Below are 144,179 nucleotides of genomic sequence, written 5' to 3'. Positions count from 1 at the left end.
ATTCTTCATTAGGTTTGCACTGCCTGACTGTTTGTTCTATCCATTTTGAAATGTCTGTAATGTTCCTTTGATTGTAGCACCTCTTGGGCTATTTGGAAAACTTTAATATTATTCCACGTTTTGTGATGGCTATTTTGAAATGTTTTGTAATGTTCTTTCAGATATTTTATACCTTTGCTTAAAAAAAAGCGATGTAGTCCGATCTGAAACTAAGGTCCTAAATCTACACAAAGGAAACTATGAAGGTATGAGGCATGAGTTGATTAAAATAGATTGAGGAACTTAATTAAAATTGGTTTGGAAATGATTCATATTTAATGAACGAATGTATGCATTGTAACAGTTACACATTCCTTTCTGGATAGTATTAGATCCAAAGAGGAGTCATATAAAGTCGCTAGAAAAAGTAGCAAGCCTGAGGGCTGGGAGCAGTTTAGAATTCAGCAAAGGAGGACCAAGAGATTGATGAAGAGGGGACAAGTAGAGTATGAGAGTAAATTTGCAAGGAACATAAAAGCTTCTCATAAAAGCTTCTATAAGTATGTAAAAAGAAAAAGATCAGAGAAGACAAATGTAGATCCCTTACAGTCCAAAACTGGAGAATTTATAATAGAGAACAAGGAAATCGCAGAGCAATTAAACAATTACTTTAGTTCTGTCTTCACGGAGGAAGACACAAATAACTTCCCAGAAATATTAGGGAACCAAGGGTCTAGTGAGAAGGAGGAATTGAAGGAAATTAGTATTACTAAAACAATAGTGCTGGAGAAATTAATGAGACTGAAAGACAATAAATCCTAGGGCCAGATAATCAAATCTCAGGTGCTAAAGGAAGTGGCCATGGAAATAGTGGATGGGTTGGTTGTCATCTTCCAAAATTCTGTAGATTCTGAAACAGTCCCGGCAGATTGGAGGGTGGCAAATGTAACTCCACAATTTAAAAAAGGAGGGAGGGAGAAAACAGTGATTGACAGACTGGTTAGCTATTAATTCATATTGAATGGTGGAGCAGGTTCGACGGCCGGAATTACCTACTTCTGCTCCTATTTTCTATGTTTCTTTGTTTCTATCCAAGTACAATATGTCTACAGGCTTTCCTCTGACCACTGCACATGCTATTCCTTCAAAGAAAATGCTAGGATCTATTATAAAGGATGTGATAACAGGACACTTAGAAAATATCAAATGGATTAGACAAAGTCAAGACAAAAATTATGAAAGGGAAATCACGTTTGCCAAAACAACTGGAGTTTTTTGAGGACGTAACTAGCAGAATAGATAAGGGAGAACCAGTGGATGTGGTGTATTTGGATTTTCAGGAAGCTTTTGATAAGTCCCACATAAGAAGTTAGTGTGTAGAATTAAAGCACATGGGATTGAGGGTAATTTATTAGCAAGGATTGAGAATTGATTAGCAGACAGGAAACAGAGTAGCAATAAATGGGTCTTTTTCAGAGTGGCATGCGTTGACTAGTGGGGTACCGCAGGGATCAGTGCTTGGGCTCCAGCTATTCACAGTATATATCAATGTTTTTGATGAGGGACCCAAATGTAATATTTCCAAGTTTGCTGATGACACAAAACTTGGTGGGAATGTGAGCGGTGAGGAGGGTGTTAAGAGGCTTCGAGGCAATTTAGACAAATTGAGTGAGTGGGCAAATATATGGCAGGTGCAGTATAATGTGGATGAGTGTGAAGTTATCCACTTTGGTAGGAAAAACAGAATGGCAGAGTATTATTTGAATGGTGATAGATTGGAAATGTTGATGTACATAGGGACCTTGTACACCATTCACTGAAAGTAAGCATGCAGGTGCAGCAAGCAGTTAAACAGGCAAATAGTATGTTGGCCTTCATTGCAAGAGAATTTGAGTACAGGAGCAAGGGTGTCTTACTGCAGCTATACAGGGCCTTGGTGAGACCACACCTGAAGTATTGTGTGCAACTTAGGTTTCCTTACCTAAAAAAGGATATACTTTCCATAGAGGGAGTGCAGGGAAGGTTCACCAGACTGATTCCTGGGATGGCAGGATTGTCGTATGAGGAGAGATTGGGTCGACTAGGCCTGTATTTACTGGAGTTTAGAAGAATGAGAGGGAATCTCGTTGGAACATATAAAATTCTGACAGGGATCGACAGACTGGATGCAGGGATGATGTTTCATAAATGGCTGGGTGGGGGGGTCTAGAACAAATGGTCACAATCTCAGGACACAGGGTAGGCCATTTAGGACTGAGATGAGGAGAACCTACTTCACTCAAAGGGTGGTGAGCCTGTGGAATTCTCTACCATGCAAGGCAGTGGAGGCCAAGTCACTGAATATATTTAAGAAGGGAATAGATTTCTGGTCTCGAAAGGCATCAAGGGTTATGGGGAGAGTGCGGGAGTATGGCTTTGAGATAGAGGATCAGCCATGATCATAGTGAATGGCGGAACAAGCTCAAAAGTTGGAATGGCTTATTCCTGCTCCTATTTTCTCTGTTTCTATCCAAGTACAGTACGTCTACAGCCTCCCCTCTATCCACTGCACATGTTACTCCTCCAAAGAACTCCAAAAAATGGTTCACAAAACCATGCTGACTCTTCCCGATTACCTTGAGCTTTTCTAAGTGCCCAGCTATAACCTCTTTAATGACTGACTCTAACCTTCACCATGACAGACATCAAAGTAACTGGTCTATAGTTTCCTGTTTTCTGCCTCCTTCCATTCTTGAATAGCGGTGTTATATTTGCTACTTTCCAGCCTATGCTGTCTCTGAGTAGCACGAGCATTGATTCTTGGACCTTGCATCCATTCTGACAGGCTTCTGTTGGGATTAGATGCCCATTAAGACCATATGCACCTCAGCATCCAATCATAATGGATTGCCACCTGAATGCACACCATTGATAAAGGAGCCAAGCTCATTCATTGTGCATTAGACCCTTCAGTCCAGCACTCAACTGAGCCATGTTCTCCATAGCTTGAGCAGGGTACCCCTTCAATCGGCCAAAATTTGCTGTGCTGAACTCCTCCCACATGCTCTGAGACCCCTTCCTGACCAATGTTTTCTAGCTTGTTTCTTGAGCTATGTCATTGCAAATTGAGCTCGAAATTGGTTTTGCTGACCTTCATCTGGGAGACCAGCTTCCAACCTTCTCCTATCATCCACCAAGTTCCTTCCATCCTCCCCTATTCTCATCATCTCCTAATTCCCCTTTCTCCTATCAATATCCAGTTATCCCTGTTACCCTTGAATCTATCATTAGCCATGTTGATATTCCTCTCCTTCACCCGAACACGTTAATGTTGATGACCCCTCACGCCCTTATTTATCAACCTGACCCCTCCCCTTCTTGAGGCCACATGCCTTACTTTCAGAGAATCCCCCTCCATCATGAGATCCAGTACCCGCAATCCCCCCACCCCCCATGACTTTTCAGCTACTGAATTACTGAATCCAGATGCCTCCCTGATAATGCCCTCTGTCTCACAGCACCATGACTCTAACCCCCAGGACAAAATTCCTTAGGTTACTGACCACACCCTGCACACCATATTGTGCATGATTGTTACTGCCTAGAGAGGCCTTACCCCGCCCAAGACCAGGACCAAGGCATGCATGCCATGCAGACCCCTCTAACATGGCCCACACAGTCCCAGGGCGGTCTCTTCATTATGCCTCCAAAAGCATGGCCTCAGCCCCAGGACATTCTCAGATTCTTTCATGGACAGTCTTATAACTCTTGCCCCTGCACAGTCTTTCACTACTTAACTCTGTTCATTGACCACCCCCTCATCCTGCCTCTGTCTTCCTCCTTCCTTCCAGTGTTCCACCACCTCCCCCAGTCCTACCACCGTCTTCCCCCTCCCAGCTGGTCTTGCCGCCTTTGCCCAACCTTGGTGCAGCTTGTGATACGGGCACCTGAAATGTCACAGCAACACTCTTAAAGGTAGGTGAAAGCAACATCCATGTACCTTGACGTCATTGATGAAGTGAAGCTTGCCAGGTGCACACCACTTATCTTCAGGCAGGAAACAAACTGTTCTCATTATCTGCTGGCAGAGCGCTTAATTTGGAGGAGGCACATAAAAGGTGAGTTGGCCTTTTAATGAGCATTCATGAGATGCAAATGAATTGTGGTTCCTGACATAGATCAGCGGGAAAGTCAACCTGCCTTTAACCCACCATCAAAGTCGGGAGAACAAAATTCCAAACTAATTTCCTGTGGGTGGAAAACTGACTTTTTCCATCATGCCAGATTTAGTGCCCCTGTCCACCACGATTTCCATCGCTGGTGGGAGTTGAACATTCCACCCCTGGTTTTGCTGACTCTGAATGTCTTCTCCATTGCTCATTCCAGCCAACTGATGATTGGGCAACATTGTTGGCTGGGCAATATTGTTCATTTACATTCAGAATGTGACTTATATACTGTTTCAGGGAATCACAGTGCCATGGTTGAAGGCACTATCTTTCGAATGAGCCATAAACCAAACAGCCTTTCTGCTGCACGTAAATGGTCCCATGGTAAAGTTGGAAAAAGAACAGTACATTCTCTGGATGCCTTCATCAACAGATACACGGAGGAATAGTTAGATAGATAGCAATAATACTATATTTGACAAACCTGTTAAAAGACTTTGAGGTTATGACTATCAGTGGGAGCCAGTGAATGTTATGCATATGAAATTTCAAAAAACTTGAGATAACATGCCACACAAGAGGTTATGCTGCAAAATTAGGGCTCATGGGATTAGCGTTAATAGCATGGATTGTGCTTGGGTGTCAGTTATGTCCAATCTCTATCAATGATCTGCATGAGGGGACCAAGTGTAATGAATTCAAGTTTGCTGATGATGAAAATTTAGATGAGAAGTTTAGCTATGAGAAAGAAGCTAAACAGTTGTAAAGTGATAGAAACAGGTTAAATAACTAGGAAAGAACATGATAAATTGAATATAATGTGGGTAAGTCTAGCGTTATCCATTTTGGAAGGAAAAAAGATGGAGAAATAGAATATTTTTTAAATAGTGAGAAACTGGGAAATGTTGGTACTCAGAGAGACCTGGATGTCCTTGTACGCAAATCACAGAAAGTTAACACGTTAAGTACAGTAAACAATTAAGAAAGCCAATGGTACATTAACATTTAATATAAAAGGAATTTGAGTATAAGACTAAAGGAGTCTTAATGCAATTAATTAAGGCTTGGTGAGAACATACCTGGAGTATTGTGTACAGTTTTGGTTTCCTTACCTAAGGAAGGATATAGTTGCCTTAGCGAGCGCAACAAAGGTTCAGCAGGCTTATTCCTGGGATGTTGTGTTGTCCTATGAGAGGAAATTGAGTTGATTCGACCATTATTCCCTAGAAGTTAGAAGAACAAGAGGTGATGCAATTGAAGCATATAAAGTTCTTCAGAGGCTTGACAGGATTGACACTGTGAAGATGTTTCCCCTAGCTGGGGAGTCTAGAACTAAGGGCCACAGTGTCAGAATAAGGTGCAACCACTGGGGACTGAGAAGAGGAGAAATTTGTTCACAAAAAAGGATTGTGAATCTTTGGATTTCTCTACCCCAGACAGCTGTGGATGCTCAGTAATCTAATATATTCAAGACGGAGGTTGATAAATTTTTGGATTCTAAGGGAGCCGAGACATATGGAAAAAATGTGGGATGTTGGAGTATCTACTTGCTTTTATTTGCATATGCAGAAGATTCTTATCAAAATAGTTTAGGTCAAATTGTTAACTTACTTTAATGGAATACTGACCAATCTCAGGTAAATGAGTTAAAAACTCATGGGACAGAATCTTCTGTTTGGCGTGTGGGGCCCACCCCCGCACGCCGATGCATAAAGTGATGTTGCAGTGACATTGGGTGTATGTCCTGAAGTCACTGTGTGTCATTCCTAGCTTTAGTTCGGCGGGCACGCACTGCAGTCAGCTGCGCGCCCGCCAAACTGTCAAAAGCCTGTTAAGGCCTTTAATAAACCGATTAAAGCAATTGTCAGGGCTGCCCGTCCAACCTTAAGGTTGGTGGGCAGGCGAAGAGCCCAGGCGGCCTTCGCATTTTTCATGAAATCTCATCCACTGGGATAAGGTTTCATGAAGGATTTATTAATGAAATAAAAATTTTAATCAAAATTCATAAACATGTTCCAGCCCACGTGACTCTGTGCCTCAGGGAGATTTTTGCACTCTTTCGCACACGTGTGAAAGAGCACAGGCCCCGACTCTCCCTCCTCCCCCTGCCTGCACAGGCAGTGCTGAGCGCTTCCGGCGTGAGCTTCACGCTGGGCGGGCCTTAATTGGCCTGCCCACGTAAAATGGCGGTGCACAGCTGTTCGCAGATGGTGACCGGCTCTGCGCCCACCTGTGCCCGCTCCTGACCAGCCTGCCCGATAGCGAGAAAATTCTCCCCATGGTATAATTGGCCATATAGAACACTGCATATGGTTATTAAACACTACATTCATTCATAAAGGAAACTGTTACAAATTCATGTTTGCTGTTGATACTACAGGATCTGTATTCAATGTTAGTTGTGTGAGTGAACTGTGAATCTTACGCTTATAGAGTTGGCTCACAACCTGGAGGCATAGCCATCGTACCCTATTGAGATCTAACCAAATAATCATCCCTTTGCACATGTACCTCTTCAATCTCTCCAAAGGTTGAAAGCAAACACATACTTTATACCAGTTGTTTCACAGTAAAGTGAACATACAGGTCAGTAGTTACGATTGGACTCAAAAATTCAATCATTTCAGCTCATCTTCATGTAGCTTACAAACTCAAAAAATGTAATCTTTCCACAAAATAAGGTTATCTTATTTTAAACAAGTTGGCTTCTAATTATCCTGTATTTTTAACTCTTAATTTCAGTAAAACCTTTTCTCTTTTACAAATCTGACTACCTGCCTGTGTCTCAGTCTTTATACTTTAGACTCCTCTGTCACAGACAGACATGGATCAATGACTTTCCTACACAATGGCTGTGAGCTATTTATGATTACTGATTAACTAGATACTATTGGTAAAATTTGAGAGAAAAAGATTCCATGGGATATATTATTCACCTTTCATCTTGGGACTTTACAAAATGTGAGAATACAATTTGCTAAACCCAACATTAGAAGTAGTTTTTTTCCAAATCTTTTCTGTGAAAAAATGGTTAAAATACCAAAATGTGACTGAAATCTTTGGACACAATCTTCCATTTTGGAGACTAAGGGCAGCATCATCCCAGATTTGCACTAAGGGCGGTAGTGGGCTTGAAAAAAGATTTTTACCCGCTGGCCACAATGGCGGGTTTTCACGCCATTTCATCCTCTTCCAGCCTCATTACTTAGAAATATAGAAACTAGGAGCAGGAGTAGGCCATTCAGCCCTTCGAACCTGCTCCGCCATTCATTATGATCATGGCTGATCATCCAACTCAATAGCCTGCTCCCGCTTTCTCCCCATATCAAAGAACAAAGGCCCTCCAAGCCTGCGCCGATCATTTGCCTGTCAACTAAAGCATTTTGCACTTCCGGGGTCCGTATCCCTCTATTCCCATCCTATTTATGTATTTGTCAAGCTGCCTCTTAAACACCATTATCGTACCTGCTTCCACCACCTCCTCTGGCAGCGAATTCCAGACACTCACTAGCCTCTGCGTAAAAAACTTGCCTCGCACATCTCCTCTATAGCTTTCTCCTCTCACCTTAAATCTATGTCTTCTAGCAATAGACTATTCCACCCTGGGAAAAAGCTGCTGACTATCTACTCTGTCCATGACACTCATAATTTTGTAAACTTCTATCAAGTCGCCCCTCAATCTCCGTCGCTTTAGTGAGAACAATCCGAGTTTCTCCAACCTCTCCTCATAGCTAATAACCTCCAGACCAGGCAGCATGCTGGTAAACCTCCTCTGCACCCTCTCCAACGTCTCCATATCCTTCTGGTAATGTGGCGACTAGAATTGCACGCAATATTCCAAGTGTGGCCTAACCAAGGTTCTATACAGCTGCAGCATGACTTCCCAGCTTTTATACTCAATACCCCTGCCAATGAAGGCAAGCATGCCATATGCCTTCCTGACTACCTTATCCACCTGCGTTGCCTCTTTCAATGACCTGTGGACCTGTACATCCAGATCCCTTTGCTCGTCAATGCACTTAAGGGTTCTGCCATTTACTGTATAATTCCTGCCTGTATTAGACCTTCCAAAATGCATTACCTCGCATTTGTCCAGATTAAACTCCATCTGCCATTTCTCCGGCCAAGTCTCCAACCGATCTATATCCCGTTGTATCCTTTGACAATCCTCTTCACTACCTGCAACTCCTCCAACCTTAGTGTCATCTGCAAACTTACTAATTAGCCCAGTTCCATTTTCCTCCAAATCATTTATGTATACTACAAACAGCAAAGGTCCCAGCACTGATCCTTGCGGAACTCCACTAGTCACAGCTCTCCATTCAGAAAAGTACCCTTCCACTGCTACCCTCTGTCTTCTATAACCAAGCCAATTCTGTATCCATCTTGCCAGCTCACCTCTGATCCTGTGTAACTTTACCTTCTGTACCAGTCTGCCATGAGGGACCTTGTCAAAGGCCTTACTGAAATCCATGTATATAACATCCACTGCCCTTCCATCGTCGATCATCTTTTGATCCCTTTTGTCCCAAGAGCTATATCTACCTCCTTCTTGAAAACATACAATGTTTTTGCCTCAACTACTTTCTGTGGGAGCGAATTCCACAGGCTTCACTGTCTGTGTGATGAAATTTCTCCTTATCTCACTCCTAAATGGTCCACCCCGTTTCCTCAGATTGTGACCCCTGGTTCTGGACTCCCCCACCATCAGAACATCCTTCCTGCATCTACCCTGTCTAGTCCTGTTAGAACTTTATAGGTTTCTATGAGATCCCCCCTCATTCTTCTGAACTCCAGCGAATATTATTCTAACTGACTTAATCTCTCCTCATATGTCAGTCCCGCCATCCCAGAATCAGTCGGGTAAACCTTCGCTGCACTCCCTCTATAGCAAGAACATCCTTCCTCAGATAAGGTGTTCAAAACTGCACACAATATTCCAGGTGTGGTCTCATCAAGGCCCTGTATAATTGCAGCAAGGCATCCCTGCTCCTGTACTCGAATCCTCTGGCTATGAAGGCCAACATACCTTCTTTGCCTTCTTTACCGCCTGCTGCACCTGCATGCTTACCTTCAGCAACTGGTGTATCAAACTGCAGCCCGCCTGAGATCCGTAGAACATTCCCTCACAGAGTACAGAGGAAGCCAGTGAGCAGACCAACACTACACCCCCAACAGTGTAGAAAGATCAAATGACTCCTGAGAAACAAAATAAGATAACAACATTGACTAACAATTGAACAACATAGGCCTTCACTGTCAGTGAGAAATGTTGGAGTATTCAGATATCTCTCTGTGCAACACAACTTTTAAGAGGCCAGATGGCAAAGGCTGAATGGTTCACAATTGTATCTGTGTTTTCTTAATCAGCAAGTCTGAAGACTGCTGATTTCTACTTCCCCCTACAAGATATTTTCAATATCTACTATGTTCACAATATTTCAAAACCTCAAAAAAATTGTAAAGTGCACCAAGATAGAGTGGACTAAAAGGTAATTAGACAAAAGGACAATATTGAAGTTAGTGGAAAAGACTCTTGAGAATCACGTGCAGTGTAAACAGGTTACTGATTCACTATGAGCCCATTATGCACTCCTGTCCTGGCAATCTCACCCCACAAAGCCTGCTCACAGTAAACTTTCATTAGCAACAAAATAAACAGAACTCCAAGCATGATTCCAACTTTTGTTCACAAGATAATTATGGATGACAAAGACCATCAAAGCCAGTTCATCTCCTCCACCCCAGAAGGACATACAAACATACGTATTAGGAGCAGGAATAGGCCATTCAGCCCCTCAAGCCTGCTCTCCTATTTGATAACATTGCCTACATTATACCTACATTAATTGGCTGTAAAGTGATTTGGGACATTGTGAAAGGTGCTGTATAAATGTAGATCTTGTCTTTCTTTTATTACACCTGCATGCAGCAGGCAGAGTGACTGGAGCAATGGTGAAATTGAAGGCCCAATGCTGATTCTCTAAGGTTAATTAATCATGGAGCAATCAACTGATGTTACAAAGAAATCACTACCTTTAAAAAACAATTCAACTCTGTAGTTAGCCTTCCCCCAACCTCACCCCCAACCTCTCTCCAACATGTCCAAACCTCCCCCATGGCTACTCCAGCCTCTCCACAACACCCCCAATACCCCCTCCAAACTTAACCCAAACTCCCCTCTAATGTCTCCCAACACCCACTCCAGCCCACCTGACCTACCCTCCAACCTCCCCCCAAACCTGATCCAACCTCCCCAACCCCCGTCCCCCAGCCCCTCTCTAACCTCTCCCCAAACCACCTCTAACCTCCCTCCAATCTCCCCCAGCCCCCCTCCAACCTCCCCCAACCCCCTTCAACCTCCCCCAAAGCCCCCTCCAAACTTCCCCCAAACCCCTAACCTCCCCAAACCCTCCCCTCCAATTCCCCTCTAAAATCCCTCCAAACCGCCCCTCCCCACACATACCCACAGCATCCAATTGGTTCTAAAATTACAGCGATTTCACTTACCATTTTTCAAGCAAGAACACTCTCAGCTACTGCGCTGCCGACCTTCCAACAGCTTTGTGATTTTCTGGCTGGCTTTAAAAAAAGAATTGGAATCACAAAGCTGCTGGAAGGTGGGAAGCAGTGCAGCAACTCAATGACCTGACACTGACAGACTTGCTTTAAAAAAAATCAGAACTCAGCCTGAAAAATCTGATTTTTTTTTTAAGCCAGTCTTTCAGGTTGGCAACTCTGGCTGCTCAGTGTGGATGATGAGAAACTCCATTTATAACACTGAGCCCAGGACCCGCAGCTCCTGGTGTTTGGCACCTCTTCTGAGCACTGCCCATGGCTCCCCATACCCCCATGGCACCCAATGCCCCTCCAGCCACTTCCATGGCTCTTTATATCCCCTGCACCAACCTAGTGCCAACTCATGCCAATTCATACTCCCCGTGCCCCCTCCCCCCACCCACCACTCTTATCCTTAGATCCTCCAGTCAACTCATCCAGTGTCCACCATGGGAAAACCTCGGGACCCATGTTGAGATGAAATAAAAAGAGTTCTAAGTACCTATAGATCAGCGCTATTTAAAAAAGAACACTCATTGATAAAAACCCAGTCACTGCATTTAAATTCCTTATAAAAACAAGCATTTCTATCTCTAGCACCACTTCAAAGACTTTTTACCCACTTGGAGCTGTCAATCAAATTGTGAACTGACAGGCACTCCACTGTGATAATGACCAGTTGTGCAATCAGTTATGCAGCACAAATCCTGGAATGATATCCTTCAGGTTTATGTCAACAGAATGAAATAACAAGCACTTTTTTCTTTAAATGAAAAACTTTTAAAAAATTTCATTTCATTTGATTTAAATGCCTTGACAGCTCAACAGTTCCAATGAGTTTATCTACTTTTTATGCACATTCATGTTTTTTAACAATCTCAAAGGGCACCTGACCTCTCCCAAAGGGCTCTTGACCTCTCCCTAAAGGTGCCTTACTTCTCCAAAAGGGAATTGTAGCTCTCCAAAGAAGTCTGGTAAGTTTAGACCTTTCGTGTTTTGGATATCTAACGAATGAAAGTTGAATCTGTTTGAAGGCAGCTGCACATGCTTGGTAAAACATAAATGTACAAACTGCAGCCTGTCCCCATTCCCGCACACCAGTGAAAATGGTGGATGCTGGGTTCAAGACTTTCAGAATTGGGGCTCTGGTGCCATTTTGGGCTAGGCCAATTTTCAATGCAAAAGTTTGGACCTCAAGTCTCCCGTCTTAAAGTAATAAACATGCCATATTCTGTTGTTCTTAGTCAGATAAAACTTCCATTCTGGTCCTGTTGAATTTTTAACAGAGGTGACTAAAGTCTATGAATATTGTTTTTATGGGAATCCAGATAGCATTTGATAAGTTCTCTCATAAGAAACAGTTAGCTAATGGGGTTGAAGGAAAATTAGTGACTTGGTTAGGAAATTTGCTGAGTGGCAGGAGAAGGAGAGTAGGGATAATGAGCCTGTACTCTTCATTGGCAAAATGTGACTCATGGTATCATAAGAAAATAAGAACTTAATAAGTAGGAAATTCAGCCCCTCAATATGATCATGGCTGATCTCATTTCGGCCTCAACTCCAATTTCCTGCCTTCTCCCCATAACCTTTCAACCCGGTACTAATTAAAAATCTGTCTATCTCCTCCTTAAATTTATTCACCGTCCTGGTATCCACTGCACTCTGAGGTAGTGAATTCCACAGATTCACGACCCTATGATAAAAGTAATTCCTCCTCATCTCTGACTTAAATCTACCACCCCTTAGCCTAAAACTATGGCCTCTCATTCTAGAATGCCCTGCATGGGAAATCATTTGGTCCACGTCTACTTTGTCTATCCCCTTAAGCATCTTATATACCTCAATTAGATCTCCCCACATCCTTCTAAACTCCAGCCAGTATAGGCCTAAACTGCTCAATCTCTCCTCATAAGACAAACCCCGCATCTCTGGAATCAGTCTAGTGAACCTCCTCTGAACCGGCTCCAATGCAACTACATTCTTCCTCAAGTAAGGGGACCAAAACTGTGCACAGTACTCCAGGTACGGTCTCGCCAATGCCTTGTACAGTTGCAACAACACTTCCCTATTTTTATATTCTATTCCTTTAGCAATAAATGCCAAAATTCCATTTGCCTTCCTTATTACCTGCTGTACCTTCATACTGGCTTTCAGCGAATCACGCACAAGGACACCCAGATCTCTCTGCACTGAAGCATTCTGAAGTTTCTCTCCAATTAAATAATAAGTCGTCTTTTATTCTTCAACCAAAATGGATAACCTCACACTTATCCACGTTAAACTCCATCTGCCAAATTTTGGCCCATTCACTTAACCTGTCCAAATCTATTTGTAAATTTCTTATTTCTTCATTGCAACTTACTTTCTCACCTATTTTGGTGTCATCTGCAAATTTAGCTATAGTACCTTCTATCCCTGAATTCAGGTCATTAATATAGATTGTAAATATTGGGGTTCAAGGACCGAACTCTGTGGCACCCCACTAGTTACAGCTTGCCATTCAGAAAAAGACTCATTTATCCTGACTCTCTGCTTTCTGTTGGTTAGCCAATCCTCTATCCAAGCTAATATATTACCCCTAACTCCATGTGATCTTATCTTGTGTATTAATCTTTTGTGTGGCAACTTATCAGAGGCCTTCTTGAAGTCTATATATACTATATCTACAGGACCCCATTATCCACTTTGCTTGTCACATCTTCAAAGAACTCTAGTAACTTAGTCAAACATGATTTACTCTTCATAAAACCATGCTGACTCTGATGGATTGCATTTTGACTTTCCAAATGCCCCATCACTGCTTTTTTAATAATGGATTCCAGCAATTTCCCAATGACAGACGTTAAACTAACTGATCTATAGTTTCCTACTTTCTGCCTCCCACTGCTTTTTGAATAAAGGCATGCTATTAGCATTTTTCCAATCCACTGGAATCTTTCCAGAATCCAGGGAATTTTGAAATATTATAGCCAATGCATCCACTATCTCTACTGCCACTTCCTTAAGACCCTGGGATGTAGGCCATCAGATCCTGGGAACTTGTCACCCTTTAATCCCAATAGTTTGCTCAGTACTTTTTCTCTAGTGATGGTGATTGTTATAAGTTCCTCCTTCTCTATACCCTTTGCACTACCTGTTACTATTGGGGTGATAATAGTGTCCTCCATTGTGAAAACTGAGGCAAAATATTGATTAAGTGTCTCTGCCATTTCTGTGTACCCCACTATTAACTCCCAAGTCTCATCCTCCAAGGGACCAACATTCACTTTAGCTACTCTCTTTCCTTTTATATACTTGTAGAAGCTTTTGCTATCAATTTTTACATTTTGCACTGGTTTTCTTTCATAATTTACGTTTGCTTTTTTAAATTTTTTTTAGTAACCCTTTGTTGATCTTTAAAAGTTTCTCAATCTTCCAGCCTGCCACAGACCTTAGCAATTTGGTATGCCTTAGTTTTTGCCTTTATGTTATCTTTAATTCTCTTGCTTAGCCATGGATGCTTTTTCACCCTCTTACCATTTTTCTTCCTCTTTGGAATATATTTTACTTGGGGGGATTTGAATATTTCCTTAAAAATCTGCCACTGTTCATCAACTGTCCTACCTTGTAGTCTTCCTGCCCAGTCCATTAGAGCCAAATCTACCCTCATGCCTATGTAGTTACCTTTGATTAACTCCAGAACACTAATGTGGGACTCAAGTTTCTCGCTCTCAAATTGAACTTTAAATTCCAACATGTTATGATCACTCTTTCCTAGAAGATCAGCCTCATCACTAACCTGCACTCTTACCCTCTCCTTAAACTTTGATTCTTTTATATTTCCATGCAACTGAATCCTCTCTCCCGCTGTTTAGGTTAAAGCTCTATCTACAAACCTAGTTATGTGATTCGCCAGGACACTGGTCCCAGTATGAATCAAGTGGAGCCCATCCGAACGGAATAGCTCCCTCTTTCCTCAGTGCTGATGCCAATGTTCCATGATTTCAAACCCATTTCTCCCAGACCAATCTTTAAGCCACGCATTTTCCTCTTTAATCTTATTGACTCTTTAGGCAATTAGCTCGTGGCTCAGCTCATAATCTGGAGATTATTACCTTTTTGGTTCTGCTTTTAAATTTAGCCCCCAAATGCTCATATTCCCTCAGTGCAACCTCTTTCCTTGTTTTACCTATATTGTTGGTACCTACGTGGACTACGACAACTGGATCTTTCTCCTCCCACTCCAAGTTCCTCTACAGCCCAGATGAGATGTCCTTAACCCTGGCACTAGGTAGGCAACACAGCCTTCAGGACTCTTGATCCTGGCTACAGGGAACAGTATCTATTCCTGATTACAACTACATTTCTCTTTTCTCACCCGGCTTGAATGGCTCCCTGTACCAAGGTGCTATGGTCAGTTTGCTCATCCTCCCTACAGTCCCCTCTCTGGTCCACACACAGGGAGCAAGAATCTTGAACCTGTTGGAAGGGTAAGGGCTGCGGCTCCTGCAGGGCTACTTCCTGAATCCCTCTACCTGCCTCAATCATAGTCACACCCTCCTGTCCCTAACCACTAGCCGAATTTAAGGTAGTTAATCTAAGGGATGTGACTGTCTCCTGAAACACAGCGTCCAGGTAGCTCTCCCCCTCCCTGATGTGTTGCAGTGTCTGAAGCTCTTACTCCCGCTCATCAACTTTGAGCCAGAGTTCCTCGAGCAACTAACATTTGCTACAGATGTGGTCACTAAGAACCACAATGGGGTCCACCAGCTCCCACATCATGCAGCTACAACACATCGCCTGACCCTGCATCTCTATTTTATTTAATTAGTTTTTCAATTTGTTTTTAAATTTCCTACTGTTCTTTAGTTTTTCAATCTGTAAAATATTTCTCCTATTTACCTTTAATCTGAAAGCAAGTTAGAATAGAGATTCAAAACAAGCTTTTTAAAATCAACTGGAATTCGCTCTTTCTGCTGAGTTGAAGCTGAAGTATTAGGCCTCTGATCCTGGGCCCCAGTACCCAGTTGTCACCTTTAATCTGAAAACAACTTAGAACAAGTAGCTCAAACTAGCAGTTACTTACCAACCAATGAACTTACGGTTTTCCTGTGATGTCACTCTTTGTTTTTTTTCACTCGCCAACAATGACTGCAGAAGACACTCTTCTCAGACTGCTTCACAGTGACTGCAGAGGACACTCTTCCCAGACTGCTTCACAGCGACGGTGACTGCAGAGGACACTCTTCCCAGACTGCTTCACGGCGCTGGTGACTGCAGAGGACACTTTTCCCAGACTCTTCCCACAAGGATCTGTGCTAAGGCCTCAATTATTAATAGTATTTATTAATGACTTAGATTGTAGGATAATAAGCCACATATCCAAAGTTTCCAATGGCACCAAGATAGACATTGGAAGCAGTATAAATGGACGTATAACATTAAAAAAGATATTGATTGGCTAAGCAAATGGGTAAAACTGTGACCAATGGATTTCAATGTAGGCAAATGTGAGGTCATCCACCATGGAGCTAAAAAAGATTGAACAGGGTACTTTCTAACTGATGAAAGGCTAGAAACAGTGGAGGTCCAAAGAGACCTATGGGTCAAGTACACAGATCATTAGAATGTCATGAACAGATACAGAAAATCATCAAAAAGGCTAATGGAATACTGACCTTTGTATCTAAAGGCTAGAATAAAAGGGGCTTAGAGGTTTAACATCTGTCATAGGGAAAATGTTAGAATTCATTAATCAGGATGTTATAGCAGGATACTTGGATAATCACAATTTGATCAAACAGAGCCAACATGGCTTATGAAGGGAAATCATATTTAAATAATCCATTCAAGTTTTTTGACAAAGTAACATTCGAGATGGATAAAGAGAACAGGTAGATGTGATGTACTTGAATTTCCAAAAGGCATTTGATAAGGTGCCACATCAAATGTTACTACACAATATAGGAGTGTGTGGTGTAGTGGGTAACATTTAGCATGAATAAAGGATTGATTGGATAACAGGGAGCAAAGAGTAGGGTTAAATGAGTCTTTTCCAGATAGCAAGCTGTAACTGGTGCAGTGCCACAGGGATCATGCTGGGACCTCAACTATTTACAATCTATATCAATGACTTGGATGAAAGGAGCTAATGTATGTTAGCTACATTTTCTGATGACACCAAGATAGGTAGGAAAGTAAGTTGTCAAGAGGAGATAGAGAGTTTGCAAAGGGATATAGATAGGTTAAGTGAGTGGGCAAAAATTTGGCAGATGGAGCATAACATGAACTTTTTGTCCACTTTGGCAGGAAGAATAGAAAAGCAGTATACCATTTAAATGGAGAAGAATTACAGAACTCAGTGGTACAGAGGGATCTCAGTGTCCTGGTACATGAATCACATAAAGTTAGTATGGTACAACAAGTGATTAGGCAGGCAAATGAAATGTTGGCATTTGGTGCAAGAGGAATGAAATATAAAAGTAGTGAAGTTTTCTACAGCTGTACAGGGCCTTGGTGAGACCACATCTGGAGCACTGTGTGCAGCTTTGGTCTTCTTATTTAAGAAAATATATAATCGCTTTAGAAGCAATTCAGAGAAGATTCACTGGATTCATTCCTAGGATGAGGGGGTTGTCTTATGAAGAAAGGTCAAACAAGTTAGGTCTATACTCATTGGAGTTTAGGAGAATGAGAGGTGATTTTATTGAAACATATAAGATTCTGAGAGGACTTGAGAGGGTGGATGCCTGAAGGATGTTTCTTCTTGTGGGGGAGACCAAAACTAGGGGACATAGCTTAAAAATAAGAGGTCTCCCTTTTAAGAGAGATGAAGAGAAATTTTTTCTCACAAAGGGTCATAGGTATATGGAATTCTCTTTCTCAGAAAGTAGCGGAGGCTGGGTATTCAAGGCAGAGTTAGATTTTGTTAGGCAAGGGAATCAAGGGTTATGCGGAGGCAGACAGGAAAGCAGAGCTGCGACCACAACCAGATCAGCCATGATCTTATTGAATGGCTGAGCAGGCTTGAAGGGCCAAATGGCCTATTCCTGCTCCTATGTTCCTAAGTGATGTTTCAGCAATACAAAGCCCTGGTTATACCACACCTGGAATACTGCAAGCAGTTCTGGGCACCAAACCTGAGGAAAGTTGGCGATGGAGTGAGTGCAATGTACACTTACCAGAATGATACCTGGACTCCAAGGTTTGAATTATGAGGTGAGAGCACTCAAAAGGGGGTTGTATTACCTGGAATTAAGGGGTGAGTTCATCAAAATGTTCGAACTATTAAGAAGAATAGGTAAGGTAGAGAAAAAATGTTTCTGCTAGTTGGGGGTGGGGGTGGGTGGGGTGGGGGGGTGGGTGGTGGGTGGCGGTGGTGGGACAGGGGTCAGGACTAGGGGGAATAATCTAAAAATTAGGGCTAGATCTTTTGGAAGTGAAATTAGGCAACACATAAGAAATCAGAGCTGGAGTAGAACATTTGGCTGCACAAGCCTCCTCCACCATTCAACAAAATTATGGGCGATCTTCTACCTCAACTCGACCTTCCCACACTATACCTAGACCCTTAATTCCCTTAGTATCCAAAAATTTATTGACCTGTGTCTTGAGCATACTCAATAATTCAGCATCTTCAGCTCTATGGGGCAGAGAATTCCAAAGATTCACAATGCTTTAAGTGAAGAAGTTTTTGTCTCAGTTCTATATAGCCAGCCCTTATTCTGAGACCGTGCGTGACCCCCCCGTTCTAGATTCCCCAGCCGGGAAAACGTTTTCTCAGCATCTACTGTTTTAAGCCCCTTCAGAGTTTTCTATGTCTCAATTTGTTTCCCTCTCATTCTGCTAAACTCCAGGGAATATAGGCCTAGTATAGTCAATCAGGAACAAGTCTAGTGAAACTTTGTTGCGCATCCTCTGGGACAAGTATGTCCTTTCTTAGGTAAGGAGACCAAAACTGCTTACATTACACCAGAGGCAGCCTCACCAATGCCCTAAGTAATTTTAGTTAGGCTTATTCACTCTTATAGTCTAATCCTTTTGCAACAAAACATAATATTTCCCTTTCTAACTGCCTGCTGTACCATTCATGTACAAGGACACCCAGGTCCCTCTAAATGCAAACATTTCCCAGTCCCTCACCATTTTAAAAATTCTGCTTTTTTATTTTTCCTTCCAAAGTGGATAATTTCACACTTGTCACATTGTATTTCATTTGCCATATTCTTTCCCATTCACCCAACTTGTCTACATCCCATTTTATTTGTCTACCTCAACACTTACTTTCCCACCCAACTTTCTATCATCCACAAACTTGGAATGTTACACGCAGTCTCCCCATCCATGTCATAAACTATTTACAATCTATATTAAAGTGCAAGTACTAATCCTTCCAGCACCTTACTAGCTACTTAAAAATGTATTTATTCCTAGGCCCGAATTTTCACTCCCAAGTTGGGAACGCAGAGTCAAGGAAATTTTGTTCTGGAGTGGTGGAGGCGTCAACGTGGGTTGTACCCGTTATCACTGGAAACAGTTTGGAGGCAGACACAGGGGCTGCTAGGTGTAGAAGTGGGCTGCCTGAAAGGCCAGCCTTGGTGCTCCAGCACTTCGTCCCAGCTATAAAACAAACAACAAAAAAAGCCCTCTACTCCTCACTTCCGCAGAACTATCCATGTCCCATTCATGCTAAACCATGCCACTATGCCACTTCTTTTGCCCACCCAACTCCCATGGCCCCTTATACGAATGCAAACCTATGCCCCTCTACCCACCCCAAGGCCCTTTATAGCTTTCATGCTGACTTTGTGCCAACTCATGCCAAGCAATGCCCCCATCCACCACCCTTTGCCCTTATAGCCCCCCCCCACCACCCCACCCCCCATGTAAACTCATGATGGGATGACCCCAAGTCCAATGTTGGGATGAAATAAAGTTCTGAGTGTCAATTGATGACCACTATTTAAAAGAAATCAGATAAAAATGCATTTAAATTCCTTCAACTATTTAATCCCTTATAAAAAGTATTTGTACCCATACCCCCACTTCAAAGACTTTATAACCACTTGCAGTTGTCAATCAAACTGTGAATTGACAGGCACCCCACAGTAATGATAAATTGTGGAATCAGTTATGCAACATAAATCCAATGATAGCCCTCAGGCTTATGTTAACAGACAAAGTGAAATAGAAAGTACCTACTTTTTTTAAAAACTAAATACTATTTTTAATTTAAAATTTAGTTTGAGTTAAATGGCTTGACAGTTCCACTGAGTTTATCCACTTTTTACATATATTCATATCCACTTTTAACACTCCCAAAGGGCACGTGACCTCTCCCAAAGATGTCCCTAAACCTATCCAAAAGGGTGTCCTACCTCTCCGAAGAACTCCACTAAGTTTAGACCTTCTCTTGAAAACAGTGAAGCCCATAAGTTGTTTTGGACACCCCAGTCATGAAAATTGGATCTGTTGAAGACAACTGCACTTTTACATATGCAGCTGATGCAAACCCAGTACCCCCACCCCGGAGAAAATGGTGGGTGTCAAGCTTTGGGGCAAGACCTTACGGAATTGGGGCTCTGGCACTATTTTAGCTAAGCTGGAGACCATCTCCATCATTGCGAAAATTCAGGCCCTACTCTTTTTCTGTCCATTAATCAATTATCAATCCATGCAATTTATTACCTCCAATTCAATGTGTCCTAATTTTATGTAATAACCTCTTGTGTGGCACCTTATCTCATGCATTTCCATTGCTTTCCCCTTAACAATCCTATCTACAGCCTCAAAAAACTGTAAGATTTGTCAAACCTTATGTTCCTTTCATGAATCCATATAGCCTGTGCTTAATCATATATTGATTTTCTAAGTAGCCAGTTGCCACATTCCTAATAATGCCACATTCTACAGGAAAAGGATAGTAGAAGTTTGGAACGCTCTTTTTCAAACAGCAATTGATGGTACACCAAAATTGTTAACTTTAAAAGTGAAACTCTTAAATGTTTGTTGACCAAAGGTGCCAAGGGATATAGGGCAAAGTGGGTATATGGAGCTAGGTCACAGATCAGCCATGATCTCATTGAATGGTAGAACAGACTGAAGGGGTGAAATAGCATACTCCTGGTCCTGTGGTCTAATGTATAGGATATGAAATTTTATCAAACTCCCAATGGAATCCTTTATTAACCTTCATCTTACAGGCGCACAGCAAGAAGGGAACAGAAAGGCAAAGTGATATTATTTGCATCATTATGAATCATAGCTGGTAGAAGTCTTGGTCCAGAAAATGTGTGCATTCCATCTGGACTGATTGTTCCCAACCTGCAGTAATCAATTTGAAATGATCATATACAAACTCCAAGGGTGAAAATTGATTATGGGCCATTTTAAAGTCCAAACCAGCGGCACACCGACTCCAAGCCTCAGTAACTATGCACCAGCTGCTGGCGCCTGCAGGTAACTTATGCAATTTGTTACGATAAATATTGCGCTGCTTCCCAGCAAAGGTCCAAATGCAAGGGGAGTTGGGGAACACAACAGGAACGTTTAGGTCCCATTTGCACCAATGGTTGGAAAATCACTGTCCCCAAGGGATCCTTGAACAGGCTTTAGGTCCCTCTATAATATGTGCAAGGGGCCCAATGCCTGTTTTGTAGGCCCCTTAAAAAAAGGGCCAATTTATCAACAGGCTAAATGCACTGCTAAATCTCCCATGATTGAGTCTGCTGGAAAACGGGTGCAACACATCCAAATAAGCAATGATTCTGATCTCCAAATCAGCAAGATCATTTCATACATTATTTTTTCCCAATAAAGACAAGTCTTGGTGCCACATCTTTGCAGCAATGTGTGCAGGATTCTTCTAACAAGATAAAAGTCTGAAGGTAGATTATTTTTCCTTCCTTCACTCGTGGAATAAACATGGTAGTAAACAATTTAAGTAATCCTTTATTTCTCACAATGCCATCCATATGAAATAATGGTTGCTTTACATTGCGGCTCCAGTTGAGAGAGAGGAGCTTCTTGCTATCATTCTCCTCCTTGGTTTTCTTTTCACTCGGTGTTATTTTCCAGCCAGAAATGGAGATGCTGGAAGCACTTCACCAGATGCGAGGGCAATGAATCTTTGCTACTGGCAAAATAAAATGACAGTTGCACTTTAATAAAAGCATTTTTGTATTCTGCCAGGCTATCTCTCGCATTACACACGCCTGCACTGCATTGAAGTAAAAATACCTAAAATTAAGCAGGCATCATTACCAATTAAAACAGTGAATTATTAAACTAATTGTATATTTATAAAAACACAAAAACTGTGAATGCTGGAAATCCAAAACAAAAACAGTAACAGAAATACCTGGAAAAACTCAGCAGGTCTGGCAGCATCTGTGGAGAAGAGTACAGTTGACATTTCGAGTCCTCATGACCCTTCAACAGAACTAAGTAAAATTAGGAAAGGGGTGAAATATAAGCTGGTTTGGGGGGTGGGGGGGCGTTGTTGGGACAAGCAGCCAGGGATAGGAGGAGATAACCAAAAGTTGTCACAGACAAAAGAACAAAGGGTGTTGAAGGTGGTGATATTATCTAAAGGAATGTGCTAATTAAGAGTATAAGACAGGACAGATAAGGTACCGATAGCTCTAGTGGGGATGGGGGAATACTAAAAGGTAGAAATAAACAATGGTGGAAATACGCATTCGTTGCTGCCAATGCGGTTTCCTCTACATTGGAGAGACCAAACGCAGACTGGGTGACCGCTTTGCAGAACACCTTCGGTCTGTCCGCAAGAATGACCCAGACCTCCCTGTCGCTTGCCATTTCAACACTCCACCCTGCTCTCTTGCCCACGTCTGTCCTTGGCTTGCTGCATTGTTCCAGTGAAGCTCAACGCCAACTGGAAGTACAGCACCTCATCTTCTGATTAGGCACTTTACAGCCTTCCAGACTGAATATTGAGTTCAACAATTTTAGATCTTGAACTCTCTCCTCGATCCCCACCCCCTTCCCGTTTCTTCCCCCTCCTTTTTGTTTTTTCCAACAATTTATATAGATTTTTTCTTTTCCCACCTAGTTCCACTCATTTTAAATGTATTTCCACCATTGTTTATTTCTACCTTTTAGTATTCTCCCACCCACACTAGAGCTATCTGTACCTTATCTGTCTTATACTCTTAATTAGCACATTCCTTTAGATAATATCACCACCTTCAACACCTCTTTGTTCTTTTGTCTGTGACAGCTTTTGATTATCTCCTCCTATCACTGGCTGCTTGACCAAACCCCCCCTCCAAAACCAGCTTATATTTCACCCCTTTCCTAATTTTACTTAGTTCTGTTAAAGGGTCATGGGGACGCGAAATGTCAGCTGTACTCTTCGCCGCTGATGCTGCCAGACCTGCTGAGTTTTTCCAGGTATTTCTGTTTTTGTTTCTAATTATATATTTATTCACTTTGCATCTGAGAACAGTTCAAATTCCTTTGTGAAGATGCCAAAAGGAAACTTCCAGTGACACGAGAATGAATCATACTTGTGTAGGAAGACGCTTTGCATGTTTATGCAAACCGATTCAATCACAACTGGGGGCTAAAAAATGCATTAATTCCTGTGGCGTGAAGTGTGGAGTTCTGTTGCTGTGATGAGTGGGTTGGTGCTCGTTGCATTGTGTCTATGAGAGTTACTCTCTGCCCTGCCCCTGCTGTCGGAGCTCGCTTGCTCAGGCTGGTTACGTGTGTTTTTTCTGGCTGGGACAGTCAGTCAGTCACTCATACAGTCAGAGCGGCTCTAGATCCTCCAGTACGGAGGAAAGCAGCTGGAAATTGCTCTTGAAGGGAAACAAAAAGCGTTTCTTCATTATTTTTCCCGTTAGGTTTCTTTGCAGAATTCATTCGGGACTCGATTCTCTGTTCAACTCACAGGGTTTGTGAATTAAGACAACAACTTGCTGGAAAGAGACATGAGAAATCTCCTAAGTGCAGCCGCTCCGCCACCACTCAGCTGAGAGGGCCGAAGTGAGAAAGACTGGGGAGCTTGGAGTGAAAAAGAACCGGAGTCAGTTGTGTTTGGGGAGGGAACCCGAAGTGAGGGGCTGGGGAGTCGAGAGTAGGATCCGAAGTGAGGGGCGTTTGGAGGGAGGGAGCCGTAGTGAGGGACGTTTGGGGAGGGGCGAGGGAGCCGGAGTGAGGGGTGTTTGGGGAGGAGAGCGGGAGCCGGAGTGAGGGGTGTTAAGGGAGGGGGAGAGGGAACTGGAGTGAGGGGTGTTTGGGGAGGGGGAGAGGGAGCTGGAGTGAGGGGTGTTTGGGGAGAGGGAGCTGGAGTGAGGGGTGTTTGGGGAGGAGAGGGAGCCGGAGTGAGGGGTGTTTGGGGAGGGGGAGGGGGAGCTGGAGTGAGGGGTGTTTGGGGAGGGGGAGCTGGAGTGAGGGGTGTTTGGGGAGGGGGAGCCGGAGTGAGGGGTGTTTGGGGAGAGGGAGCCGGAGGGAGGGGTGTTTGGGGAGGGGGAGCCGGAGTGAGGGGTATTTGGGGAGGGGAGAGGGAGCCGGAGTGAGGGGTGTTTGGGGAGGGGAGAGGGAGCTGGAGTGAGGGGTATTGGGGGAGGAGGGGGAGAGGGAGCCGGAGTGAGGGGTGTTTGGGGAGGAGGGGGGAGAGGGAGCCGGAGTGAGGGGTGTTTGGGGAGGAGGGGGAGAGGGAGCCGGAGTGAGGGGTGTTTGGGGAGGGGAGAGGGAGCTGGAGTGAGGGGTGTTTGGGGAGGAGGGGGAGAGGGAGCCGGAGTGAGGGGTGTTTGGGGAGGGGAGGGGGAGAGGGAGCCGGAGTGAGGGGTGTTTGGGGAGGGGAGGGGGAGAGGGAGCCGGAGTGAGGGGTGTTTGGGGAGGGGAGGGGGAGAGGGAGCCGGAGTGAGGGGTGTTTGGGGAGGGGAGGGGGAGAGGGAGCCGGGCCGGAGAGGGGAGGGTGGGACGATGGCGCTCCAGGCTCGGGCTCTGTATGATTTCCAGAGTGAGAATGTGGGGGAGATCTCGGTTCGGGAGGATGAGGTTTTGACCGTTTACAGTGAGCACGATATCGAGGGCTGGCTGGAGGGGGTCAACAGCCGGGGGGAGAGGGGCCTCTTCCCGGCCTCCTATGTGCAGATCCTGCGGGCTGCGGTCGGCGGGGCTGCGGCCGGAGAGCCCCCCACCTCCCGCTATGCCAATGTGCCGGCGGCGCCGCCGCCCCAGCCCCAGGTCCAGGCGGCCGGCCCCGGGGCCAGCAGCACCTTCTGCCCCCCGCCTCACCTACAGGCGGCGGCAGGAGGAGGAGGAGGAGGGGGGCCGGGACTGGTCCAGCTGGCCGGCCTCCAGCACCAAGCGTCCGGCAGCGGCGACGACGATGACTGGGACGACGACTGGGACGATAACTCGACGGTGGCGGACGAGCCGCTGTCGGGGAGCGGGGGAGGAGGCGGAGGCGGCGGCCTGGGCTTCTCCCCGGAGCTGGACGGGCCGGGCCGCTATAAAGTCAGCACGGGGGCCGGCGGGGGTCGGGCCGGGGGCTCGGTGCCTCCTTCCTCCTCCAAGAGCACGGCCACGGTCAGCAGGAACCTCAACCGCTTCTCCACCTTCGTCAAGTCGGGCGGCGAGGCCTTCATCCTGGGCGAGGCGGCGGGTTTCGTCAAGGACGGGGACCGGATCTGTGTGGTGAGCGGGCCGCACGGCCCCGAGTGGCAGGAGGACCCTTACCCGTTTAACTGCTCCATCGACGAGCCCACCAAGCAGACCAAGTTCAAGGGCATCAAGAGCTACATCTCCTACCGCCTGCTACCCAGTCACACCCAGAGCCCGGTCAACCGGCGCTACAAACACTTCGACTGGCTGTACGGCCGCCTGGTGGAGAAATTCCCCGTCATCTCGGTACCCCACATCCCCGAGAAACAAGCCACCGGCCGCTTCGAGGAGGACTTCATCTCCAAGCGCAAGAAGGGCCTGATCCTGTGGATGAACCACATGACGAGCCACCCGGTGCTGGCCCGCTGCGATGTCTTCCAGCACTTCCTCACCTGCAACGACGAGAAGGCGTGGAAACAGGGCAAGCGGAAAGCCGAGAAGGACGACATGGTGGGGGGCAATTTCTTCCTGACCCTCAGCACCCCGCCCACCCCGCTGGACCTGCAGGAGGTGGAGAGCCAGGTGGACGGCTTCAAGAGCTTCACCAAGAGGATGGACGAGAGCGTGTTCCAGCTCAGCCACACCGCCAACGAGTTCGCCAGGAAGCAGGTGGTGGGCTTCAAGAAGGAGTACCAGAAAGTGGGCACTTCTTTCCGATTGCTGAGCCAAGCCTTCGAGATGGACCAGCAGTCCTTCTCGGTGGGACTCAACCGTGCCATTGCCTTCACTGGAGACGCCTATGATGCTATAGGAGAACTTTTCGCAGAACAGCCCAAACAAGATATAGACCCGATCGTGGACTTATTAGCACTTTACCAGGGGCACTTGACCAATTTTCCCGATATTATCCACGTCCAGAAAGGTACCTGTACTTTCTTTTCCACCTCACTTTCTCTACATCTGTATGTAAGCTAAGTCAAATGTGTTTCATGTTGTCGAATGACCTGTGATTTATAGCCTTCAAGTTTAAACACTTGTAATGATTAAAAACAGCTCCAGGCAAATACATATTATAAACGTATTTTTAAAAAGCAGTGTCATATTTGCAATATGTAGCAGCTTTTATCCTTGGGGAACTGGGCTAAACCATGTTCTTAATGGTGTTAACAGTATTGAACCAGCAAAAAAAATTCTTCAGTGGCTTGGCTCAATAGTTACACTCTTGCTTCAGAGTGAGAATGTCATGGGTTGAAGTCCAAACCTAAAAAGCTGTGTATGTAATCTGGGCTGACACTGCATTGTTTGAGGTGCCATCTGCTCAATAAACCCAGTCCCTGTCTGTTCAACGGCTCTTTTCAAAGACAATGAGAGGTGTTCTTCCTGACCAAATTTATCCCATCATTGCTATCACAAAAACCAGAATGCCTGGTTATCCCATTGTGGTTATGGACCTTGCTGTGCACAATTAACTGCTGTGTTTCCTATATATTACAATTACAGTTACAGGTAGACCTAATTAAATTCAGTTTTTAACACAGCAATATTAAGCGCTTTTGGACACCTTGCATCTTTGCAATAATTTGTTTACTTCAGGATCTGCTTTCAAATGGTATTACTGGAATGCAACTTTTAACACTAGGACAATATGATGTGTACTTGTACTGAAACTGCTTGTTTCAAGCAGAGATGTATTGCTTGTATCTGCACAATGTGGCTGTTATGTTCTCACATGTCAATTTATTAAGGAATGCCTATGACATAGATTGATCAATTATTCGATGTTGCTACTTTTTGTTCCATCCACTAGTGCTGTTAACTGGAAGAGAGATGAATTCTCCCCATGCCCTCTCAACATAATTGACTTCAACTCTGTCCCTTACTCTTTGTTCTGGCCAATATTTTGGAGTGAGGGACTGGACAGCTGTATAAAATGTCTCTTTTTTTTGTAAAGGCTGTTTTGTAAATTGCATTTTTACATCCTGTGGATTTTTTTAATATGTTAAATGATCCCATTCTTGGTTATCCCTGGCTGCTGGTTTATGAGGTGGGGGTACCTGTTATAAATCAAATGTTGAGATGTTCTATTTGAAGGTCAGGGCAAAGGCTTGTGGACCATGTTTCAAGTTTTCCCTCCTCTGTGTCTGTTGAAAGACCATTTCAACTTTCATGGATGGTTTTGATAGGTATCTGAAGGAAGGATTAGGATTGCTTTTTGTGTGGAGGATTGTATGGATTAGTAAAGATGTGTTAAACCTGATTAATCTGAATTTTTTTAAAATGACGACAAGTAACAGGGAAATTTCTTTGGATATTATTTCTACAGACCTTCAGAAGGCATTTGATAAAGTTCCCCATGAGACTGTTAGCTGAAGTTGAAATTCATGGAATTGAAGGAAAATTATTGACCGGGTTAGGAAATTGCCTTCTGCTCGGTCAGTGTGAACAGATGTGAGGTTATCCACTTTAGACCTAAAATGGATAGATCAGGATAAGTGGTGAAAAAGTGAACAACAGTGAAGGTCCAAAGATATTTGAAGATCCAGGTACAAAGATCATTAAAATGTCATGAACAGGTACAGAAAATCATCAAGAAGGAATGCTGGCCTTTATATCTTGACTAGAATACAAGGGGCTAGATGTCAAGCTTCAGCCAAACAAATCCATCATTAAACCACACCTGGAGTACTGTGAGCAGTTCGGGGCACCACACCTTAGGAAGGATATAATGGCAATATAGATTTACCAGAATATGCATGGATTTGGGAGGATTAAATTACGAAGTGAGCTTACATAAAGTAGAGTTTTATTACCTGGAATTTAGAAGGTTAAGAGGTGATTTGATCAAAGTTTTCAAGCCATTAAAGGGAACAGGTTAGATAGATTGGGGTACCCTATTTCTGCTGTTTGGATAGTCTCGGATTAAGGGGCATAGTCTAAATATTAGAGCCAGATCTTTCAGGAGTGAAACTTGGAAATACTGCCCCTATATTTGTAGCTATGCTTCAAAAGTGATTGTGAAGTGCTGTGTCATATTGAAATGTACTAAGGTGCCACTGTGATACTGTATGCTATGTAAGGATTGCCAAGTGATTTGCTTATTATCAGGTTTAGCCTGGTTTATTCTTTGTAGGAGTTTGTTTATTGGTGCATAGTGTACCTAATTCAAACCCCAGTGTATTCTAATATTAGGAACTCCTAAGAGTGTGTTTGTGTATGCTTACACCCTTTCTTTCCATGGCAACCCCTTTAATATTTTTGATTCCTAATTTCTCTTATCTCAAAATTGAGGCTACTTAGATTAAATTACTCTCCATGATCTGTCTTCCCCATTTCTCGTTTTTTTTAAGTGTTCCTCTTGCATCTCAATCACCTTTCAATTAAATCTTGAATTGTTTTAAAAATCCTGATTTGTTTAATTTCTGAAGCATTTCCCATTGTAGTAGGACTTGGATAAGTATCAAATACTTCCAAATCCTTTCCCTAGTATTTTAAAGATGAGAAAAAATGTGTTCTACCTTGTTTGCGTGCGCTTGATTTTGCTGCTCGCAATTTTACTATTTGCATTCTGTGATAGTGATAAATAGTGAAAATCGGATGTTGAAAGAGGGATGAAGCCAAGATAACTTATTGTCAGTAGTTTTTCTATTTCCTTCTGTTAGTCTGAGATTGAGTAGGGAGTGCTAAAGTGGTTCTCTTTTTTATATAAAATATTTTTAGTTCAACAAGCATGAAGGTAGTGCTGCATCTAATTTTAAGAATGACTTGGGTCTGAGTAGGTAATGCAAATATAGGAGCATTTAGGAGACAAATTTAATTAGTGAATATAAGAATTGGGAAGGGAACGGTTTAAGCTGGTTAGAACAAAGAACAAAGAAAAGTACAGCACAGGAACAGGCCCTTCGGCCCTCCAAGCCTGCGCCGATCATATTGCCCATCAACTAAAACATTTTGCACTTCTGGGGTCTGTATCCCTCTATTCCCATCCTATTCATGTTTTTGTCAAGCTGCCTCTTAAACACCACTATCGTACCTGCTTCCACCACCTCCTCTGGCAACAAATTCCAGACACTCACTAGCCTCTGCGTAAAAAAACTTGCCCCGCACATCTCCTCTATAGTTTTCTCCTCTCACCTTAAATCTATGTCCCCTAGTAATTGACTCTTCCACCATGGGAAAAAGCTTCTGACTATTTACTCTGTCCATGCCACTCATAATTTTGTTATTTGTGGTTGGCTGTTATTTTTTTTAAAAGTGTAAGGAGAAAGCTATGCCTGCCCTTGAGCCTGTTCTTCCATTCACACCAATTGTGGCTGCTCCCTACTTCTACTCCATTTTCTCCATATCTCTTGATACTATTCAATTGAAATCTATCAGTGAAGTCTTGAAAATTTTAGTTGACTCAGCATCCAAAGACTTTTGGGGAGAGTGTTCCAGATTTTAACTGTTCTTTGTAAATTGGAAAATTAAAATACGGTTTGGGGAGGAAAACAATTAGTGCACCTAACAGGATGTTTTGAGAAAATACTGGCAACTCTCAGAAGGAAATAGTGATGCATTTTATAAACTGATAAGTAAAAGAATAGTGTTAGGGAAAGGATTAATAGGGAAAGGGAAATCTCATGGAGGATAAAGAAATGCCAGAGGTACTAAATGAGTAATTTGCTCTGGTTTATGCCAATGTGTGATAACGGCAACAGAAGGTCACAGTGAGGAAGCAGTGATTTAATTAGGTAACTAAGCTGGATAACTATAGAGCAGTCAGTTTATTAGTTCACTTGGAAAGATACAGTTTATTTAAGGAGAGTTAATATAGATAAGGTAATGGCAAATCCTGGCTGACACATCTGAATTATTTCCAGAAAAAGTGTATTGATAATGGAAATGCAGTAGATATTGTGTACATGAATTTTCAAAAGGTACTTAATCAGGTGTTGTATAAAGGCATTTTGATTTAAAGTCAGGAGCAGTACTGAAGGGATTTGGACAATGTGAATATTGAGTAGTAGTTACTCGATTTTTAAAAACTGGATTGGAGGGATGTAGGCAATGGTGTTGCCAAGGGGCCTATGTAAGGTTCACTCAATTTTAAAAAAGATCTAGGCAGGTGAAATTTACAGACAGCATTAAAATAAGAAACATGGCTTTCAGGAGGACTGTAAACAACTTCTGAAGATTAAAGATTATTGGATTGGGCAAATAGATAAACAAAATTTAATACGGACTATTGTGAAGGGCTTTTTAGGAAGAAGAATGAGGTGAGGAGGCATACACTAATGGGTTTAAAAGGAGCAGAAGAGCAGAGAAACTTTGGATTTCTACACAAATCTGAAAGTGGGAGATCTGATTATTAAAATAATAAACCAAATGGAATCCTAGAGTTTGTACATAAAGACATGAGCACAAATGGAGGCAATGCTAAACGTATACAAATCATTGGTTGGGCTATAGTTTGAATACTGTATGGATTGATTTTTGAATTGAGGAAAAACTGGCCAGGCTTTGTGCGATTGGAGTGGCTTCTGAAGCCCAGCTTATTTGGCAGGATAAGTTCATTTAAATAACTAACTTCTCTGCCTTCTCCTTGTGCATAAGAAGTGTTCTTGCAGCTGGTAAATGGGAAATGAAGTGCACAGCAACTTTATAGGACTAATTTATTGTTTTGACTGGGGACTGAAGGCTATCCCCAACAAGAGATTCACAGCCACTGTGAGGACTCTTCTCTTAGCAGAACAAATGCTGCAGATGGGAAGCATTATGGCAATGAGCACAAATAAGGAAGTCATTTTGGAATGAGGTAGAATACCAAGGTGGGACTGCCATAAAGATGCACAGTCAAAGGAGAAGAATGTCATTACTGTGCCTATGCTAAGCATGCAGACCGTAGCATGTTGCCACATCAGTAATGGGGAGTCTGAAAGGCATTGGCCCTGCTTTAGATTTTCCTCTCCTAGGTACAGCATCTTAAATTGTAGCTTCAGCTGTGTAGTTGACAAAGGGAAAGTTTTAGTTTTGCCAAACGACTGTGTTAACACACGAGCCATAATTGCTCCTGAAGTTACTTGCATGTTTTGTGCTCATCCTTTTAAACAGATTAAATTTAGGCTGGTCATTGGGATGTATTTGTTTTACATCATAATGATGAAAGAGTCTATTCTGTTTTAACACTTTTTAGGAAGCATTGAATTAAACTTGCCAGGATGATACCAGAGATGAGGGACTTCAGTTAGGTGAAAAAATTGGAGAAACTGGGATGGTTTTCCTTAGATTAGAGAAGGTTAAGGGTAGAACAACAGGAGGTGCTCAAAATAATAAAGGGCTTTCACGGAACAAGCAGAGAGAAACTGTTTCTTCCGGTTGGCAATCAGAGGTCATAAATTTAAATTAATTGGCACAAGAACTAGAGGTAAAATAGAAAAATGTCTTCACGAAGAGGGTTGTTAAGATTTGGAACATGCTACCTGAAAAAGTGGTGGAATCAGATTCTATAGACATTTTTAAAAGGCAATTGATCATGTAGATCAAGAGGAATAATTTACGGGAGGCAGTAGCGTAGTGGTATTGTCACTGGACTGGTATTCCAGAGACTCGGGTTAATGCTCTGGGGACCCAGTTCGAATTCCACCACAGCAGAAAACAGGGTATGGGGAGTAAAGCTGGCAGTGGAACTAAATTGGATAGTTCTTTCATCCTGAAAGATCAATGTAACCTTTCCAAGATTCATCTCAAGAGTGACCAGCAGGGCATGATACAAATGTGACATCTATCTATCAGTGATGATTTATCTACTCGAGGCACTTGGTTAGAGTCATGGAGTTTTACAGCACGGAAAGAGGCCCTCCGGCCCATTGTGTCCATACTAGTCATCAAGCCCCTATCTACTCTAATCCCATTTTCCAGCACTTGCCCTGTAGCCTTGTATGCTATGGCATTTCAAATGTTCATCTAAATACTTCTTAAATGTTGTGAAGGTATCTGGAACTCTGCCTCTACCTCCCGTTCAGGCAGAGTTCCAGATAAACCCCACCTTCTGAGTGAAAAAAATTTCCTCAAATCCCCTCTAAACCTCTTGTTCCTTACCTTAAATCTATGTCCTCTTGTTATTGACCCCTCCACTAAGGGGAAAAGTTTCTTCCTATCTATGCCCCTCATAATTTTGTTCACCTCAATCAGGTCCCTCCTCAACCTTCTTTGCTCTAAGGAAAACATTCCCAGCCTATCTCATCTCTCTCCATAGCTGAAACACTCCAGGCCAGGCAACATCCTGGTGAATCTCCTCTGCACCCTCTCCAATGCAGTCACATCCTTCCTTTAGTGTGGGCGACCAACCAGAACTGCATACAGTACTCCAGATGCTGCCTGACTAATGCTTTATATAGCTCCATCATAACCTTCCTGCTCTTGTATTCAATGCCTCGACTAATTAATAAAGTATCCCAAATGCCGCCTTAACCACCTTATCTACCTGTCCTGCTGTCTTCAAGAATCTATGGACATGCACATCAAGGTCCCTTTGATCCTCTGTACTTCCTAGGGTCCTACCATTCATTGTGTACTTTCTTGCCTTGTTAGTCCAACAAAATGCATCACCTCACACTTCTTTCAGGATTCAATTCCATTTGCCACTGTTATGCCGATCTGACCAGCCCATCCATATCATCCTGTAGTCTAAGGCTTTCCTCTTCACTATTTACCACACCACCAATTTTTGTGTCATCTGCAAACTAACTTATTGATCATACCTCTTACATTCTTGACCAGTCTCCCATATGGGACCTTGTCAAAAGCCTTACTGAAGTTCATGTAGACTACATGAACTGCACTACCCTCATCTACATGCCTAGTCATCACCTTGAAAAATTCAATCAAATTTGTTAGACATGATCTCCCCCTGATGAAGCCATGCTGACTACCCTTGATTAATCCTTGCCTCTCCAAGTGAGATTAATCCTCCCTCAATGTTTTCCAAAAGTTTCTCCACCATTGATGTTTGACACACTGGCCTATAGTTCTCTAGTTTATCCCTACCACCCTTCTTGAATAATGTTACCACATTAGCTGTCCTCCAGTCCTCTGGTACCTCTTCTGTGGCTAGAGAGGATTTGAAAGTGAATGTCAGGGCCCCTGCAATCTCCTCCCTTGCCTCCCACAGCAGCCTGGGTTACTTCTCAGTTTGGGGATTTATCCACTTTTAAGCCTGCTAAAACTGCTAATACTTGCTCCCTCTCAATGCTAATTTGTTCAAGCATATCACAATTCCACTCCCTGATTTCTATACCTACATAGTCCTCCTCTATAGTGAATACAGATGCGACATACTCATTTAAAACCTCACCTACGTCTTCTGGCTCCTCTCAGAGATCGCCACTTTGGCCTCTATTGGGTCCTACTCTTTCCCTGGTTATCCTCTTGTCCCTAATATACTTAAAAACATCTTTGGATTTTCCTTTATTTTACCTGCCAGTGTTTTTTCATGCCCACCCTCACTCTCCTAATTTATTTTTTTAAGTAACCCCCTGCACTTTCTATACTCCTTTAGGGCTTCCACTGTTTTGAGCCCTCGGTATCTACCATGAGCATCCCTTTTTTTCCTTATCCAATCTTGTACATTCCTCGATATCCAGGGCTCTCTGGACTTGTTGGCCCCATCATTCACCTTTATGGGAATATGTTGGCCTTGCACACTCATTATTTCCTTCCTGAATAGCTTCCACTGCTCTGATGTAGATTTTCCTACATGTAGCTGCTCTCAGTCCACTTTGACCAGACCCTGTCTTATCTTATAGTAAAATTGGCCTTCCCCCAATTCAGAACCTTTATTTCCGGTCCATCTTTGTCCTTTTCCCTGGCTACCTTAAATCTTATTGAGTTATGGTCATTATCATGGAATTACTCCCCCACTGACACTTCTACCATTTGCCTGGCTTTGTTCCCTAAAATTAGGTCCAGTATCACCCCCCTCTATTGTAAGACTTTGTACGTGCTGGCTTGAAAAGCTCTCGTGGATACGTTTTAAGAATTCCGCCCGCTCTATGCTTTCAAACTTTGTCTATCCTAGTTAATATTGGGGAAGTTGAAATCCCCTACTATTATTACCCTATTATTTTTACACTTCTCTGAGATTTGCCTTATATCTGCCCTTTTATCTCTCCCTGACTGTTTGGGGGTCTATAGCACACTCCCAGCAATGTGATTGCGCGCTTTTTGTTTTTAAATTCTACCCATGTGGCCTAATTTGAGGAATCTTCTAAGATATATCATCCCTCTTTATTGTGATACCACCTCCTCTTTTATACACCCTCCCCCCGTTTCACCTGAAGATTCCCCTGGAATATTGAGCTGCCAGTCCTGCTCCTTCCTCAACCAAGTCTCCGTGATAGCAATGATATCATGTCCCCATATGTTAATCAACATCCTCCACTTACTCGCAAGACTCATTGCATTGAAATAAATGCCATCAGTCTTGCCAAGGTCCCTTGTGCCTTAACTTAACTATATATGCTCTACCTTCTGGACTGACTTGGTTTTTCTTCTATACTTGTCTGTACATTACACCCTACTAATACCTCCACTCTGTATCCCATCCCCTCAACAGCACTAGCAAAACCGCTACCCCTCCAAATAATGTTGTACCAGTTCTATTTCAGGTGGACTTGTACAGGTCCCACCTTGACCCAGAAATGGACCCAGTAGCCCAGGAATCTGAAGCCCTCCCTCCTGCAACCACACATGCATCTGCTTTATCTGTCTATTTCTATACTCACTAGTGGCACCGGGAGAAATCCATGGATTACAACCTTTGAGGTCCTGCTTTTCAATCTTATACCTAGCTTCCTAAATTCTTTTGTAGGACCTCATCCCTCTTTCTACCTATGTTGCTGGTACCGCTGTGAACCACAACCTCTGACTGTTCGTTGTCCTCCTTCAGAATGCCCTGCAGCCGTTCAGTGACATCCTTGACCCTGGCCCCAGGGAGGCAACACACCACCCTGGAGTCACACCTGCGGCCACAGAAACGCCTGTCTGTACCCCTCATGATTGAGTCTCCTACCACTATTGGTCTTCCTCTCTTTCAGGTTCTATCAGGGGGCTAGAGAAGGGACAGGTAGAGGATGAGAGAAGCTTACAGCCTAGTGCCAAGATGTTGGCAGTCACGACCGAACCATCGAATGATCCCAATGAGGAGAATCTCCATAGCTGGAGCAGCAGAATGCTATTATGCTCACCTCCTCCACTGAGGAGGAATTTGGAAAGAGGGCACACTTTATACTCGCCAATGATTAAAAGTTCTTATAATTTCATGGACTTGGATGTCGCTGGCAGGGCCAGCATTTGTTGCCCATCCCTAATTGCCCTTGAACTGAGTGGCTTGCCAGGCCATTGCAGAAGGCGCTTAAGAGTCAATTACATTGCTGTGGGCCTGGAGTCACATGTAAAGCAGACCAGGTAAAGATGGCAGATTACCTACCCTAAAGGAGATTAGTGAACCAAATGGATTTTTACAACAATTGGTGATAGTTGTCATGGTCACTATTTTATATTCCAGATTTATTAATTCAATTTAAATTCCACCAGCTGCTGTGTCTCTGGATTACTAGTCCAGTGACATTACTGCTATGCCACCATCTTCCCCTAAAATAAAGAAATAAACATTAAAGCAGACAAAATACTTGGCCAGGGAAGGAAACTGGATGCAACCTTTTCTTTTTGAATGTACTGTGTAGATTTATTAGAAGGGATGTGAATATTGAAGATAGCAGAAATTGTCAAAGTAGTGGGGATTAGATGCATAATGCTCATGATGGAGTTTGTGTAGGATTGAGAGGATTATATAATCATTAATATGTAACCACAAGTGCAGCATTAAATTAAAATTGCATCTGTCGACAGTTGATGCATTGATTTTCCCAGCCAGGCTCTTCCCCCTGCATTGCTGCTGCAGATTGACCTTTGCAGTGGTTTCTATAGAATGATGAGACGGCCCTACCATGACTGCCATCACCTTGGCCCTTATGCTGACAATCTTTCCTGTGAATGGATTTCCCTTCCTGAAGAGTGAAATTATGCAGTGAATGTAGGTAATGTTCAAGACTTTCTCCGGATTATGAAGCAGAACTTGAGCTGACATGTTTCAGCTCAGAGGTTCCTGACTGGTGTTAACTGCAAGAACTCCAGGGTGTTGCCATGTTTCCCCAGAAACCAAGCCATCTGTCAAGTCTGCCTGCTCCTTCAAGTGGTATTAATATTGTGAGCTGAAGTAAAATGAAAGCCATAATGACGTTGTCAGCCAGGGTATTAAGCATTCATGTGAGTTCTTTTTTTGAGGTCTGATACTTGATATATACGTTCCAAGCCATATTTGCCATGCGGTGTTGTTGGCAGCCTTAGTGGCTGCATGGCTCCATAAATGCATTTCAGGGAATACTGTTCACTTAATTTAAATTGTTATGGTGTTGCCTTATTTTTCCATGGAGAAAGTGACTAAAGTGTGGATCAGGCAAACCAAATTTCTCTGACCAAGTCCCATTATGGCAAATATCATATCACTCTTTATAATATACTACATTTATTCTCACTTTTCTCTGCATACTTCATTATGTCTGACTTGTATTAAAGTATATAATGTGTTGACATCACCACTTATGATAATAAACTGAAATATTTTTTGGACACTTGGCGTGTATTTGACTCAGTACTAACCTGTTAATTTTGTGAAGATGTGAAACTTATTTATCATCAACAATTTTTAGGTGAAGACAATATTTTACAAGCCTTCTGTTGTATCTGTCCGTGCTTTAAGTCCTGGTTTCCTGGTTGCTATTCTTAAATAGATTTACCCTATTCTAGCTTTATTTTTAAGGTTAATTTTATTGCCCATCATGTATTCCTCCTTTCTCCTCCTCTTCGAGATCTGGCTGTGATGTGGTTTATGGCTAACAAAAGAAATTAAGGATAGTATTAGATTCAAAAAGGAGTCATATAAAGTTGCTAGAAAAAGTCGCAAGCCTGAGGATTGGGAGAAGTTTATAATTCAGCAAAGGAAGACCAAGAGATTGATTATGAGGGGAAAACTAGAATAGGAGAGTAAGCATGCTAGGAATATGAAAGTGGACTGTAAAAGCCTCAGTAAGTATGTAAGAAGAAAAAGATTAGTGAAGACAAATGTAGGTCCCTTATAGTCCGAAACAGGAGAATTTATAATAGAGAACAAGGATATGGCAAAGCAATTAAACAACTACTTTAGTTCTGTCTTCACGGAGGAAGACAAGTAACTTCCCAGAGATATTAGGGGACTGAGGGTCTTGTAAGAAGGAGGAATTGAAGGAAATTAGTATTACTAAAACAATAGGGCTGGAGAAATTAACAGACTGAAAGACGATAAATCCCCAAGGCCTGATAATCTACATCCCAGGGCACTGAAGGAAGAGGCCATGGAAATAGTGGATGCATTGGTTGTCATCTTCCAAAATTCTGTAGATTCTGGAACAGTCCTGGCAGATTGGAGGGTGGCAAATGTAACCCAGCTATTTTAAAAAAGAGGGAGGGAGAAAACGCTGATTATAGACCTGTTAGCCTAACACCAGTAGTAGGGAAAATGCTAGAGCATTATAGAGGATGTGATAACAGAACACTTAGAAAATATCAACAGGATTAGACAAAGCCAACATGGATTTATGAAAGGGAAATCATGTTTGATAAATCCACTGGAGTTTTTTGAGGATGTAACTAACGGAGTAGATAAAGGAGAACCAGTGGATATGGTGTATGTGGATTTTCAGAAAGCTTTTGATAAGGCCCCATGTAAGAGGTTAGTGTGCAAAATTAAAGCACATGGGATTGGATGTAATATATTGGCATGGATTGAGAATTGGTTAGCAGACAGGAAACAGAGTAGGAATAATTTTTTTTTTTCGAGAATGGCAGGCGTTGACTACTGGGGCACTGCAGGGATCAGTGCTTGGGCCCCAGCTATTCACAATATCTATCAATGATTTGGATGAGGGAACAAAATGTAATATTTTTAAGTTTGCTGACGACACAAAACTAACTGGGAATGTGAGTGGTGAGGAGGATGTTAAGAGGCTTCAAGGTGATTTAGACAAGTTGAGTGAGTGAGCGAATACATGGCAGATGCAGTATAATGTGGATAAGCATGAAGTTATCTACTTTGGTAGAAAAAAGAATGGCAGAATATTACTTAAATGGTGATAGATTGGAAAATGTTGATGTACAAAGGGACCTGGGTGTCCTTGTGCACCAGTCACTGAAAGCAAGCATGCAGATGCAGCAAGCAGTTAAGAAGGCAAATACTACATGGGCCTTCATTGCGAGAGGACTGGAGTACAGGAGCAAGGATGTCTTACTGCAACTGTACAGGGCCTTATTGAGACCATACCCGGCGTATTGTGTGCAGTTTTGGTCTCCTTACCTAAGAAAGGATATACTTGCCATAGAGGGAATGCAGCAAAGGTTCACCAGACTGATTCTTGGGATGGCAAGATTGTCGTATGAGGAGAGATTGGGTCAACTCGGCCTGTATTCACTGGAGTTTAGAAGAATGAGAGGGGATCTCATTGAAACGTATAAAATTCTGGCAGGGCTGGATGGACTGGATGCAGAGATGATGGTTCTTCTGGTCGTGGGGTGGGGTGCAGAGCAAGCCGTCACAATCTCCGGATACAGGGTAGGCCATTTAGGACTGAGGTGAGGAGAAACCTCTTCACTCAGAGGGTGGTGAACCTGTGGAATTCTCCACCACAGAGGGCTGTGGAGGGCAAGTCACTGAATATATTTAAGGAGGAAATAGATTTCTAGACCCTAAAAGCGTCAAGGGTTATGGGGAGAAAGTGGAAGTATGGCATTGAGATAGAGAATCAGCCTTGATATTGAATGGCAGAACAGGCTCAAAGGGCTAAGTGACCTACTCCTATTATCTATGTTTCGATGTTAAGTATATATACCTAAAAGTCCTTGATTGTGTTAAAAAACTGATCAAAAAAGCAGCACGTCTAAGTCAGTCAAACTGAACATTACTTTGGCCCTCATCATTACTTATGGAATGAGAAAAATATAAAATGGTTTATAATTTATAAAAATTACTGTCGTACCAGTTTCACAAATAACTGAGGGTTGTTGAAACAAGCTGTCATTAATGGACCTTTAAAATTGCAGTGAAATTAATTTGGGTAGTCAGCCTAGTTCCTAGTGGATTTAAGGCCACAACACTCTACACCATTAGACACATTTCACTTTCACATTTCAATTTCACTTAAACTGCAAGAGTATCTGGTTTGGAAAATAGAGAATGTCATATTAAAACATTACTCACTGGTTGTTAAGGCAAATATATCACCATTGGCTATTCTTTGATTCAAGATGACATCTACTTAGGGTCATGAGTTTCTGCCATGGGTCTTCATGTGACTGAACAGGCTGATTCCCAACCCGTGGATCTTTGGCACATGGGGCTGCCTGCCTTCCAGGTATTGGGATCCGAAGTGCAGGATTTACTTTTTCTTTCCTCCTCTGCTGCCGCTCAGCCTCATCACTAAGGTGTTTGGGCTTGAAGCATGATACAGCTTGATGGACAAGTTGCTGCCATTCTGAAGATTGGTTACAAGCTCCTCCTAGTCGTTGATGTCAAAGAGAGTTTCAGGGTGTATTTGAAATGTTTTCTTGGTCTCCTCGCCAGAATGTCGGCCACTTTGAGAGTAGGGAAAAACAGGACCCGGCAGATGGGATGCTTTTCGGCTATCTAGACAGTGTCCAGTCCATTGATTTTTGGAGGAGTTTTGCCTGAATGCTTGTGGAGCTACCTTCAAAAAGGATGCAAGCATTTGTTTGATCGTCCTTCGATTGAATCTGGAGGATGAGACAGGGTATCGCTGCTGGAAATTTCTCTAGCGCTTGTGTCACTGATAGACTGTCCAAGTCTCTCTGCAGTAAAGGAGTGTGGTGACGAGACCTACTTTGTATGCTAGGACTTGTGTTGACTTGCGGAGGTCTTTGTTATCAAACATTCACTGCTGTAGTTTGTAGAAGGCTGAGATGACACAGCAGTTGGATCAGTGGTAGCCTTTTGAGAAGAGGTGGCTGCCAAGGTGTAGGAAGCGAGAATCTCCTTCAGCATATGTGTGAGGTGGAATAGTTGGCTGATCAGGTATGGGTTCATATGAGTTTTGGTTCAGCAACATTCAAGGACTGGCAGAATTGAAGAGATCGAGAGTAGCTTGCAAACCTGGTGCAGAGTGGGCAACAGCACTGCAGTCATCTGAAAACTGTAGATCATTTATATCTATGGTTAGCTTTAGCACAGAGGTGACTGAGGGTGAATAATTTTCTATTTAGAGGGTATTTAATACTTCACACCAGAGCACAGTTGATCTTTTGAGGTGAATAGCCACTGTCAGGTATATTGTAAATAGTATGGGGACTATCACACAGTCTTGCTTGACCCCAGTCAGGATTTTCAAGGCATCTATTTCACATCTCCCACTTAAGGCACTTGCAGTGTATCATCATGAAGCTGTTTCAGGGTTGTGATGAAGTTTCTTTGACATTTAAATCTCTGGAGCACAATCCACGCCACCTTGCGATTTACTGAGTCAAATGCTTTGGTCATGTTGATGAATGCAATGAAGAGATCCTGGTGGTGTTCTCAACATTTTTCCTTGGATTTGTCTGAATACAAAAACCATGTTAGCAGTTCCTCTGGAAAGTCTAAAGCCACACTCTCTCTTGGAGAATTTCCTCAGCCACAGGAAGTAGGTGATTCAGGAGAACGCATGTCAGGATTTCCCTGCTATGGACAAGAGAGAAATGCCTCGAGAGTTTCCACAGCATGGTTTACCTCCCTTCTTGAAGTTAATTACTATTGTTGCATGCCTGAAGTTAGCGGGGGAGGGGGTAGTGGATCTTTTTCCTCCAAAATCCGTAGGATGAGTGCATGGAGTCCTGATGTGAGCAGAAGTCTGACAACTTTGAAGACCTTAGCTGGAATACCATCAGGGTTGCAGACCTCACCTAGATCTTTGACTCGAACAATGATACAACCTCGGAGGTGTCATTGCTTTGATCTAGGATGCCTCCACGTGGTTTTGTATTTGTTCCTCTGGTGGAAGAGGGTGTTTTTTATAATGAAGCCTTGCCGAGCGCACTTTGTCAGCAGGAGGATGCCATTTACTTGGCTTTTCCCATTTCATTTTTCCCAATGGTCCTGTTCTAACATCAGGGCCATGGCCAGCTCTCGCATTCAAGTCCCCCAGAAGGATGATCTTTTCTTCTTTTGGGATGGCAATGAGGACTTCATCAAAGTCAGAACATAACTTTTCTTTCATTTCTTCATTTAAGTCGAGGTTCAACTGAGCTGTAGGTGGAGTGTCATGAGTCTTTCATTTATCCAATTGGGGAGTTTTGCCAGTGTGTCCAAGATCCTATTCTGGATGACAAATCCGTTACTGTGGACACGGGTCAGCTTTTCCTTTCCAGTAGAAGGTGTATCCTCTGCTTGTCCCTCCAGTTACCCCTCCCTAAGAAGGTGGTCTCACTGAGAGTGGCAGTACCAATTTGGAGTCTTGATAGCTCATGTGCTACGATTGCAGTTCTTTCTGGACAGTCACTTTTAGATTATCCATGAGTATTCTAACATTCTAAGTTGCAAAATTTAAAGTTTTTTTTCTTTGACCACAAAGATGGTGATCCTTCAGGGTGTGGTTCCCAAGCCACGAGAAAATGTGAGACCCATTTTTTAGGGCTCCTTTTTCTAGGCCCTCCCCATTGGGGTGACAGAGGGTATTCTGAAGAGGAGTGTTCAGTCACAGATGTTGCTGCCCAAAGACACCTCTGTCCCAACACAGGTCTCCAACGACCTCCACACCCCTTTCGCCTGTGTGCAGTTCTTGACTAGGAAGATCCGGGTTCACAGCCTTGTCCCTATTGCTAATCTTCCATCGTCAAAGGACTTGGCAAATGGACACTTGTAGAAGCCTGCCTGGGACTTTAACGTCGCCCCAAGGTCTCCACATTAAACATTGTCCACACAATCTTAACGGGTTGGTGATCAGATTTCAGTAACATGTCAGACCACGGTGACTGGGACCACCTTGCCTTTGTGGCCTTCTTCCACTTTCACAGCTGGTGAGACGCATAGTCTTCCTTCACCTGTTCTGCCTTTGAGGGCTTTTTGGACCATGATTTTGGCACCTCCCCACAAACTTCGCTGCCATGGATGGCCCTGCTGAGAGCAAGGAGCTCCCAATGGCATCACTGAAGGGATAATCGGAGCACATGAGCCTCTCCAAGCTGACCATCCACGGTGAAGAGGCAATTTATAGGGGCACAGTCAATGAAGCATTATTCCGTTCCTAATTAATATACAGTACACTTGATGGTATAACAAGATGATCAAAGTGGAAAAATGTTTATTTTTACATTTCTCATGCTGATCATAAAAGTTCACAATATTTTCAAAATCAAGTGAGTTTATTTCGCAGTATCTGTGTTTTACAAATTAATCATGCAAACCAGCATGAGATCAGCTGATCCTATAGCTGCAAGCTGCTGAGTCAAACTGTTGGCATAATGTCTTCTAAATGCTCACATTGTTTTTCCATTTGGGATAACTGAACTGCTGTACTAAAATAGTAAAAGTGTAGAGTGATGTAAAATGCAGTGGGTCTCCAATTATCCCATAAATCTTGGGTGAATCTGTCATTTTTCTTTTTAATCATTAGCATGCAGAAGGAAGCTTTTTTTTAACAAAGCCAAAATGCCTTTTGTAAGTGAAGCATAATATGGGTCCCTAATAAACTTCCCCTGTTTATAGTTTTGATGGAGTAGGGTGGGGGCGGTTAAAGTTTGCATAATTGAAGAAATATATAATCTGTGTTGGCCTTATGTTATGGGCAAGAAAGTATTTGTACATCTTTTGGAAAATGTGAACTGCATTCTGTTTGCTGTCATTAGAGCTCTAGTTTGAAATAGAAGTCAATTACACCAGATGGGCTGACATTGCCATGGGATGGAAATGACATCACAACTGGGAACAGATGGTACTGCGGTGGGGGAAGGGGAATCTCACCATCGTGTCTTGGGAGTTGAATATGCATCAGTTAATTATTTCATTGTGAATGTTAAAAAAAAATCTTTTATTCTGCAACTAATGCAAACATCAGTCAGTAGCAATAATTTCTATCCCGCTGTGGATCTTACTAACATGAGTGACCTGAGTCGTTCGTCATTTTGGCTCACTTGTGGGTTAGAAAGCTGAATCCATCATTTATTCTCTACAACAACAAAATCTATTGTAAGTTTGGATGTGCATGTTTTATATGCAGTTAGAATTCTGAGATAAGTAACTGATTTAGAACATTGCAAAATACAGAGCAGCCACAGTGATGGGACCCATTTCCCATGATTTCCTAGTACATTTTTCATAGAAAATTTGTATTCCAGGAAATGGGCTTTTCTTCCTGTGTGCCTCATACCACCAGTTTTCTAATGAGAGAAAAGCAATGAGTGATATTTGCCTTGAATTACCCATTTGGCTAGTTGAGGACTTTTTAAAAAAAAAATCTATTTGAAATGAACACCCTACGCTATCATTCTGAATGTTGAGAATACAGATAATCACTTCTGACTTTCTGTTGAGGAAGGTGAAGGAAAATAAATTTTTTACACAGCACAGTGAACAACTCAAATTAAATACTTGTATCATTTAGTTTTGCAATTGTGATGATTTTTAATGCATTCTTTTGTAGGTAAGGCTTGAACTTTGGGGTGCTTTCATAGACAGCTTAATATAATTGTTTATAAGGACCAGGTACAAATGTGAACAGACTTGTTTTGCTTCCAGCACTGAGAGATAGTTGAAATTAAACCTTTTAATAGTTGTAGAGAAATTGTCTCACTTGCAATTCTAGGTTTCTCACACTAACATTTTTTACAACATCTGGGCAACAGACTACAATGTGTTTTCTTGGCCTGGAAATAGAGTTGCTTCATCAAATTATTTTTACTTTCGTTGTGTATGGGAGAGGGGTTGACTTATTTCTCTTCTCACAATTACCAATGTAGTTGCTAGAAAAAATACCTTAATAGTACCATAGAAAAGGATGATTGCACTGTGGCAGGAAGGAAAAGAAAACTTGTGTTTAAAATAATTACAAGTACAGCTCATCTTCAGCCACACATTCAAGGAAATGAATAGTGTAGTGAGTAAGCAACAGCTTGGAAAATCTGATTTTCTGCTCCTTGGAGATTTCGGGCTACTTGTAAGCAGATGTAAAATAATTTAACCTTTAATCTCTCTGATTTATGCAATTAAATCCAAAATAAATATCAACTTCAAATTGATGGCATAGTTAAAACTGCTTCACTTTGGTATTTGCGATGCAGGGAAGCCACACTGAATGGAACTGGTACAGTGCTTGATGTGTATATCTAGTTGCTGTTGCAGTGACTAATCAATCTGCATTTAAGTACCTATCATAAATGTTTTGCATTCAATTTACATGCCAGAGAATATGTAGGAGATTTGACTGGCACATAAATTATCAAGAAGATAGTTGTCATTTTGTCTTTTCATTTGGGTGTGCTGTTTCTGGGAGAGGGAGAACAGAAAGAAATTAGTTTTACCTGCTAGACTTGCTTAGGTTTTATACCTGAATAAGGTATAGTATTATGATGTTTTTATAAAATTATTGTCTTCCAGATTTTGCAGAACATTTTAAAATATGTTTCTTTTGCTATTCTGTGTGCATGTTTTTATCTGACTTGGGGTAGTCTAAGAGGTTAACTTCTCTGACAGTAAATGATCGTAGATTAGGGAAGAAAAATGAGATTTGTTTGCTGTATTCAGATGCTAGTAACTGAATCAGGATTACAGGAACCTAGATTAAACTATCCAATTTAATCCTTAATCTACTCTCTGCAGTTTCTTCAGTTTTCTTCATTATATGGATGAGAGAGTGTGCTATCATCTACTTGCTCAGCACCTCTCTCTGCTCCTATTCCTGACAATCTAGCCTTCCCTCTTTAATCCAATGTTTGACAAAATTTTCAACGAAAATACGCTCTATTTAAAAAAGAACAAAAACTCAGCGAGGATGATCTATCTGTTGCTTACTAGGAGTCTATTGAAGCTAGTATTTGGTTAAAGAAAGAGGCTTATAATGTTGTGAAGAATAGCACTAAGCCTGAGGATTGGGAGAATTTTGGAAAACAACAAAGGGTAACCAGAAAGCTGTTGAGGGAAGAAAATAGAATGTGAGAGTAAACTACTCAGGAATATAATCAATTGTAAAAGCTTTCTTTATTAAGAAATAAATAAAAAGGAGAGTGGCTGAACTATATATTGGTCTCTTCCGAGGCAGAGACATGAGAAATCCTGGGGAATGAAGAAATGGCAGAAATGTTGACAAATATTTTGTCTATCTTCATAGTAGAAGATGCAAATTACATACAGAAAGAGGAGAACTGGGGCTTATAAGAGTGAAATTAATGTAATTAATATCTGCTAAGAAAAGTATTGGAGAAACTGAAAAGGGCTAAAAGGTTTAAAAACAAAAACAAAAAACTGCGGATGCTGGAAATCCAAAACAAAAACAGAAATACCTGGAAAAACTCCGCCAATGCTGCCAGACCTGCTGAGAAGAACAAGGTTGACGTTTTGAGTCCTCGTGACCCTTCAACAGAACTAAGTAGAAATAGGAAAGGGGTGAAATATAAGCTGGTTTAAGGGGGAGGGGGGAAGAAGTGGGGGGGGGGGGGGTGGTGGGGGGGGTTGTTGGGACAAGCAAGCAGTGATAGGAGCAGATAACCAAAAGATGTCACAGACAAAAGAACAAAGAGGTGTTGAAGGTGATGATATTATCTAAAAGAATGGCGAGCAGGACGAGCAAGGTAGCTCTAGTGGGGGTGGGGTGAAATAAACCATGGGTGGAACACACTTAAAAATAATGGAAATAGGTGGGAAAAGAAAAATCTATATAAATTATTGGAAAAAACAAAAGTGAGGGGGAAGAAACGGAAAGGGGGTGGGGATGGAGGAGGGAGTTCAAGATCTAAAGTTGTTGAACTTAATATTCAGTTCGGAAGGCTGTAAAGTGCCCTGTCGTTCCTCTAGTTTGCGTTGAACTTCACTGGAACAATGCAACAAGCCAAGGACAGACATGTGGGCAAGAGAGCAGGGTGGAGTGTTGAAATGGCAAGCGACAGGGAGGTCTGGGTCATTCTTGCGGACAAACCAAAGGTGTTCTGCAAAACGGTTGCCCAGTCTGCATTTGGTCTCTCCAATGTGGAGGAAACCGCATTGGGAGCAACTAGTGCAGTAGACTAAGTTGTGGGAAATGCAAGTGAAATGCTGCTTCACTTGAAAGGAGTGTTTGGGCCCTTGGACGGTGAGGAGAGAGGAAGTGAAGGGGCAGGTGTTGCATATTTTATGTTTGCATGGGAAGGTGCCGTAGGTGGGGGTTGAGGAGTAGGGGGTGATGGAGGAGTGGACCAGGGTGTCACGGAGGGAACAATCCCTACGGAATGCCGCCGGGGTGGGGGGGGGGGTGAAGGGAAGATGTGTTTGGTGGTGGCATCATGCTGGAGTTGGCGGAAATGGCGGAGGATGATCCTTTGCATGCGGAGGCTGGTAGGGTGATAATCATGTTTCTGGGAGGGAGGACAAGGCGTGAGATGGGCCGGACACGGTTGAGGGCCCTGTCAACTACCGTGGGTGGAAAACCTCGGTTAAGGAAGAAGGAGAACATGTCAGAGAAACTGTTTTTGAATGTAGCATCATCAGAACAGATGCGATGGAGGTGAAGGAACTGAGAGAGTGGGATGGAGTCCTTACAGGAAGTGGGGTGTGAAGAGTTGTAGTTGAGTGGGAGTCGGTAGGCTTGTAATGGATATTGGTGGACTGTCTATCATCAAAAACAGTTCCTCTGACATGTCTGTGTCTGGCCCATCTCCTGCGCATCCGCCCTCACGCCTTCTCCTCTCTCCCAGCAACATGATAGGATCCTCCTTGTCCTCATTTATCACCCCACCAGCCTCCACATGCAAAGGATCATCCTCCGCCACTTCCGCCAACTCCAGCAAGATGCCACCACAAAACACATCTTCCCTTCACCCCACTGGCGGCATTCCGTCGGGATCGTTCCCTCTGGGACACCCTGGTCCACTCCTCCATCACCCCCTATTCCTCAACCCCCACCTACGGCACCTTCCCATGCAAACGCAAAATATGCAACATCTGCCCCTTCACTTCCTCTCTCGTCACCGTCCAAGGGCCCAAACACTCCTTTCAAGTGAAGCAGCATTTCACTTGCATTTCCCCCAACTTAGTCTACTGCATTCGTTGTTCCCAATGCGGTTTCCTCTACATTGGAGAGACCAAACGCAGACTGGACGACCGCTTTGAAGAACATCTTTGGTCTGTCCGCAAGAATGACCCAGACCTCCCTGTCGCTTGCCATTTTAACACTCCACCCTGCTCTCTTGCCCACATGTCTGTCCTTGGCTTGCTGCATTGTTCCAGTGAAGCTCAACGCAAACTGGAGGAACAGCACCTCATCTTCCGACTGGGCACTTTACAGCCTTCCTGACTGAATATTGAGTTCAACAACTTTAGGGCTAAAAGGTGGCAGATCCCCAGGATCTCATGGCCTATATCCAGAAGCTCTGAAAGAGGTAGATACAGAGGTGGTTGTGCTTTTCCAAAATGCCTTGGATTCTAGAATGGTCCTACAGGATTGGAAATGAACAAATGTAACACTGCTATTCAAAAAATAAGTCAGAGAAAACAGAACTACAGCCTGACATCTGTTGTTGAGAAAATGCTGGATCTTGTTATGAAAGGTGACCTAACAATGCACTTAAAGAATCAAAGTATAGTCAGACACAGTCACTTTGGTTTTATGAAATCATGTTTGACAAATTTATTCAAAGTTTGTGGGGATATAACTAGTGGTGTAGACAAAGAGAAGCCAGTAGATGTACTATCCTTAATTTTCCATAAGGCACTCAATAAGATGTTGCACAAAAGGGCTGACATGCAAGATAAGAGCTCGTGAAAAATTAGTCTGGATGGAGGATTAGTTAATGGACAGGAAGTGCAAAATAGGAATAAACATGGCATTTTCAGACAGGCAGGGTGTAATTTGTGGAGTGCCACAAAGATAAATGCTGGATCAGCATTTATTGCCCATCCCTAATTGCCCTCTAGAAGATGGTGGTGAGCTGCCTTCTTGAATTGCTGCAGTCCACGTGGTGTAGGTGCACACATAGTGCTATTAGGGAGGGGGTTCCAGGATTTTGACCCAGCGACAGTGAAGGAACAGCTTTATATTTTCAAGTCAGCATGGTGAGTGGTGTGGAGGGGAACTTCCAGGTGGTGGTATTTCCATGTATCTGTCCTAGATGGTAACAGTCATGGGGTTGGAAGGTGCTGTCTAAGAGGCCATGGTGAGTTTCTGCAGTGCATCTTGTAGATGGTATACATTGTTCGTTGGTTGTGGAGGGAGTGAATGTATGTGGGAGGGGTGTTAATCAAGCAGGCTGTTTTGTCCTGGAATGGTGTCAAGCTTCTTCAGTGTTGTGGGAGCTGCACTTATTCAGGCAAGTGGAGAGTATTCCATCACACTCGTGACTTGTGCCTTGCAGATGGTGGACAGGCTTTGAGGAGTCAGGAGGTGAGTTCCTCACTGCAGGATTCCTAGCCTCTGACCTGCTTTCGTAACCACAGTATTTATGTGGCTAGTTCAGTTCAGTTTCTGGTCAATGGTAACCCCCAAGATGTTAATAGTGGTAGTGCCATTGAATGTCAAGGGGCAATGGCGAGATGGTCATTGCCTGGCACTTGTATGATGTGAATGTTACTGGCCACTTGTCAGCCCAAGCCTGGATATTGTCCAGGTCTTGCTGCATTTGGACATGGACTGCTTCAGTATCTGAGGAGTCGTGAATGGTTCTGACTGTTGTGCAATCATCAGCGAATATCCCTATTTCTGACCTTCATGATGGAAAGAAGGCCCTCAATGAAACAGTTGAAGATAGTTGGGCCGAGGACACTACCCTGAGGAACTCCTGCAGTGATGTCCTGTAGCTGAGATAATTGACCTCCAACAAACACAACCATATTCCTTTGTGGTAGTTATGAATCCAACCAGTGGAGAGTTTTCCCCCTGATTCTCATTGACTCCAGTTTTGCTAGGGCTCCTTGATACCACACTCGGTCAAATGCTGCCTTGAGGTCAAGGACAGTCACTCTGATCTCACCATAGAGGGAGTGCCACAAAGGTTCACCAGACTGATTCCTGGGATGGCGTGATTGCCCTCTGAGGAGAGATTGAAGATACACAGCCTGTATCCTCTCGAGTTTAGAAGGACGAGAGGTGATCTTATTGAAACATACAAAATTCTTACAGGGGTCAACAAGGTCGATACAGGAAGGATGTTTCCCCTGGCTGGGGGTGGGGTGGGGGGGGGGGGGAGGGGGGGTGGGGTGCACAGTCTTAGCCAGGGGGGATAGTCTCAGAATAAGGTAGGCCATTTAGGACTGAGATGAAGAGGAATGTCTTCACTTGGAAGGTGGTGAATTCTTGCTATTCTATGTCCCAGAGGGCTGTGGAGTCATTGAGTATGTTCAAGACAGAGATTGCCAGATGTCTAGATAGTAAAGACATGATATGGGGACAGTGCAGGGAAATGCAGTTGACAGAGATCAGCCAAGATCTATTGAATGGCAGAGCAGGCTCGAGGAGCCGAATGGCCCACTCCTGCCCCTATTTCCTATGTTCCTGTTCAGGATAATCAAGGAGAGATGACAAATGCAGTTTTGCTTTAATCACTTGCATCCAAAGAGCAAATTTCACAAAATCTGGCTGGCATTCTATTCTTCAGCCTGATATCCTGTTAATTGGCCTAAACTGTGGCTCTCGAACTTTTGCATGGGCCCTGCCCGTAGAGAAAATTTCTCAGAAATGTATATTCAAATTGGCAGAAGTCAATTGTTTCCTGTAATTCTTCAGCCTACATAAACACATGAAGGAAAATGAGATAGAAAAGGTTCAGGAAATGGATTAGGTAGTTCTGATATGGATCTAGAACAGGCATGTTGAATTCTATGGCCTCCTCCTGTTTTAATATTTGTATGCTTTTATTAACTTAAAAAATAATTGTGACCTTTTAGAGCTTCAGTGAGCTCTTGGAAAATAACTTGCATTTACTAACAACAATATCTCAAGACAGAAGCAAAAAGTGGAAAAGCCATTTTCACAAGTTGCTGAAGCTTTCTGGAACTAGTTTCAAAATACTGAAGTATTTCCCAATTATTACTGTATGTCAGCAGTTCTAGTAACTTAAGCATGATAGTGCGAAAAATGTCAGGACAGATGGTCCAATCTACAGCCATCATAGGTCAGATGTTCGAACATTTATACAATTGAGGAATTTTAGCTAAGAATTTTAAAACACTTATAAAGCTCTAAGTACTGCAGATTTTAAATGCATTTCTAAGAAATCATGTGGCTGATGAGGAACCTTGCCCATCAGGAGCACATAGTGCCAACATGGGCTGATGCCCCACTGTTCAATGTGTGACCAAATATGGAGCCTCCTATTGGGATGTGTTTCTATGGGCGTGACCAGCTCTCTGGTACCATAACCAGGTGGATTATCTTCATATATGAATTTAAGTGTGTTAAAAATTTGATCTTAGAATGTGGACAAAGATGCATTTATTGTCCAGCTCTAGCTGCCTTGAGAAGTTGCCTTGCTTCTTGAAGCCCTGCATTATAATGTTCCCGTGATTTGTTTTAGGTAGGGAATTTCAGGATTTTTATCCAACAGTGATGAAGAAATGGTGATAAAAACAAAAAAGCTGCGGATGCTGGAAATCCAAAACAAAAACAGAATTACCTGGAAAAACTCAGCAGGTCTGGCAGCATCGGCGGAGAAGAAAAGAGTTGACTGTAGTTCTGTTCCATTTCTGTTGAAGGGTCATGAGGACTCGAAACGTCAACTCTTTTCTTCTCCGCCGATGCTGCCAGACCTGCTGAGTTTTTCCAGGTAATTCTGTTTTTGTTATGAAGAAATGGTGATGCATTTCCAAGTCAGGAGGGTGTGTGACATAGAGAAGACTGTGGAGTTAATGTTCCCAAAATCTTGTTGCCCTTGTCCTTCTCAGTCGCAGAGGGTGTATGGCTGGGAGGGGCTGTATTGCATGCTATAGAAAGTACCTAATGCAGGCATGGTACGTTGGTAATGGAAGGACTGGATATTGAGCCCAGAGGTACTGATCACGCACACTGCTTTGTTCCAGATGTGTTGGCAAGTTTTTTTTGTCGGGGGAAATTGTGTTTAAGCCACTCCTTAACTGACATCTGCATATGTTTCTCAAACAGACACCACTGAATATCAGCCCCCCCCCCCCCCCCCCCCCCCCCCCCCCCCCCCAAACACCTTTGTGGGCACTGAAAAACATTACCCACGTTCACCCTCTCTGAGATTAATTCAATTGCCATAGGCCAGACTTCAAATCTGAAGATTTGTTGCTCTGCATTATAGCAGTGGTAATTCTCACTATGTACCTGCTTGTTGAGTATAGATTGCATCAGTTACAGCAGGTTGAATTTCAAATATAACCTGTCAAGTCATGTGTGGAAAATGCATTGTGGTGTAACAATGACCTTTCTTTTGTAAATGTTGCAATAGAAAAACAATTCTGTTAACACTGACAAGGTTATGCAAACCACTGCAAAAAAAATTCCCTGATGCTGACATTTTAAGACCACCAGTGCCTGAGTTTCTGGTCAAACTAAAATACTGAACCGTTTTGCACTTTATTCCACATTGGGGGTTGGGATGGGGGAACGATTGTATTAACTGTGTATTTACAAAGGATAAAGAAAGTACTCTTATTAGGATCAAAACGTTCTGATTTATGAAAAATTGCAACTGTTCAGCATATCTTCCTATAAAACATAATTGGGGCATTTAGTGTAAGGTTTATATTAACAAAAACTTGAATGCAGAATCCTGACTTTGTTCAACGTTGATAATTCCTTAAAAGAAATGAGGAAAAGGCAAACTCAGTTGCTCTGAAGAAGGGTCATACGGACTCTCCACAGATGCTGCTAGACCCGTTGAGCTTTTCCAGCATTTTCTCTTTTTGTTTCAGATTTCCAGCATCTGCAGTATTTTTCTTTTATGCACATTTTGCATGTTAACTGTCTCGTGACAATGCTGTCATCTCATTAAACATAGATTAAATGTTTTGATTTTTTGGGGCCTTCCCATATTGTTTATTGCAACTGTGATGCTGCTGTAATATCAAGAGGCATTGATTTGGACTAGAGTTAAATTTAATCACTACATCATAAGGTTGTCCCTAAAGGCCAGCTTTGCAAGATTCTGCTGTCAGCCTCTTTAATAAAGGAGGCCTTGTGGGTCTGTGCTTTCCTGGTGAAGCGGCCACGTTTTGTGGTGAAGATATACCGTCTCTCATTCCTTCACATACTTCCTAATATATGATGCCCAGGCTGGATGCAACACTCCTGTCAAGGCTGAGCCAGTGTGTTATACAGGCTTATCATAATATCCTTTGCTTTTGTATTTCTGAGTATGTTTGTATTTGCTGCTGCAATTAAAATAGAACCAATCACGAGGTGAGGAAAGGGATTCCTTTGAGTCTCTAACAGTGCTACAGGTTGAGGTGTAGAAAGAGGCCATTCAGCCCATTGTATCTGTGCCAGTGATTTGAAATGAGTTGATAAATGCTGCTATATTGATTGGCTGAGGAATTGTTTGTGTTGTCATTACCTCCAGTGTAAGCTGACGTGGAGGTAGCATGTAACCCAGGGATGGCTCTACCTATAGCTGCATTAAAGAAAAGAGCTTGCATTTACGTAGCACCTTTCACATTCTCCAGGGATCCACAAGCATTTACACACAATTAAATGTTTAATTACAGTCACTTTGTGATGTAGAAACTGCAGCAGTCAATTTGCATTGAGTAGGGTCCCACAAACAGCAATGTAATAATGACCAGGCAAGTTATCTTTTGTTAACTCTAAACTTGATTATTCCAATGCGCTTCAGCCTGACCTCCCACCTTCCACCTAATGTGCTCATCCAAAATTCGGCTGCCTGTATCCTAACTTGCACTGTTCCATACACCCATTCCCCTTTCCCACCATCCTCTTGCACCCATCGCACCTACTTTGGCTACTGATTAAGCAATGCTTAAATTTCTCAATTCGAAATTCTCGACCTGGTTTCCAAGTCCTTCCTATCTCTCTAATCTCCTTCGGCTCTATAATTCTCCGAGATATCTGTCCTGCTTTAGGGCTGATTTCTTGCACGTCCCTGATTTTAATACAGCATTGATGGTCATGCCTTCAGCTCTCAAAGTCTTAAACTCTTAAATTCCTATCCTAAATCTCTGCACCTCTCTACCCCCTCTTTTCTCCTTTAAGATGCTCCTTAAAACCTTAGTTTCAAATTTTGTTAAAGATATCAAGTACATTAGAAGTTAAAGATGTTGTATAAATGCAGATTGATTTTGTTAATGGTGTTGGTTGTGGATTACTATTAATGAGGCATCAGGAAGAACTGTGCTGTTCTTTGACGGGTTATTTTGTGTCCACCTGAGACCACAGACAGGCCTTGTTTTTCATGTCTCATCCGAAAGACATTGCCAAACTCCCTCTCTACCTCTGTTGAAGTTAGCCTAGATTTAGTGCTCAAGTTTCTTGAATGGAACTTGAACCCACATTCCTGCTTGTGAGAGTTCTACCATTGGTAGTGTATACTTAATCCATCAATTGAGTGTTCACGGATGCATCAAGCAAGTGGCGACGCATCCCTGGGTATCAGAACTTCTATCCATTGAGGGCATATGGGGCGACATCCATGTGCTGTACATACAGCTGAACCTTGTCACCACCACTGTTGCTGTTTTCTGGATAGGGTCTTGAGGTGCAAAATGGAGTAGCCCTCCTTCTAGCTACCTCATTCAGAATCACATCCACTTTGGCAGCCAGTAAATGGGGTTGTGCACTGTACCACTTGCCTACAAATTGTAGTTCAATATTGGGTTACCTTTCTTTCCATTTAATTTTTACCTGGCACTGTTTTTTCTTCTCTCAACCCAGCCTTGACACAGGCTAGAAAATATTTAAAATTTATTTTGATGTATTATAAAGGCTAAAACAATTTGTGCAGAACTTACTTTTTCAGTGTGTCCACCTCTAGAAATTTAAATTGCTGACAAACTTCTGCCTGCTCCTTTAGGTTATTTGCCAACACAAAGGCAAAGCTCAGCTAAGAGCTTAAACTTAAGTGTGGTAAACTGATCCTACAAAACTAGACACAGTCACTTCTGTGCTAGCTTGGGCTAGGCAGGCAAAAATTCTTGGCACAGGTTTTATTGCTCTTGGAAAATTGGGGCTCAGATTTGTATTGTGTCTTTGTATTTAAATAAGACCCTGTTAAGTTAGACTGAAGATTAATTCCTTCAAGGTCAGGATACTTGGCAAAATTCAAAACTGAGTTACAGTGCCATTGATTCAAAGATTGTGATATAGAATATTTGTTTTGTTGAATATTATTGTAACATCACAGTTCCAAAAGAGGCTTGGAAAAGAGAGACAAACTTTAGAAGCCCGGATATCTTAAAGAGCAAAGTGCAAGATTGTTGCCTCTCTTGAGAGCTGCACGTAATGATTAGTGTGCTGCTTCTTAAACTTGGAGATCTGAGTGAACTGCAAGGATCTGATGTGACACAAGGATAGCCTTGACATTCTTCCTGTGAATTGAGAGTATAAAAACTGCCTTCAATTTGAAACCATTAGTAGTCTGAGATTAGGAAGATGGCTGATAGGATCAGCAAGAGAGAATTGCACCAGTTCAGAGCATCTGGCTACCACTGTGCATGCCCAAAAGTTTTGATTTGTTTCTTTAGACTTTTGTACCTGAATTCTACACCACACTGATATTTTGTAGCTTTGGGGAGCTTTAGCTAACAGTATTGGGTTTAATATGATGTAAATCAGCTTACTTCCACTTTACTAAAGTTGCAAAGTAGAAACTTCAGCTTTTTCCACCATTCTCTTGGACAAAGATCTCTGCCATCAGGGCAATCCTGATGCAGCTCTTGGTAAGCAGCAAGAAGCTATGCAAGAGTGGCCTTGTGAAGAATCTCCCTTACAAATTTCCTTTCTGGACCTTGCCCTCCTTGCGATATTGTGGTTGAAATGAGGTCAGCAGAATTAGACAAAACCTGTAATGCTCCACTGTGCATAAGCATCTATTTTTTTTTAAAGACAATCATTGAATGTTACAGCACATAAATAGACCATTCAGCTGATCAGGCCAGCATCAGTGTTTTACTTTTGAGCTACCTAATCTAATTCACTCTGGCTTGCTTTGTACATCCTTTGATGTTCTTCCTTTCCTTTATGGACTCTGCATCAACAACTGTTGGCAGCATGAAATGACGGATTTTGACCATCGTCGGTGTTGAAGTATATGTAAGCAGGTGGTTTTAGTTTGGTTCAGTTGATCTTTTTCCAGGGCTCAAACATGCAATCTTGGCTAGCATGTCAATGAAGTACTGAGTGAGTGCTGTGTTGTTGGGGATTTCATCTTTTGTTAAGATATTACATTGAATTGTATAGAATAGACAGGACAGAAACAGGCCATTTAACCCACTAGTCTCTGCTGGTATTTTATGCCGTCCACCTGTTTTGGGTGAATGAAGAGATCCTATGGCAGTGTTGGCGAAGACCCAATATGCTGGCCGATATTTTTTTATACTTGTTCCCTGGCTAGGCCAGCATTTATTGGGCAGTTAAGAGTCAACACAATTCAAACAGATTAACTACACATTTAATTCAGCGATGTTTGCAGAAGTCTGTGCAAAATGGCAATTATACAGAACACTTTTGACAATGAAATTTCAGAATATCCTGCACTTGTAGAAGATGATATATAAATGCAGGTTTGGAAATAAAGAAAATTTTTCCAATCTCAGTTCCTTCTGCAACCTGTAACTAAACTGACACCTATTCATTACATTTCCTTGGCCTTTGGAGAAATAACTATAGTAACCTTGTTACCTTTCTTAATTTTGCTCTCTGTCAGGTCATTCCATAACCTTCTATGCAGCATTATCTCAATTTTCTGTTTATTGGTAATAGCTTTGTGAATCTATGCTGCATTTTTTTTTGATTGATTGCTTTTGCCCCCCCTCCCCCACCTTTTATGGAGTGTGCAAAACTTTAGGCAGTATTCTAACTAGGCCAATACAAGATCTTCCAGAAGTTCGATTTTGCCTTTTTGTATTTTGCGCAGTACGTACAAAAATAAGCGTTCTGTTTCGTCTTTTTTTATTCGTTCATGGGTTATGGGTGTTGCTGGCTAGGTCAGCATTTATTGCCCATCCTTAATTTCCCTTGTTCAGAGGGCATTTAAGAGGACATTGTTGTGGGCCAGGAGTCACATGTAGGCCAGACCAGGTAAAAACAGCAGATTTCCTTCCCTAAAAGATGTTAGTAAACCACATGAGTTTTTATGACCGTCGGCAATGGTTTTGCAGTCATCATCAGATTTTTAATTCCAGATTTTTATTGAATTCAAATTCCACCATCTACCAGGTCCACAGAGCATTACCCTAGATCTCTGGATTACAGGTCTAATGACAATACCACTACACCATTGCCTCCCCATGTTGTACTGTCGATTTTTCTGCATACCTTAAACACACTTGATGCTCTGATATAGTGGACAGAATCATAGAAATGTTATAGTGCAGAAGAAGGCCATTTGGCCCATCATGACTCTACCGGCTCTCTGAGCAATTTACTCAGTGCCATTCTTCTGCCTTTACCCCACAACCCTGCGTATTCTTTCTTTTTCGATAACTGTCAAATTCCCTTTTGAACACTTCAATTGAATCTGCCTCCACCAGACCTTAACCACTGGCTGCGTGATAAAGTTTTTCCTCATGGCCCTTTTGCCTCTTTTACTCTTAACTTCTCTGTGCCCTCTTTCTTGATCCTTTTATGAGTGGAATCAGTTTCTCTCTAAATACCCTATCCAGACCACTCATGATTTTGAGTAGCTCTATCAAATCTCCTCTCAGCCACTTTTTCTCCAAGCGAAAGAGTCTTAACTTCTCCAAGTTATCTTCGTAGCTGCTTCCAGGAATGGGGAATTTCATTCTCGTGAATATTTTGCTTTTCTACTTTTGCTACCAAACTGTATAACTTTAATTTTTTTGACATTAAGCTAACCTGCCACTGTGACCCTCATTACCTATTGCTAATCTATGCCTTATGGTCTTTTGTTGCAATTTGCTATATCCTGTGTTGATCTTATTCCCTTGAATCATAAATCCAGATAATTTCTGTGTGCACTAATAAAACCGCAACACTGATCTTTATGGAACATGACTCACCACATCTTTCCAGTCTCAGAAGTTTATTTTTAAACACGCCCTCTTGATTTCTTTTTCCTTCCAAAACTCTCATATAGCACCTTCCCAAAATCTTTATGAAGATTCATATAAACCAAACAAGAACAAGAGCCATTCAGCTCCTCAAGTCTGTTCCACCATTCAATTAAATCATGGCTGATCTGTACCTCATTCCATTTACCTGCTGTTCCATATCCCTCAATACACTTGACTAGCAAAAGAAATCCAGCTCAGTCTTGCAAATTTCAATTGATCCAACATCCACCTTTTTGGGAGAGTGTGTTCCAAATTTCCAGTACCCTTTGCAACAATAAGTACTTTCTGATTTCAGTCCTAAATGGTCTAGCTCCAGTTTCAAGATTATGCCCTCTTGTTCTAAATTTGGAGGTCTTGTAGCACAGTGGTAGTGTCCCTACCTCAGGGCCAGAAGCTCCGGGTTCAAGTCCCCCTTCAGGACTTGATAGCCATGGAAGGTGCGTTCATAATGTGACCAAACAGGTTGATTATCAGCCTGAAATCCTCCCAACCTGCCTGACGGCAAGTGGTAAGAGCCGGGAGAGTTTCCTGGCCAGCCATACTGTAGAAAGCAACAGCAAAACACTGTAGTACTTTGCCAAGCATAATCATGGACCAATCCAATGGAACTCCATGGTTGCCAACGCCCCCTCGGGAACATGGTACCTGAGGAGGAGGAAGTTCTAAATTTCACCTAACAGAGGAAATAGTTTCTTCCTATCTACTGCATTAAATGTCTTCATCTTTTTAAAAAGCTGGTTTAGAACGTTCTTTACCTGTCTAAACTGAAGGGAATACAAACCAGGTTCATGCAATCTCTTTTTAATTTAACCCATTAATCATTTTATCATTCTGGTAAATTTGTGTTGTACCACTTCCAGGGCCAATATGCTTCCCTAGCATTGCTGCCTAAAGTTGACTGCAGTATTCCAGATTGAGCCTCACCAAGGGTTTGTGCAGCTGAAGCAGAACTTTCTCACTTTTGAGTTCCAACCTCTCATGAATTGAAGGCCAATGTCCTTTTCACATTTTTGATTACTTTATGTACCTGTTCACTAGCTTTTAATGTTTCCAAATGTGAACACTTAAAAACCCCTTTTCTTCACTATTCCTAATCTCTCACCATTAAGAACATTTCCAACTTTTATTTTGCCAATCCAGATTGGTAACCTTACCTTCCCGCACTGAACTTCAGCTGCAGGAATATTGCCACTCATTAGAAGTTTTGGCGCTTTATAATGTCCTGCCTCACCCAGACAACTTGCTGTGCTACGTGGCATCATCTGCAAACTTGGATGTGCAACACTTTATTCCTCCTTTAAGTCATTCATTATGGTGAAAATCTGAGGGCCCAATAGAGATCCCTAGGGAATAAATGTGTCATACCCCAATAATCAGTGAATGAACCCCTTTTTACTGTGTCCTACCTCCCATTTCCTGAATCTGTCATTTGTTATTTATTCAAAGCTTGTGTAAGCTTGGTACAGCAGCACTTGCATTTCAGACAGTAGCAAAATACTGCTTTTGGAACTTGTTCCTGCTTTGCATTTGGCAATGCCAGATTTAATCTTTGTTTCTTTGCTATTGGATTGGTCTGTCTGCTATATAAATCCAAATGGAACCTGTGTCCACTGATTATTAAAACCAACAAATCTCGACATTGCTGTCCACTTGGTGGAATTGCTTAATGCTGCTGTGTAAATTACTCCTCTGCCAAAAACTAAGGAAAAGCCAACTTTTGGCCAATGGCTACAAGGTGTTCTAAAGGTACACTAGGTACCCTTAAAGTGACTTTGTACATTTTGATACTGAATCCTCCTCCTCAGTGGTTGATGGAGAATGTCAAACTTCATGCTGATCACTGTACGTAATTAAAATTTGAGGTGCAATTTGGTCCAGACCTGAAGGCATTTGTAAGTATGATGCCACCTTAGTTGAAGGTTTGACATGTGAGAAAATTGATACATCAAATAAAACTTGCCAAGATACATAAAATAAAACTTGCCAAGATTATGACGAATTTCTCGTTTCTAGCCATAAGGAATTTATTTATTTTCCCTGCTTGGGAGAAGGCCCATTTTGCTATTTAATGTGTCCCCAAGTACAAATGCTGAAAATAGTGGACAGGATGAACTCTTGCTGATTACTCATGAAAGTGAGGAAAAGGCACTCATTATTTTCAGGTTTTGTAATTGAGATGCAACTATAAATGTATTTTACTGTAACTGGCAGCAACCTTTCAGATGAGATTAGTGTCCTTGGCACAAAACATAAAAGTAAGAGTCAACAGTTTTTAAAATTTAAGTTACTGTTATGTTGACTTGATGCATTAATTGGACACAGCAATCATAGAAATTGTAGCACAGCAAGATTACATTTGGCCCATCATCAAGAAGGGATTGTAGATGATAATTTTTCTTGCTGAACCAATGTCTCATTACACAATAGGTGCCTGCAAGCTAATTTTTCTTGTTACATGACTCCTAGCTGATGGTAAATTTGTATTCTGGCTGCATTAGAATTTTGGAGCAGATTTTATGAAGGGCAAGTGTGTAGGTCTTTTAACATTAGTTTCTGCTTAAGTACAACGGAGCGTTGTAATTGATCAAGTGTGCGTCATGCTTCACTCAAGCAAGTGTGGCACTTGGGCGTTTATCTCTGGTGTTGCATAGGACTTAATTTTTAATAGCCAAATTGTACCTATGTCAGCTGGAAATTAATTCAAAGAATGTATGGTGGGATAAAAACAGGAAGTGGTGGAAATGCCCAGCAGCTTTGTCAGCATCTCTGGAGAGTGAATTACTTAACTTTACAGATCAATGACCTTTCAACCTGCAAAGTTAACCGTTTTCCTCTCCATTAATGTATGAGGAGACCTAATTTAGCAGAGGGGTAGGGGCAACAGTTTCATTGCCATCCTTTCCTGGCTGCTTGTTTTGGAATCTTGTATATAATATATAAAAACTCAGCAGGTCTGAAGAAGAGTCATACGGACTCGAAACATTAACTCTGTCTTTCTCTGCACAGATGCTGCCAGACTTGCTGAGTTTTTCCAGCATTTTCTGTTTTTATTTCAGATTTCCAGTATCTGCAGTATTTTGCTTTTATCGTACTATTGGTTTCAACGTTAACTTTTGTGTTGGAATAGATTTTAGTTTGAAATGATTCAAAAAATTTAAACGCATTTTGTCAACTTTTCAAAAGGGTAATTTTAAAAAATTCATTCATGGGACATGGGCATCACTGGCTAGGCCAGCATTTATTGCCCACCCCTAATTTCTCCTTAGAGGGTGGTAGTGAGCTGCCGCCTTGAACCACTGCGGTCCCTGTGGTGTAGGTACACCCACAGTGCTGATAGGGAGGGAGCTCCAGGATTTTGACCCAGCGACAGTGAAGGAATGGCGAAATATTTCCAAGTCAGGGTGCTGAGTGACTTGGAGGAGAATTTCCAGGTGGTGATGTTCCCACGTATCTGCTGCCCTTGTCCTTTTAGATGGTAGCGGTTGTGGGTTTGGAAGGTGCTGCCTAGGGAGCCGTGGTGAGTTTCTGCAGTGCATCTTGTGGATGGTACACACTGCTGCCACTGTTCGTCAGTAGTGGTGGGATTGAATGTTTGTGGAAGGTGTGCCAATCACGCGGGCTGCTTTGTCCTGGATGGTGTCAAGCTTCTTGGATGTTGTTAGAGCTGCCCTCACCCAGGCAAGTGGAGAGTCTTCCATCACACTCCTGACTTGCATCTTGTAGATGGTGTACAGGCTCTGGGGAGTCAGGAGGTGAGCTACTTGCCGTAGGATTCCTAGCCTCTGACCTGCTTTTGTGGCCACAGTATTTATACGGTTGGTCCAGTTCAGTTTCTGGCCTATGGTAACCCCCAGGATGATGTTAGTGGGGGATTCAGCAATAGTAATGCCATTGACTATCAAGGGCCGATGGTTGAATTCTCTCTTGTTGGAGATAGTCATTGCCTGACATTTGTGTGGTGCATATGTTACTTGTCCAAGCCTGGATATTGTCCAGATCTTGCTGCATTTGGACATGGACTGCTTCAGTATCTGAGGAGTCACAAATGGTGCTGAACATCGTGCAATCATCAGTGAACATCCCCACATCTGACCTTATGATGGAAGGAAGGTCATCGATGAAGCAGCTGAAGATGGTTGGGCCTAGGACACTACCCTGAGGAACCCTGCAATGATGTCCTGGAGCTGAGATGTTTGACCTTTAGCCACAACCATTTTTTTACAATAATCAACAAATGTTATCCCATCACTTAAGGGATGGAGAGAGAAAACAGAACTACAGACCTGTTAGCCTTACGACAGTAGTAGGGAAAATGCTAGAATCTATTATAAAGGATGTGATAAATGGATACATGGATAATCATGATCTGCTTGGGCATAGTCAGCATGGATTTGTGAATGGGAAATCATGTTCGATGAACTTGGAGTTTTTTGAGGATGTCACTAACAAAATTGATAAAGCAGAGTTGATGGACATAGTATACTTGAATTTTCAGAAGGCTTTTGATAAAGTGTCCCACAGGAGGTAAGCACTTGTGATAGGAGGCAATATGCTGGCATGGATTAAGGATTGGCTAACAGGCAGAAAACAACGAGTAAGAATGAATGGGTCATTTTCATGTTGGCAAGCTCTGACTAGTGGGGTACCATAAGGATCAGTACTTGAGCCCCAGCTGTTCCCAATATATATCAATGATTTGGATGTGGGGACCAAATGTAATATTTCCAAGTTCGTGGATGATACAAAGGTAGGCGGGAATGTGTGTTGTGAGGAAGATGTAAAGTGGCTACACAGGAATAGACAGACTTAGTGAGTGGGCAAGAACATGGCAGATGGAATATAACGTGGAAAAATGTGAGGCTATCTACTTTGGTAGAAGGAACAGCTGTGTAGAGTATTTCCCAAATGGTAAGAGATTAGAAAGTGTAGATATACAAAGGGACCTGGGTGTGCTTGTCCATAAGTCACTGAAAGCTAACATGCAGCAGGCAATTAGGAAGGCTAATGGAGTGTTAACCTTTATTGGGATTTGAGTATAGTAGTGAAGTCTTGCTTCAATTGTACAGAAGCTTGGTTAGTCTGCACCAGGAGCAGTATGTGCAGTTTTGGTCCCCTTAGAAAGGATATTATTGCCATAGAGGGAGTGCAACGAAGGTTCACCAGACTTGTTCCGGTGAGACGGACTGTTTTATGATGGAGATCAGGGAAACTGGGCCTGTATTCTCTAGAGTTTCGAAGAATGACACGTGATCTCATTGAAACCTACAAAATACTTAAAGGAATAGACAGGATAGGTAAGATGTTTCCCCTGGTTGGGGAGTCTTGAACGAGGGGACATAATTTCAAAATAAGAGCGAAGCCACTTAGGTCCAAAATGAGGAGAAATTTCTTTTCTCAGATGGTTGTAAATCTTTGGAATTCTCTACCCTGGAGGGCCATGGAAGCTCAGTCTTTGAGTATGTTTAAGGTAGAGATTGATAGATTTCTGATTAACAATAATGTAAAGGGTTATGGGGATAGTGTGGGTAAAAGACATTGAAATGCTCAGTCAGCCATGATCATGTTGAATGGCGGAGCAGGCTCAACGAGCTGAATGGCCTTCTCCTGTTCCTATCTTCCTGAATGATGAATAATACTGTCTTTCTGTATTTTTCTTTTCAATTTGCCCAGCACCAAGGTTATGCTGATTTGCTATAATTACTTGGCCGATCTCTTTCTCTTTTGATGGAGGAGAGTTTGCTCTCCTAGGAGACGTGTACTGAGATTGGGCACCAGTCTCCTGGAATTCAAACTAAATCAGCAGTGATGTAAAATAGAGACGGAAAGTGCTGACAAAACACAGGTTTGGCAACATCTGCTGTGGGAGAAAACGAGTTAATAAGGTAGGTCAATATAAAAGCAGTTGGTCAAGATAGGGAAATATTAACTTACAACTTAAAAGAAAACATCTGAAGCAAGCCTAAAATTTTCATTGTGCTCCACAGCAACATTGGATTTAGCATAAATATAAAGAAAAGACCATGGAACGATAATGTTCCAAAGTTTGCCAAGTCTGTAATTTACTTGATTTAGAAAGTTCATGTGCATTTATTGAATTTGAACACTGGAAGGCCATTTTGACAGTTTGTAGTGTTGCCTTAGCATATTGTGGTTGTGCATAGGAAAAACTGTTCTTTGCTGACTCTGTGTGCTGTTAAAAGCCTGTTTGCAGTTATGTTAGCCCGAAGTTTGCACACATTTGCTGATGCCACCCAACTTTGTCGACTCCTTCACTGTTACTAAATTATCAAACTGATTATCTGACATCTCGTACTGGATGAACTGAAGTTTCCTTCAATTAAATATTGGGAAGACTGAAGCCATTATTTCAGTCACTCTGTTCCTTGGCTACTGACTCCATTCCTCTCCCAGGCAATAGTCTGTGTTCACAACCCTGGTGTCATATTTGCTGCTGAAATGAGCTTCCTATCATATATTCACACTGTCACAAAGTTACCTAATGTTCACCTCTGTAACATCACTGTTCCTTGACTGTGCCTCAACTCAGCTGCTGCTGAAACCCTCATTTATGCCTTCACTGTCTCTAGACTTGCTATCCCAACACAATCCTGGCTGATCTCCCACATTCTGCCACTTATAAGCTTGAGGTCATTCAAAACATAAAAAGGGTCAAGAGTCAGCCATTTGGCCCCTCAGGCCTGGCCTGCTCCACCACTCAACAAGATCATGGCTGATCTGAGTGTAGCATCAATTCCACGTTCTTGCCTGCCCCCATAACCCTTAATTCCTTTGTAGATCTGTGTTGCCAATGTCCTAACTTGTACCAAGTCCAATTCACCTGTGCTCGCTAACCTACATTGACTCCCTGTTGAACAACATCTTGATTTTGAAATTCTCATCCTCGTCTTCAAATCCTTCCATGGTCTTGCCCCTCCCTTTCTCTGTAATCTCCTCCAGCCCTCAGTTATCTGCACTCATCTAATTCTGGCCTCTTGAACACCCCGATTATTATTGCTCCACCGTTGGCGGCCATGCCTTTGATTGCTAGGCCCTGAGCCCCGGAATTCCCTCCCTTGCCCCCCTCCACCTCTACCTAGTTTTCCTCCTTTAAGACCTTCCTTAATGCCTTCCTCTTTGCCCAAACTTTTGGCCATCTGACCTAATATCTCCTAAATGTGTCGGTGTCATATTTTGTCTTACATGTTCCTGTGAAACACTTTGGGACATGTTATTACATTAACTTATATTTATATTGCAACTTTATTGAACTGGATATGAGTTGACCTCTCTATGTGAAGGCTGTAGTGGTGTGCATTGGGTAGCTGCAGTTAGTATGTGCGAATGACATGACCTTAACACCTCAGCCACAGCTGCAGCATTTCCAGCACTTTGCTTTTAACCACAGTTGCAATGATGGGTCACGTCTGCTGACTGCACCACTGTGGTGGCACCCAGACACTTTTTGCAGAGGAAGACTGACAGACCAGACACATTCCTTTCGGATATAAACCGTGAAAAAGCAAGTTTGTCCTACAAGGACATTTCAAAATAACAGTGAGAGAGGGATTTCACATCTAGAGAATGTAAAATTAAAGATGGTTTGTTTTTTCATTTTAAATTTACGTACTTATAGTGGGTGTCATAAATTTCAGATCTCTAGTTATTTTGTATTTCGATGTCTCTGCTGGAGCTCATCTTGTTTACAATCAAGAGTCCAAGTATCCAGTTGTGCTTGTATAATGATCCTTAAACTGGGTCCTGCAGATATCTGGGGGTCTGTAGAGATTTTTCTGGGGCCCAGAATAATCTCTCTAACAGGCAAGTGAGAAAAGCACAATTGGGAAAGGAAGAAAGAATAAAAGGGCAAGCTGCCTGTTTTGTATAACTGAATGGTAATTATTGTTAGTCCCACACAAGTAGCTGACAAGATGTCCACCCTGAAGCTTCCATAAACTTTCCCTGTGTCACGGCGATGGGAGGCCAGCTGCTATTGTGACACTTGGGATGCATTGAAATTGGACTATGCAATGAGCACGTGTCATTATAATGCTGCTAGGTTACAATAGAGGCATAATGCTGCTAAGTATTTTCAGCATTTTCTGTTTATATTAATTTCTTGGTGGTTTGATCCTGGAAAAGCTGTTAACTGGACTTACGTTATTGCAATATGGTGGGAAATTTAATTAAGTTCTTTGAATGAAAAATACTGAGAAACTGGACTGGGTTTGCACAGGTCTGCAAACTATCTTGAGAATGTCACATTCAAATGAGTACTGTATAATAGAATTGGGAAGAAAAACCCATCTGTTTATGGGAAGTTTTATTTTAAAAAACCTGCTTTGAATCTGTTAACAGCAGTTGCACCATATTTAATGTTTAATACTGATTTAGCCAGTAGCTATCTTTTTTATATATTGGATGTGATTTGTGAAATGATTGCCTGTCAATGGCAGGTAAACCCAACCTTTAACCATATTAAAAACAACTCAGTGGATATGAAATGAAATGTAGGTGGAGTCACACTTATCATTTACCTCCGGTCTGTCTCATCACTGTCTACATCAGTGAAACAGTTCTCACCATATTACTCTTAAGTAATGATCTGTTTTTTTCAAAAGTACTCTGAAAACACTTAGCAATTCCTGTTACAGGAATTGTAATAGAGTATAATTTAGATTGGGGTCTCTGGTTGTTAATCTATTTGAAAAGGGGCCTTTCAGCCAAAAGGGTTTGAGAACCACTGGTGTGAAAGACTTGTTTACCTGGAAACCCAAGCTGAGACTTCCAGCATGTCCCCTCTTTCTAGCTCTGTAGAGGACACAGGTGTTTGGGGGGTGGATGGGGTGAGGGGAGGGTGGTTTAAAATGAGCAGTATCAAATCAAATTCACCCATCTATTAATCATCTGAGAGAATGCACCCTAACTGATTTTAAAAAAAATCAAATTGAGATAAGCTTGGTAATCAAGTTATCATTCAAATGGAAATTTGGTTACAATAATGTTTTTAGGCACTTAGAAGCTGAGCTGCAAGCAATTTAGGTAACCGGATTATCCATAGATGCTACCATGTTTTGAGTTGATGTAATGTTTTCTGAAGGATTTACATTCAAAGATTTTTGAGATGCAGTCTGCATAATAAAAAGAAATCTTTATTGCTTAACCATCAGTAACTGAACTGAAAGCATTAAATTTACAGTAGCTCTGTTGTGATTTGAAAGAGTACTTCTGCTGTCTGGTTACAGGACTCCTCACTCCTTAGGGATTCACCGAATGATCCTCAGCTAGCCTTTGCTGATAATCTTCATTTAAGGGGTCAACAGATCACAGTTTAAGTTATATTCGTAAATGACACATTTTAATTATCATGAGCTCTTTACAGAGCTGGCTTGAAAATTATACTTGTTATTTGAGTGGACAAAGTTGGGCAACTGAAAGCTGCCAAGTTTGCAAGTGATTCTTATGTATCATTTTTTTGTGTCTAGCTCTGTTTTTAGTACTGGATGTTCAGTTTGGATGAAGGAATTCATTGACAGCATGTAATAGTCACTTTGGGTGTTTTTAAAATTATTTATGAGATGTGGATGTCGCTGGCTAGGCCAGCATTTGTTGCCAATCCCTTTGAGAAGGTGGTTGTGAGCTGCCTTCTTGAACCGCTGCAGTCCATGTGGTGTAGGTACACCCACAGTGCTGTTAGGGAGGGATTCCAGGACTTTGATCTTGCAACAGTGAAGGAACAACAATATATTTCCATGTCAGGATGGTGAGTAGCTTGGAGGGGAACTTCCAGGTGGTGGTGTTCCCGTCTATCTGCTGCCCTTGTCCATTTAGATGGTAGTGATTGTGTGTTTGGAAGGTGCTGTCTAAGGAGCCTTGGTGGATTTCTGCAGTGCATCTTGTAAATGGTACACACTGCTGCCACTGTGCTTTGGTGGCGGAGGGAGTGAATGTTTGTGGATGTGGTGCCAATCAATCAGGCTGCTTTGTCCTGGATGGAGTCAAGCTCCTTGAGTGCTGTTGGAGCTTCACTCATCCAGGCAAGTGGAGAGTATTTCATCACACTCCTGACTTATGCCTTGTATATGGACAGGCTCAGGGGAGTCGGGAGATGAGTTACTTGCCGCAAGATTCCTAGCCTCTGATATGCTCTTGTAGGCCACAGTACTTATGTGGCTAGTCCAGTTCAGTTTTTGCATCATCATCTACAAGATGCACTGCAGAAACTCACCAAGGCTCCTTAGACAGCAGCTTCCAAACCCACAATCACTACCAGGATGTTGATAGTGGGGGATTCAGTGATGGTAATGCTATTGAATGTCATGGCGCGATTGTTAGATTCTTTCTTGTTGGAGATCGTCATTGCCTGGCACTTGAGTGGCACTTCCCACTTGTCAGCTCAAGCCTGGATATTGTCCAGGTCTTGCTGCATTTGGACATGGACTGCTTCAGTATCTGAGGAGTCGCAAATGGTGCTGAACATCGTGCAAACATCACCACTTCTGACCTTGTGATGGAAGGAAGGTCATTGATGAAGCAGCTGAAGATGGTTGGGTCAAGGACACTATCCTGAGGAATTCCTGTGGTGGTGTCCTGGAACTGAGATGATTAACCTCCAACAACTACAACCATCTTCCTTTGTGCTAAGTATGACTCTCAACCAGCGGAGAGTTTTCCTCCTGATTCCCATTGACTCCAGTTTTGCTGGGGCTCCTTGATGCTACACTCTGTCAAATGCAGCCTTGATCTCAAGGATAGTCACTCTCTCTTCACCTCCTGGAGTTCAGCTCTTTTGCCCATGTTTGAACCAAAGCTGTAATGAGCTCAGAAGTTGTGACCCTAGCGGAACCCAAACTGAACGCCAGTGAGCAAGTTATTGCTAAGCAAGTGCCGCATGATAATACTGTTGATGACCCCTTCCATCACTTTACTGATGACCAAGAGTAGACTGATGGAGCAGTAATTGGCTAGTTTGGATTTGTCCTGCTTTTTGTGTACAGGACATACCTGGGCATATTTCCACATTTCCAGTTAGATGCCAGTGTTGTAGCAATACTGGAACAGCTTGGCTAGGGGCACAGCAAATTCTGGAGCACAAGTCTACAGTACTATTGCCGGAATATTGTCTGGACCCATAGTCTTTGCACTATCCAGTGCCTTCAGCTGTTTTTTGATATTACATGGAGTGAATTGAATTGGCTGAAGACTGTCTTTTATGATGCTGGGGACCCCTGGAGGAGGCAGAGATGGGTCATTCATTTGCACTTCTGGCTGAAGATTGTAGCAAATGCTTCAGTGTTATCTTTTGCACTGATGTGCTGGGCTCCTCCAACATTGAGGATGGAGATATTTGTGGAGCCTCCTCCTCTACTGAGTTATTTAATTGTCCACCACCATTCATGACTGGTTGTGTCAAGACTGCAGAGCTTAGACCTGTCTATCGCTATCTGTGTATGCTGTTCAGCATGCAAGTAGTCCTGTGTTGTACCATCACCAGGTTGACACCTTATTTTTAGTGTTATGCCTGGTGCTGCTCCTGGCATGCCCTCCTGCACTCTTCATTGAACCAGGGTTGATCCCCTGGCTTGGTGGTAATGGTAGAGTGGGGGATATGCCAGGGCATGAGGTTACAGATTGTGCTCGAGTACAATTCTGCTGCTGCTGATGGCTCACAGCGCCTCATGTCTGCCCAGTCTTGAGATGCTAGATCTGTTTGGAATCTATCCTGTTTAGCACGGTGATAGTGCCACACAACATGATGGAGGGTATCTTCAATGTGAAGGCGGGACTTCATCTCCTGTGCGGTGGTTATTTTTTTAATTCATGGGCGTCACTGGCTAGGCCAGCATTTATTGCCCATCCCTAATTGCCCTTTCTCAGAGGGCATTTAAGAGCCAACCACATTGCTGTGGGTCTGGAGTCATATGTAGGCCGTAACAGGTAAGGATGGCAGATTTCCTTCCTAAAGGACATTAGTAAACCAGATGGGTTTTTACAACAATCGACAATTGTAGACTTTTAATTCCAGATATTTATTGAATTCAAATTCCACCATCTGCCATGGTGGGTTTCGAAGCAGAGTATTACCTTGGGTCTGGATTACTAGTCCAGTCACAGTACCATTATGCCAATGCTTCCCTGATACCGTCATAGACGGATGAATCTGCAACAGGCAGGTTGGTGAGGATAAGGTCAAGTATGTTTTTCCCTCTTGTTGGTTCGCTCGCCACCCAGCCTAGCCAGCCAACTTGGTCTGTCGTGCTACCAAGCCACTTTAGGTGATGAACGTTGAATTCCCCCATCCAGAGAGCATTCTGACCCTTGCCACTGTCATTGCTTCCTCCAAGTGGTGTTCAAAATGGAGTAGCACTGATTCATCAGCTGAGTGGAGATGGTATGCATTAATCAACAGGAGGTTTCCTTGCTCATGTGATGCCAATAGTCTTCATGGGGTCCAGAGTCAATATTGAGGACTCCCCGGGCAACTCCCTTCTCACTGTATAACACTGTGCAGCCACCTCTGCTGGATCTGTCCTCCCAGTGGGACAGGACATACCCAGGGATGGTGATGGTGGTGTCTGGGACATAATGTGTAAGGCATGATCCCGTGAGTATGACTGTCAGGCTGTTGCTTGACTGGTCTGTGAGACAGCTCTCCCAATTTTGGCACCAGCCCCCAGATGTTAGTACGGAGGACTTTGCAGGCTTGACAGGGTTTGCTGCTGTTGTTTCCGGTGCCCAAGTCGATGCCAGGTGGTCCGTCTGATTTCATTCCTTTTTATTGACTTTTTAGCGGTTGGATACAACTGAGTAGCTTGCTCGGCCATTTCAGAGGGCCAGGTGAGGAGGGCAGATTTCCTTCCCAGAAGGACTTTAGTGAACCAGATGTGTTTTTACGACAGTCGACAATGGTTTCATGGTCATCATTCGACTTCTAGTTCCACGTTTTTATTGAATTCAAATTCTGGCACCTTCCGTATTCGAATGCTGGTCCCCAGAGCATTGCCCTGGGTCTCTGGATTGCTAGATTAGTAAATTTGCCGCATTTATCATCATTGTACAATAAATATGAATTAGTGCTGGCACACACAGAAGAAAAAATATATGCAGTATATAGCAAAAATAGGTGTCACTTTGGCTTTAAAAATGCCTTTGCGTTCATGCCTTTGCATGAGTGTGTATTCTGATGTGATGGAGGCTTGAGGATTTGGAGTCTTGATCACCTTTTTTAAATTGTAAAATCGGGAATCGATGACTACTTCCATTCCTACTGGTAACTGCTGTTGTAGAAACAATTTAGCTGGCTGAATTTTTTTTAAAGTGGAGATAGCATATTTAAACATTATGAAGATCATTAAAGCCTATCTTCCTTGCTTCTTGTAATAATATGGTTCTACAGCATAGTAGCTGTTCATGTATGTTAATGATATAGAACACTTAAAAAGGGAGACTGCTGGGACACTGGAATTTCAGCTGGTGGAATTTAAATTTGTTTAATAAATCTGGAATATGAAATTAGCCTCAGTAGTGATGACCATGAAACTATCATAGAATGTTGTAAAAACCCATTTGGTTCACTAATGTCCTTTAGGGAAGGAAATCTGCCATCCTTACCTGGTCTGGACTATGTGATTCCAGATCCACGGGAATGTGGTTGATTCTTAACTGCTTTCTGAAATGATCTAGCAAGCCACTTAGTTCAAGGGCAGTTACGGATGGGCAACAAATGTTGGCCTCGCCAGTGATGCCCACATCCCATTAAAGAATAAAAAAAAACTGATTTGCTAGATAGGAGGCCGTATGTAATGTTTCATTCTGTGAATAAACCAAGGATTTACCTAGTTTCATACTTCACCATCTGGCTTGGGATCCAATTAACAGTAGCACTGTAATTTAGTTACATGTTGTAGAAGCTGTTGTGCAGAGAACTTCTGATAAATGAGTTTGATGGAATCAGTATTGATTAGTAAATGAAGTCTGATTTTTGTAATTAGATGCTTGCAGCATGCATATCCAATGTAACTAGTCCTTTTTGGAGGCAGCCTGCCTGACCACAATATACTAGAGTTTCTGAATGGGAATGTACAATGGGAGGAAAGTCTTTATATGGAAATTAAGTTTTGAAATTTTATGTTTATTAGTTTGATGCACCTGAGGTTCTTGATGGATATAAACGTCAGTGTGGCACTGGTTGAATCTTTGTTCGGGTAATTTATTAAACCTTTTATTTTTTTTAAAAAAGCACTGCTCCTGTTTGGACTGTGATGTGTTTATTAGTATTCAGCCCTATGATTAGTGAGCAGGGGTGTGATTTGAATTCAAGTCAAGTTTTCTAGCTAACCAAAGTGGCTGGCCTTGCTTGAGCTTTTGAGTTTCATTTGCAGTGGAATGTCTGTTATCTGCCAATCTTGTTATCCTCCAGAATTTTCTTGTGTCAAAGCCCAAATGAGACACTGCCTGATTACAGTTCCTTTTGTATTTCATACCCTGCTGGTGAATTCAAGTACATTATTTTTTGTTTGTTTATAGTATGCTTGAGAACTGGGGAAAACATTTGTGTGACATGCACCCTTGAAAGTTTGAACTGCTAATTTTTGTTCAGTTCTGGGCAAATCTGTGTGTTGTATTTATGTATCTGTCAGTTTCCAAAAATATACATAGACCGGAATCTTCTGGTAGTGGCAAGTTGCTGGCAGCGGGACCGGAAGTGTGTGGCACTCCCTCTCGTAGGCAGGATGGCTGGCCACGCCGATCACGCTTCGACCAGCCGATTAGGTATTCATGTGCGAGGAGCGTGGCAAGGCAGACAGGAAGTCGATGGCCCCGCTGTTACCTCACAGGGTTGAATATCCAGGCGTAATTTTAAAAGGGCACCCAATAGGCATTCATTCCCTGCAAGCCTGGAACATTATCCTCGCTGTCTGAGAGGGGGTTGAACCCCTCTCCACCTTCCACCTGGATCCCTGGAACTGGAAGCCATCACCCTTCCCCCTCCCTTAATTACCTTTTGACTTTGCCTCCATCACCCTCGATCTTCCCCCCCAACCCGGGACAGTGGAACTACCTTCCTTTACCCCTGACCCCCTCTGTATTATTCTGGACCTTCCCTGTATAACTTTTGATCTCCCAAAATCATTCTTGACCTACCGTCTTTCAACATGGAAGCCCAGCTTCCTCTGTTTGTTCCTGATGAGACTTCACTGGGCTGCCCCTCCTTCCCTCCCTCGGTCAGCCATGATCCACTCATCTTCGTTTGCCACCATCCAGTCTCAATCATCAATGCCTCCCCTCCAGTAGCTGAACAAAGCTCCCCATACAAGAATAAACAGTTTCTACTCAATCCAAAGCCACCAGGAAGACTACCTCACCTGCTGCACACCACATTTAAGTTGAAGGAATCTGAAGGAGCATGTTTCTCACTTGCTGTTTACTTAATCGGAAAGGTACAATTAATTATGGTAAGGTTGCCTTTTAATGACCATGCATGACATGCAAATGTATTAAAAAGAGGTTCCCGAACCGGAAGCTTGACCTGCCATCAATTTGCTGCCAACATAATATCGTAGTTTCATCCTACTGCCAGGAAGCTGACTTTTGGCCTTCCACACAATTAAGTGCCCCCCACCCGCCTCATTTCCTGCCCCCAGGAGCATCTCAAGATTCCACCCATAAACTTTATTTTTGAAAAATTATTTTCTATGTTGTGCATAAACAGTGATTCAAATGTGTTTTTACAAGGCATATTTAGTCTATGGGTATGAATGTGCAATAGGAAAAATTGCCTTTTGGCATGTTTCATGCATTTCATCGTCTCCTCACATTGGTTTGAACATTGTCACTGTGTGTGTGTGTGTGTGTGTGTGTGTGTGTGTGTGTGTGTTTAGAATAGCTGAAAGCCCCCTCTGGACAGTGCAAGTTTGGAAGCATAATAACTACACTTTGAGGGTATCTTAGGATTTCATGGAAGCACTTAAAGCCAACAGTAGATGTGTATAAAAGCAAAATACTGCAGATGCTGGAAATCTGAAACAAAAACAGAAAATGCTGGAAAAAATCAGCAGGTCTAACGGCATCGGCGGAGAGAAAAAAAAATAGTCAACTTTTCGAGTCCATATGATTCTTTTCGGAGCTCAGAGTAGATGTGTATATTTTGTTATGAAATTCTGTACTGCTAGTATATTCTACACTGTACCAGTGTCATAATATTATTTTACTACTTTTCAACATATTTTGTTTCATTGACTTATGGTGGTGTTTTGTTCAGTTTTAGAACTGTATGTAATGTCTCTCACTGCAGCCTCAATCTGAACTTGCATTAAGTCTGCTTTTGAAATTTAGCACAAAATAAAACCTATTTATAACCATTAACTATCATAAATTTTCAAAAAAAAAGCCAAGCCAGTCTTGCAACAATTGCTATAATACTCAAACACATAAATTCTGCAGCTAGGATCTCTTGTTATATTTTGCATAAGCCATTTATCTTTGTTCAATCATAATCAAATTAGTGTGATCAGATGGGGCAGTCACAATTGATTATTCTTCTCTTCTATCTCCCCCACTCAAATAAGCAAATCCAAGGCATTGTTTAGAATACAACATCAGAAACAGGAACAGGAGTAGACCATATGGCCCCTCTAGTCCGCTCCACCATTCCATACGATCATGGCTGATCTTCTCCCTCAAATCATCTTTCAATTTATAGTAAATTTTAACTTTGATTAAATAACTTTTTAGGACATCTAATAGAGTTTCACAGTCAATGAAGTATTTTGAAGTATTGTTGATCTTGAAATGAAGGGAAATGTTACTGTTAAGTTGCACATGAAAAATAGCAATATGGTAAGTGACCAAATAATTTGATTATTGGTTAAGGGATAATTGTTGGCCAACATACAGGAATGCTCTTTTTGGTAGTGCCACAGATCTTCAATGTCTGTCCTCAGTGTGAAGTCTCATCTGAAAGACAGCAAGTTCCAATAATGCAATGTCCTTTAATATACTGAAGTGGGGCTTGCACCCATGACATTCTCATTCTGAGGCAAGAATACTACCATTTGTCCAAGGTTGATTAAGTATGTTTAAGTCCTGTGTACTTTAATCCTCAAATTCCACACTTCCTAACTTTTTGGTTAAAGGCAAGAAAGGTTTGAGTTTTGTGGTTCAAAGCAGTATCTCTTTTTTGCAGCATAAAATACGGGTCTTGCTTTGCTTTCCAGCCTGTTTCATGATTTTCTGGGGTTGGATAATTTTGTAGCTGCTTTTTTTTCCAAGTCTCAAAGCATGTTTGCATATCAGCCACTTTAGGATGTTTCTTGCATTAGACATCACCTGGAGTGGCAGGGCAGGAAGTCCAACTCTAAGATCATCTTGTGAGCAGTAAAATAATGCTTTGTTTTTAAAGCTCAGAAGATATTGATGATAAAATGATTATTTTCCTTCTGATGGAGTGCGGTGCTGTCTGACACGTTAGAAACGCAGGTCCCTTCTAAGAGTAAACCAAAAGAAGCTTCAGAGTGAAAGAGAGCAGGTGTTGTTCATTGAAGCCTGTACTTAAGAGCTAGGTTTCTCCCCCCCAGTCAGCGGTTTTGCTTCTGGACTGAGAACGGATCCAAAAGGGAAGAGTGGAAATGGGTATTTGTGCTGAACTATAGTTTAACAATAAAACAGTTGCGATTCACAGAATGTCTTCTGCCTGATTCAGTAAATGGATATCTGCCTATTAAACACTCTGTTGCATGAAATAATAAACCCTGTCTGCCCCCTCAGGCCAATGTAAAAGATTATATGGTACTTTTTGAAGAAGAGCAAAGGAACTTTCAAGTGGTGTATCACTTTTAACCTGCAACTAACACCACTGTTAAAATTATCTGATCATTTATCTCCTTGCTGTTTGTAAAGCCATGCTGTGTGCAGATTGGCCACTGCATCTGCCTACATTACACCTCTTTCTTTGTCTTTTCTTCAGTTTCTTACACCTTTTTCATTTCCCTTTTCTATATATTTTTTCTCCTTACTATATTTTTTCTCTTTTTCTTTGTTCTCTTTTTTCCTTTCATTTTTTCCCCTTCCCCTTTTTGCTTTCCTGCTTTTTTTCTCCTTTGGAAGTAATTTAGCATTATATGTTGTAATCATAATATTTGCATCTTGCTTTGAACTGTTACGCTATTTGTGTACTACTTACTTTGATGTAATGAAGATATACAAATTCCATTGCATTACTTTGAACGTGGAACTTATGAGAGTAAAAACATGGTTTGAAAATGCAAGTTTAATGACGATCTTTATCTCCTATTTGAGTCTCGCTGTCCCGAAAAGACAGATGGATGTCTTGGATGCCACCTATGGCTGGGGCTGAGATTACAGACAGAAACCTACTATTAGTGTCCACCAATGCTATCCTTTAAATTGCTTCTGGAAAGAACAGTTTGTGATAACTGGATCCCCAATTGGTGTTTTGTTTCCTCTAGAAAGTTTGTCCAGTCTGCATTGTATCTGAGGCCCCAAGTAGCTGAAAGCCAAGTGGGTGGAGGTGACGCTTAAGAGCGGCACCATTAGTGGAAGAAACCTGGCGAATTCCCATCCCAATGGGTCAGGCTTTTCTTACTGACTATTTGAATCACTAGAGTAATGGGGGCACAATTCTCTTCATTGAGGACTGATCAGATCAGATGACCAGCAGAGAACGCAAACATTTAAAATGTAGAAGGTATTGTTAAGTTGTGGGTGGTGAATGTTGCATTGACTAGATTTTCCATTCATATTGAATATCCCTACTTTTAATCTAGCCTCCAAAATCTCACTTGTAAAGCCTGTCTCTTGTACTTGTCCAGGTGACTGACTGTGGTTTCTATTTGTAACAGGTGCCCTAACCAAAGTAAAGGAGAGTAAACGGCATGTGGAAGAAGGGAAGATGGAGCTGCAGCAGGCAGATGGGGTCCGTGAACGTTGTGACACTATTTCTTTTGCCACACTAGCAGAGATTCACCATTTTCACACTATTCGTGTGTCAGACTTCAAGACGCAAATGCAGCATTTTCTTCAGCAGCAGATCCATTTTTACCAGAAGGTGACTCAGAAGTTGGAGGAAGCATTGCAAAAATATGATGGTGTTTAACTTCTGCCAGCCTGATCCTTTTTGTGTGGCCTTTTCGCATCTGAATAATGCAGGTGGTCAGCAAACTGTCAAAACATTCTTGAATCACCCTTGGCGTTTTAAAGATCATATTGGGGTCCCAACTTGGTGATCTGGTATCAATATCTGTTAAACAATCTTCTGTAAAAAAAAAAATCATGGCAAATTACTCCAAATTACATGGAGAGGGATTGGGAGGAAGGTCATTTATGTTATGTACTATATGCTACACTACCATACTAACTTTGTTCTGCAAAACAGTGTGTGTATACTATCTTACTTTGCTTTATTTAACAATGTTATTAGGGCGAATCCTAAAGCAGGATGGATGGGTTGACTGTGTTCCCTAAATGGCCTATTCTAACTGCTGAGGAAACCAATAGACTTTAGTCTGTTCTGTAATAAATGAAATGCAAAGACTAAAACTTGTTTACAGATTCCAGCCAGAGCAGCTATGTTACTCATGTGCCTTTTGAGTCACTGTCTTCTGTAGTTTTATTAAAAGCTTATTAAAGGAGGGGCATGTCATGAGTTTCTCCTGCAGAAATTGCACCAGGGAGTGAAGAAAAATGATCCTGACCTCTGACTTACCAGAAAAGGAAGTCTGTAAGTCCCTGTGCTGGTGGCAATCACAGAAAATACTAATGAAATTACAATCTTCTCAGGAAAGCAGAAGATGCTATTTATTTCTGAATACAACCATTATGCAGGCAGCAACCTATCTACATTATTCAAAGTAAGGACAGGGAGGACTTTATTTAAAAAAATCATGAAATCTTAATGAAAGAATAAGGTAACTTTTTTTCGCCAGCAGCTTGATTTTAGGTAAATGGACTGTTTGACATCTGACTGAGTAATTCTAATTGGGGAAAATTTCACTTTGAATCAAGATCAATAACTGAAAAATGTGGAGACCGCTTGCCTGAATTGTTTCCCATCTTTCAAGAAGAGAATTAATTTCTAAGAAAACAGAATAAATTAGTGAACAAAATGAAATCTTAAATGTTGTCTGCTGAAATTTGAATGCTGTATTTGATAAATCATTGGAATCGGCCCATTCTGTCTTGCCTGCCTGTCTTTACCACCCCCATCCCCAGGTTGTGCTACGAGGCCTTGTTCTTCAACGGTACTTGGCTATTGCATTCTGTCATTAACTGAAATGTGCATGAGAGCTAAAGTATTGCTTAGTGGGAGTTGTACAATCCATTGTGTGAGAACACTTCGAATACAACAGCTGATAAAAGGAGCTTTTGTTAGCAGTCCTGTGCAGACTGACCAAAGAAGTGGTGGCTTTTTTGAGAGGTGGAAATATTTCATTTTAACATAGCACATTTAAGTTGCACAACCCATAAAGACATTTAACTATGCAACTAAAATTATGTAAACTTAATTTGGCAATTGGCTGCACTGAAATTAGTCTGGCATTGCTGATTGGTGTCCAGTTATGAAAGTGCCGTTGATTAAAGGCAAAACTAATTGAAGAATTTTTTTGCCAGTGGTTTAAAATGTCACCCTGTGTAATGATATTGTCAGCAAAAGTAACTGGTACTTTACTGTATAACCTAAATAGCCATAAAAAGTGTCTTTATGGAAGAAATTTGTGGGAAACTACAAGGCTATGAAGATGTTTACAGCTTTTTCTATTACCTGAAGTTATGGTTCCTCACTGCAACAGTTTGATAACTAGGAGATATATATATATATATATATATATATATATATATATATATATATATATATATATATATAACATAACTGAATGCACATCCACAAGACTTGCACCAAAATGTCAGACTTTCTGTGAAAGTGCTCTTTATACAAAACATCAGCGCAGAGTAAAAAGCTATTTCATTTGAATGTTATTGTACACAACATTTAGATTAAAAAGAAATGATCATAAAACTGGGTTGACTAGTCATTTTTTAACTCACTTGTTATTCAGTCTGGGTGTGATTTTAATCATGTGTAACCATGTTTTTATTTAAAACAAAGTGACAAATGCCATTTGTGCTGTATGCTTTAAGTTTTGGCATAATCATTTGGCTTACATTTACATTTTCAAGGTGAAGCCTTAATTTAATTTTTGTTGAGAAAAGTAATCCATTTATATACTTGATTCCTCCATTCTTCCTTATTTTAACACTCTAAATATAGAAAATAGATATTCTATTCATCTACCTGATTATGGTTAAAAGTTCTTCGGTTGTCTTGTTGTGGTATTAATTGTAGAGTAACGCTGTAAAGTGTGGAACTGTTGCACTTGACCTTTTCTTCCTGCTTTATCTTAAAGTGATGGTGTTCATTAGATACTTTTGACTATTTTAGGCTACATTTTTCAGTATTAAGTGCCATTAGCCAGCTGCCAACTCTGTGGTGGACTCTTGAACTGAACCCCTTGTCTCAGAACAGGTGTAGTTTCACTGCTGTGAATGCACCTTGATTTCATCTGAAAAAGATGAATAACTAATAGAAAACTCCCAAAAAGATGCTCTTTACATCCTATTTCTTTGACCATGCTTTTGGGGTCACTTATCCTTTTGTTTTCTTCTTTGGTTTGGTGTCAGTATTTATCTGGCCACACTCTTGAGATGAAATTCTGACCATTTATTGTTTTTATTTGTTTATGGAATGTGGGCATTGCTGGCAAAGCCAGCATTTATTGCCCAAGCCCATTTGCCCTTGAGCAGGTGATGGTGAGCCTCCTACAACTGTGTGGCTTACTAGGCCACTTCAGAGACCAGTTAAGAGTCAACTCCCGTCGATCTGCAATTGGAGTCACAAGTAGGCCAAATTGAATAACGACTGGAAATTTCCTCCTCAGAAGGACATTAGTGAATCAGTTGGATTTTTTACAACAATCTGATAGTTTCATAATTAATTAAACTAGTACTTTATTCCAGATTTATTAATTAATTGAAATTTAATTCCTCCAGCTGCTGTGGTGAAATTTGAACTTACCTCTGGAGCATTAATCCAGGTGTCTGCATTCCTAGTCCACTAACACTTACTATACTAGCGTCAGCATATATCCTTACCATCCAAAACTCTGCTGCCTGCTTTCGTATTTGCACCAAGTCCCGTTCACATATCACCCTTGTTTGCTGGCCTTCATTGGCTCCCACTTAGGTAATGTCTGGATTTTAAAACACACAATCTTGTTTTGAAATACCTCCATGGCCTTACCTCTCCCTATCTCTGTAATCTCCAGACCAACAGCCCTCCCAGATATCTGCACTCATATGGATCTGGCCTATCCGCCACTGATTTTAATTGCTCCACCATTGATGGACGTGCCTTCAGTTGTCTAGGTCTTAAGCTCTGGAATTCTGTCCCGACACCACTCCGAGACTCTATCTCTCTTAAGACATTCCTTAAAATTTACCTCTAACTAAACTTTTGACCAGTAAATAAATTGCATAAAATGCTGTGAATACTCAGCAGGTCAGTGGAGAGAGAAACAAACTCAGCGTTTCAGGTCAATGACTTTTGGCCAGCATAAATTAAATACTTTTTAGCCATATTTCATCTTTAACAAACAAATGATTGGAATAACTGATGTTCTATTGTCTTGCTGCCAGACACACATCCCGAGTGAACTACATGCTTTCTGGACTTGGTGGCAGGACATAATGCTGTATTAGTGATTTATAGCAGCTAAGGATCTTGCAACCTTTTTCCCATTTTTGTTTTTAGGTAATTACAAATATTGTCAAGTATAACTTGGATTCCTGCCATCCAGAGTTGAATTAAGCTACATCACAAAGTATTCCATAATTGCTATATCTTAAACTGGATACTGTCCAGGTTAATTCCCCCAATGTGAGTTAAGTTTAGCTTTCCTTGTCAAGAGAACTCGACAAAAATAAGCATCAAAATGTTGGTGGGTTGTAGAAGAGAACCCTTACTTCCTTGTTTCAGTTCTGGCACCATATCCAGTAACTTGTTTACTTTTAAGTAGTATATTCAATGACATATATCTTTTCAATTTGCATGTTTAACTATGATTTTATATATCTCTTGCACTTTTTTAAAAAAAACATAACTTTGTGTCATTATAAGATTCAGCTGTGGGTCAATTGTTCCCTAAATTTTGTTGCAACCATGTTTTCGCCTTGTGAAAACATAGCTTGTTTATTGACTAACTACTATGCACAGTCGATATTGGTTCAAGATTGATATGTTAAACCAGTAACTAATCATTTGAGAAGGCGTTGTGTAATGCACTACCTGGTCTGAAAGAAAGATTGGATGAGCTGTTACAGAATTGTGGATTCTTAGAGTACAGATGGAGGCTATTTGGCCTATTTTGCTTGTGCCAGCTCTTTGAAAGAACTGTCCAATTTAATCTAATCTCCTTCCTGTAACTGCCATATTAACTTGCCTGCCACCTTCAAAGATGTGTGAATATGCCCCCATGGGTCTTTGCACTTGCACCCCTCCTCAACATAGTAGTTTGTCTGCTCTCCATGAACCTCTAACAGTGCATCACTTCACACAAACACATTAAACTGCACCTGCCACGTATTCACCCATCACACTAGTTTGTCTACATCCTTCTCAAATTTGCAACCATCCTGTTCACTAATTAGTAAGTTGGCAAGTTTTGCATTGTAAAATTGGAAATTGTATTGCTTATACCCAACTCCAAGTCACTTTTATATATAACAAAAGCAATGGCCCTTATACCAACCTCTGAGTTTTGCTATGTGTACTCTCTCATCAGTAAAACAATTTGTTATCACACTCTGCTTCCTATCCTTAAACCAATTATGTACCCAAGTTACCATTATCCGTGTAATACTATATGCTTCTATTTTCTGAATAAGTTTGTTTTGTACTTTTGCAAATGGTTTTTTAAAATCCAAAATCTACTGTACTGCCTTCATCCATCTCATCTTACTTCAAAGAACTCAAACAGGCTAGTTGAACATGATCTGCCCTTACCAAATCTCTGCTGGCTGCTACTTATTACCCCATGTTTCTCCAGGAGAGAATTAATTTTCTCCTTGACGATGATCTCTAATAGTTTTCCCGTCATTGACATTAGAATGATTTGGCCAGTAGTGAACATTTTTACCCCCCTCCACTTTTTTGTCCATGTTGTATTAAATCATCCTAAATCTCTGGCACCACTGCCATACCCAAGCAGAGTTGAAAGCTTGTGGTCAGAGCTTCTGTTATCTCCATCCTTAGCAACTTAAGATACAGTCTATCGTGACAAAATTGTTAACTTTAAGTGATGCTACTTAGCTTTTCATTTCTATCTATTTTCATCCTATCCAATGTGTCTACTCCCTCAACTCCCCCAGTACCTCAGTCATATCCTCTGCTCATATGTGAGCAACTTGGAACCTTGCTTGTACACGGTTTGTTAGTTGCACTGTTATGTTCCAGATATCACAGCTTAGAATTTTGCATTTGACTATGCTTTTTCTGAGGTGCTGGTATCTTCACTGAACTTGAGTGTGTGATACCCCGGGGGGATACTCACTGTATTCTCTCCCGAGCTCTGTAGCTACGTGTGACCATCTCTTGAAAGGTTCTAACTACAAAACACTCAATTTCCTTATGCACTGTAGTCAGTCTCCAAGCTTGTAAAATCTGAGCTTGAACTGTTGGAGACACTTCCTCCATATGTAGCTTGCCAGGATGCAAAGTGTCCTGGAGTTTCCACATGACACACTGTGCATGTGACTGACTGATGTTGCCAAGCTTTGGAGCAGCTTTTCGACTGCAGCCATGTTGAATGAAGTATGCCTGGTATTCTTTTCTGGACTGTGATGTACAACTGGAGATAATATTAGAAATACACTTTGTTTTATGTTTATAGTTCATTTTTAAGTGGAAATCTGCTAACTATTGAGGCATCTATGGGATCAATTTTTGGGCTAAACATAAAATAGCTATGTTAATGGTGTCATTCCTCCCTATCACTGTAACTTCTTCTAGGCCCACTCTAAACCCTGCTCCTCTGACCCTGCCTCTTGTGCATTCCTTCCTTCCCTACCATTGACACCTGTGCCTTTTGGAATTCCTTCACCTGTCTGTCTCTCTTATGAACCCCCTTAAACACACCCTGGCCAAGCTTTTTGTGCCGTCTGAATCATTCTGGTTTGGTTTCTGTTCCCTTAGTTATCTCTACAAGGACCTTGGGATGTTTTTCTAGATTAAGGGAAATCCAGGTTCTGCATATGTCCTCTTCATAGCTTGGATTGGCTTAGAGGCAGTTAGGCCATTTGCTTCATTGAGCACATGGGCAGCTCCTTTGGGTCACCCCCTCTGCAGGTTAATTATTAACTGCATATCCATCAAGATGACCTATTATAATTTTTTTTCTTTTGTGATTTTTGTATTACTTGAGTCCTGTTTTTCACTTGGATTCCTTTTTGCTCTCAGATGGATGCAAAATATTTTTTGAATCTAGAACTAGTATTTTACTTATTTGGCATGGGTCTTTTATATTGGTGAAAGTATTGCTATTACTTAAAATACAGGTGCACTATTCTAAGTCCATTCAATTTTTCACTCTCCTGAAAGTGCTGCCTCATGGTGAAATGGTTAAAGTCACTGGTTGAACCTGGTACTTTGTCCGAGTTACTGTTCCCGAAACGAGAGTAGATGGTGCATATCGCAGATTTCTTATTTCTTGGGATGTGGCTGTCACTGGCAAGGCCAGCGTTTGTTGACCTGATTGTAGCAGTTTGATGTCTTGCTAAGTAACTTCGGAGGACAGTTATGAATCATAGAAGTTTAGAAAGAATGGTCACAGCACAGAAGGAGGCTATTCAGCCCATTGTGTCCGTGCTGGCTCTCTACAAAAACCACTCAGCCAGTCCCATTCCCCCAACCCTTTCCCTGTAGCCCATCAACTTTCTTTTCCTCTTTGTGCTTAGCCTATTCCCCTTTGCCACAATTGAATCTGCCTCCAACCCCCACTCAGTGCATTCTAAATCCTAAACGCTACGAGGTTAAAACATTTTTCTCCACATCACCATTGCCTCTTTTGCCAATTGCTTTAAATCTGTATCCTCTGGTTCTTGATCCTTTTCACCAATGGGAACAGTTTCTTCCCAGCTACTCTGCGGACCCCTCATGATTTTGAACACCTCTATCAAATCATCCCTCAACCTTCTCATCACTCAGGAGAACAACCCCAGGTCCTTCATCCTTGTAACTGAAATCTCCCAACCCTGGAACCAATCTTGTACATATTTTATTATCTTCCCTAAAGCCTTCACATCCTTCCTAATATGTGCTGCTCTGAATTGGACACTAATACCCCAGTTGAGGCTGAACCAATGTTTTATAAAGGTTCTTCGTAACTTCCTTGCCTTTGCACTCTATGCCTCTATTTAAAAAGCCCAGGATCCCATTAGTTTTTAAACCACCTTCTCAACCTCCTTGCCATCTTCAATAATTTGTGCACATATAACACCACAAGTGTCTATGTTCCTGCATTTTTAAATGTTATCTTTTGGATTATATTGCCTCTCCTCATTCTTCTAGAAAATATGTAATTTCACACTTCTCTGTATTAAATTTCATCAGCCATGTGTTTGCCATTCCATCAATCAATGTGCTCTTGAAGTCCAACAGTATCCTCCTCACACTGCACATTACTTACAAGTTTTTCATCTGCAAATTTTGAAATTGGGCCCTGGGCACCCAAGCCTAGGTCATTAATAGATATACAGAAAAGCATTGGTCCTAGTACCGACTCCTGAGAAATCACTGTAGGGAAGTCCGTGCTGAATAATTTTAATAGTTTTAGTTTAGTTACATGTAGTAATCAAGTAATTGAAGCATATTAACCCAATATATTGTGCTGAATTATTGGACACTAGCACATCACATGACTTGATCTTTGTTAACAGTGTCACTCTCACGTGACAAGTGAGAAAAACCACATGGCCCCAAGCCAATGATGCAAGACATCAAGGTTGAATGGTTCTGGTCTAAGACCATCAAACTCCTTAGCAATTAAAACTTATCAGTTTGTATTCCTGAAATTCAACGGCCTATTGTGCAAAGCAAAACCAAGTGTTAAAGCATTCAGCCTTGTGTCAAAGTAGTGTAGCTTAGCTTGTGATGTTTTAAAGGAAGAATCAGTCACTTTCCTCGACAGTATGTAACCATCTTTGATTCTGTAAGTTTAGAATTAAGTTTTGTAGTGAGCCTTTGTAGCTATGCAGTTCTCTTGACATTTATTACTTAGGAATGTGTCATGTTGTTTAAATGAACCTTGCTGCCTTTAGCATACCAATCACTTTTAAACACTGATTTCATATGCATTTTATAAAGGTTTTGTGTAATTTCTGTAACTTTGTAATTTTTGTAAGGCTATGCTACATTATTTATTTTAATTGATTTGTACTAAGCACTGGCAGATTCAACAAAAGCATAAAGGCAAAGCGGTTCTCTTAACTATAACACTGATAAGCAGCATCTGTTTTAATGTGAGTTCTACAGAACATACTTATGAATCAATTAGACATCTGGACCAATGAGTCTAGTGTTACTAGACATCACATGCTATCTTATCTCAAATAAGCAGACACAGGATAATTTCAAGGGCCCTTAGAAGAAAGTTGTAAAATTTAATGAAATAACAGGAAAAGGTTATAATGAGAGGGACAGTCCCATGAGTAATTGACACCTTAAGAGGACCAGTCAGGAGACAACAGGAAATGATGGTGGGTGACTATCATCATTAAGAGACCAATCAGACATTGATCACATTTAACTAATCAGGGACTGATCATGTGCTGTTTGGGCCAGTCAGAACCAAAGGATACTACTGATCATGCATAGAGATGGTTGCTAGCAAGGGTTAATAAGCAACAACTTTCAGTAACTAGGCACGCAACACAACATGAAGTGAGAAGAAAGAAGATAGACTTTGGTCAACAGAACAAGAGACAGCGCCATGGTCAGCCAGAAGTCAAGAGCCGGCGCTCCAGAGTGAATGGACTGATTCACTGCCTTTGTTGTGTATTGTAATTTTGTACTTGTTATAATTAAGTTAATAAATTCTATGCAACTTGTGACAACATACTTCTATCCAGAGTCGTCTGTAGTTAAGCAGGAACTGCAGGGTCCTTTTCGATAACTTTCCCAATGCATTCTGACAATTGTAATTGATGGGATTGAACCCCAGATCTTATAGCCCACTTCTTCCAGTCTGAAGAACAACCATTCCTCTATTTTCTATCACTCAACCATTTTTGAAGCCATGTTGCCTCTGGCTCTCTTATTCTGTGGCCTTCAGTTTTGCTGACAAGTTTATTACTTTATTAAACGCTTTTGAAAGTTCATGCACATCACATCAGCTGCATTACCCTCATCAATCTTCTCTGTTACCCAATCAAAAACTCATAATTAAACAAGATTTGCCTTTAACAAATTTGTTGGCTTACCTTTATCATCCCTTAGACAAATATGGATTAATTATGTTGTCCTAGATTATCATTTCTAAAAGCTTTCCCATCACTGAGAAACTGACTGGCCTGTAGTTGCTGGATGCATCCCATTTAGGCCTGGTGACTTATCATTCTTAAGTAGAGTCAGCCTTATACCTCTATCAATCTTTTGCCCAGCCAATTTCTCATCTTTTACCAAGACTTCAACGGTATCATCTTCCTTGGTAACGATTAGGACTTATTTAGTACTTCAGCCATACCCTCTACCTCAATGTGTACGTACCTTTTTTTGGTCCCTAATTTACCCCACCACTCAATGCCATTTTACTATTTACACACTTATAGAAGATTTTTTGATTCCCTCATGTTAGCTGCCAATCTCCTCATACTTTCTCTTATCTCTCTTTTCGCTCCCCTTCTGAACTTTATATATTTGGCCTCATTTGTATTATCAGCCTGACATCTGCCATATGCTCTATTTCTGCTTCATTTACTCCCTCTCTTTTGTCATCCAGGGAACTCTAGCTTTTCCCTTGTGGGAATGTACCACAACTGTGCTAGAACTATCTCTTTAAAGTCCATTGTTCCCTTACCAATCTTTGATTCCAATTTACCTGAAACAGATCCGTTCTCATTTCACTGAGGTTGGCCCTCCCCGAATTTGTGTTGACTCCAGATTGTTCCTTGCCCTTTCCGTAAATAACTTAAAGTTTATGACACTACGATCATTGTCCCCCAAATGTTCCGCTACTGACACTTGATCCACTTAACCCACCTCATTCCCCATAACCAGACCTAGCAGTGACTTCTTCCTCACTGGACCAGAAACAAACTGATCAATACAATTCTGCATACACTTCAGAAACACACTCCTTCTCTCTGACCATTACACTATTATCCCAGTCTATATTAGAATAATTAAAGCACCCCATTATAACTTTCAGTTTTTGCACCTCTCTGTAAGTTCCTTGCAAATTTGCTCCTCTATTTATTTTTCACTATTTGTGGTCTCCAGAATACATCCAGTAGTGTAATGTCTTCTCTAAAGTTAGATGCTGTCTTTGACCGCTCTAGACATCCCCGCTTCCCCCCCCCCCACCCCACTCTTATTCTCCTTAATCAATACTGCCATCACTCCTCTCTTTCTTTCCCTAGCTTTCCTGTCTCACCTTATATCCAAAAATATTTGCTGTCCAATCCTGCCCTTTCTTGAGCCAGGTCTCCTATCACTGCAATATCATTTTCCCATGTCGCTATCTGTGCCTGCAGTACACCAAACTTGGTTACCATGCTTCATGCATTCCTATACTTGCTCTGTAAACCTAGTTTAGACATTTTAGCATTCCCTCTTAGCCTGGCCCCTGAGTACTATTTGTTACTCTAGTGCTATCTGTCTCTCTCAGTCCTTCATGTGCCACATTTCGCAGTGTTATGTCTTTATGCCCATCGCCCTGCCAAATTAGTTGAGTCAATCACAGTTGTGTGGGACTGAGACTACACTGGGGTAAGGAGAACAGCTTATCTTCTCCAAAGGATAGTAGTGAACCAATTGGATTTTTAAAACAATTCAATAGCTTCATGGTCATTTTTACTGACAGTTTGCTATTTTTAGCTTTATTTTCCCTGAATTCAATTTCTTAAGTAGCTATTGTGGAATTTGAACTAATTCTCAGGATTTTAGCACAGTAACATAACCACTACATTATCATATCTTAATCACAGGCTATTTGACTGTGGAGTCTGACCTCACTTGTCCATCCTCACATGAACCCTTGCTTAAAATTTTTCTCCTACCTCCATCTTGCTGAGGGTATGATGTAACAAAAAAACCACCCTTGTTTACGAGTGAGAAATAATTTACAGCTATTAAAACAAATATCAAACTATATTTTGTTGTGTCACATTCAGCAATAGAAATCTGCAAATATGTTACACTCTTAAGGGCAGAATTTTTCCCTCAGCAGGCGGGCGCACACCCGACCCAAATGGGAGTAAAATAATGTGCAACGATATCAGGTAAGCGTCCCAACGTCACCATGCACGCGTGCAATATTTTGCTCGGCAGGTGTGTGCAGGTGCCAGAGTAGCACCCACCATTTAATTAACAGGCCAGTTAAGGTCCTTAACAATCCAATTTACTGTGATTTGACCTTCCCCATGCGAGTTTCTGCTTGTAAAACAGGCAGTTGGCCAGCTGACATTTTCACAAACCTCATCCAAGGGCGGGATAAAAAGGGCCAGCAGCATTGCCAGTGTGAATAATGAACAGTTTTGGAGATAGTTTGCAGCTGGTTGCTTACTGGTACTTGGCAGCTTCATCTCTGTTCAGGGCTTCATTCTTAGCATTTCCAGGCCTCATTTCAGGATTCATTGCTATCTGCAAGGCCCCTGGAGAATTCAGACCGTGTGGACCCTTCCAGCTATCTCACAGCCTTCTGTAACCATGGTAATGGGGATTGTGGTCTCAGCTGGAGGCACCTCCTCTGATGAGTAAGAGAGGGGCAGAAGGGAAGAGGAGGCCACGTGTCCCCGTGCAGCTTCCAGGGGAGGGACCTGTGGGAGGAGAGGCACAGACACAAGGGGCGCAGGGCCAGCAGGAAGCGCAAGGCGGAAAGGGCCGCAGAAGACTCCACTGTCCTGCTGCCAGGGTTTACAGGTGGCAATGCAGCTGCCTCAATCTGTCCGAGGTGCAATGCCAAAGGAAGCTCCACCTCTCAAGGGAGACCATGACCTCCATCTGTCAGATGATTGGGCCCGAGATCAGCCCAAACTGTGTAGGTGGACACTCCATGCCAGTGGCTCTGAAGGTCACAGTGGCCCTCAACTTCTATGCCTCTGGCTTGTTCCAGGGGTCAGTGGGGGATCAGTGTGGAGTCTCCCAATCAGCTGTCCACAGTTGATTCAAGCTGGTGACAGAAGATCTATTCAGGTGGGTACTGACCTTCATTCTTTACTGCATGGTCGAGGCCAGGCAGACACAGTGAGCCAGAGGGTTTGCAGCGATTGCTGGGTTCCCCTGGATCCAGGGTGCAATTGACTGTACACATGTGGCCATCAAGGCTTTCGCAGGTCACCCAGATGCCTTCGTCAACAGGAAGGTCTTCCACTCCATGAACTTGCAGATAGTGTGTGATCACAGGATGCTGATTCTACAAGTCTGTGCAAGGTACCCAGGCAGCTACCATGATGCTTATGTCCTTAGACCATTCCCAGGTGCTGAAGCTCTTCAGTGCTCCAGCCCAACTAGATGGATGGCTACGGGGTGACAAGGGCTATCTGTTGAAGAGGTGGTGCATGACGCCTCTGCAGCACCCAAGAACAGAGGCAGAAATGCATTAGAATATGAGTCACGCCTCCACAAGGGCGGTGGTAGAGAGGGCCATAGGTATTCTCAAGATGCATTTCCACTGCCTGGACCATTCAGGGGGAGCGCTACAAAACCCCCAGATCAGCTGTCACTGATCGTGGTTCCATGCTGTGCTCTCCACAATCTGGCACTGACAAGGCGGGACCCACTGGAGGAAGAGGATCTTGACACAGCTGCACAGGCCACAGATGATGAATCCAGTAGTGAGTCAGAAGATGATCACAGTGAGGAGAACGCATGGGGTTTGGAGGCAGGCCTCCGTAACCTCCAGGGAGGCAGGGACACGAGGGATGCCTTGATCCAATGCTCCTTCAGCTAGGTGACCAAAGATCAGCTTCAAACACATGCCAGGGCTGCCTCCTCCACCCTGGATGTCTGAAAGGACCTTTTCATTTGAACACAAAGAACACTCAGTACCTGTTCAATAAAGTTCGGAGACACTTATGTCCAGCATTACATACTGGCGTACACTGCACCAATGAAATAAAAAGGTGAAGCATACTCAGGCTATGATGACAAAAACTAAATTTATCTCAGGTGGACAATTCCAAACTATTTACATAGACTTCTCTAGTCTTCATTCCCAGATCAGTATAGATGAAGTAAACATAAAATGAACATAAAATCACCTGTGATCCGTCCCTCATGTGCTCATGATGCCTTTAACTTACGTTTGTGGGTGCTGTGTCTAGGTGCTCCCCCTTGCTAGCAACAGCATTGGAGACAGCCTGCTGACTCTGCTGTCTTGTTGGCCTTGATGACCTTGGCAGTCGTCCTCTAGCCAGTGGAGCCTGTGTTGGCCCTGCCTGGGAGGGAGCGACCAATGCCATGCCTAGCATCTCCCCAGTCATTGCAGTCTCATCAGATGCGATGGTCACAGATGGAGGGGTGGAGATGCGCCCTGAAAGGAGCCCGCAGAGTCGACAGGCAGCTCATGCACCAACATGAGGTCGCTCTGGACCTCCCTGCACACCATTGATGAATGGGCACCAAGCTGGGAAACTGGATGCCTCATCCATCTCTCACAATGACACTGACCACCTGACATGAGTGCCTGTGTGAGGCTTTGCAGGTCCGAGGGCAACCCCAAGAACCCCTCATTCTGTCCCTGGAGCTGCCTCTCCATGACAGTCTCCACGCACTCAATGGAAGAGGCAGTGCACTCACCCATGACAGTCAAGCTGTGCTCATGCTCTGCATGGACTCCTTTATCACAGAGACCATGTCAGGCAGACCCTCATGGATCTCTGCCAGATCCTCCCACACATCTTGCTGGACATCCAGCATCTGCCACCTAATGGACAACTCCAGAAGCTCATTATCAGCCTTCGACTGAGCATCATTCTGGTCCCCAGCAATCCTTCAACTGCCAGCGCCCTGGGCACTCTCTGCCTTCGCCTGCACCTCAACCAACCGTGAAGTGCTTTCACTAATGTGCACCGAGATACCAGCTGCTGCTCTAATGCCCACTGAGGTGCTGGTATCTGTGCTGGTGCCTGGTTCAGAGAGCGGGTGTGATGCAGGTGAAAGTGACGCCTGGGGTCCTCCAGTGTCAGGGATGGCCCTTCGGGGTCTGTAGATTTGACGCCTGCTGGTGAACCTAAAGGAGAGAACAAGGACATGTCATTTGTTAAAGTCATCACACTGTCACTGTGCATGCCAGGCACCCGGGTGAGACAATGGAGATCTGCAGCACGATGCTATCGTCTTCCAAAGATCAATGGGGCTTCTGGGTTGGAGGCACCCATCAATGAGGAGATTACACTAGAATGGTTGCACAATCCAAAAGTCTCACAACTGCGCACTGCGCTCTTACCTACGTCTGGCGCCCCCGCCCCTCCACGCCCAGTTGCATGGGGACCGTGCCGGCTCTCCAGCTCTAGGGCATCCTGCTCGTACCTGGTGAGCAGCAGCAGGGCGGGTGACCCTCCGCCTGTATGTGCCCTCTCAGCTTGGTTATGGCCTGTCTTCTCCTGAAAGGACAGAGGAGCATTGATTAATCCACTCTCTACCTGCAGTGCCACTGCAGCCTGGCCAATCCCAGCTGAGGACCACGCTGTGAGGTGTTCATGGTCCTCGAGTTGCAAGGCACTGAGTCCAAGCAGCCAGGGCTCACCCCCGTGACCAGGTCCGGCGTGACTGACAGCTGGCACTCAGACTCTAGCACCCCGAGGTCCACGGAGGGGCAGCAACATCTTAATACATCTGCACATTGACCCATGCCAATATGGTACTCACCCTTCCTGAGCGCAGCAGGTCATTGAACCTCTTCCGGCACTGGAACCAAGTTCGCCGCACCACATCATGGCTGCTCACCAGGGCAGCCACCTCCTCTCATGCTCCCTTTGTGAGATGTGGTGGCCTCCTCCTCTCATTTCTGGGGACAAGGGTATTGCTCTTGGCAGCCACCTCCTCCAGGAGGACCACGAGGCACTCATCAGAAAAGCAGGGGCCAAGTGCCCAGTCGACCTGCCCTCCCGCCTGGCGTTTGCAGGTGCAATTGACTCCATCGTTGTGATGGCAGACAGACGTACTTCCCTGGCAGCCTTTCTGGGACTGCCTGGGCCAGTTTTAAACCAGCTGCCGGCGGCCCATAGGCCCTGCCCCTGCTTGGCCCTTCCTGGCCAGTGCAGAGCCGCATTTCATGCTGGGCGGGCCTTAATTGGCCTGCCGGAGTGAAATCATGGTTGTGGCCCGATCGTGGGTGGCAGTCGGTTTCTTGGCCACTCCCAGGCCCGCCCGACAAGAGGAAAATCCTGCCCTAAGAATTGCAGTCTGTTGCCATGCTGGTGGTTCTTTAAATAGTGTAGAGCCTTAACTTAAAAAAACAATTCTAGCAAACTGCAAGATAACATCAGCTCTCCTGCTGGTGTTTCCTGTTACAACTTACTTTCCAAGACAAAATTCAGGCTGTTAACAATATAGCTTCTGAACCCAATCCACTGCTAGTCAGCCTACTTCAAAGGCAGTCAGAATAGAGCTTTTAAGTTGAGCCAACATGCTGCTGTCCAGTTTTGGCCTGCTTCACAAGCTTTGATCCATGACTTATTACAACATACAGCCAGTGCTGGCAGGACTAGGGGTAAAGCTGTATTCCTTTGCATGCTTGAAATAGGTACCATGCTTTGATCCGGACCAGTGCTGTTAACTTTTTATTGAGCATCACAATCACAACTACCTGCTTGCTTGAGGAAATGATGCAGCATCTGTGCTAAAGCCTGTTGTGACGTGGGTCTGCTCATGCAGTTTGCCACAGTTTGTATCCCATCTCGTCCATAATGGAAAGTTGTTAAGAGAAGGCCAGAAATTAGTGGAGGGTGGGGTTTGGAGGAAGGGAACAAGAACCAATGGTTCTGTAGGTGCTATTCTACCCCTTTTGCTCTTTTGTAGATGCTAGTTCCTTGCTGCGGTAGAGTTCCATAAGCATCTAGTGGCTAAACGCAGTGATGTTAGGCTATTCAGCAATAGGGGGTTATCTATAGTTGAGTCCAAACCTGTCCTTACCTGTCATCCACCCATATGAAACTTCTGACAGGAATTTCTGGATAGAAAGGAAGAGTCAGAAGCCTTTCCTTATTTTCCTCTGTTCCGGATTGCTCAGATCAGTTTTAGTTTCTTATCGTCACTGGCTAATTTCAGCACAACCTGGGGATCAAACCAGAAATCCTACTGATCTGCATGACTTAGCTAGTCACTAGCAAGTTTTTAATCATGTGCTATAAGGAAGCTGAGATAATCCTCGCTCCCAGTTGCGTTCTTTTGTCTAAGAGGAAGGAAAGGAGGGAGCAACACAAATCACAGTGCATAGATAGCTAAGCAAGTAGTGAATTAAAACAAACAGGCAAATGAGGTACAATCTTTGAATGCCGAAACTGAAGAAAGCAGCAAATGAACTTGGAACAGAAAAGCAAATGCCACTGACCTTCAAGGTACACTTTTTGATTGGGGAAAAAAATGCCTTCGTGTGGTTGCATTTAGACTATCGAGGCTCCATCATTTTCACGTGGTCCATCTCTGACACTTCCCTTCCCTTCCTTGACCTCTCTGTCTCAATCTCTGGTGATAGACTGTCCACCAATATCCATTACAAACCCACCGACACCCACAGCTATCTCGACTACAGCTCCTCACACCCCACTTCCTGTAAGGACTCCATCCCATTCTCTCAGTTCCTTCGCCTCCGTCGCATCTGTTCCGATGATGCTACATTCAAAAACAGTTCCTCTGACATGTCCTCCTTCTTCCTTAACCGAGGTTTTCCACCCACGGTCGTTGACAGGGCCCTCAACCGTGTCCGGCCCATCTCCCGCGCATCCGCCCTCACTCCTTCTCCTCCCTCCCAGAAACATGATAGGGTCCCCCTTGTCCTCACTTATCACCCCACCAGCCTCCGCATTCAAAGGATCATCCTCCGCCATTTCCGCCAACTCCAGCATGATGCCACTACCAAACACATCTTCCCTTCACCCCCCTTATCGGCATTCCGTAGGGATCGCTCCCTCCGGGACACCCTGGTCCACTCCTCCATCACCCCCTACTCCTCAACCCCCTCCTATGGCACAACCCCTTGCCCACGCAAAAGATGCAACACCTGCCCCTTCACTTCCTCTCTCCTCACCGTCCAAGGACCCAAACACTCCTTTCAAGTGAAGCAGCATTTCACTTGCATTTCCCCCAACTTAGTCTACTGCATTCGTTGCTCCCAATGTGGTCTCCTCTACATTGGAGAGACCAAACGTAAACTGGGCGACCGCTTTGCAGAACACCTGCGGTCTGTCCGCAAGAATGACCCAAACCTCCCTGTCGCTTGCCATTTTAACACTCCACCCTGCTCTCTTGCCCACATGTCTGTCCTTGGCTTGCTGCATTGTTCCAGTGAAGCCCAACGTAAACTGGAGGAACAACACCTCATCTTCCGACTAGGGACTTTACAGCCTTCCGGACTGAATATTGAATTCAACAACTTTAGGTCGTGAGTCCCCTCCCCCATCCCCACCCCCTTTCTGTTTCCCCCTTCTTTTTTTTTTCCCAATAAATTATAAAGATTTTCCTTTTCCCACCTATTTCCATTATATAAAAAAAAACCCACTAGAGCTATACCTTGAGTGCCCTACCATCCATTCTTAATTAGCACATTCGTTTAGATAATATCACCAACTTTAACTTTAACACCTATGTGTTCTATTGTACTATTGTTGTTGACATCTTTTGATGATCTGCTTCTATCACTGCTTGTTTGTCGCTACAACCACACCAACCCCCTCCACCTCTCTGTCTCTCTATCTCTCCGCCCCCCACACACACACCTTAAACCAGCTTATATTTCAGCTCTTTCCTGGACTCGAACTCAAGTTCTGTCGAAGGGTCATGAGGACTCGAAACGTCAACTCTTTTCTTCTCCGCCGATGCTGCCAGACCTGCTGAGTTTTTCCAGGTAATTCTGTTTTTGTTGAGGCTCCACAATAATGATTTGTAGTTTTTGCAGAGGGAAATGGAGTTTACAGGTACTTTCTCCTCTTTTTACTTTTACTGACCCATGCCAAATCATTTGAGACAATGAGTAGATCGTTTGCGGCACACTGCTGCTTACCATTGCTGTTGTCAGAATTTAGTAATAACAGGCAAAAGACTAAAAGGTTGGTATGGAGAGAATGAAAAGCTTGAGCCTTCTGGCTGGTCCAAACCAACAATCCAAATCTAAAGAATGATTTAGAGCAGGTTTGTCCAAACTTTTCGCGAGGGACTACATTTCAATTTTTTTCTCACTCAAGGGACTGATGAGCAAAGTTCAGAAAGATAATGTTTGGCACAATATTAAATATGAATTTCAAAAAAACGATGTTGAGAAATGAAGAAAAGAAACAACTTGCTGATCAAAAAAATGTCAAAGTAATGAATTGATAATTTTTTTAAAAATTAGTCATTAATTAATAAAGATGGCCATTAGAGGGTGAGAATGTATGGGTCCAGCATATTCCCAATCTCAGAATGCTCACTCACCCTCGCCCACTGTGTCTGTGTGCATGTGTGTGGGGTAGTGAGGCTGAGTGAGAACACTGAGACTGGGATTGAGCCAGACACACACACACTCATTCTCACACACACTCACTCACTCACTCATGCGCTCGCACTCTCACACTAACTCTCTCTCACGCACTCATTTATGCCTGCCAGGCCTGGATGGTTTGGAGATTAAAACGCTGAGGAGAGGTTTGGGAGAGACCTCTTTCTCCTCATTCCGCCTGTCCAGCCATCCTGGGTTCCGCTGTTGCTGTAACTGCCGTTCCGCCATCTTGATTCGTTAGGGAACCTTGTCTTAACCCCCTCACTGGCAGCCAGTCTCTCGCTCCCTCCACTGGCAGCCAGTCTCTCCCTACCCCACTACCGACGAACAATCTCTCCCAACCTCTCTCTCTCCCAGCCATGCCTCACGAACTGGATCACCTGTTGATTCAGCAGAGAATGGAGGGGCCTTATTGTAATTGAGATACCTGGGTGAAGGCTAGTCAGATTGAGAGGAATACAGAACAGGCTCTCTTCCCTCGCATCCCCCCCCACGCCACCCCCCATATTCCCTGAAAGCCTCTCTTTCCCTCTGCCAGCAGACTCACTGCTGTCAGCAGTGCTCAAGCCTCAGGCTGAATGAAGCACACTGTTCACTGCTCCTCCAATCAGAGTCTGTTTCTCACGTGCATTTGCTGCAGCCTATCAGCAGCAAATGCGGATGAGAAACAGCCTGTGATTGGAGGAGCAGCTCCTTGTAGAATCTTCCACTTCACTTACCTGTATTTTGAACACCGGCTCTGCAGGCTGGATAGGGAGGCCTGGCAGCCCATGGGTTGGACAAGACTGATTTAGAGCAAGAAATCCCAGAGAGAAATGTGTTTCTCGCATTACGCATGAGAGAGATGGGTTGAGCTGCAGCTCTTCATTTATAATACTCATGTACAGGATGACTGGTCTGCTGAGGCTACCCAAATTGAATAACATATGATTTATTATCCTGCATGACTTGTTGGACTGTTTGTAGATAATTAATGTAAAATACGTGCTTTGTTTACATATTTTTGGGTAATAAAACTTTTATTAGTGGAGACGCAGTCTTTATCACCATGTATGTTGCGGTTAATGAAACCTAATATGGCTTGCTTAGTAAGGCCTGCTGCTGGAAATGGCTTGCATAATTGTTGCTGCATGTCCTTCAGTTCATCTTAATTTTGAATTAAAGTTCATAACCGGAACTCTGAAGTAAACATTGAAAATAAGTGGGATGTTGTTACATTCCCCTACCTGAAAGCCAAGCCTACTGATGAAACCTCAACACATTTCAAGCATATTCTGATTGATTTAAAAGAAATGTAGCTCTTTCTCTTACTCGATACTGATAGGATTCTGCTGTAATCAGTCACAACAGAAGAGTTTCATTTTACTAAATGAAAGTACTCAGCTATTGGCATGCTTATGCAACATAAAAACATAAGAAATGGGAGGTGCAATAGACCATTTGCCCATTTGAGCTGCTCTGCCAATCAATAGATTCACATCTGATATTCTACCTTAACTCTGCTTTCCATTGCAATCCCTTCATTCCCTTAGTATCCAAAAATCTATCTATCTCAGCCTTGAACATACTCAATGACTGAACATTCATAGCTCTCTAGACAATTCCAAAGATTCACAAATCTTTGAGTGAAGAAATTACTGCTAATCACAGTCCTCTTATTCTGAGTCTGAAGCCCATTGGAGTGCTGTTTTGGGCTACAGTAGAGTGCTTCAGTTGGACTTTGGTGACTGAGGGAGTTTAGGGGATAAATTAACGGTTAAATTCTATCTAAAGTCTAGTATTTCTTTTATTTAGCAATTAACTAAAAGTTGCTGTTAGGGTTGGAAAAGGAGATTTTTAGTCCAGCCTAAAAACAGGGCTCATACAGGGTCTACTTGCAACTATAACTAGTTAATTAGATAACTGGCTTAATCAGGTTTTCAGAGGCGAGGTTCAGAGAGTATAAAAGTAGGCTACTTTGTCTACACTGGAGCGCTGTTTTTGGCTGCAGTAGAGTGCAACAGTTAGAATTTGGTGACTCAGGGGTTCAGTAAGGAGGGGGAGGCACTCCTTTCATTTTCTACCTTTTCTGAGAAAGAAGATCAGCAGCCTTGATGAGTATGACCTGATGAGTAAATTAGAAAAGTGTAATATTTTTAAGCACATTGCTATACTTGTATTTAACTGAGAAGTGCCAGGAATAAGGGATACTTAGGGCCAATATAATAAGTTATATAAATAATCCGAAGTAGATTAAAGTTAATGTAAGGGAAGTAGAGCTAAGACATGGCAGGAAGTTCAGTCAAGTGGAAAGCGGGTCCTGAAATATGTGCGAAGCCATGGACGTTACCGATGTGCTAGATGACCACATGTGTAGGAAGTGCTGCCAGCTGCAGAAACTTGAGCTCCGGGTTTCAGAGCTCAAGCGGCAGCTAGAGTCACTGTGACGCATCTGTGAAGCTGAGAGCTACATGGATATCACGTTCTGAGAGGTGGTCCCACTTCAGTTTAAGGTCCTGGAAACAGAGAGAGAATGAGTGACCATCAGGCAGACCAAGGGAAGTAGGCAGGTAATGCAGCTGTCCTCTAGGGTCACATTCACAAACTGTTTTTTGGTGAGGGTGCTGGTTCCTCAGACGAATGCAGTCAAAGCCAGATTTGTGTCACCAAGAGTAGCTTGGCTATACAGGAGGGGAGGAAGAAGAAAGGAAGAGCAAATAGTGATAGGGGATTCATTGGTTAAGGGAGCAGGAAGGCGTTTCTGTGGCTGTAGACATGACTCCAGGGTGTTATGTTGCCTCCCTGGTGCCAGGGTCAAGAATGTCACAGAGTGGCTGCAGAACATTCTTCTGGGGGAGGTGGTCAACCAGAGGACGTGGTCCACATTGGTACCAATGACATAAATAGGAAGGGGGATGTGGTTCTGCAATCAGAATTTAGGGAGCTAGGTAGAAAATTAGCAAGCTGGGTCCTCAATTGTAGTAATCTCTGGATTACTCCCTATGCCATGTGCTAGTGAGTACAGAAATAGGGTAAGGCAGATGAATGCGTGGCTGGAAAGATGGTGCAGGAGGGAGGGTTTTAGAGTCCTGAGACACTGGGACTGGCTCTGGGGAAGATGGCACTTGTACAGACGGTTTGCACCTGAACAGAGGTGGGACTGAGTTCCTTGCAGGGCGTTTTGCTAGTGCTGTTGGGAGGGCTTTAAGCTAACTTGGCAGGGGAGCATGAGAAAATATTAGAGAGAAATACTAGCGTGCACAAAATACTGGGAGGGACAGATAGCATTAGTAAAGAGAATAGTAAGTTAATAGGTAAAGTCAGGGTAAGGGAGAAAGTAACAAAATCTAAATCAGGGTTACTGTGCATGAATGTGAATGCATGGAGTATAGTAAATAAGATTGGGGAGTTACAGGCGCTGATTGCCATATGGAAATATGATGTTGTGGCAATAACAGAGACTGGGCTCAAGGAAGGGCAGAACTGGGAGTTAAATATTGCCAGGTACAAGGCGTTCAGAAATGAGAGGAAAGGAAGGAAAGAAGGATGGGGTGGCAGTATTGGTTAAGGAGAGCATTGCAGTGCTGCAGAAAGAGGTTGTCCCAGAGGGGTCAAGGACAGAAACAATTTGGCTAGAGCTAAGGAACAAAAAGGGTGCAATTATATTGCTCGGTGTAGCCTATGGACTGCCAAATAATGAGAAGGACGTAGAAGAACAAATCTGCAGGGAAATTACAGAGAGATGCAAGCATTACAGAGTAGTTATAATGGGTGACTTTACTTACCCGAATGTAGACTAGGACAGTGGTAGTGTAAAGGGCAGAGAGAGACAAAAGTTCCTAGATTGTGTTTAGGAGAATTTTCTACAGCAGTATGTGCCCAATCGAACAAGAAAAGATTTACTCTTGGAACTGGTTCTTGAAAATGAGGTGGGCCAAGTAGGTCAAGTGTCAGTGGGGGAACATTTAGGAGACAGTGCTCATTGTACTGTATGTTTTAGGATTATGATAGAAAAGAACAGTAGGCAATGCAGAGTAAAAATAAATTACTGGACAAGAGCCGACTTAAATGGGGCAAGAATGGAGATGGGCCAAATAGATGGGAATGAAAGATTGGCAGGAAAAACTGTAGCTGAACAATGGGCTACCTTCAAAAATAAATTGGTTTGGGCACATATAAGGTATGTTCCATTGAAAGAGAAAGGTAGGGCAAACAAATCCAGAGCTCCCTGGATGGAAAAGGAGATTGAAATTAAGATAAATAAGAAAAAGTGCACTTATGACAGGTGTGAGGTAGAAAATACAATTGAGAAGTTGCCCTGCCTGAAAGTGTTCTGGCACTAGTAAAGAGAATAGTAAGTTAATTGGTAAAGTCAGGGTAAATAACAAAATCTAAATCAGGGTTACTATGCATGAATGTGAATGCATGGAGTACAATCAAAGCATTCAAGGAGGCATTAGTTGATTATTTGAGTAGAAACAATGTGTAGGGGTATTGGGAAAAGACAGGGCAATGGCACTAGGTCATAATGCTCATTTGGAGAGCTAGTGCAGACACAATGGGCTGAATGGCCTCCTTCTGTGCCATTAAAATTCTATGGTTCTGTGATGTAGACTCCCCAGTCAGAACATCTACACTGTCAAGCTACTTAAGAATTTTTTATTTTCAATGATATCACCTCTGATTCTTTTAAAACTCTCAGGAATACATGCCTATTTTATGCAATCTCTCTTCATAGGTCAATCCTTTCATCCCAGTAATCAGTCTAATGAACCTTTGTTTTACTCCTTCTTAAGGTAAATATATCTTTCCTTGGTATAGAAATCAAAACTGTAAATAGTTTTGTATACCAGTAAAATCTCTTTATTCAATCCTCCGATCTGTTTGTAACAAAGATAACATGACATTTGATTTCGTAATTGTTTGCTATGGCTGCATGTTAACTTTGTAATTTTTGTATAAGGGCACCAGATCCTTCTGAATACCAACATTTGCATTTAAATGTCACCATGGACAGAATTTTGCTCTTGGCTGGGGTGCTCGGCGGGGGTGGTCAAGAAGCCGACCATCACCCACGATTGGCACTAGACTGCAATTTCACGCTGGTGGGCTAATTAAGGCCTGCCCAGCTTGAAACATGAATGGCAGCGGCTCAGCGCTGCCTGTCCGGTGGGGGTGGGTGGGAGGGGGCAGTGGCGAGGAGGATGAGAAGGCTGAGTGCGAACTTCACGCATGTGCGCGCGTGAGTGCTTCATCATCTCCTTGAGGCACAGAGCTGCCTCGGGGAGATGAAAAGATATGAAAAAAATATAAAAATGTAATGAAACATGTCCCCTCATGCGACTCTGTCACATGAGCAGGGACATGTTCTTCATGAAAAAATTTGAAGTATTTATTTTATTTTTATTTGCTTTTGGAAACCCCATCCTGTCCGTGGATGAGGTTTCCAAAGCCTTTTTGCCTGCCCGCCAACCGCTAGGTTGGACGGGCGACAAAACTTTTAATTTAATTGATTAATTAGTGGCCTTAACAGGCCTTTTAATCGTTGGCGGGCATGCTGCTAGAGCCAACAGTGCGTCTGCTGACTGAATGATCGTACGACTGTGCATTGACCTCGGCACGCTCGGCCAACATCAACACGCATCATTTCACGCTTGAGCAGATTGGGCGCGGCCCTGCCCACCAAGCGAAAATTTCTGCCCCATTTTTTAAAAAAAAACTGCTTTTCTATTTTTGCTTCCAAAGTGGCTAACTTCACATTTCTTAAAGTTATATTCCATCTGCCATCTTCACGTTCACTCAGTTAGCCTGTCTATATCCCATTGCAATTAATGCAGAAAATGCTGGGAATGCTCAGCAAGTCTGGCAGCATTTGAGGAGAGAGTAATAGAATTAATATTTTAGTTCAGTGACTAGATGCTGAGACTAAATAGCCTGGTTCAGGACTACTAAACAAGTGGAGGTAAAATCTGTTACTATTCTGATAGGGATGATCATCATTTTGGTGTGGGATTTTGGTGTCTGCAAAACCTGCAACCTTCTAGCAGTTGTGTGGAACCAGTTAACAACCCTGATGCAAATTGAGACTAAACCATGAGTGGTGAACCTCATCCCAATATTTGCTCCAACTGGCAAGTGGCAAGTAACATACATGTCACACAAATGCCAGGCAATGACCATCTCCAACAAGAGCAAATCTAACCATCGCCCCTTGATGTTCAATGGCATTACCATTGCTGAATTCCCCCACTATCAACATCCTGGGGGTCATCATTGATCAGAAACTGAACTGGTCCAGCCATATAAATACTGTGGCTACAACAACAGGTCAGAGGCTAGGAATCCTGTGGTGAGTAACTTACCTCCCTGACTCCCCAAAGTCTGTCCATCATCTACAAGGCACAAGTCAGGTGTGTGATGGAATACTTGCTACTTGCCTGGATGAGTGCAGCTCTGACAACGCTCAAGAAGTTTGGCACCATTCAGAACAATGCAACCCGTTTGATTGGCACCCCTTTCACAAACATTTACTCCCTCCACCACCGATGCTCAATGGCGGCAGTGCGTAACATCTACAAGATGCACTGCAGCAACTCACTACAGTTCCTTAGGCAGCACCTTCCAAACCCACAACTGCTATCATCTAGAAGGACAAGAGCAGCAAACACATGGGAACACTACCACCACTTGGAAGTGTCCCTCCAAACCACTCACCATCCTGACTTGGAAATATATTGCCGTTCCTTCACTGTCGCTGGGTTAAAATCCTGGAACTCCCTCCCTTTTGATGTACCTACACCGCATGGACTGCAGCGGTTGAAGAAGGCAGCTCACCACCACCTTCTCAAGGGCAATTAGAGATGGACAATAAATACTGGCCTAACCAGCCATGCCCACATCCCATAAATGAATAAAAAAAATATGTTGAGGAGGCTCCAAATGTGAGAGTGATCATAATGGGAGATGTTAATGTGAAAATAGAAGGTGAGGCAACATATAAGTGTATGAAAATTTCAGCTCAGCTGAAGAAAATGTTAGAGAAGAAAAGCTTGTGGATTGAACAACTGGCAACTGATGCTGTGAACACATGCTTTTGGCATTGTGAAAAAGAACCTATTAATGGATATGGCCCGGTTGACTGTACAAAAACATGATTGATTATATTTTGATGACAACATGCAGAATGTATTGATTCCAGAGTCCTGGCTAGGGAAGATTGTCAGTCGACCATCAGCTTGTCTGTGCCAAGATTAAGGACATGTGATGGAGTCAGAAACCTGCAGAAATTCTCCCAAATGTCAGGTAGTTTGTTTAGAAAAGAACTCCAGTGTATTTGAACAAGTCTTACACCGGGATGTTCCAAATGGAGAAGTGAAACCAAATTTCTCATCTGCTATAAAAACTACATTGAATGAAGTATGTCCAAAATCTGAGACTGGCTGGAGGACCTGGATAACAGCCATTTTTCTAAAGCTGATAGAGGAGTGCCAATGAGCAAAGCAGATGGACCATCGGAGTGGGTTACAAAAATCTCTGCAAGAAAGTGAAAGATGCTTGAAGAGCAGCCAGAAATAAAAGGCACAGGCAGCTAAAGGTGTAGGTCACAAAGGGCAGTCCAAGCAAGTATACAAGTTGGTCACACTCCGTTTATTTGATAAAATTAGCAGCTGGCATTGCTGTGAAAGGGGCAGATGGGAACGTCATCTGTGAGGTTAATCAGATAAAGGAATGGTGGCAGCAGCACTGTACCCAGCTCTATGATCCAGACCCGAAAGCTGCAAATGCATAGACTGTAACTTGGGAGCAGATGGAACCAGAAATGCTGATTAGTGAAGTCGAACATGCAATTAAGAAGCTGGAGAAGAGCAAAATGAAAGGCCTAGATGTCATACCTACTGAAGCTCTAAAGGCCTGAGCGGCGGCTACAGTCAAAGCCATTAAAAAAAAATCATTGACCTGATATGCAAAAGTGGAATTTGGCCAGATGATTGACTAGCTTCAGAGCTGATGACATTGCCAAAAGTTTACAACACCTGAGACTGCCCAAAGCATAGAACAATTAGCTTGCATACGCCATGCCTCGCAAGTGCTCCTGGAAATTAACAGACAAAGGCTCTTATACTTCATCACACCAGAAATAAGTGAGGAACAGTTCAGTTTCACTGCAAGAAAGGGGACATCAGACGCCATTCTCGTGCTCTGCAACACAATTGAGAAGCATGTCAAAAAGCAAAATGACAAGGAATTGTGGGTGCTCTTTGTAGACTACACATAGGCCTTTGACTTGGTCCCCCATGCAGAGCTGAGTGGCTTTGGAGTAGCACATCACTTAATCTGGCTCATCCAGAGGCTTTATGAACAGACAAAAGGTGTGGTGTGTGTACTTGGAGGCAAGACAGAGCTATTTAGTTTTGGCAAAGAAGTCACACAAGGATGTCTGCTTTCTTCACTTTGTTTTAATAACATAGAAACATAGGAAAAGAGTACATGAGCGAAGTCAGCTCTGCTCTCTCAGAACATCTTGGGGCCAGTGTTGATAGTCACAACATCTGAAACATTAGATATACTGATGACACTATCCTAATGGCTGAAGACAAGCACAAAGTATCGATGATGACTGCAGATCTGAGAAAGCAAAGTCTAAAATTTGGGTTGAGAATCAACAAGACATACTCAATGGTGTCTTACGAGGATCTTGCAGATCAATTGGGAGGATAAAAGAACAGACATGAGTGTCCTCCAAGACACAGACATACTAAGTAAAGAGGCCATGATAATCTCAAATCAGTTGAGATGGATGGGACATGTCGTCAGAATGCCTGACTGAAGATTGCCTGAACAGGTGCTCTGCTCAGACCTATGCCAAGGAGCCCATTCACATGGGGCCAAAGGGACCGTTTTAAAGACAGTCTCAAAGCCTCCAAAGTCTGCTTTTACCAGCATCACATGGGAAGCAGACACTCCAATCATGAGCAAAATAGTGATCCATCATCAAAAAAGGTGTCAAGATCTTTCAGTCAACAAGGTCAACCACTGTAAGAACGGAAAGAGGGATGGAGAGGAAGCTGCTCGAGCCAACAATCCGCCAGCACCTCTACCAGATGACAACTGATGTCCTCACTATGGGATAGTCTGGAAGGCTCGTAGACAATCTATGAACCCACAGCCACCATTGACATCTCACTTAAACCTAGCCATCCGCAAGGAAGAATAATTCTCAATACAAAAGATTGCCGATGATGATTTCCAGCATTTTCATGTTATTTCAGATTTCCTACATCTGCAGTACTTTGCTCTTTGCAGCTTTGTTCCATCCTCTTCACTGCTTACTTTACCACCTAACCTTGTATCGTCAGCAAATTTAAATACATTACACTTGGTCTCCTCATCCAAGTCATTCATATCGCTTGTAAATAGCTGAGATCCAAGCACTGATCTTTTAGTATCCTACTGGTTACAGTCTGCCAACCCGAAATTGGCCTGTTTATTCCTACTCTGTTAACTTATCGCCCTAATCCCATGACTCCTAATTTTGTGTAATAACCTCATCTGTGGCACCTTTTGAAAATCCAAATACACTATATCTACTGCTTTACCCTTATATCGATCCCATTGGTTACAACCTCAAAAAACTGTAATAAATTTCTCAAACATGATTTCCCATTCTTAAATCGATATTGACTCTTCCTAGTCATGTGATTTTCTACGTGCCCTGTTATCACATCCCTAATAATAGATTCTTGTTGTTTTCTTACTATTATAGTTCCACTTTCTTGCTCCCTCATTCCTTGAAGAGCAGGATTATGTTTTCTATCTCCAAATCCATGGGGGACCTTCTAAATCTGAGGAATCTTGGAAGATCAAAACCAATGCATCCTCTATATCTATAACCATCACTTTTTGAAACTCTAGGATAGGCCATTAGGCCCAGGAGATTTATTGTCCTTTAGTTGTTTTTATTCTTTCACTGGATGTGTGTGTCATTGGCTAGGCCAGCATTTATTGCCTCTCCTAAGTTGCCCTTGAGAAGGTGGTGGTGAGTTGCCTTCTTGAACCACTGCAGTCCATGTGGTGTAGGTACACCCACAGTGCTGTTAGGAAGGGAGTTCCAAGATGTTAGTCTCATCAATTTCTCCAGTATATTATGACACAGCCAATGGTAAGGGCTGAGTTGTTCAAATCCCAGATGGAAACTTGAAACAACTGTCATAAACCATTTTTGAAATTTGTATGTTTCAATTCAGTAGTAATAAGACCACCAAGTCTCAAGAGATTTTTCTAAAACTAACTTAAACATTTATAGTACAAAAAAGATTTTAAACACATACATACATCTACAAAATTACTATTATAATAACTACAAAAATCCCCTAATTAATCTCAGTTACACCCCTGTTAAAACAACAGTAAATCTCATAGATTTAAACAGACACCAGGCAAAGCACAGCCTGGCCAGTCACATTCAAAATGAGTTTCTTTCAGCTCTGTGTCCTTACAGACAGCAGCTTGAGGCTTACAGGTTGGAGGCTTCTCACACTTCTTGGATCTTAAAATGCCTCTACCTTACACAACATCTCCTTTCTCCTTTATACATGTCTTTCTCTTTGAATGTAAATTTTCCATTGGATCACTAGGCTTTTAACTTTACCTCCTCTAATAATAACACCCTTTCATCCCACCAATCTTATTAGTAAGCTGAAATAAAATAAACCCATTGATTGGCATCTTCTAGCTAGTTGTAAGATTTCATGCACAGTCTTGAATGGTTTCTTTTAACAAATACAAATTTACACTTTACCTTCTACCCTCCTCACATTTACCTAATTAACATCTCAAAACTACTATACATCAAAGCACCCAGACTAGCTGGCTTTAATCCAGTTAAGACACACATAGACACACACATAGACACAGACCCCACTAGACCTCTATTTTAAAAAATAATTTCCAATAACATTATAGACATTAATATCTCTTCATGACAAGTATTATTTCTTTATTAATACTAAGTTTTTTTAAGTTCCTCATTTTCACTTGACCTACATTCCCCATTACTTCTGGAATATTTTGGTGTCGTCTACCAGAAAGACATTTGCAAAGTATTTGCTAATATCTGTGCCACTTCCTTATTCTCTATTCTAATTTCTCTTGTCTCGGCCTGCAAGGGAACCATGCTTACTTTTGCTAATTTCTTCCTTTTTGCCTTTCTAATGGAAAGTTGAGGAATAGAACAGAAGTAAATCATACCAGGGAAAGCATTATGAATCAGCTTTAGCAGAAACCGGATTGGCTTGAGGTTATTTCCTGAGAAATTACAATGCACCCTATGCTCATATTTCTTGTTTCCATATTTTTATTGATTTTTTTGGTTTTGCACAAATGGTGATGGTTTAACTACTTGAATAAAAGTAGTTATTTCTTTTAGTTTAGTAGTTAGTTTAGTATTTCAGATCAGCAAAAGATTTATCAGTGTTTAAATCATTGGTTTAGGAAAAAGTTATGCTCTGGGTATTATGACGAGTAAAGTTTGGCCATCAGTTAGATTTCAGGATTCTGCCATTAATGAAATGTACAAAACAGGAAGTTTCCAGGCTCAGTTCTTAATCTGAAGAAGTCATATGGATTGGAAACGTTAACTCTGTTTCTCGCTCCACAGATGCGGCCATACTTGTTGAATTTTTAGAGCATTTTCTGTTTTATTTCAGTTCTTTTATATTAGTTCTAAGTCAATGCTGATTTGAACAATCTCAACATAGAAACATAGAAAGTAGGAGCAGGAGTAGGCTATTTGGCCCTTTGAGCCTGCTCAGCCATTCAATATGATCATGGTTGATCCTCAATTTCAACACATACTCCCGTTCTCTCCCCATACCCCATGATGCCTTTAGACTCTAGAAACCTATCTATTTCCTTCTTAAATATATTCAGTGACTTGTCCTCCACAGCCCTCTGTGGTAGAGAATTCCATAGGTTCACCATCCTCTGAGAGGAGCTGTTTCTCCTCAGCTCAGTCCTGAATAGCCTACCCTGTATCCTGAGACTCTGACCCCTTGATCTAGACCACCCCCCTCAACCAGCGGAAACATCACTCCTGCATCCATCCGTCAGAATTTTATACGTTTCAATGAGATCCCCTCTCATTCTTCTAAACTCCAGCGAATACAGGCCTAGTTAACCCAAAGGTGATGTTACAGATAGTTTTGTTGTGGCTGGGATGGTGTATTGAATAAATTAGCCAGTGTTCTTTCCTCTAATTACTATCCAATTGTGCATCAGATAAAGTGGTCAGTAGCTAGTTGGGCACAGCTGTTATTCACCCCATGCTATGGTTAAATAGTCTGTTGAATCTCACCATCAGGCTCACCAATAGATAGTCACTTGGATAAGGTATTGATTCAGAGGCAGTCAGCACCAGTGGAGTTGTGCAATACTGTAGCCTAAGTCACTGCATTCAGGAAATGGGAGAGAAGACTGGGGTGAGGGCAACATAAACCGCCTACAGGACTTAACTAAATGCTTACCTGCATATGTTAATATGTTTCTAAGGACAGAGACTAAATTAGTAAAGCTCTGAATCTTGCTATGGTATAAAATTGAATAAAATACAAATGCTGGAAATGCAGGCATATCAGACAGCACCTGAAAGGGGGAAATATGTTGACATTTTGGACTCTACCTTCTAGAACAATTAAGTGGAATCACAGGTGTAAAGTTATGGAGCACAAATTTAAAGATCTGACTGATGATGTACCTGTGCTCAACAGGCACTTACTATACACTGGATCTGAGAAAGCTTTTTTCACAGTGCACCAGTGGAGACTTTGGGCTAGGCTGCCTGTCAGCCAGCTGTCCTGGCATGAGTTGGTATGTGGTGTGCTTACTAAAAGAAAGCCCAAGAAAGAAGAAGGAGAGAACATGTCTTTTGAATAAGAGGAACTCTCACCCTTATAAAGAGGAAAGTGAGGACCTAGCAAATGAAAAACCAGTGCAATAAATAAATGAGATAAATAGATATGGTTAGAAATAAGATGTGGCAAGGAGAGAGCTGAAGATTAGCAGATGTTCTGACCTCTGTGCAGTTCTCAGATATAGCTGTTGAATGGGTCTGGAGAATGTAGCAGAACTGGCTAGAAAATTGCAACGGCAAATAGGGAAGGAGGGACGTTCTTCTGACTGAACCTTCCCCACTCAACTGAGTGCTCAAGGATCCTTGGGGCTTGTTACAGGAATAAGTGGCCCTAGGAAAAAAAATATTGGTAGATATTGTAAGTCTGGATATATATGTAAAAAAGAAATTAATCTCAAAGAATGAATTTCCCAGTTTCATACACAGTGAGAAATACTACCTGCAAGCAACTCCATGCTTTCAGTGCATCACTGCAACTGAGTGTTCAATAGTTAACCTGTGCTTTGTCATCATTGTGAATGAGCAAGAGTTCAGTGGAGGACACCATTTGTAGGACTGAGAACTGGCCTAGAATGCTGCACATCTGTTTCCCAATTGTTCCAATCGCTAAGATGTACCATATAATATTTTTAAAAAGAATAAAAGGGTTTAAGCATTTATACAGTAATTGTTTTAGCAGCTTGATTATTTTATACCAATTTTGTTTCTTTTTTGCTTATAATAAGCTTGCCGATATGGTATACTGTCAAACACTCACATACACTAAAATGAAATTGTAAGAGGCAGTTCTTTGATTTCAGAATGTTTCAAACTTCTTCCATAATAGAACTGTGAGGTCCTCATACCTGCTAGTGGAGTCCTTGAGCATGTTGTTATGTGCATGAGCAGTGCCCACGGCAAGTAGGACTGCTGTGGTTCAAGAGGAAGCCACACCATCGTCTCAGGAGATTTAGGGATGAGCAATAAATGCAGCCTTGATAGTGACAACCACATCCTGAGAAAGAGTTTTTTTGAGAATAGTATTGCTAGCATGTGGTGTTCTTTTCATCTATGAATGTGTTCAGCTTCTTAACTTTGGGGAATATCCATGGCAAGACAACAAAAGCCACATATGTTTTGTAAGTAGGTTCAGCAACAAAGAAACTAGCTATAATCCAGAAAGGCTTCCAAAGAAAACAGTTCTGTTATCTGCATGAGTATTAATCTACACTTCATGTTCAGTACTTTCAACCAGTATTATTGACAATTACTCCAGACCATAGCTGATGCTTTAGTGTTTTTTTTAAGCCACATTGGCAAGTAAATAAGCCATCATTATAGCTCTGGAAGATTCAACTCACCAAAAGAGATGATTTCTATTTTAAAAGAGAACCATAGCTTTTTGTTCTCTTAAACATTGTTGGCCTGCAGGAAGCCATTTTCTCTTGCCAGCTACCACTGAGTATGTAAGGTCTCCAGTACAGGCCAGCAAAGCATTTTTATGCTTGCATGCCTAAATGAATTTACACCAGCCAAAAATAAAATCTTGAGCTGTGACTTTAAAACTGCAGTGCATGAGCAAAAATCAACACAGCAAGTACAAATATGACTTCTTGAAATAGCTTAGCATTGTAAATGCATAAGCTATAAGATTTCCCTCCAGATTGGAAGGATTCAAGCTAATTTTGGGAGACATGGGCATATAGCTGGCAGGCAATAGCTAATTTGGGAGCCTTGGCGAGGAAAGAACATAAGAACCAGGAGCAGGAGTAGGCAATTCAGCCCCTTAAGCCTGCCTCGCCATTCATTACGATCATGGCTGATCTTATTTCGACCTTAACTCTAATTTCCCACCCTCTCCCCATAACCTTTCAACCCATTACAAATTAAAAATCTGTCTATCTCCTCCTTAAATTTATCCAGCGTCCCGGCATCCACTGCACTCTAAGGTAGTGAAATCACAGATTCACAACACTCTGAGAAAAGTAATTCCTCCTCACCTCTGATTTAAATCTACCACCCAGTAGCCTAAATCTATGGCCTCTCATTCTAGAATGCCCCACAAGGGGAAACATCCACTCCACGTCTACTTTGTCTATCCCCTTTAGCATCTTATATACCTCAATATGATCTCCTCTCATCCTTCTAAACTCTAGTGAGTATAGGCCTGAATTGCTCAATCTCTCCTCATAAGACAAACCCCGCATCTCTGGAATCAATCTAGTGAACCTCCTCTGAACCACCTTCAATGCAACTACATCCTCCCTCAAGTAAGGGGACCAAAACTGTGCACAGTACTCCAGGTATGGTCTCACCAATGCCTTGTACATTGCAACAACACTTCCCTATTTTTATACTCTATTCCTTTAGCAATAAATGTTAAAATTCCATTTGCCTTCCTTATTACCTGCTGTACCTCCATACTGGCTTTCAGTGATTCATGCACGAGGACACCCAGATCCCTCTGCACTGAAGCATTCTGGAGTTTCTCTCCATTTAAATAATAACTCGCCTTTTTATTCTTCCACCAAAAATGGATAAGCTCACACTTATCCACATTAAACTCCATCTGCCACATTTTGGCCCATTCACCTAACCTGTCCATATCAATTTGTAAATTTCTTATTTCTTCATTGCAACTTACTGTCCCACCTATTTTGGTGTAATCTGAAAATTTAGCTATGGTACCTTCTATCCATGAATCCAAGTCATTAATATAGATTGTGAATAGTTGGGGCCCAAGAACCGAACCCTGTGGGACACCACTAGTTACAGCTTGCCATTCAGAAAAAGACCAATTTATCCCGACTCTCTGCTTTCTGTTGGTTAGCCAATCCTCTATCCAAGCTAATATATTACCCCTAACTCCATGTAATCTTATCTTGTGTATTAATCTTTTGTGCTGCACCTTATCAAAGGCCTTCTGGAAGTCCATATATGCTACATTCATAGGATCCCCATTATTCACTTTGCTTGTTACATCTTCAAAAAACTCTAGCAAATTGGTCAAACATGATTTACTCTTTTTAAAACCATGCTGACTCTGATGGATTGCATTTTGACTTTCCAAATGCCCCATTACTACTTCCTTAATAATGGATTCCAACAATTTCCCAATGACAGACGTTAAACTAACTGGTCTATAGTTTCCTACTTTCTGCCTCCTCCCTTTTTGAATAAGGATGTTATACTAGCATTTTTCCAATCCACTGGAACCTTTCCAGGGAATTTTGGAATATTATAGCCAATGGATCCACTATCTCCGCTGCCACTTCCTTTAAGACCCTGGGATGTAGGCCATCAGGTCCTGGGGACTTGTCACCCTTTAATCCCAATAATTTGCTCAGTACTTTTTCTCTAGTGATGGTGATTGTTCTAATTTCCTCCTTCTCTATACCCTCTGAACTATCTGTTACATTTGGGGTGGTACTAATGTCCTTCACCATGAAAATTGAGGCAAAATATTGATTAAGCATCTCTGCCATTTCTGTGTTCCCCATTATTAACTCCCCAGTCTCATCCTCCAAGGGACCAACATTCACTTTAACTACTCTCTTTTTATATACTTATAGAAGATTTTGCCATCAGTTTTAACATTTTGCGCTAGTTTTCTTTCATAATTTACCTTTGCTCTTTTTATTATTTTTTTAGTAACCTTTGTTGATCTTTAAAAGTTTCCCAATCTTCCAGCCTGCCACCAACATTTGCAATTTGGTACGCCTTAGTTTTTGCCTTTATATTATCTTTAACTTTAGGTAGGCAACTTCGGGACTCTCGATTCTGGCTACAGAGAACAGTATCTATTCTCCTAACTATACTATCCCTGATTACAACTACATTTCTCTTTTCTCCCCCCAGTTGAATGGCTCCCTGTACCACGGTGCTATGTTCAGTTTGCTCATCCTCCCTACAGTCCCTGCTCTCATTCACACAGGGAACAAGAATCTTGAACCTGTTGGAAGGGCAAGGGCTGAGGCTCCTACAGTGCTACTTCCTGGATCCCTCAACCTGCCTCACTCATAGTAACACCCTCTTATCCCTGACCACTGGCCGAATTTAAGGTAGTTAATCTAAGGGGTGTGACTGTCTCCTGAAACACAGCGTCCAGGTAACTCTCCCCCTCCCTGTTGTGTCACAGTGTCCAAAGCTCAGACTCCACCTCATCAACTCTGTGCTGGAGGTCCTCGAACAACCAACATTTGCTACAGATGTGGTCACTAGGAACCATAATGGGGTCCACCAGCTCCCACATCATGCAGCTACAACACATCGCCTGGCCCTGCATCTCTATTTTATTTAGTTAGTTTTTCAATTTGTTCTTAAATTTCTTACTGGTCTTTAGTTTATTAATCTGTAAAATATTTCTCCTATTTACCTTTAATCTGAAAGCAAGTTAGAATAGAGATTCAAAACACGCTTTTTAAAATCAAGTGGAACTCTCTCTCTCTGCTGTGTTGAAGCTGAAGTGTTAGGCCTCCAATCCTGGGCCTCAGTAGTTACCTTTAATCTGAAATCAATTTAGAATAAGTAGTTCAAACTAGCAGTTACTTACCAACCAATGAACTTATGGTTTTCCTGTGATGTCACTTTGTTTTTTTTCATTCGGCAACAGTTACTGCAGTGGACACTCTTCCCAGACTGCTTCATGGCAATGGTGACTGAAGCGGACACTCTTCCCAGAGATGTTGAGATTGGGAATGTAGTTGAGGAGGAAATAAAAGACAAAATTCTGAAGGATGATGGAAACCTGAAACAAAAAGAGAAAATGATGGAAACACTCAGCATGTCAGGCAGCTGTATCATTAGTTGGTCTATTCGGTCCCTTGCTGCCTGCAGGATCTACTGAGAGTTTACAGAATTTTCTGTCTTGGTGTTGGTGGTGAGGGTGGATGCGTTGAAATGGTATGATGGACAGGTTTGAAGGGGAGAAGGACAATGCCCAAGGAAAGAAAGCCATGAAAATGTCAGCCATCATGGCAATGGGATTTGGATACCCAGTAGTTGAGGGGGCAAAGGAATGAGAGCAGGAAGTGGATGTCCAAAATGGGCTTGGAGAGGGCAAGACACTTCAAAAGGTAGATACCTTGGGCCAATGTGGGTAAGAGTGTGGGCATTAGGATGAAAGGCAGCTGCACAGATGACCTTGCAGTTGATTTTTGAAGTGATGATGAGAGAGGAGGTAGCAAGAAGTTTAAGGAGGTAGTTGGTCATGCAGGAAAGGAATCAAGGGTAATCTTTGCCCTTGAGGATGAACCAATGTGATTTTACAGCCTTGCCTTATATAGCCAAGCCAGAGTTTATCTTCTATTTAAATAACTTTTTGAAATGTTTAAATATTGATAAAAGTAATCTCCCAACTTCAAAGATATTTTTATATCCTAAGCATGAATATATGGAAAAGTGCACTCTTAAAAAAAGTGTTGATTATACCTATGTAGTAATAACAAATTGTCATAGTGTGCACTACATTCATGATCAGGAAATCAACAGCAGTTTTTCTTTATTTTACACCAGTCAGCCATTAAAGTAGAGATACTCCAAGATATTGACAAAACAGTATTTAACCTGCAGTATACGCCACTTACGGAGCTAACAGTGAATACAGTGCAACCAAATTGAAGGTCATAATGAGATGCAATTGGAGTAATTTGGTTTGTAAAAGGTGAGGTACCAAGAAGGTAAACTTTTGGGGGACTCAAAGGCCTAAAATTAAGACAACAATTAAAATTATTGCCACAGAGCTGCAGAAGATATAATAAAGGTGTTGCTAGTGGTTCTGTGGCTATAGAACCTCGCAGGTTCATTTTATATCTGTACACACAGAAATATTGAGGTGTGGGTTATTCACATTTTCTTGTTGGAAATTCCAGTAATCACAACAAAGGGTGTAATTGTGGAAAAACCAGTAGATTGTCCCTTAGATTGCCGGCAATGGAATTCTCTGCTGCAGTTTCTTAACCTTCCAGCTCCTGCTCCATGACACCAAGAAATTCCTTATTATTACACTAATGATGCTGCTTAGATGTCAGAGGCAATTTAATTATTATTATTGGTTAGATTAAAATAATGACTTGAAAATTTAAGGAAAAATAGCTTCCCAAAAAACTAACATCTTCTACCTCTTCTTTTCCCATTTATCCAGTTTTACTGGGGGAACTCTGATGGAAAACTAGAGGAACCCATCAGAAAGTAATGGGCCCCAGTTGAATTGTTTCTTCCCCATTCAGGGAAATGGCCTGCTGAGTAAGGAACAGCATCTCCTTTTACAATGCAAATGTTTTCATGGGGTAGAACCAAAAGTGGGATTTCCTATGCCAGGAGCTGCTACTTCCCGAATTCCATGCATTCAAGGCCCATTATTAGTGCTAGAGGCTGGAATCCATAATGAGATCAGGTGTCCTTGCCTCCAGAAAGGTTCCTAAAGAGTGGACTATTTTTTGAAATCTCTTTATTGGCCCCCTTCCACAAAAAACCAATGGGGGCATGGCTGACATCTAAGGGGAACGTTAGGCAACACTTCCCCCTTCCACTTCGTCATGGATGGGTGCTTGGTTTTCCATCTTCATGAAGTGGACAGAGTCATGAGATGCCCTAAAAGTGGTACTTGTACCCTCCTGCTACACACAAATTAGGTGCACTCCCTTTTACCTTTGAATTCAGGAGGGGTCAAGTGCTGTAGGGCACCATGGGCGTAATTCTAATATTACTGCTAGGATTGTACCCATGAATTTGTAAGGCCATTATTTCTGCCTTTCCTAGTTTAGTTCAATTTTACATTATTTATTTCTTGTTATCAGCTCTATTTTTTGCTTTAGTTTCAACTATTCAGCTTACTCATTTTCTTGTCACTAAGTAATTTGATTTCAAATCACAATTTGATTCCAAATTTGAGACCTTTATCTGGAGAATGTAGTCGATTTCTGAAAAATGGCTCCAAAGGTTAGCTTCCTAACCAACTGAGTTATGTTTGGCTAATTGTGCCGAGCAAATTATACACTGATGTTAAACTTACATTATATTGAGAGAAAACAGACCCTATCCATAATGTAGTATTTTGCTGTGTTTCCACATAGTGACATTCAGCCAGGAAATAGGCATGGCTGTAAACGTATTTATCACTAACCACAAAACCAAAAGCATCTGAAAGTACGATGAATCATGGCAGTTTTGTTCTCCTGAAGTAAAATACAAAACATACATGTATCTGCGTGCACACACGCATTTCATGTGCTTAAGAAGTTGCATCTATTTACCTCAGAGGTGTAAGGTTCATCTGATCTTTTCTGTCCATAATTTTTTATATGTTTTGTATGATGTAGAATAACTTAATCAGTTACTTCAAAGTATTTACTCAAATTACTTTGAGGATCAGCAGCATGAAGTACTGTATCACAGAGAAGAAACAAGGTGCACGGAGGACTGGAAAAGACAAACCTTATTAGAATAAAGAGTAGTTCAGAAATAGGTGTGATCAAATAGGGAAATATGAGTCAGATTCGGATGGGTTTGGAGTGCATGTGAGTGATCATGACTAATGAGGTTAATAAGCTGCAGCAATAATGGAAACTTGGAATGAGGGCAGGACTGAGAATTTAATACTCCTGGCTACAAGGGTGGAGAAATTTGTTCGTGGTACTTCACAGACTTCAGTCGGTTCATGGGGGTAGGCAGCGCAGTTGGCTGCTAGGTTTGCACAATGTTCTTCATTGATAACAACGAAGAGTGCTGTGTGGGCCATGCAGCTAGCAGCCCACGGCATTGCCTGTCCCCAGGGAATTGGCGTATGTCTGCATATCACTGCAGCAAGAAGCTGTGAGACACTGGATGCACTAGTTATGATTTACAAAATTCTCTAAATTCTAAAATGGTCCCAGCACATTGGAAGTTAGCAAATGTAACGTTGCTCCATTCAAGAAAGGAGGGAGAGAGTACAGATGAAGACAAACCAGTTAGCATCACATCTGTCATCAGGGAAACATTGGAATCTATTACTAAGAAAGTCTTAATGATACACTTAGAAAATTATAGTATAATCGACATAGTCAGCTCGGTTTTCCAAAAGGGAAATCATGTTTGACAAATTTATTACAGTTTTTGGAGAATGTAATTGAGAGGTTGGATAAGGTACCAGTAGATGTAATATACTTGGGTCGCCAAAAGGCATTCAATAAGGCACCAAACACAAGGTTAATTTGCAAGATAAATGCTAATGAAGTTGGGGGTAAAGATTAATATGGATAGAGGATTAGTTAACAGACAGGAACCAAAGAGTGGGATAAACAGGGCATTTTCAAGTTGGCAGGCTGTGTCAATGGAATGCCGCAAAGATTAGTGCTGCGCCCTATGCTATTTACAATCTATATTAATGACTTAATTGGAAAGGCATTTCCTGGTTCACTTCATCTTTAAATTAATATTTGAACAGTATGACTTGGCAAAAACAATTCACACATAACCTTTCTTTCCACACAGTTACATAAAGAAAGGACATGGAATTGGAAATAAATAATTAGTTACCATTTGTGTCCTGGAAATGGAATGCTGTGTCGTTGTTGAAAGATCAGTACATCCTCCATTTCTTGTCCAACATCCTAAATTTTCAATAACTATCACATATATCCAAGGGATCTTTTGCAAGAAGATCTGATTTGCCATCATGTCATTACTAAGATTCTCTTGAGGTTTACAGAACATTTTGTTAAAGGGGCACTGCCTTCATGAAATACATTTTCCAATTTTTCCTTTGAAAATAAAAGGAAGCAAGTTACCCTAATTACAATTGCACTGACAAAATCCAAACAACCTGGTTTCTTCCATTCGCCAGGACATTTCTGAAGTGATTCGTCTGCTCAACCACACCCTTAACTCCACTTTTGATGCCTTAGTCCCACTAAAGCCATTACTGTCTTCCAACCTCACTGTTGCCCTGGTATAGTGCTCGTCTCTGCTCCCTTAAGTCCAAGGGATGCAAGCTTAAATAGATTTTTTTTTATTGTTCATTCATGGGACTTGCGTGTTGCTGGCTAGGCCAGCATTTATTGCCCATCCCTAACTGCCCTTGAGAAGATGGTGGTGAGCTGCCTTCTTGAACTGCTGCATGTCCCGATGATGCAGGTATACCCACAGTGCTGTTAGGAAGGGAGATCCAGGATTTTGACTCAGCAACAGCGAAGGAATGGCGATATATTTACAAGTGGTGAGTTACTCGGAGGGGAACCTCCAGGTGGTGGTGTTCCCATGTGTCTGCTGCCCATGTCCTTCTAGGTGGTAGTGGTCGTGGGTTTGGAAGGTGCTGTCTAAGGAGCCTCAGTGAATTCCTGCAGTGCATCTTGTAGACGGTGCACACAGCTGCTACTGTGCGTCGGTGGTGGAGGGAGTGAATGTTTGTGGGTGTGGTGCCAATCAAGCAGGCTACTTTGTCCTGGATGGTGTCCAGCTTCTTCAGTGTTGTGGGAGCTGCACTCATCTAGGCAAGTGGAGAATGTTCCATCACACTCCTGATTTGTGCCATGTAGATGGTGGACAGGCTTTGGGGAGTCAGGAGGAGGATTACTTTCTGCAGAATTCCCAGCCTCTGACCTGCTCTTATAGCCACGGTATTTATATGGCTAGTCCAGTTCAGTTTCTGGTCAATGGTTGCCCCTCAGATGTTGATATTGGGGATTCAGTGATGGTAATGCCATTGCATGTCAAAGGGAGATGATTAGATTTGCTCTTGTTAGAGATGGTCATTGTCTGGCACTTTTGATGCACAAATGTTATTTGCCACATATCAGCCCAAGCCTGGATATTGTCCAGGTTTTGCTGCAGTTGGACATGGACTGCTTCAGTATCTGAGGAGTCGCAAACGGTGTTGAACATTGTGCAATCATCAGCAAATATCTCCACTTCTGACCTTATGATGGAGGGAAGGTCATTGATGAAACAGATGAAGATGGTTGGGCCTAGGACTCTATCCTGAGGAACATCTGCAGTGATGTCCTGGAACTGAGATGATTGATCTCCAACAACCACAACCATCTTCCTTTGTGCTAGGTATGACTCCAACCAGCAGAGAGCTTTCCCCCTGATTTCCATTGACTTCAGTTTTTCTAGGGCTACTTGGTGTCAAGGGCAGTCACTCACATCTCACCTCTTGAGTTTAGCTCTTCGTCCATGTTTGGACCAAAGCTGCAATGAGATCAGGAGCTGAGTTACCCTGGTGGAACCCAAACTGAGCGTCAGTGAGCAGGTTAATGCTAAGCAAGTGCCGCTTGATAGCACTGTTAATGACCCCTTCCATTACATTACTGATGATCAAGAGTAGACTGACAGGGCTGTAACTAGCTGGGCTGGATTTGTCTTGCTTTTTGTGTACAGGACACACCTGGGCAATTTTCCACATAGCTGGGTAGATGCCAGTGTTGTAGCTGTTCTGGAACAGCTTGGCTAAAGGCACAGCTAGTTCTAGCGTACAAGTCTTCAGTACTATTGTCAGAATATTGTCAGGGGTATCCAGTGCCTTCAACTGTTCCTTGATATCATGTGGAATGAATCGAATTAGCTGAAGACTGGCATCTGTGATGCTGGGGACCTCAAGAGGAAGCCGAGATGGATCATCCACCCAGCACTTCTGGCTGAAGCTGGTTGCAAATGCTTTAGCGCTGATCATGTGTTGGGCACCCCCATCATTGAGGATGGTGATATTTGTGGAGCCTCCTCCTCCTCCAGGGAGTTGTTTAATGTCCGCCACCATTCATGACTGGATGTGGAAGAATTGTGGAACTTAGATTTGATCCATTGGCTGTGGGATTGCATTTCTGTCTATCACTTGCTGCTTTCACTGTTTGGCATGCAAGTAGTCCTGTGTAGTAGCTTCACCAGGTTGACACCTTATTTTTAGGTATGCCTGGTGCTGCTCCAGGCATGCCCTCTTGCACTCCTCATTGAACCAGGGTTGATCACCTGGCTTGATGGTAATGGCAGTGTGAGGGATATGCTGGGCCATGTGGTTACATATTGTGGTCAAATGCAATTCTGTTGCTGCTGATGGCACACAGTGCCTTGTGGATGCCCAGTCTTGAGCTGCGAGATCTGTTCGAAATCTATCCCATTTAGCACAGTGGTGGTGCCACACAACACGATGGAGGGTATCCTCAATGTGAAGGCGGGACTTCGTCTCCACAATGACTGTGCGGTGGTCACTACTACCGATACTATCATGAACAGATGCATCTGCGACAGGTAGATTGGTAAGAACAAGGTTAAGGATATGAGTTTCCCTCATAAAAGGAAAGTTTTATATTCACCTTCAGAGTAGGTGAAGATCTGCTTCAGCTTGACTGAAAAGCAACAGCAGAGTTCCTGATCAGATTTGAACTAAAATACAATTGGAGGCCTTTTTGTGGTAAGCAGATCTCAAACTACCTAAGCCTACACTCCTCTCACCTCACTGGTTGACCACCCTCAATCATCATGCATGTTAAAATACCAAACTTGGGTAAAGCTTGAGTTGCAAAGGGGAAAAGGATGCTTTCATTATTAGGTGCCCAAGTGGTCTCTGTTAAGAGATTAGTATTTAAATCTACTCCTGCACCTGCTGCATCTCACATCATTGTGACAAAACCAATGCATGAATTGTCTCCCATCCCAAACAAAACAAGGTGTGGAATGTTATGGTCCCTTGCCAGCTGGTTTGAAGGCTGGGAGGCTCGTAAAATAATATTAATGGCCAATTAAAGGCCATTTCAGTGCCTCATCCCACCCTCACTGCTAGAGACCCATGCCAAGTGGGTAGTCAGGCAGCTTTAGCTGCATAAGCTGGTGTTACAAAAGGGGAATACCTCCCTTAACCCCACCGCTGCCTCTCAAACCTGGCCCCCAAGCCCCTCACTCCCCTTGCTAGAGTCTGCCAGCCTGCCAGCCAGGACCCGCCAATACTCTGGACTTACCTTCAGTCTGACCTCCATTAGCTCCTCTTCTTTGGGGACTGGCTGTTGTACCAGCAGTGGCCATTGCTTGAAACTGGCGCTGCTGGGACTATAGAGCTACCAGCCATCTCATTGGCCAGGAGGTCTCTAAGGCAGGGCTTCCTCCCCAGATAGCGACAGAGGCCAAGCCCTTAGCCAATTAATGCCTCACCGAACATTAAATGGCTGCTGGGCAGCTGCTATCAGCAGGGATGAGTTCCCCAGTAACTTTTCATGTGGTGAGGTGGGAAACCCTGCCATTCGAAAAGTCCAACCCATGGTCTGCAAAGTTCTTTAAAACCAAATCTAACATTGTTTCAGCGTGCTAGGATGAATAAGTAGGAATGTGACTCTGCATCTGGTATTCTATTCTCAGCTATGTTTACATTATTCATAGGTTCATAAACGTTTACAGCATTTGGCCCATCATGTCCATGCAGGTCAACAAAGATCTGATTACACTAATCCCATATTTTCCAGTGCTTGGCCCATACCCTGGAGGCTATGGAAACACAAGTGAATATCTAAATACTTCTTAAATGTTACAAGAGTATCTGACTCAACTACCCTTTCAGGCAGTGAGTTCCAGACTCCCACCACCCTCTGGGTGAAAAATTTTCTCCTCTGTTTGCCTTTGATCTATGCTCCCTGATTCTTGATCTCTCTACTAATGGAAAAAGTGCCTTCTTATCCACCCTATCTATGCCCCTCATAATCTATACACCTCTATCAGGTCCCCTCTCAACCTTCACTGCTCCAATGAAAACAACCCCAGCCTATCCAATCTTTCCTCATAACTCAGACCCTCTAGCCAGGCAACATCCTGGTAAATCTCCTCTGCACCTTCTCCAGTGCAATCACATCCTTCCTATAATGTGGTGACCAGAACTACATGCAGTACTCCAGTTGTGGCCTAACCAGCATTTTGTACAATTGCAGCATAACCTCCCTGCTCTTGTATCCTATGCCTTAGCGAATAAAGGCAAGTATCCCATATGCCTTCTTAACTACCCTATCCACCTGCCCTGCTACCTTCAGGGATCTGTGGATATGCACATCAAGGTCCCTCTGATCTTCCGTACTTTCCAGGGTCCTACCATTCATAGTGTAATCCCTTGCCTTGTTAGCCCAAGTGCACTGCCTCACACAATGGGTTGAATTCCATTTGCTACTGCTCTGCCAATCTAACCAGTCCATTAATATCCTCCTGCAGTTTATGGCTATCCTCCTCACTATTTATCACCCTACCAATTTTTGTGTCATCCACGAACTTCTTGATCGCACCCCCTACATTTAAGTCCAAATCATTTATGTACACCACAAACAGCCAGGGCCCCAGCACCGAGCCCTGCAGAACCCCACTGGAAACAGACTTCCAGTCACAGAAACATCCCATCACCCTCTGCTTCCTGCCTCTCAACCAATTTTGGATCCAACGTGCCACTTTTCCTTGGATCCGATGGGCTCTTACTTTCTTGACCAGTCTGCCTTGAGGGACCTTATGAAAAGCCTTGCTAAAGTCCAGTAGACCACATCAAATGCATTACCCTCATCAACACTCCTGGTTTCCTCCTCAAAAAATTTCATAAAATTTGTCAAACATGACCTTCCCTTAACAAATCCATGCAGATTATCTCTGCTTAATTAGGTATCTCCAAGTGCAGATATATTCTGTTCTTCAGAATTCTTTCTAGTAACTTCCCCACCACCCTGGTTAGACTGACTGGCCTATCCCTTCCTCCCTTTTTTAATAATGGGACAATGTTAGCAGTCCTCCAGTCCTCTGACACCTCACCTGTGGCCAGAAAGGATTTTAAAATTACTGCCAGGGCCCCTGATATCTCTTCCCTTGCCTGCCTCAACAGCCTGGGATACATCTCATCCGGGCCTGTGGACCTATCCACTTTTAAGGCCGTTAAACTCGCTAGTACCTCCTCTCTCTATGTTAATTTCCTCTAATATTTCACAGTCTTCCACCTGATGTCTACACCTGCATTTTCCATTGTGAAGACCAACACAAAGTATTCATTGAGGACTGTACCCATTTCTTCCGGGTCCACACACAGATTACCTCTATGGTCTCTAATTGGCCCTACTCTTTCCCTAATTATTCTCTTGCTCTTCATATATTTAAAAAAACCCTTTGAGTTTTCTTTTATTCTACCCACCAATGCTCTCATGCACTCTCTTAGCTTTCTTAATTTCCTTTTTAAGTTCCCCTCTGCACTTTTTATATTCCTCTAGGGACTCTGCTGTATTGAGCCCTCGGTATCTGCCATAAGCTTCTAATTTTTTCTTAATCCTAACCTTTATGTCCCTTAACATCCAGGGCTAACCGGACTTGGTCACCCCCCTTTGCCTTTACAGGAACATATTTGCTCCTTGAATGCCTCTCACTGCTCTGACAGTTTTATCTGCAATTAGCTGCTTCCAGTCCACTTGGGCCAAATCTTAGTAAAATTAGCCTTTCCCCAGTTTAGAACATTTATTCCTGGCCCAACCTTATCCTTTTCCATAACTATCCTAAATCTAACTGAGTTATGGTCACTATCTCCAAAATGCTCCTCTACTGATAAGCCTTCCACCTGCCTGGGCTCATTTCCGAATATTAGTCCAGAACTGCCCCCTCCTTTGTTGGGCTTTCTACGTACTGGCTAAAAAGGTTCTCCTAGATGCAACTTAAGAATTTTGCTCCTTCCTTACCTTGTACAGGAAAATGATATCAGTTAATATTTGGGTAGTTAAAATCTCCTACTATTACAGTCTTATTATTCTTACACTTCTCTGAACTTTGATTACATATTCGATTCTCTATCTCTCCCTGACTGTTTGGGGGCCTATAGTTCACACCCAACAGTGTGTTTGCCCCTTTTGTGTTTTTTACTTCTAACCATATAGTCTCATTTGATGATCCTTCCAGGACATCATCCCTCCTCACTGCTATAATTGATTCCTTGATCAATATTGTGATGTCCCTTCCTCTTCTATACCCCTCTCTATCTCGTCTGAATACCCTATAACCAGGAATGTTGAGTTGCCAATCCTGCCCTACTTTTAGCCAAGTCTCGTTCATAGCTATGATATCATACTCCCATGTGTCTATCTACGCCCTCAACTCGTCTGTCTTATTCTTCAGGCTCCTTGCATTAAAATATTTTCCATTCAGCCTTGCTAAACTCACTTCTTTCTTATCTAGCCTATGTTTCCTTTGCCTTCCAGACTCACTTACTAGTGTTTTAATTTCTAATTCCATCTCAGCTTCTCTCCCCTCTGAACTACTTTTCAGGATCTCATCCCGCTGCCAATTTAGTTTAAATCCACCTTGACAGCATTGGCAAACCTCCCAACGAGGATGTTGTTCCCGTACCTGTTCAGTTGTAGCCCGTCCAATTTGTACAGGTCCTACCTTCCCCAGAAATGGTTCCAATGCCTCATGAATCTTAAGCCCTCCCTCCTGCACCATCACTCCAGCCACGCATTCATCTGCTCTATCCATCTGTTCCTATGCTCACTCTTGCGGGGTACTGGGAGTAATCTGGGAATTACTACCTTTGAAGTCCTGCTTTCCAATCTCTTTCCTAACTCCCTAAAGTCTGCTCGCAGGACCTCATTTCTCTTTCTTTCTATGTCATTGGTCCCAATATGGACCACAACCTCTGGCTGTTCATCCTCCCACTTCAGAATGCCCAGCAGCTGTTCCGTAACATACTTGACCCAGGCACCCTAGAGGCAATAAACCATCCTGGAGTCATATCTATAGCCGCAGAAGCCTGACTTCTCCCCCCGCTAATGAACCCCCTACCATTATTGCCCTTCCACACTTCTTCTTCTCCACCTGAACAGTTGGACCACCAACAGTGCCATGGCCTTGGCTCTGGCTGGCCTCCACAGAGGAACCATCACTCTCACTGTTTTCCAAGGCCGAGAAATGGTTTGCGAGCAAGATGCACTCGGGGGATTCCCTCACTACCTGCCTGGTCACCTTCTTCTGTCTGGCAGTCATCCATTCCCTCTCTGCTTGGACTTCCTTAAGCTGCGGGGTGACCACATCCTGAAAAGTGCTATCCACAAACCTCTCAGTAGGCAGGGAAGAATTGTTTCCCTTAACAGAAAGGTCAATTACCAGGGGGTACAGATTTAAGGTGAGTGACAGAAGGATTAGAGAGGATATTAGGAAAGGTTTTTTCACCCAGAGGTTTAGGCATCTGGAATCTGCTGCCCGGATTGTAGCTGAGGCAGAAACCCTGAGCTCATTTAAAAGGTACTTGAATCTACACCTGAAGTCCTGTAACCTACAAGGCTACGGATCGGTTATTGAATGGTGGGATTAGAATGGTCAGCTAGTTTGTTCAACCAGTGCAGACACAATGGTCTGAATTGCTCTTTCTGTGCTGTAACTTTTTTGTGGTTCTATGGTTCTTCCTATCCACTCTACCTAAGCTCCTTATAATTGTATGCACCTCAATTAAATCTCCACTCATGTTCCAAAGAAAATAACCCCGGCCTATCCAATCTTTCCTCACAGCTTAGATCCTTTATTCCTGGCAACGTCCTCATAAATCTCCTCTGTACCCTTCCTAGTGAGATATCATCCTTCTTATAATGTGGGAACCAGGATTCTCGCTGTGGCCTCACTAGTGTTTTATACTTTCGGCATAGCACCCTGTTTTTATATTCTATGCCTTGACTAATAAAGGAATGTATTCTGTACTTTTTTCCCAAAAATATACTTTATTCATAAAAACTGGAGAAGCGCATTATATAGCAGTTCAAATTTGACCTTACACAAAGTGCAATACAGCTCAGTTTATCAGTACATGAGGTGCCTCACTAAACTTGTCATTACGGGTTATATTTGCAAGTACATTCACTTCTCATGTCAAGCCCTCTGGAGCATACGATCGAGGGGTTTTGTATGATTTCCAGCCTCTCAGTATGCTATTGGGAGGGCTTTAGAAAGTACCCCAAATTCCACCTTAACTACAAATCTACCTGCCCTGCTACCTTCAGAGATCCGCGGACATGCAGAACAAGGTTCTTCTGCTCCATTACACTTCATAAGATCCTTCTATTTATCGTGTATTCCTTCACTTCTTTACACTTCCCCGGCTGGATTTTGTCAGGGCCACAGTGGCCCCAAAGATGGGCTAGAAAGCCAGGGCAACCTCCCTCGGCCTTTTGGGGGAGGGTCAGCCAGATTTTTATGCCACCTTGCAGCTATTAAGCAGCTGTCAGGGCTCCCGTCCCTTTATGGGATGAAAGCTAGTCTCCAGGAGCTGCTAACCAATTGGAGGGCCAGCAGCTCTTCCGTCCCAGCAGCACAACTATGGTGGCTACAGCTGACACTGAACTCAACTATGAGCTGCAGTGATAGGTGTTGCCCTCGCAACAAGCTAAGTGGGGTCAAGGGTCGCTGGAGCAAGTCAGTTAAGCCCCGATGAGAGGGGGTGGTTATTGAAAGCTGGGGTGGAGTGTCGCCGTGGGGGCCGAATATGCCATCAGGGGGCCCAACCATGGGCTAAAGCTACTTGATTAGGAGGGACCCCTGCACCAGCAAGGAAGTTGCAGGATTCACTAGACAGTCTCCCTATGTGGCAGAAAGCCCACCTACTGCTGGTAAAACGCCAGCAACAGTGGGTGGAGGCCTTTAAGTGGCTACTTAAGTGGCACAAATTGCCTTCGCCTCCCTCCTCTGCTGGCAGAATGTCATCACAGCAGGGAGACGACAAGCATTCAACTCCCTCCTGCCCTCCTTGACATTTTCCCCTCCCCAATCTCCTATTCCCGCTCTTGCAGGCCCCATAAAATTCAGCACCCCACCCCCCAAATGCTTTATCTCACCCTTCTCAGGGGATTGAATTCCACTGGCCATTCTTCTGCCCATGTGACCAGTTCATTGATACCCCCCTGTAGTCTGCAGCTTTCTTCCTCACTTCCCAGGGTCCTACCATTTATCATGTATTCCCGTGCCTTATTTGTCTTGCCCAAGTGCAGCACCTCACATTTATCCACATAACATTCCATTTGGCATTCCTTAGGCCATCTGACCAGCCTGTCTATATCCGCCTGTAATGTACCCCTCCTCACTCATTGCCACCCCATCAATATTCGTGTCCATAGGTTCTGGAAGGTTGAGCGCATAACGACCCAGGGGGAAAGGGGTGAACTGTGTCACTGTGTGGACGCTAACTGATCCACTGTCCTTCTTGTTCATTTCAGCATCATCAGAGCATGGCTGATAGGAGGAGCTGCAGATGCCCCCTCTCACACCTGAGGGCCCTCAAGTGTCACCTGTGTCAAACCATTTCTGTGAGGCAGGCACCAGCGCAGAGACTAGCACATTGGTGGGAATTGCAACATCGGCTAGTGTCCTGGGGCACTTCACAATTGCTGGAGGAGCTGGCAGAGGTAGAGAGTGCTGATGGCATCAGCAGATGCAGCGTGATGATGTGCCTCTGGAGTTGTCCGCAGCTGCAGGAAATGCTGCCGAGTGTGCGGGAGCATCAGGGGGAGATACATGAGGCTATGCTTCGCTTGGTGTCCGTGGTGGAGGAGTCCACGCGGAGCATCACTGATGCAATGAGCTTCATGGTTGAGCATCGTGCTTCCTCCATGGAGAGAGTGGTGACTCTCATGGAGATGCACCTCCAGGAGAACAATCAGGTCCTCCTGGGGTTCCACTTGGACCTGCAAGCCCTCACAGCGCCACAGCTGGTCATTGCCAATGTGGGAGATGGTGTGGACTTCAAGCTTCCCAGCTCATTGCCCCTCCATCCACGGTGAGCTGGGAGGTCCGGGGCGACCTCACATCGGAACAGCAGCTGCCTGTCGTATCTACGGGCTCCTCTCATGGCGCTCTGGATGAGGGCACCAGCTGATCCACCCCTCTCCCAGTAACTGCTTCATTGGGTGAGGCTGTGACAACTGGGGAGAAGCCAGCTGTGGAACTGGCAGATCCCTCCCAGGCAGGGCCAGCACAGGCTCCACGGGCCAGAGGACGCCCGCCAAGGTCATCATGGCAAACAGGACAGCAGAGTCAGCAGGCTGTCTCAGATGCCACTCCGAGGGATGGGGCGGCACCAAGGTGTAGCATAAAGCACCTACGGAACACCACAGGTTTCTCACTGGTGCTTTTGTGTTGGCCCGAGATTAGGTACTTATTATTTTTTTCTGCTTGATTAACGTTTTGTTTTGAATTTGTAAGAACTTCTAATGGTTAAAATTAAAACCATATGTGTTACCATGGCTGAGGGTGGCTCCTTTGTTCTGCGTTTGTATGTTTAAGATAATGTCATGAGTATTTGAGTGGACATTGAAGTTTATGTCCAAAGCCCTTAGTTGCAACTGATGACCTGGCAGATTTAGCACTTAGGTGCCGAGTATGGAAGCACCAGGCAAGGCTAGTCCTGCTGATCCATTTGTGTTGTTCTAGCTGAAGGTTCATTGGTTTAAAGCTTCCTGGGTTTCCCTGCCTCCTTGGTGTAGTCCCGGGTCAGCATCTACCCCCTCAGCATTCCCCTGTACTTACTCATCCTCAGAATCAGTGCTGGACTCATTGTGTGCAGTCGTATCCACTGCATCAACGTCTTCATCGTCCACTGCGTCCCCCTTTCCAGCACAAGATTGTGGAGAGCGCAGCATGCAACCACTATCAACAACAAACGATCTGGGGGGTACTGGAGTGCACCCCCTGAGAGGTCCAGGCACTGGAAGTGCATCTTGAGAAGACCAATGGTTCTCTCCACCACAGCCCTTGTGGAGGTGTGGTTCCTATTGTACCACTGATCAGCCTCTGTTCTTGGATGGCGGAGAGGCGTCATGAGCCACCTTCTGAGGGGATAGCCCATGTCACCCAGCAGCCATCCATCCTGCTGGGCTGGAGCACTGAAGAGCCCTGGCACCTGGGAGTGTCTGAGGATGTCGGCGTCATGGGAGCTGCCTGGGTACCTTGCACAGACTTGTAGAATCATCATCCTGTGATCACACACTATCTGCACGTTCATGGAGGGGAAGCCCTTCCTGTTGATGAAGGCTCACCTTCTGGCACCTTGGTGGCCATATGTGTGCAGTCTATTGTGCCCTGGATGCAGGAGAAGCCAGCAATGGCCGTGAAGCCTCTGGCTCGCTGTGTCTGACTTGCCTGGTCCCAACGGTAGTGGATGAAGGTCAATGCATGCCTGAACAGAGCATCTATAACCTGCTTGACACAAGTGTGGACAGCTGATTGGGAGACACCGCAAAGATCACCCACTGAGCCCTGGAAGGAGCCAGAGGCATAGAAGTGGAGGGCAGCTGTGATCTTTAGAGCCACTGGCATGGGGTGTCCACCCACACAGTTAGGGGAGATCTCAGGGCCAATCATCTAACAGATGTTGTTGACTGTCTTCCTTGACAGTCGGAGCCTCCTTCGGCACTGCACCTCAGTCATATTGAGGTAGCTGCTTTGCCGCCTGTATACCCTGGCAGCAGGATTGTGGCATCTTCTGCGGCCCCTTCCACCTTGGACAACCTCGTGGCCCTGCTCCCCTTGTGCCTGTGCCTGTACTCCCAAAGGTGGCTCCCCTGGAGTCTGAATGTGCACTCCTGGCCTCCTCCTTATTCTAGCCCTTCCTTCCTCCTCAGAGGAGTTGCCTCCAGTGGACATTTCAGAACCCATACTAAGGCTAAGGGGAGGCCTACAGAAAGCTGTAGGCTTGATAAAGATTCCTGACTGAAGAGTGCTGACCTGAAAGTTCAAAATGCATAGAAAGCTGCTGGAATTCGTTCTGAACCGTTGCAGATCACAAAGGCAAGTTTAAAAAAACACTTTCTGCAATAAATACTTCACAGACCAGATTGACAACCCCACTGAGCCCTCTTATCCCACTCGTGGATGAGTTTCATTAAAAAGTCTCTTACCCGCCTGCCCATTGCACCTGTGTGCTGACCCGAAGATCACACGGGCGCCTCAAAATCACCATTGATTGACGATTTAAGAGTCTTAACTAGCCTTGGCCCCTCTGCTTAGCTCCGCACTCTACCTTGGGCCTTCTCTCCCTTTCTTGTGATTGACACGATGGGAGTAGAAAGGTCACATGAGCTGGCATATGATGGCATATGAAAGCTAAACTTTCCCATATAGTTCCTCAAATTCTCCAGGAAGTTCAAAAACATCTCATTCTTGCCAACTGATATTTGCAAATCTTTGTTAAACACTCTGCACACAGCTTGAGTGCAACAAGATGTTTAATGTCAAACCAAGAAACGTGTGACTGCCCAGTATTGTCTACCACAATGCTTCTTCTTAGTGACAGAGTCTGATAAACAAGATCTGAACTTGTTTTGTCTGGGTACTAACTCAAGGGCAAGAGTGTGAGAGATAGCCTGCAGCAGGGTCTACCATGTCTGCCACTGAGTGAGTGGCCTATGTCTGTGTGCTTCCTGGCACCTATCCAGGCCAGACAGGGGATACTGAGAGGCATGTTGGCATACTGAGAGTTTCAGCAAAATCTGTGCATATTCCAGCCTTGTTCATGCTAACGGGCACAGCCTCACCAAGGCCATTGAATGAAATCATAGCAGAACTAATGATACAAATGAGATGTTTAGGAGCTCCTTCTAACTGTTGAAGATTGTTGAGTTCAGAGGGATAGCTTGCAGCTACCTATCTGTGAGAGAAGCAATGTTTGCCCTGGGGCCTTGCACATGAAACTCCAATATCAATGAGCAATGCAAGTAGTTTTCCACTGAACCTTATAATGCTGTGCGATCACGTGTAAAGTTGCAGCCGATCCCACACACGTCCCATGACAGTGATGTCCAGCCTGTTTTTTCTGGCAGCAATGGCTCAGTTGGAGCCCTCTTACCTCTGACTCAGAAGTTTCTCCATTCAAGTCCTAATCTGAAGACAAAATCAAGGCTGCCACTTAAGTGCAACACAGTTGGATGTGCTGCCTTTGAATGGGACATTAATCTGTGCTCTCACCTGCCTGCTTGGGTGGATGCAATAGATTCCATGGCACCAAGCAAAGATGAATTATGCCCAGTATCCTAGCAAATATTTATCCCTTAATCAACATTACTAAAGCAGGTTATCTAATCACAGAGATAAAAACAAAAAAACTGCGGATGCTGGAAATCCAAAACAAAACCTGCTGAGTTTTTCCAGGTAATTCTATTTTTATCTAATCACTATCTCCCACCATTTGTAGGATCTTGGTGTGGCCAAATTCATTATCACATTTCCTACATTACAACAGTGACTAAAGTTCAAAAAGTGCTTATTTAACAGTAATATGCTTTGGGTTATCCCGAGCTTATGAAAAACGCTGCATTAACACAAGTTCTTTCTTTATGTGGGCTTCCAGTGCAGCTGACATATGGTCCAAGATAACCTAAAAAAACCCACTTTAACAGCCACTGACATAAACAAGACTTCTCAGTAGTTTTTGGGCTCATTAGAATCCCTCTGCTTATGGGCAGAAACCACATCTGTTCTCTGAAATACTGATGCTATGAGTGCGTCAGACCTCTTCACCAACCTCAGAAGGGGAGGTCCAAGGTGACTCAGTGGGTTCCTGGCAATGTGCTGCTGGACCATTAACCCTCGCTTAAAAATTCAACACAAATGCTAAACACACCTACTCTCTTGTCATCAGCTGTCTGGCACTGTGCACTACTCAATTCCTCCTACTAAAGATTTTCTCACCTGTTAGAAATGCACTTTGGAATTTGAGCATGCATGATTTTCAGCCATTTAATTGAATGGCTGGAAACTGTGCCAAATATGTGCCTTTTTTCTTACCTCCTGGAAGGTAAGACTTCCATCTGGAATGTGAAGTTTCAAAAACTACTCCTTAAGTTTGTTCATTAGAACTTCTGTACTTCACTGGTCTTTCCAACGTCTGTGCAAATAGGTTCTTACTCTGGCTGCTGGATCAGAGACCAACTGGCAACAGAACTTGTATCAATGATGAAGGACTTTGTTGTTTTGGTTGGATTTTTATTTGGTGGTCACAGTACACATAGGGTGGAAATCAGTTGCTTCTGGCTGCTTTTCAAGCTGCTTGGAATACACATTAGTCTAAGATGCAGTGTGGCCATGTGGGATATATATAGGATGTGAAATTTATTGCTTTAGTGTCGCTTTGCTGGGGCATAATGTGCCTTTGGATCTTTGTGGCCTGCACGCTATTCTATCAGGAAAAGGACAGACAAGGAACCACCCTTATGTGCGCTGGATGCCTGTGAATGCGATGCCAGGCTACTAAATTTGGATGATGCCGGTCCAGGCAATAAATTCATCAATAATTCCATAGTGACAAGCATGATTCTGCAAGATTGTTCCTGCACTAGCGTCCCTTAAAGGAACAGGCACCAAAATTGCAAGTAAGGTCATTTTGAAGAACTTCACAATTGCGACCTGTCTTAAAATACTCAGGAGTGTTTTGGAGGTGTACTAATGAATTCCTGGATTTGACAGAGAGTGTTGCTGCATCACAGGGAGCTGTTTTATGTTGGAATAAATTAATTTATGGGATGCGGGCTTCGCTGGCTGGGCCAGCATTTATTGCCCATCCCTAATTGCCCTCTAGAAGATGGTGGTGAGCTGCCTTCTTGAACCACTGCAGTCCACGTGGTGTAGGTACATACATAGTGTTGTTAGAGAGGGAGTTCCAGGATTTTGACCCAGCAACAGTGAAGGAATGACAATATATTTTCAAGTCAGGATGGTGAGTGATGTGGAGGGGAACTTCCAGGTGGTGGTATTCCCACGTATCTGTCCTAGATGGTAACAGTCATGGGTTTGGAAGGTGCTGCCTAAGAAGCCTTGGTAAGTTTCTGCAGTGCATCTTGTAGATGGTACACACTGCTGTCATTGTGCGTCGGTGGTGGAGAGAGTGTATGTTTGTGGGTGTGGTGCAAATCAAGTGCCAGGAAATGACCATCTCCAACAAGAGAGATCTAACCGTCGCCCCTTTGTCCTGGATGGTGTCAAGCTTCTTGAGTGTTGTTGGAGTTGCACTCATCCAGACAAGTGGAGAGTATTCCTGACTTGTGCCTTACACATGGTAGACAGGCTTTGGGGAGTCAAGAGGTGGGTTACTCACTACAGGATTCCTAGCCTCTGATGTGCTCTTGTAACCACAGTATTTATATGGCTGCTCCAGTTCAGTATCTGGTCAATGGTAACCCCCAGCATATTGATAGTGGGGGATTCAGCGATCGTAATGCCATTGGATGTCAAGGGGCGATGGTTAGATTCTCTCTTGTTGGAGATGGTCATTTCCTGGCACTTGCGTGGCATGTATGTTACTTGCCACTTGTCAGCCCAAGGCTAGATATTGTCCAGGTCCTGCTGTATTTGGACATAAGTCCAAATGCAGTATGGCCCTCAAGACTGTTCCAGCATTCAATTCATCGTGGCTGATCTGTATCAACTCTGTTTATTCACATTGGTTCTGTAACCCTTTATTCCCCATGCTTAACAAAGACCTATTAATCTCAGTTTTCAAATTTTTGATTGAACTTGCCACAGCTGCTCACAAGGGAGCGTGTCCCTTCATTACCCTTTGTTCAAAGATTGCTTCCTTATATTACTCCTGACTGGATTAATTCTGTTTTAAAGTCATATCCCCTTGTTATATTGTGGGTGGGGCAGATGAGTATTCTGATGATAATGTCATCCTGCAAGTCCCACCTCTTCCTGTGATGTCCATGTGGAATGGGGAAGACACAGAAAGCTTCCAATCCTCCTTCCAGTTTGAACTGCCAAAAGAAAAGGAGCAGAGATCTGGCGTAATCAGTACCACCCCAAATCCCCCACCATTGTCTTCTACTCACCCAGATAACAACATCAATGTAACCTCAGGAACAAGGAAATTTAAGTCCTTCATACCAATATCCAAGGCTGATTTTCTCTCAGGCATTAGTAATTGGACCAGTCAAGGTCCTTTGGGGACCTGGCACAATGTAACATGGCTGCTGTCATCTGTGCTGCTTTGTAAAGTGGATGATTTATTCCTACCATTTGAATAGCATTACAACCCCCTTGACCCCACATCTATGAGTGGTCATATTGTGTGTCCAATAAGTAGCTGCCAAAGAGGTTTTGCTGTCATCTGTCTGAGCTACCCCAGATGCCAGTGTAACTTGAGTAGTTTGCACTGAATATGGTTCAATTGCTGTTTAATGTTAAATACATTTTCCTGTTAGCTTTCAGTCTGAGCCATAGAATGATGCAATTTTTTTGCCTTCCAAAGTTAACACAATAGGTTGGTGGCACTTGCTATAGTGCAGAAAATCATAGTCCAGAGACAAAGGCTCTTTGTTTGATCCCCATTCTTACTACATTTAATTTGTTATTTACATACGAACAACCAATTAGGAGCAGGGATAGGCCATTCAGTCCCTAGAGCCTGCTCCGCCATTGGATAAGATCATGGCTGATCTGATTATGGCATCAACTCCACTTTCCTGCCTACCCCGTATACCCTTTTACTCCCTTATCAATGAAGATTTTTTCTAACTCAGCCTTAAAAATATTCAATGACCCTGCCTCCACTGCTTTCTGGGAAGATAGTTCCAAAGACCAATGACCCACTGAGAGAAAAAAATTCTTCTCATCTCTGTTTTAAATAGGAGACCTCTTATTTTTATATTGTGTCCCCTAGTTTTAGTCTCTTTCACAAGGGGAAACATCCTCTCGACACCTGGCAGGTAAAGGCAAATAGGGATTTGAGCTCTGCTTATAGGAGTGATAAGTGACATTGCCAATAATTATTCCTCAACCAACATCTCTAAAGCAAGTTATCCGGTTCTTATTTCAATGCTGATTGTGGAGTGGGAGGGGTTGTGATGTTGCTGTGTGTAATTTAGTTGTTGCATTTTCTATGTTGCAACAGTTTCTTTTTACTCAACCATGGGAGTGTGTGTCACTCGCAATGCCATCCCTAATAAACACATAGCAAGAGCGTTAAATTGGCTGCAAAGTGCATTGGGGGGTCCTGAGGTCATGAAAGGTGCTATATAAATGTAAGTCTTTCTTTCTTTAGAAGGAAGCATTTAAAATAAGAACCCAAAAGTGTGTTTTTTTCAGATTTAGAAGATACTTTCGCAGATTTTTTGGAGAGCACTTGACAGATCAGCCATTAACACTGGCTCAAAAAAAATCTTGTTACAATGATTGATGATGACATTAGCTAGCATAAAAAAAATTCAGATCAGTTTTATAAAATTGTGCATCTTATGAATGAACCCAAGAAACTGCTTCTGCTTCATCTCCTCAATACCCGTCCTTTTCTGATTAACTTTTACAGCAGCTCTTGCATGCTCAGAAGAGATTTCAAGTACCCCCTTTAAGGTCCTCAGGTTTCAATAACAGCTTGTTTTTTTCTTTGCTGTTACCTTAGCTGGATGCTGCTTGGTGAATGAGCATTGAGCTAGCTCTAGCTTCACTTGGTTCATGACTTCATGCAGCTGCAGAGTCATAGAAAGCATTGACCATGTCATCTGTCTGCTGAATCTGCCCAATCAGTAATCAAACATCTGACTCTCAAATTTTGTGGTTAGCAACATCCTGTTCGTGGCTGAATGCCTCAGCTCTGTCATTCCTAGCAAAGACTTGTCTGAAAACTGACTTTTGCTGAAGTTTTCTTGCAAAACCAAACACAGCCTTGTGGTTATGATATTAGACCAGCAACTCAGATGATATGGGTTAGAAATTCCCTTGTGCACTGCTTTTCTTGGTGCCTGGGGCAGCAGCTTGCTCTTGCATGAACCATGCAGCAGCTTGTGAAGTAAAAGTCACACAGAGGTGCTGGAAAGACTTGAATCAACTCTATTGTGACACTACACAGACTAATTGTCAGATACAACTCCAGGATATCATTTTGGGCAATGCTAGTCCTGGCAACAGATTCATGGATCACACTGCAAACAAGTTTTCTGCGGCAAGATGGGCACTTGCGTTATTTAACGGACCAGGTGCCCAAGTTCCTGCTAAGACAATTTTGGAGCACTTTTTCTTTGCAAAGTGTATGGAAGTAGGCTGGGGTGTTTTTGAAGGTGTTGTGGAGAGTTCCTGGATTTGTTAGAGAATGCTGCTGCACCTTTGCAGCGATGGCAGAGGAGTAGGTGACCCATCCACTCAAAGGCTGCAACAGGTATGGGGGCAGCATTGTCAGTGCCTCTGGGTCTGCAGCAGGACAAGAAGATGGAGCAGAGACTGATTCCAACTCTACAATAACCTCCAAGGTCTATGCAGTACTAGTGTCTGAGCTTGTGGCTGTAAGATTCAGGTCAATTAATGGGACTTCTTCATCAGTGCTGTGATGTTGCTCTCTCTCTTCCTCCTTTGGCTACTGTGGCTGTGCAGGTGACAGTTCTTGGGTATCTGAAAACAGGACCTCAGAGGGGAAAGATTCATGTTAGGGAAGGGCAGGTAGGGTGGAGAACAGGAGATCTATGGTCACAGGATGAGCAGCTTTCTCATAATGCCAGATAGCAGGATGAAGGTGCACTGAGAGTTAGGGAGAAACATAAGGCAGGAGGATACTGTAATCCTCAATGTTTTCAGCAACTTCAGATGCCATATTACAGCCAGCCCCATGATGAAGACAGCTGTCTCCTCTCTAGGGCTCAGGAGATGCCGACGTCCTTATCTCCCACTGGTTCTGCTCTGCACTCTTCTTTAGTTTGCTATCTTATCCTAAACAGAAAGGGCAGAATGACAGGGATTGTGTAGCACTGTGTTTGGGTGATGTGCCTGCAATACTTGAATAGTAGGAAGAATGTGGAATGGATGGTCGGCGGGTGTGAGGGTGATAGATATGGGAGGGTAATGTGGAGTCTCTGAATGCCAGGCATGAGTCCTGAGTGCCAAGTAGTGCTGCTGGGTGAATGATGGCATTGCGGTATGTTGAGCAGCATGAGAGGTTGGGGGTGGTGTGGGGTTGGGTGGGGGGGTTGGTGTTGGGGGATAGGAGATGTCGTGTGAAGATACATTCACTGACCTTGACAAAGCATGCAATGTCATGAGGCTTTTTATGGCACTACTGCCAGGTCCTTGTGTCAAAAGTTGGAGAATTGACCTGCCTGTTCATTAATCTGATCCCAAACCAGTTGGTGAAGTATGAAACTAGACAATAATACTTTTCTTGAGAATAGGTTTATTTACAAAAAGCAACATTATGTATGCCTGCTTCCAACCTACTGCCACCGTGTCCTGGCACTCTTTTTAAGTGCTCTAGTGGCTTAATTAAACTATGGGCGGAATTGTCCAGCCCCATTGGTGGCAGATGTCATGGCGGGCATGAATGGATAATATGGCGAGAAGGCCAAAAATTGGTTTCACGCCATTGTGAAACCAGTTTGTGATCGCCCGCTCCATCTCTTAATGACAAGCTGCGTTTCCACCATCCAACATTGGGAACTTAATTTGAATGCATTTGCATCTAATTATTGTGCCCTCATGCCAGAATCATGCCCACACATCAAATTTACCGCCCACGTTGGTGTGAGTTCAGTATGGTATGCTTCATGACTGCTTTTAAAAGGCGTGCAGTTGGTGACCTGAACCTTGAGGGGAACTCGAGGTGAGTTCACATACACAACATTGCACAGCACTCACGAGAATCACCTGTAGGATATCAAAGAAGAGGCACCATGCATTGGTGATGGGGACAGGCAAGTTGCCTTTTCCTGGCTGGCTTTCAGTGCAGTGCTGGGGCAAGGGCTCCATTGCAGGTGAAGCCAGGGGTGGTGGGGTGGAAGGAGGGGTAAGGCAGCACAGGCTGAAAGATGTACACAGTGACATGCCAGGGGAGGGAGGGGGTGTGGTGGGGTGGTGTTGGGGGGGGGGGGTGGGGTGAGGGTAGCAGCCACGCACTTGGCCAAAACTTGTCAAAAGTGAGCATTCTTACGCAGCTGAGACCAGCAACAACTCCATTAACATGCTCAGTGTCGGGTAGAAAAGCCCACTTAAGCAACGCAAAAACATGAAAGTGCCACCAAATACTCCAGAACTTTTCACCCATCGGGTGCTGACTGCAAATTAATGTGAGTTTTAGGGAGCAGCAGAGCAATTGGCCGACTGGGTAAGTTGTAGAATCCCTATGCAAAAGTGGCCATGGTGCAGCCACTAGTGGAGGTGCTCACAGCCCCTTGCAACGTCATTATTCAGGTTCGAACCAGCCTCCCCCATCGTTCAAGCTAACAGTGCAGCCTTACAGTGCAGGTTAGGAGAATGCCTGTGCCTGAGCTGAGAGCACAGCATCCAGTCCAGTGGCTGAAGCTGCCGCCAATTAGTCAAGTCGAGTGAGTAGGAGGTGGGTGGGGTTTTGGGCAGTCAAGAAGCGCACTAAACACTGGCCATCCGAGTGATGGCCAGCACTCTCTGACATGTGTAAAGGGGCCTTTAGAGTTAACTAAGAGAGGTTCTTTAGACACGTATGCTAAGCCTTGTGTCCATTTCTTTGATCCTGCAGGAGAAGAACATCAGGATCATGGAATCTGGTGATTTAGCAGTATTCGTCATGGTTTACAGGGTGCAGAGAAAAAGAAGAGAGCAGCGGAGGCACCTGGCTTGACAGAGGGAGGAGCACCTCCTTCAGGATGAAGGGGCTGCAGGGACCGCTGCGCACACAGCTGAAGATCCACAGAGAGCTGTTGCCTATAGACACCTTGCTAGACACAGGGTCTACAGGTGGCATTTGTCATTCCTGCAGGTGACTGAAAGCCAGTGTTGCCGAAGACTACACATGTCTAGGGAACTGGTTGGTCACATATGCCACCTGCTGCAGGATTTGGTGCCACAGAGACATGGAGGGCACCCACAGCCAGTGGCTGTGAAAGAGACCACAGTGCTCAATTTTTACGCCAGTGGCTCCTTCTAGGGCTCCATAGGTGACCTGTGTGGGATCTTGCAAGTGCCAAGCACAAGTGTATCCAGGAGGTCACAGACGTCATCTTCACAAAGGCACAGAATTTTGTGCATTTCGCCCAGAATCAGGAAAGCCAGAAAGAGCGGTGGGATTTGTGCAGATCTCTGGTTTCTACAGGTGCAGGGTGCCAATGGCTGCACTCATGTGGCGCTTAGATCATTTTTTTATGGGGTATGGGCAATGTGGGTTAGGCTAGCATTTAATGCCCATCCCTAGTTGCCCTTGAGAGAGTGGTTTTTCCTCTTTTATTCATTCATGGGATGTGGGCTTCACTGGCTGGGCCAGCATTTATTGCCCATCCCTAATTGCCCTTGAGAAGGTGGTGGTGAGCTGCCTTCTTGAATTGCTGCAATCCATGTGGTGTAGGCATACCCACAGTGCTGTTAAGAAGGGAGATCCACCCGGTCAAGTGCAGGCACTCTCACCTCACCTCGGGAGTTCAGCTCTTTTGTCCATGTTTGAATCAAGGATGTCATGAGGTCAGGAGCCCTTGGCAGGATCCAAACTGGGCATCAGTGAGCATGTTTTGCTAAGCAAAAAGTTGATGACCCCTTCCATTACTTTCCTGATGATGGAGAGTATACTGATGGGACTGTAATTAGCCAGGTTGGATTTGTCCTGTTTTTTGTGTACAGGACATACGTGGGCAATTGACAGTGTTGTAGCTGTACTGGAGCGGCTTGGCTAGGAGTGCGGCAAGTTCTGGAGCACAAGCCTTCAGTACTATTGCCAGGATATCGTCAGGGCCCATAGCCTTTGCATTATCCAGTGTCTTCAGCCGTTTCTTGATATCATGTGCAATGAATTGAATTGACTGAAGTCTGTGATGCTGGGGACCTCCGGAGGAAGTCAAGATGGATCATCCACTCAGCACTTCTGGCTGAAGGGTGTAGTAAATGCATCAGCCTTATCTTTTGCACTGATACGTTGGGCTCCCCAAGCATTGAGGATGGGGATATTTGTGGGGCCTCCTTCTCCAGTGAGTTCTTTAATTGTCCACCACCATTCACGACTGGATGTGACAGGACTGCAGAGCTTAGATTTGATCCATTGGTTGTGGAATCGCTTAGCTGTCTATCCCTTGCTGCTTATTCTGTTTGGTACACAAGTCGTCTGTGCTATACCTTCACCAGGTTAACACCTCATTTTTAGGTATTCCTGGTGCTGCTCCTGGCATGCCCTCCTGTATCTTCATTGAACCAGGGCTGATCCCCTGGCTTGATGGTAATGGTAGAGTGGGGGATATGCCAGGCCACGAGGCTACAGATTGTGTTTGAGTACAATTCTACTGCTGCTGATGACCCACAGCGCCTCATGGATGCCCAGTCTTGAGCTGCTAGATCCATTCAGAATCTATCCTATTTAGCACGGTAGCAATGCCACACAACACAACGGAGGGTATTGTCAATGTGAAGGCTGGATTTCATCTCCACAGCAACTGTATGGCAGTCACTTCTACCAATACTGTCGTGGACAGATGCATCTGTGGCAGGCAGGTTGGTGAGGATGAGGTCAAATATGTTTTTCCCTCTTGTTGGTTCCCTCACCACCTGCCGCAGACCCAATCTAGCAGCTATATCATTTAGGACTTGGCCAGCCCGGTCAGTAGTGGTACTACGAAGCCACTCTTGATGATGGTCATTGAAGTCCCTCACTCAGAGTACATTCTGTGCCCTTGTCATCCTCAGTGCTTTTTCCAAATGGTGATCAACATGGATGAGCACTGATCCATCAGCTGAGGGAGGGCTTTGTGTACTAATTAGCAGGAGGTTTCCTTGCCCATGTTTGACCTGATTCCATGAGGCTTCATGGGTTCTGGAGTCGATGTTGAGAACTCCCAGGGCAATTCCCTCTCAACTGTATACCATTGTGCCGCCACCTCTGCTGGGTCTGTCCTGGCAGTGGGACAGGATATACCCAGGGATGGTGATAGTGATGTCTGGGACATTATCTGTAAGGTATGAATCCGCGAGGATGACTATGTCAGTCTTGACTAGTCTGTAAGACAGCTGCCCCAATTTTGGCACCAGCCCTCAGATTTTGCAGGGTCGACATGGCAGAGTTTGTCGTTTTCGTTTCCGGTGCCGAGGTCAATCTGTCCAGTTTCATTCCTTTTTTAAGGCTTGATACTACAGAAGGCATTTAAGAGACAACCGCATTGATGTGGGTCTGGAGTCACATGTGGGCCAGACAAGAAAAAGATGACAGATTTCCTTCCCTAAAGAAGTTAATGAACAAGGTGACAATTGACAATGGTTTCATGGTCATCATTAAACTTTTAATTGCAAATTTTTATTGAATTCAAAATCCACCATCTGCCATGGTGGGATTCAAACCCAGGCTGCCAGAACATTACCCTGGGTCTCTGGATTACCAGTCCAGTGACAACACTACTGCACCACCGCCTCCCCAACCACTGCAGTCACATGGTATAGGTAAACCCACAGTGGTGTTAGGGAGGGAGGTCCAAGATTTTGACCCAGCGACAAAGAAGGAACAGTGATATATTTCCAAGTCAGGATGGTGAGTGACTTGGAGGGGAACCCCCAGGTGGTGGTGTTCCCATCTATCTGCTGCCCTGGTCCTTCTAGATGTTAGTGGTCTTGTGTTTGGAAGGTGATATCTGAAGAGCCTTGGTGAATTCCTGCAGTGCATCCTATAGATGGTACACACTGCTGCTACTGTGCATCGTGATGGAGGGAATAAATGTTTATGGATGTGATGACAATCAAACAGGCTGCTTTATCCTGGGCAGTGTCAAGCTTCTTGAGCGTTGTGGGAGCTGTACTCATCCAGGCAAGTGGGGAGTATTCCATCACACTGCTGACTTGTACCTTGTAGATGGTGAACAGGCTTTGGGGAGTCAGGAGGTGAGTTACTCATTGCAGGATTCCTCGCCTCTGACCTGCTCTTGCAGCCACAGTATTTATATAGCTAGTCCAGTTCAGTTTCTGCTCAATAGTAAGCCCCAAGATGCTGATAGTGGGGGATTCAGCGCCGGTAATGCCATTGAATGTCAACGGGCGATGGTTAGATTCTCTCTTGTTGGAGATGGCCATTGCCTGGCACTTAAGTGGCATGAATTTACTTGCCACTTGTCAGCCCAAGCCTGGATATTGTCCAGGTCTTGCTGCATTTGGACACAGACTGCTTCAATATCTGAGGAGTGGCATTTGGTACTGAACATTGTGCAATCATCAGTGAACATCCGCATTTCTGACTTTATGATGGAAAAAAGGTCATTGATGAAGCAGCTGAAGATGGCTGGGCCGAGGACACTACCTTGAGGAACTCCTGCAGTGATGTCCTGGAGCTGAGATGACTGACCCCCAACAACCACAATCATCTTCCTTTGTGTTCGGCATGACTCCAACCAGCAAGACCTTTTCCCCTGATTCCCATTGACACCAGTTTTGCTAGGGCTCCTTGATGCCACACTCTGTTAAATGCTGCATTGATGTCAAGGGCAGTCACTCTCACCTCACCTCGGGAGTTCAGCTCTTTTGTCCATGTTTAAACCAAGGCTGTAATGAGGTCAGAAGCTGAGTGACCCAGGCAACAAGCATTCAACTACGTCAACCACAAGGGCTTCTGCTCGCTGAATGTTCATCTGGTGTGTGACCACCGCAGACACATGTTACAGGTCTGTGCACGATTCCCAGAAAATATCCACAACTCCTATGTCCTTAGAAGGTCTCAGATTCCTGAAATCTTCCAGGGTCCACAGATGCTTCAGGGTTGGCTCCTCAAGGACAAGGGCTACTCATAGAGGAAGTCGCTGATAACGTGCGGGAGGCAGCCTCAGCAATGGTATATCGTGGCTCATGCCATGACCTGGACTTTGGTGGAGCAGACAATAGGCATCTTGCAAATAAGGTTCTGGTACCTTGGTATGTCTGGTGGAGCACTGCAATACAGGCCCCCAGAGGATGCTACGTGTCATCGTCATCTGCTGCACGCTCCACAACCTGGTGCTGCAATAGGAGGAGGGTCTGCCTGAGGAGGTGGTGAAAGAGTTGCATGTCTCCTTCAATGAGGAGGACGTTGAAGGGGATGATGGTGATGAGGTCCTCGAAGGTGAGGGTGCCGGCAATGAGGCCATCGCACTGGCCAGATAAGGCAGGTGCACTCGGGAGGCCCTCATACCCACAAGATTCATGGAGGGTGATGACGAGAGGCAGTGAAGTCAGTTCTGACATCCATACTTGCATCTGTGACCGTTTGACTGTTATGTGGCTGATGGCAGCGCACATACCCTCAGTGCTCAGGCTCATGTCATGGAGATGCAGCCGAGGCTCTAATATTCGCTAGGTTCCACGAGGATGATGACGACATGCTATGAGGAAAATCCATAGACCTTCATATTGCCTCTGTGAATGTCTGTCTTCTGTCTGGCTAAGGGCAGCTCGCTTGCACTCTGTGATCAGGGACAGATCATGCAGGCACAGTCGTGAAACTTTAAATGCACCTGATTCTTTGTCTGCCTTCATCACCTGTCCCCTTAAGGAGCACAGTGTCACTGGTCACAAATGCTGAAGCCCCACCTTAAAGGTGCTGAGAGCACACAGAGAGAATGACAGAACTCTGTGACGCCTGCCGACGACATTCTGGCAGCAATGACAAGCACCATCGAGGTGCAGGCATCAGTAATGTGACCAGTGAGTGTTAAGCTGGATCATCACTTTGGTCTGAAGTTACACACTGCACAGGGAAGAGGCCCTGGGCTAAGACACCTGCCTTTATCTTGTGCAGGAACCATGGTTTCACATCTGAGTGACACAAACACTAATCATCAGAACAAGGAGCCATAGGCAGGGAGACATTCTTGGGAGTTTAATTACAAGAGTGAACATTATGTACAAGTGATTACCAGGCTGTTCAACTACAACTTCTTAACCTTCCTAACCCTGCCTTAGTGCTCTTGGTGCTCCCCTGACATCCACAGCGGAGGTGGAGGCAGTCTGCTGACTGCTACGCCCTGTCTGTGATGTTCTTGACGTCTGGAGGGCTAAAACCTGGAGGGCTCTGGTGTGCTTTGGGTGTCCTGCTGTGAGCCAGCTGCATCCTCATCAGCCTGTGCAGCTGGAACTGTGGGGGTCACAGGAAGAGGGGATTTGGATCAGCTGAACATTCCCGGAGTCACCTGGGTGGATGACCGCTGGGTTGAGCTGCTGATCCTCCTCCCTATGGGTGGTCAATGGCTCCTCGCTGACTCCTTGAGGGGAAGGGGAAGCTGCAGTGAGACCGAAATGCCCTGCACAATCTTGTGTTGACACTGTTGGAGGCCAACTATGACACCAGCAATGGAGTTTAGCCCACGCAGCAGTGCTAGACCGATGTCCTGGACCAAGATCCCCATGGCGGCTGCCATCCTGCCAGCGTTGACTTTGGTGCATCCACATGCCACTTTATCACCTCACACTGAAGGCAGACGGACTCCTCCATCGTCCCTTGCAATCCGAGGATTGCATCAGACATCCCTTCCTGATGTTCTCGTGATTATCTTTACAGCTCCAGTAACTGAATGAGGACCGAGTCCAGAGACTCATCATCTGACTCGGACTCAGTAGATTTCTTGCCTCCAACAGCCCTCCGAGTGCCAGCAACCAAGGATGTCCCTTTGCTGTCTGTTGTGGAACAGATTGTGTGCTGTGTTCACCAGACTGTGATTCCAAGGCTGCTCTTCATCTGGGTCCCACAGATGTGTGTGTTGTTGCACTGC

At 43.2% G+C, this 144,179-nt stretch overlaps 1 protein-coding gene across 1 annotated transcript; it reads left to right on the top strand.

Annotated features, from left to right (window-relative positions):
* Window positions 1-24,617: 24,617 nt before the first annotated feature.
* LOC121281882 (sorting nexin-18-like) lies at window positions 24,618-78,645 on the top strand. The gene is made up of 2 exons (XM_041194998.1): window positions 24,618-26,163; window positions 76,602-78,645. Exons 1-2 carry the CDS (start codon window positions 24,618-24,620, stop codon window positions 76,853-76,855), a joined length of 1,800 nt encoding a protein of 599 aa, XP_041050932.1. The 3' UTR covers window positions 76,856-78,645.
* Window positions 78,646-144,179: the final 65,534 nt, after the last annotated feature.

Source organism: Carcharodon carcharias, chromosome 1 (genome assembly GCF_017639515.1).
Source record: "Carcharodon carcharias isolate sCarCar2 chromosome 1, sCarCar2.pri, whole genome shotgun sequence".
Taxonomy (NCBI): Eukaryota; Metazoa; Chordata; class Chondrichthyes; order Lamniformes; family Lamnidae; genus Carcharodon; species Carcharodon carcharias.
Note: the sequence above shows the minus strand (reverse complement) of the source record. Positions and strands in the feature narration are given on the sequence as shown.

Bases quoted from the DNA above. Each gene is read 5' to 3' on its own strand.
- LOC121281882 (XM_041194998.1), top strand. From the start codon at position 24,618: ATGGCGCTCCAGGCTCGGGCTCTGTATGATTTCCAGAGTGAGAATGTG. The intron at 26,164-76,601 runs GTACCTGTACTT...TATTTGTAACAG, and splicing joins TATTATCCACGTCCAGAAAG to GTGCCCTAACCAAAGTAAAG.